The following is a 144,179-nucleotide window of genomic DNA, read 5'->3' as shown; positions in this document are numbered from 1 at the left end:
ACTCCATAGCCTCAATAATAGCATTAGACCTTGGGACTTTCCCATGTGCTGGATCCCACTTTGAGCCTATCACTGGACCATCTTTTCCTTGGACTCCTCTTAATTTCCATCCCTGTAATTCTTTCAGACAGGAACAATTATGGCTCAGAGTTATGGCGGTGGGATGCCCCCTCTGACTCATTTGAAGCCCTGTCCTCCTGCTAGAAGGTAGGCATTTCATCTAAGGTCCCTCCCTTTTAGTCATGTGAGTCTTTCACCTCCCAGGTCACTGGTACATTCTGGAGGTCTCCCCAACCTCCTATCTCCTGAGGCTGCCTATTTCCCTTCTTTCTGCTAGCCCACTGGGCTTCGGTCCTTTTCCCTCTGTCAATGTAAGATCAGGTTCTCCTCTTCCTCATCTCCCCTGCCAATCTACTTTCCCTCTCAGGTCCCTCCCTCCATCCCTCCTTCCCTCCCCACTTGTGATTGCTTAGTTCTCCCTCCAAAGTGGGACTGAGGTGCCTTCACTTGGACACTTCAGCTTGTTGACTCTTTTGAGTTCTCTGGACTGTATCTCAGATATTCTGTACTTTTTTTGGGGGGGGCAAATATCTCAATTTAAACATATACTGTTTAAGTGTCATAATTTATTAAAATCTATCAAAGATGTATAGCTGTGCTTACTTAAAATCAAATATTGTAAAAGAATAATTTATCCCATCAATGGATTTCTACAACAAACACAGGAAAGTTGTGACTACATTTCTGTTGATTAATAATTATCTTGAAGACTTTATGTATTTTGGGCCAAGGAAGTACTAGTTTTCCCTCAGTAAATTTTGAAAACTCATTGTTTACTACATTAAAATTACTGTTAAATTTAAATTATTTGACTATTTACTCAGTATTACCTGTTATTATATACACTCATATTATTATAGTACTTTATAGTAAAGAAATAGAAATTACAATATTACAACTTGAGGAACACACTGTTTATTATCTTTGGGTATTACCTTCTCTAATATGATATATAATTCAATTTATAAACATTGCTTTAATACACCAGAAAATATTGATATTCGGAGATAGTATTTTATTACTATAAGGAAATATCTGATATGGAATTCATAAAGAAATAGAGTATAACTTATCCCTGCATTTTTCTAAATCTCAAGAACAATTTCATTAAAGTTTAAAAGAGAAATACCCCAGAGAAGGCAAGGTACAAATCACAGCAGTGTCCCAAGAGAGGAGAATGGAGGAGAAGGAAATGATGCCATATGCATATAGGTCCTCCACATGGTAGCAGGAAGACACATGCCAGGATGGGGAGCATTAGAGAAAAAGTAATGGACCCCAGAATATCATAGAAAGCATGCTTAGAACAGAGATAGAATGAAAGGTAAAGTTATCATTTTCTGAGAAATTATAAATCTGTGAAGCTGCAGTCCAGTAAGCTATGACTTTGCTCAAACTTGTTCTTTAAGTAGCTTGCAGTTTAATATTCAATGGGTATCATTGATTTTTATCTCATCTTTGAGTGATCTAAAGATCTCTATTGGATATAACTTTTAAATATTTCATCACTACACAATAGCTCTATACTAGTGTTTTAAAGGATTTGATGGCCATAGGTGTGTGGGTTCGTTTCTGGATCTTCAATCCTGTTCCATTGATCCTCCTGCCTGTCACTGTACCAATACCATGCAGTTTTTAACACTATTGCTCTGTAGTATTGCTTGAGGTCAGGGATACTGATTCCCCCAGATTTTCTTTTGTTGCTGAGAATAATTTTAGCTATCCTGGGTTTTTTGTTATTCCAGATGAATTTGATAATTGCTCTTTCTAACTCTGTGAAGAATTGAGTTGGGATTTTGATGGCTATTGCATTGAATCTGTAGATTACTTTTGGCAAAATGGCCATTTTAACTATATTGATTCTACCGATCCATGAGCATGGGAGGTTTTCCCATTTTTTGAGGTCTTCTTCCATTTCCTTCTTCAGAGTCTTGAAGTTCTTGTCATACAGATCTTTCACATGTTTGGTAAGAGTCACCCCAAGATACTTTATACTATTTGTGGCTATTGTGAAGGGGGTCATTTCCCTAATTTCTTTCTCAGCCTGCTTATCCTTTGAGTATAGGAAGGCCACTGATTTGCTTGAGTTGATTTTATAACCTGTCACTTTGCTGAAGTTGTTTATCAGCTGTAGAAGTTCTCTAGTGGAGTTTTTTGGGTCACTTAGGTAGACTGTCATGTCATCTGCAAATAATGATAGTTTGACTTCTTCCTTTCCGATTTGTATCCCTTTTACCTCCTTATATTGTCAAATTGCCTGAGCTAGTACCTCAAGTATAATATTGAAAAGATAAGGAGAAAGGGGGCAGCCCTGTCTAGTCCCTGATTTTGGTGGGATTGCTTCAAGTTTCTCTCCATTTAGTTTGATGCTGGCTACCGGTTTGCTGTATATTGCTTTTACTATGTTTAGGTATGGGCCTTGAATTCCTGTTCTTTCCAAGACTTTAAGCATGAAAAGATGCTGAATTTTGTCAAATGCTTTTTCAGCATCCAATGAAATGACCATGTGGTTTTTTTCTTTGAGTTTGTTTATGTAGTGGATTGCATTGATGGATTTCCGTATATTGAACCAACCCTGCATTCCCGGGATAAAGCCTACTTGATCATGGTGGATGATCATTTTGATGTGTTCTTGGATTCGGTTGGCAAGAATTTTATTGAGTATTTTTGCATCGATGTTCATAAGGGAAATTGGTCTGAAGTTCTCTTTCTTTGTTGGATCTTTGTGTGGTTTTGGTATCAGCGTAATTGTGGCTTCATAGAAGGAATTGGGTAGTGTTCCTTCTATTTCTATTTTGTGGAATAATTTGAAGAGTATTGGTGTTAACTCTTCTTTGAAGGTCTGATAGAATTCTGCACTGAAACCATCTGGTCCTGTGCTTTTTTTGGTTGGAAGACTTTCTATGACTCCTTCAATTTCTTTAGGCATTAGGCCACTTGATCCTCGACAAAGAGGCTGAAAACCTCCAATGGAAAAAAGATAGCCTTTTCAACAAATGGTGCTGGTTCAACTGGAGGTCAGCATGCAGAAGAATGCGAATTGACCCATCCTTGTCTCCTTGTACTAAGCTCAAATCCAAATGGATCAAGGACCTCCACATAAAGCCAGACACTCTGAAGTTAATAGAAAAGAAACTGGGGAAGACCCTTGAGGACATCGGTACAGGGAGAAAGTTTCTGAACAGAACACCAATAGTGTATGCTCTAAGAGCAAGAATTGACAAATGGGACCTCATAAAATTACAAAGTTTCCTTAAGGCAAAGGACACCATCAAGAGGGCAAATCGGCAACCAACAAATTGGGAAAAGATCTTCACCAATCCTACATCAGATAGAGGGCTAATATCCAATATATATAAAGAACTCAAGAAGTTAGACTCCAGAAAACCAAACAACCCTTTTAAAAAATGGGGTACAGAGTTAAACAAAGAATTCTCACCTGAAGAACATCGGATGGCGGAGAAGCATCTTAAAAAATGCTCAACTTCATTGGTCATTAGGGAAATGCAAATCAAACCAACCCTGAGATTTCACCTTACACCAGTCAGAATGGCTAAGAATAAAAATTCCGGAGATAGCAGGTGTTGGAGAGGGTGCGGAGAAAGAGGAACACTCCTCCACTGCTGGTGGGATTGCAAATTGGTACAACCACTCTGGAAATCCGTCTGGCGGTTCCTCTGAAAACTGGGCACCTCACTTCCAGAAGATCCTGCTATACCACTCCTGGGCATATACCCAGAGGATTCCCCACCATGTAATAAGGATACATGCTCTACTATGTTCATAGCAGCCCTATTTATAATTGCCAGATGCTGGAAAGAACCCAGGTATCCCTCAACAGAAGAGTGGATGCAAAAATGTGGTATATCTACACAATGGAGTACTATTCAGCCATTAGAAACAATGAATTCATGAAATTCTTAGGCAAATGGATGGACCTAGAGAACATCATACTAAGTGAGGTAACCCAGACTCAAAAGAAGAATCATGGTATGCACTCACTAATAAGTGGATATTAACCTAGAAACCTGGATTACCCAAAACATAATCTACACATCAAATGAGGTACAAGAAGAAAGGAAGAGTGGCCCCTTGTTCTGGAAAGACTCAATGAAACAGTATTCAGCAAAACCAGAACGGGGAAGTGGGGAGGTGTGGGTGGGAGGACAGGGGGAAAGAAGGAGGCTTACGGGACCTTTTGGGGGTGGGGGGGCTAGGAAAGGGGAAAGCATTTGAAATGTAAATAAAAAATATACCGAATAAAAAAAATAAAAAAAAATAATAAAGGATTTGATGGCAGGGGTTCCTTAAGGAATGCAAATCATATCAGTTGTTTATTACACTAGAGGTCCCTGTATCTATTATACCATTCAATCTTCCATCCATGTAAAATCAAAGTTGAATGAATTAAGTCTTGGCCCCATATCCATAGGATAATTCTGTATATTTATCTTTAGAAAATTTTGGTTCTTGGTTATGGAACTATCCATAAAATATTTGAGTTTAATTTTCTACTTGATTTCACAAGTGACCTTCAGAGCAGCCTTCTGCAAATTATCACATATATTCCAATATTAGTATATCACTTAATGTGAATTAGTTAGATTCTATTTATTTTGATTTTAACAAGATATTTAAAAATGAATATATTTCCTTCTCTGGTACCTTGCATGTATGTATTTTATACACACACACACACACACATATATATATATATGTTAATACAACTTAATATACTCACTACTATCTCAGTGATTAATATATAACACAATCTTACAACTTAATATACTCACTACTATCTCAGTGATTAATATATAACACAATCTTACAACTTAATATACTCACTACTATCTCAGTGATTAATATATAACACAATCTTACTATGTCTCTGAAAATTGCCTTATTCCAAAGATCCTATTTTATCACATGCCTTAAAATAATATATTAAATGCTAAGTACAATAGAAATTTATTTACTCTGTAAAATCTTAGGATCTATAAAATCTGAACCATCTGATTTCTTCAAATCCATTCAGCAATTTACTGTTTAATATAACTCTGATATCTTAAAATATTTTAATAGACTCTAGGGAAGTAGAAATAAATAAGGAAACAATGATATAATTTATGAGGTTCAAAATAACACCAGGAAGGCACATAGATAGCCAACATTTATAAAGTGTTATAATAGATGAGGTTATGGGACTAGTGGGGAACAAAGAAAATGGAAGGTTTTACTCTCTTGGAGTTTTGGGAGAGACCAAAATGATAAAGACATAAAATTAAGAATTTTATGAGGGATTATGGAGAATGATAACTACATCAAAGTGCCTTTTGAAAAGCCATATAGTAACTAATTACAGTAGAAGGTTTCTAAGATATATACATATAAAGATATATACATATTTGAAGGCACATTAATTTGAGTTCTTTTATAAATATTCTTTTGCTATAGAAGAATACCTAACTATATATCACACGCAATAACAAATAAAAATCCTTGTTCCAGGAATGTGTTACCCTTTTGTGCTGTTGACCAAGGTTCTCCATACACTGCAAACATAACAGGCTATTGCCAAGGCTTTTGGCTTTCTTGCAGAAAGTGGCAGTGAGACCCCATTGCTGAACATCACACATATGAGTCATAAACAATGGGTATTGACTTGGAAACTTCATTTCTCTGAACTATGAAACTTCCAGCTTCCACAGTGCTAGAAGGTGCTATACATGCAACTGGAGGGGAAAAAGTTATTTATCTCATTCAACCTTGAACTTAACAAGCTACAATAATGATATTTCTGGTAAGATATGGCTACTTATGTTACAGCGACAAAATTGTTACAAATGTTATAGGTTAAATCAATTACTTTCTGACTTGACTTAAAAACCCCTCCAGAAAATGGAATTCATACCTCACTCTGTTAATGAAGCTAAGAACTTATAACTAGACACATCATAAGCTCTAGGACAGCCATTGTCAACACATTGGTCATGAATATTAGAGAACACGCATTACCTATCATCTTTGGAATACTCACCATAAATTTATTTTTGTTTCTACTTCATAACTATACATTTGCTACTGAGTGATATCTTAGTTTCTAAAACATTGGAAGCTTGTTTTCCATGGTCACAACCCACAGATTAAGAACCTTTACTCTCAGGAGAAGCCTAATATTATTATTTTTCTAAAGGCATATAGGTTAAAATGATTCCCAATGACTTATTATTATACCCATAAATCTAGGGCATCTCTTAACTCTCATCAGATGGATAGTTTTGTAGTACAATTACAGACAATTGCAGTAGATGGCAATTGACACAGACCACAACCAATTACCATAGAACATAACTTCAGGGTGTGTAGCCTTAAGTGGGGTATCTATGTCATATCCTTCCCTACAATGCACAGTAACGATTGTGGATGAGCAAACAGAAAGATTATAAGAGCCAGAGGTGGTGAATGATTTCAAGCAAACCATGTTTTCTGCATATAACAAAGCAGATGTATACATGAAGTCACAACAGTTGTGACAGGTTATATTTAACTTGTTGAAGTTGAAAACAGACAAAAATTCCAGTATGAGAGAGTGAATTAGTTATATAACCCTACCCTTAACTGAGGAACTTTTGTGAAAGGCCTTTGCTTTTGTGCAAGGCAGAGTCGTTTTCATTTAAGTGTGGCCTCTAGTACATTGATCACACTCCGGGGTAGGCACTATACCCAAGAGAGTTGGCTAACAAAAACTGGATTTAGTAAGTAATAAAAAGGAGAGAAAACACAAAACTGGGTACATTGGGAGATGGGAGTAGATCTGGGAAGAGTTGGGGCAGTGAGAATATGATAAAGGTATACTGTGTTAGACTCAACAAAGTTTAAAAATACTGAAAAGTATGTCAAAAATGAGAATTTGTTTTACAGTTGTGTTGCTATACCTGGAAAACTTAAGTATTCATTGAAGGGTTTTATCCTATATACTGCTGAAAAAATATTTTTCTAAATGCCACTTTGTTAGGTAAATGCTTATGAAGAGGAAACAAACTTAGGGTGTGAATATGTAGTAAAGGAGCAGATTATGACCAAGTTGTTGATTGTTTGGTGAAGGAAATGCATGAGCCATTAATGATTTTTATGGATTCTGGGTTGGAGGGATGACAATCCAAAACTAATCATTTGAAAAGAGGTTTCTTTTATCTGGTTTGGGGGTGTTTTTTAGTTTGTGCTTCTTATGTGGAAGCATTGTCAACCCAAGTGACTTAACTTCCATATATGTATATGTGTGTGTGTGTGTGTGTGTTTATTAGCATATTTATATATACACATATCTATGAATCTTACATAATACTAGTTAAATATAAAATGATTCCTCAAACCTTTATCAAACAACCTTGATATTATTAGATTTAATGGGTATATTTGAAGATACAGTGAGAGTTATAGATATTGAAGCTTGGTTGGACTCTTTAATTGACTCCATCCCTTGGTAGCTTGCACAGAATTTTCTAGATCAAAAGCTAGAGAGCAAGAATGAGGCTCTCGGGATACAGCTTGACTCATCTGAGTTTCATGTTCTAAGTTTTGATGTCTTCCGCAGTAGGAGTCCTCCACTGTCAATCCCTGACAGTCAACCAAGGATTACACTGATAATCTATATTGGTTTAGGAGTCACTTGGGCTATCCTGACCAATCATTTAAGGAAAAGATTTAGTTTCTGGTATTGGGTTTTTGTCTGTGTTTCTTTTTGGGGAGCATTGTCATTTCAAGTAGTTTAACTTCCTTTAATCAATTTCTATCTATATTTATATATCTATCTATGTCTATATCTGTCTATATAATATATACATATAAAGTATGTATATATTATATAGTATATAATATATAAATATATGTAATATGCATATATGTTCACATATATACATATGTGAATATATTATGCACATATTATACACATTTGTGTAAATATATGTGTATTGTATATGTATTATACATAATTTTAAATATGAATATAAAATAATATAGTTCCTAAAAATTTTACCAAACAACCTTGATATTATTTGGCTCTCCTTCTTCTTACATATTGGCCTTTCTAGTAGTCATCTTTGAAACTATAATACACGTCACCAACAAAAATGGATTTCAGCAGGCTTTATTTATATATATTTCTGCACACATACACACAGACACACATTTAACAAACAGAATCAAAGAAAAATAAGCTATCAATTTGAGGGGAAGATTGGGAGGCATTTGAGGAAGACTGACTGGGAGGTCCTTGAGGGAGGAAAGGAATATAGAAGGAATGAAGTTATATTTTAATTAAAATATTTGAAAATAAACCTTCGTAAGAAATAGGTGGGCTAGGGATTAGGAAAATCATGGCTAAATATACTGGATTTCATTGCAGACCTATTGACTTTAAAGTGTCCAAGAAATAATCAGGTAGAAATGTACTGTAAGTAGATGAATAAACTAATTTGGAAATGTGGATAGCTCAGCTTTCAAATCCAGATTTAGAGTTTTGGTAGATAACTGGGTAACTAATGATAATGGTTGTATCCCCTACTCCCAAAGAGAAAGGAATTAAAGATGTAGAAATGGCTACTGTACTGGCTAGTTTTGTGTGTCAACTTGACACAGGCTGGAGTTATCAAAGAGAAAGGAGCTTTAGTTGGGGAAATGCCTCCATGAGATCCAGCTGTGGGGCATTTTCTCAATTAGTGATCAAGTGGGGAGGGCCCCTTGTGGGTGGTACCACCTTTGGGCTGGTGCTCTTGGGTTCTATAAGAGAGCAGGCTGAGCAAGCCAGGGGAAGCAAGCCAGTAAGGAACATCCCTCCATGGCCTCTGCATCAGCTCCTGCTTCCTGACCTGCTTGAGTTCCAGTCCTGACCTCCTTTAGTGATGAACTGCAGTGTGGAAGTGTAAGCTCAATAAACCCTTTCCTCCCCAACTTGCTTCTTGGTCATGATGTTTGTGTAGGAATAGAAACCCTGACTAAGACAGCTACTATTCAGCTAGAGTATGTGAAAGAGAGGGCTGGAATGCAGGGAAGATAAAACAAGATGGAAACAGTGTGGAACAAGCAGAATGTAAATAGTTTGATAAGTAAGATATGTCCCTTATGTCAGCTTCTGTGATGCCCTAGTCAAGAGTAGGTTGAAATGAGAAAAGTCCTCCCATGAGAGTAATAAGGCAAAAGAAAGGCAGTCTGTGTGACATCACCTGTGAATTACACAGCCTGTGCTACGTTGCCTGTGAATTATATAGCCTTTGCTATGTTGCCTGTGAATGCTTGAATAGCTCCACTACTATAAAGTCCCCAGACTTGCAATCTGTATTTCCTCCTTCCAGACATAGTGCAATACCTCCAGACACACATGGCTGCAGAACCTGAAAGGTATGTACAGCATTACACAGATATTTGGTGTTGGGTGCCATTTGATCTACAATTCATCTTAGAACTTTACATCTTCCACTGATTGGCTGTTGGACACTCTCTGCCCCCTGTATGTCTCATACTAATACAATTTACACTACAAAAACTCAGCATAATGGAATGTGTAGGCCCTGGAAAATGATAGCCATTGTACATGTACACTGCAATGCACTTGTCAGACTCACAAAGATAACTACACAACAGATACCATGCTTTTACTACTGTTGACACAATTTATGCTTGTGTCACTAATATAGAACTGTACTATGTAGCCTGAGGACATTTGTAAGCTTTCTCACCCCACTGCTCCACGCAACTCAAACAAAGCAATAATGGCAGTTAAAGTAGCTACATAAAACCTATATTATATTGGCAAAATGGCACCAAAGCAAATATAGCCTCCCCCAGTGAACACTCTAAGAAACTTCTTCTGATGAAAGAATTTTACTGAAAACATCATCATATTTACACCAAAGATCTTCCAGTACAAATAGGAACGCATAGCAAAGCTCAAATACCCCAAGAAAAGAAAGCCTAATGAAGTGTCTGAAAAGAAACTTAGCAAATTTTAAAGAAACCATGCGGTTTAATAGACTTGGGAAAATTTTGCTGATAATGCTTCAGATAGGGGTTGCACTTCCTGGTGTTCTCTTCTGCTATGCTGGGATTTTGTCTGGACTGATTATGCACAGGTCTTGTACTTGCAGTCATGGCCACTGTCAGTTCATATATGTGACTGCCCCATTGTATCCAGAAAACAGTTGTGATAGTTACTTTTAGTTGGCTTGACAAAAACTTAAGTCATGTGGGAGGAGGAAACAACATTAAGGAATGTTATTAGGTTGGTAGGCGTATGGACATGTCTGGGGGACAGTTTCTTGATGGAATGTATGAAGACATAATCCATGGAACTGGGATCGAATTGTGGTTGTGATATAAGTGAAATAATGTGAGGGTGATAATTGGGGATAAACTTGTTAAAAACACATTCTAATTGTGTATGGAATTTTTCACTCAATAAAATAAAAAAGGAAATAGCAGAATTAAGTTATACCTAGACCAAATGGACCCCATAGAAATTCCATCAGACACCTAGAGAATAAATGTTGTTCTCATCAATGCATAGAATATTCTATAGGACAAATTATGAGGTTAGAATACACAAGAAATATCAACAAATAAAAGAAAGTGCTACAATTCATCCTTTTTCCTACAATGGGTTGAAAGTAGAAAGCACACAAAGGGAACATAAAATTGTATAAATATTTGGAAACTAAAAATAAAATACTATTGAATAAGCAATAGATCATAGAAGAAATCCAAAGAGAAATAGATGATTTATTTTAAAACAAAATTGAAACAAAGAATAACTAAAATGAATGAAGATTATAGAAGCAAATAACTTGATAAACATTAATCAGAATGAAAAGTCATATAATTTTCATGACATTATTAAATGAAATTCAGTATTCTTACTTGATGAAAGTCTTCAGATATTACATATGAGATATGGATGACAATATACTCAAGATTGTGTACATCGACATCATATGCAATATTATTTTCTTTTTATTTATTTATGTTTAAACTCACTTTATGTCCCAACCATAGGCTCTTCCCTCTTTTCCTCCCAGTCCTACCCTCCACTAGTCTATTCCTCCATTGCCTCCCTTCTCCTTAGAGAAGGAGAGACTCCCTTGGGTACCACTCTTCCCTGGGGCATCTAGTCCCAGAATGTCTAGGCACATCCTCTCCCACTGAGGCCCAACCAGGCAGTCCAAGCAGCTAGGAATGGGATCCAATGGCAGGGAACAGAGACCAAGAAAGCCCCAGTTCCACTTGTTAGGGGAACCATATGAAAACCAAGCCTTACAGTTGCTACAATGTAGGAGGGTTAGCTCCAACTCCTACATATTCCTTAGTTGGTGGCTCAGGCTTTTTGAGCCTCTATGGTCACAGGCTAGTTGAACCTATGTGCCTTCCTGTGGTGTCCTTGACCTCCCCTCCCACAACTTGCTTACTTCTATCCCCAACTCTTCCACAAGACTCCCTAGATTCCACCTGATGTTTGGCTGTGGGTCTCTGCATCTGCCTCCATCTGCTGCTGGATGAAGCCTCTCAGGAGACAGTTATGCTAAGATCCTGTTGGCAAACATAGCAGAGTACCATTATTAATGTAAGGGGTTGGCTCTCTAACATGGAATGGGTCTTAAGTTGGGGCAGTCATTGGTTGTTTTTTCCCTCAGTCTCTGCTCCATCTTTATCTCTGTACATCTTGTAAGTAAGACAAATTTTGGGTTGAAGATTTTGAGGGTGGTTCTTTGAAAGACCCTCCCCTTTGATGGATCCTCCTCTGGAAATCCTTCCTGCCTATAGGAGGCGGCTATTAAAGTCTCTAAATCCCCTTTGATAAGAATCTAAGGTAGGGTCACTCCCGTAGACCCTACCTTGGATTGTGTCCTCTCTCCTATCCCAGGCCTCCAGTTAGTCACCAGAGATGCCCCCTTCAGGATTACAGGTCTCATTCCTAGCCCTCTATCATTTCTCTTCTCCCCACAACTTATTCCCTTCCCATTCCCCTCCTCATCTACTCTTCTAACCAGTTCCCTCTCTTCATCTACTTCCCAGGACTCTTTAGTTTCCCCTTCTGAGGGAGATTTATGCATCTTCCTTTAGAACCTCCTTATTACCCAGTTTCCTTGAGTCTACAGATTGTAGCATGATTATTTTGCACTTTATTGCTAATGTCCACGTATAAGTGATGGCATATCATACATTTATTTCTGGCTCTGGGTTACCTCACTCAGGGCAATATTCTCAAGTTCTGTCCTTTTGCCTGCAAAATTCATGATGTCTTTGTTTTTAATAGATGAATAGTTTATCATTGTGTAGATGTGCCCCATATTATTTATCCATTCTTCAGTTGGGGTAGCTCTCTCTGGATTCCTGGCTATTATGAATAAAGCTGCTATGAACATGGTTGAGCAATTGGCCTTTGGTATAGTGGGGGCATTTTGGGGTATATGTCCAGAAGTGGTATAGCTGGATCTTGAGATAAGGCTATTCTCAGTTTTTTTAAAAACTGCCAAATTGATTTCCAGAGGGATTGTACAAGTTTGCACTCCCACCAGCAAAGGAGGAATATTCGCCTTACTTCATATCCTCACCAGAATGTGCTGTAATTTGAGGTTTTAAACTTAGCTATTCTGACTGCTGTTAGGTGAAATCTCAGCATTCTTTTCCATTTCATTTCCCTGACAACTAAAGACATTTAACATTGACATGCTTCTCAGCCATTCAAGATTCCTCTGTTGAGAATTCTCTGTTAAGCTCTGTACCCCATTTTAAAATTCAGTTATGTGTGTTGTTGATTTCTAATTTCTTGAGTTCCTTATAAATTTTGGATATTAGTCCTCTTTCTGATGTAGGGTTGGTAAAGATCATTTCTCCAACTGTAGGCTACCATTTTGTCCTTTCACAGCTTCCTTAGCCTTATAGAAGCCTTTCAGTTTTATGAGGTCTAATTTATCAATTTTTGATCCCAAAGTCTGAGCAACTGGTGTTCTGTTCAGGAAGTTGTCTCCTGTACCAATGAATTCAAGGCTATTCCCCATTTCCTGTTCTATTGGCTTTAGTGTATCCAGTTTTACCTTGAGTCTTTGATCAACTTAGAACAAAATTTTGTGCAGGGTGCTAGATAATGGATCTATGATAGATATGGATCTATTTGTATTCTTCTACATGGAGTCATCCAGTTAGGCCATAACCAGTTGTTGATGAGGCATTCTTTTTCCATTTTACGGTCTTGCTTACTTTGTCAAAACTCGAGTGTGTGTGGGTTTATTTCAGTGTCTTTGATTTTATTCCGTTGATCACCATGCCCGTTCATATACCAATACCATGCAACTTTTATTATTATTTCTCTATAATACAGCTGGATGGTGATGCCTCCAGAAAGTCTTTTATTGCTTAGGATTGTTTTAGCTATTCTGGCTTTCCTTCATTTTCCACATGAACATGAGAATTGCTCTTTCAAGGTATATAATTGCAATATTCAAGAAGCTGATGTAGGAGAATCTAGAGTTTCAGGCCAGTGTGAACTACATTGAGAGTTCTAGGATGGCTTGTACTACAAAGGGGACTATATCTCAAAACAAAACAAATCAAAATCAAAAATGAATAATAAACACACAAAAAGATTCTTTTTTTTTTTTTTTTTTTTTTTTTTTTTTTTTGTCTTTTTTTTTTTATTTGATATAATTTATTTACATTTCAAATGATTTCCCCTTTTCTAGCCCCCCCCCCACTCCCCGAAAGTCCCGTAAGCCCCCTTCTCTTCCCCTGTCCTCCCTCCCACCCCTTCCCAGTTCCCCGTTCTGGTTTTGCCAAATACTGTTTCACTGAGTCTTTCCAGAACCAGGGACCACTCCTGCTTTCTTCTTGTATCTCATTTGATGTGTGGATTATGTTTTGGGTATTCCAGTTTTCTAGGTTAATAACCACTTATTAGTGAGTGCATACCATGATTCACCTTTTGAGTCTGGGTTACCTCACTTAGTATGATGTTCTCTAGCTCCATCCATTTGCCTAAGAATTTCATGAATTCATTGTTTCTAATGGCTGAATAGTACTCCATTGTGTAGATATACCACATTTTTTGTATCCACTCTTCTGTTGAGGGATACCTGGGTTCTTTCCAGCATCTGGCAATTATAAATAGGGCTGCTATGAACATAGTAGAGCATGTATCCTTATTACATGGTGGGGAATCCTCTGGGTATATGCCCAGGAGTGGTATAGCAGGATCTTCTGGAAGTGAGGTGCCCAGTTTTCGGAGGAACCGCCAGACTGCTTTCCAGAGTGGTTGTACCAATTTGCAACCCCACCAGCAGTGGAGGAGTGTTCCTCTTTCTCCGCACCCTCTCCAACACCTGCTGTCTCCTGAATTTTTAATCTTAGCCATTCTGACTGGTGTAAGATGAAATCTTAGGGTTGTTTTGATTTGCATTTCCCTAATGACTAATGAAGTGGAGCATTTTTTAAGATGCTTCTCCGCCATCCGAAGTTCTTCAGGTGAGAATTCTTTGTTTAACTCTGTACCCCATTTTTTAATAGGGTTGTTCGGTTTTCTGGAGTCTAACTTCTTGAGTTCTTTATATATATTGGATATTAGCCCTCTATCTGATGTAGGATTGGTGAAGATCTTTTCCCAATTTGTTGGTTGCCGATCTGTCCTCTTGACGGTGTCCTTTGCCTTACAGAAACTCTGTAACCTTATGAGGTCCCATTTGTCAATTCTTGCTCTTAGAGCATACGCCATTGGTGTTCTGTTCAGAAACTTTCTCCCTGTACCGATGTCCTCAAGTGTCTTCCCCAGTTTCTTTTCTATTAGCTTCAGAGTGTCTGGCTTTATGTGGAGGTCCTTGATCCATTTGGATTTGAGCTTAGTACGAGGAGACAAGGATGGATCAATTCGCATTCTTCTGCATGCTGACCTCCAGTTGAACCAGCACCATTTGTTGAAAAGGCTATCTTTTTTCCATTGGATGTTTTCAGCCTCTTTGTCGAGGATCAAGTGGCCATAGGTGTGTGGGTTCATTTCTGGATCTTCAATCCTGTTCCATTGATCCTCCTGCCTGTCACTGTACCAATACCATGCAGTTTTTAACACTATTGCTCTGTAGTATTGCTTGAGGTCAGGGATACTGATTCCCCCAGATTTTCTTTTGTTGCTGAGAATAGTTTTAGCTATCCTGGGTTTTTTGTTGTTCCAGATGAATTTGATAATTGCTCTTTCTAACTCTGTGAAGAATTGAGTTGGGATTTTGATGGGTATTGCATTGAATCTGTATAGTGCTTTAGGCAAAATGGCCATTTTAACTATATTGATTCTACCGATCCATGAGCATGGGAGGTTTTCCCATTTTTTGAGGTCTTCTTCCATTTCCTTCTTCAGAGTCTTGAAGTTCTTGCCATACAGATCTTTCGCATGTTTGGTAAGAGTCACCCCAAGATACTTTATACTGTTTGTGGCTATTGTGAAGGGGGTCATTTCCCTAATTTCTTTCTCAGCCTGCTTATCCTTTGAGTATAGGAAGGCCACTGATTTGCTTGAGTTGATTTTGTAACCTGCCACTTTGCTGAAGTTGTTTATCAGCTGTAGGAGCTCTCTAGTGGAGTTCTTTGGGTCACTTAGGTAGACGATCATGTCGTCTGCAAATAATGATAGTTTGACTTCCTCCTTTCCAATTTGTATCCCTTTGACCTCCTTATGTTGTCGAATTGCCCGAGCTAGTACCTCAAGTACAATATTGAAAAGATAAGGAGAAAGGGGGCAGCCTTGTCTGGTCCCTGATTTCAGTGGGATTGCTTCAAGTTTCTCTCCGTTTAGTTTGATGCTGGCTACCGGTTTGCTGTATATTGCTTTTACTATGTTTAGGTATGGGCCTTGAATTCCTGTTCTCTCCAAGACTTTAAGCATGAAAGGATGCTGAATTTTGTCAAATGCTTTTTCAGCATCCAATGAAATGACCATATGATTTTGTTCTTTGAGTTTGTTTATGTAGTGGATTGTATTGATGGATTTCCGTATATTGAACCAACCCTGCATTCCCGGGATAAAGCCTACTTGATCATGGTGGATGATCGTTTTGATGTGTTCTTGGATTCGGTTGGCAAGAATTTTGTTGAGTATTTTTGCATCGATGTTCATAAGGGAAATTGGTCTGAAGTTCTCTTTCTTTGTTGGATCTTTGTGTGGCTTTGGTATCAGCGTAATTGTGGCTTCGTAGAAGGAATTGGGTAGTGTTCCTTCTGTTTCTATTTTGTGGAATAGTTTGAAGAGTATTGGTGTTAACTCTTCTTTGAAGGTCTGGTAGAATTCTGCACTGAAACCATCTGGTCCTGTGCTTTTTTTGGTTGGAAGACTTTCTATGACTGCTTCTATTTCTTTAGGCTTTATGGGACTGTTTAGATGGTCTAGTTGGTCCTGATTTAATTTTGGTATTTGGTATCTGTCAAGGAAATTGTCCATTTCCTCCAGATTCTCCAGTTGTGTTGAGTACAGGCTCTTGTAGTAGGATCTGATGATTTTTTGGATTTCCTCAGTTTCCGTTGTTATGTCTCCCTTTTCATTTCTAAGTTTGTTAATTTGGATACTTTCTCTGTGCCCTTTGGTCAGTCTGGCTAAGGGTTTATCTATCTTGTTGATTTTCTCAAAGAACCAGCTCCTAGTTTTGTTGATTTTTTGTATGGTTCTCTTTGTTTCTACTTGATTGATTTCGGCCCTGAGTTTGATGATTTCCTGCCTTCTACTCCTCCTGGGTGAAATAGCTTCTTTTTGTTCTAGGGCTTTCAGGTGTGTCATTAAGTTGGTAATGTATGCTCTCTCCATTTTCTTTTTGGAGGCACTCAGGGCTATGAGTTTTCCTCTTAGCACTGCTTTCATTGTGTCCCATAGATTTGGGTATGTTGTGTTTTCATTTTCATTGTGTTCTAAAAAGTCTTTAATTTCTTTCTTTATTTCTTCCTTGACCAAGGTGTCATTGAGTAGAGTATTGTTCAATCTCCACGTGTTTGTGGGTTTTCTGTTGTTTCTGTTGCTATTGAAGACCACTTTTATTCCATAGTGATCAGATAGGAGGCATGGGATTAGTTCTATCTTTTTATATTTGTTGAGGTCTGTCTTGTGACCAATTATATGGTCGATTTTGGAGAAGGTACCATGAGGTGCTGAAAAAAAGGTATATTCTTTTGTTTTAGGATAGAATGTTCTATATATATCAGTTAAATTTAATTGGTCCAAAGCTTCAATTAGTTTCATTGTGTCCTTGTTTAGTTTCTGTTTTCCTGATCGGTCCATTGAGGAAAGTGCAGTGTTGAAGTCACCAACAATTATTGTGTTAGGTGCAATGTGTGCTTTGAGTTTTAATAAAGTTTCTTTTATGAAAGAGGGTGCCCTTGCATTTGGAGCATAGATGTTCAGGATTGAGAGTTCTTCTTGTTGTATTTTTCCTTTGACCAGCAAGAAGTGTCCCTCAGAGTCTCTTTTGATGACTTTGGGTTGAAAGTCAATTTTATCTGATATTAAAATGGCTACTCCAGCTTGTTTCCTGAGACCATTTGCTTGTAAAATTGTCTTCCAGCCTTTTACTCTAAGGTAGTGCTTGTCTTTGACCCTTAGGTGTGTTTCCTGTAAGCAGCAAAATGTAGGGTCCTGTTTACGTATCCAGTCAGTTAGTCTGTGTCTTTTTATTGGGGCATTGAGTCCATTGATGTTAAGAGATATTAAGGAATAGTGATTGTTACTTCCTATCATTTTTGACGTTATTTTTTAAATTTGATTGCTTAACTTATTTGGGTTTGATGAAAGGTTACTATCTTGCTTTTTTCAGGGTGGAGTTTCCCTCCTTGTATTGGTGTTGTCCTCCTATTATCCTTTTTAGGGCTGGGTTTGTGGATAGATATTGGGTGAACTTGGTTTTGTCGTGAAATATCTTAGTTTCTCCATCTATGGTGATTGAGAGTTTTGCTGGATATAGTAGTTTTGGTTGGCATTTGTGTTCTCTTAGAGTCTGCATGAGATCTGCCCAGGACCTTCTAGCCTTCATAGTCTCAGGTGAAAAGTCTGCTGTGATTCTGATAGGTCTTCCTTTATATGTTACTTGGCCTTTTTCTCTTACTGCCTTTAGTATTCTTTCTTTGTTTAGAACATTTGGTGTTTTGATTATTATGTGACGGGAAGTATTTCTGTTCTGGTCCAGTCTGTTTGGAGTTCTGTAGGCTTCTTGTATATTCATGGGCATCTCTCTCTTTAGGTTAGGGAAGTTTTCTTCCATAATTTTATTGAAGATATTTGCTGGCCCTTTAAGTTGTAAATCTTCACTCTCATCTATGCCTATAATCCTTAGGTTTGGTCTTCTCATTGTGTCCTGGATTTCCTGGATATTTTGGGTTACAAGCTTTTTGCACTTTGCATTTTCTTTAACTGTTGAGTCCATGGTTTCTATGGAATCTTCAGCATCTGAGATTCTTTCTTCTATCTCTTGTATTCTGTTGTTGATATTTGCATCTCTGTCCCCTGATTTCTTCCCAAGGCTTTCTATCTCCAAAGTTGTCTCCCTTTGAGTTTTCTTAGTTGTTTCTACTTCTGATTTTAGATCCTGGATGGTTTTGCTTAGCTCCTTCCCTTGCATGTTTGTGTTTTCCTGTAATTCTTTAAGAGATTTTTGTGTTTCCTCTTTCATGAGCTCAGCCTGTTGACCAAAGTTCTCCTGTATTTCTTTAAGAGATTTTTGTGTTTCGTCTTTCATGACCTCAGCCTGTTGAGCAAAGTTCTCCTGTATTTCTTTAAGTGTTTTTTGCATTTCCTCCTTGTTGGCTTTTGTATTCTCCTGGATTTCTTTCAATGATTTTTGTGTTTCCCTTGCAAGGGCTTCTAACTTTTGATCCATTTTCTCCTCAATGACCTTCATGTGTTCCTGTACCAGCATCATGACCAGTGATTTTAAATCCAAATCTTGTTTTACTGGTGTGATGGGGTATCCAGGACTTGCTGGTAGAGGAGAATTTGGTTCAGATGTTGCCATATTGCCTTGATTTCTGTTAGTGACGTTTCTGCGTTTGCCTTTTGCCATCTAGCTCTCACTGGTGTTACTTGGTCTTGTCAGTGCTGGACTCACCAGTGCAAGCTGCCCCTTCCCCGTTGGCCTCTGGTGCACAGCTTACACTCTGCACTGCCTATAGACAGGGTGCTGTTTTCCAGGCTGTTCAGATCCCAAAGCAGGCACCTGAAGGCTCCCGCTGGGGCCCGCAGGATTTATCGGAGCACACCGACTTTTCCCAGCTGGCCGCCCGGAAGCCCCCACTAGCCTCTTGAGGGACCTGGAGATGTGGTGGCCACCCAGGCTGATCTGAAGCGGAGAGATTTGAGCTGGGGGCTTCTGCCTGAGGCCTTGCCCCAGATTGTGTCTGTGGACCAGGTGGAACCCGTGTGCACCCCCAGGGAGCTCCGAAGGTGAATGTTGCTGTGACCTCCCCTGTGCTCCGCTCACTCCGCTGGGCAGCCGATTTCCCCAACCGGGCTGGCGCACACTAGGTTAGCCTTGTCGCCTGGGCCCTGAGTCCAGGCAAACGCCTGGAAGGCCAAGGTCCGAGCAAAGTTCCCCTAGGGCTATGTCTGTTATTTGGGTCCGCCAGGTGACCCGGATGGCGGGCGTGCGCGTCCGCGCTCCGCGAAAGCACCGGGAGAGTCTGTTGTGCTAATAACCTCCTGGGCTGGTTGACGCACAGATGGCCCACCAAGCCGCCCAGTTCTTGGGGTCAGTCCTGTGCCTTTTGGGGCCTAGACCCCCGTTTTGTTAGCCTCAGGCTACGCTTGTTAGCAGTCTCTGCCCTCCCGAGCACTCTGGCTCCTGTAGGCAAAATGGCGGCGCGTGCACCGGCCGGGGCAAAAAAAAAACTCCTGGCTGGGTTGGCGCCCCGATGGCCACTCGAACAGCCCAGGGCCTGGGTGCAGGCCAACGCCCGTCTGGCTCAGACCCCTGCGGTGTTGGGCCTAGGATTATGTTTGTGTACCTCAGTCTGACTGATCTCTGGAGCCCGGGATCAAGATGGCGGTGAGTCTCTCCTGACTGGCGGGCAGCCGAGTTCTGAAGTGGCTTCCGTGCAGCGAAAGGCTCCGCAGAACCGCAGTTGCTTGCCGCCCGGCTGGTCAGCGAAGGTCAGTGGTCGTGGGCGCAGGGCCTAACTGGACCCTGTGTCGCCTTGGTTCCACTGCTGATACACAAAAAGATTCTTACAACAGATTAATGAGTTCAATACATTTGCAGGATAAAGAATGGACATAGAAAAATCAATATCATGTTTATATCCCTTTAATGAAGAATCCAATAATTAAATTAAGAAGTAAAGCTCTTAAGTCTACATGTAGCAGCTGGTTAAGAATAAATTGAAATGAAGAAAGTTTAACAATATTTTAGGGAATTATAGAACCTATACAAAGAAAGGTTTTACATACCTGTGATTTGCAAAAATTGCAATATTAAAATCTTCATATTAACCAAACATCTTGCAGATTTATTGCTATTTCTACCAAAATACTAGTGCTATACTCATAAAACTATTAAAACTCATACAATTTATATGACAACATAAAATTTCAAAATAAAAAAGCAGTATTGCAACACTTGATCTTGATGTATACCTCTGGGTATACACGTATGACACATACTCAAGTCATGTTACTAAATTAAAAGTAGACACCTAGAACAATAATATAAAATAAGGAATTTACAAATAACTCCACAAGGTATACACTAGTGATTCTTATAAAAGTGTCAAAAACATTCATTTCAGAATGTCATTATTTTTAATAAATTTTTATGGGAAAACTGCATATTGACATTAGAATAAAACTTAATCTCTTTCTGTCCTGGCTGGTTTTGTGTGTCAACTTGACACAGGCTGGAGTTATCACAGAGAAAGGAGCTTCAGTTGGAGAAATGCCTTCATGAGATACAACTCTGGGACATTTCCTATATTAGTGATCAATAGGGGAGGACCCCTTGTGGGTGGTGCCATCCCTGGGCTGGTGCTCTTGGGTTCTATAAGAAAGCAAGCTGAGCAAGCCAGAGGAAGCAAGCCAGTAAGTAACATCCCTCCATGACCTCTGTATCAGCTCCTGCTTCCTGACTTGCTTGAGTTCCAGTCCTGATGTCCTTTGGTGATTAACAGCAATGTATAAATGTAAGCTGAATAAACCATTTTCTCCCCAATTTGCTTCTTGTTCATGATGTTTGTGCAGGAACAGAAACCCAGACTAAGACACTTTCTATAATCATATAAAGAATAAACTAAAAATGTCTGAAAGATCTAAACGTACTGGAAGAATCATACTGAAGCAGTAGAAGACATTGATACAAGCAATTAAGTTTTGGGCATGATCCCCAAAGCATAGGAAACATAAGTAAACATGTACAAATGGCATCATATCATACCAAAGAATTTCTTCTTAACGGAAAAAAACCAATAAACTGGAGATACTGATGTAGAAGAAACTTGAAGTAATAAAATTGACATAATAAAGGACTAATTGATTGTTAAGGAGAAATTAGCTAAAGGAGCAGTGTTTCCAATACATCCCAAAGATAAGTATTCTAATAACCAGATCTATTAGTGGTGAGGGAAACTTAAGACTATAGTATGGAAATGTTTATTCACCAGGATAGATCAACCATTAGGCGCCATCCATGTTAAAGAGGACAATGCTGAATTAAGACAAACTATTAAGTTCTGCATCCTACCCTAATGATGTAATGGCAGTTTCAGGTGTGAGGGCAGCATAGACTCCCAACCATAATTAAGATTTTTCTGCCATTGAATACTTTGGGCTCTTTTCAGGAAAATTGTAATTCTACTAGGTTGCCAGGATAACTGTGATAACCATTATTAAAAGCAAAACCAGAAATACCATCACCACCACTAACAAAATCAAAACAGCAATGGTAAACTTAAAACAATTCTGGTAATATATATATAATATCTTTGGTATACAACCTATTTGCCTAAGCTTACACTCTTACAGTTTTCTGGCTCCATTTAAATTGTTTGAAGTGTTACCTGCAACCAAGACCTGAAAGAGATTCAAGGATGACATTGTTTGTGAAATGCATAAGCTATTGTTAACCAGAAATCTTCTGTTGGGAGACTGCTCTTATTTGTGTAGTAGCTTCCATCAGCCATGCACTTAAGTGAAGAGATCTCCCTTATCTGTAAGTATTTGTAATCATTTCTGACTGAGAATGCCTATTATTTCCAAATATAATAACATGCTGAAAGGGGAAATACTTGTAAACTATTTGTAAGATAAATCTAAGAGAATATTTGAGGAACAAAAATTTATCAAAACAAAAGATGCCTAATGTATTAAGCATCAATAACCATAATAAAAATGCTAATGAAAATCAAAATAAGATATCTTGCCCAAATAACAATGTCTATTGTCAAAGAAGCTAAATAAGAAATGTGAATAAAAAAGTAGAGGAAAGAGGACTTCTCATATATTGTAGATTGGAATGTAAGTTAGTGCACCTTTTATGGAGAAAAATATAGTGGCTCCTCATCAAATTAAACAGGTTTTGCAGAGGATTGAACTATCTCATTTGTTAATATATTGCAAATGATATAATAACAGGAAGGATACCTAGATTTCTATATTTATTCTTTCATTATGGATAATACCCACAATATGGATTTCAAACATGTTCATCACTGGATGGATAGATAATTAAAATATATTAGAGGCACACCATTAAGTATTACTCAGCCATATAAAGAATGGCATCTATCACATATGACAAAATGGATGGAAGTGAGCCCATTGTATTGAGTAAAATAAAGTAGACACAGAAGAATCATATTGTACATTCTTTCTCACTTGTGGAAAAAATAAAATTATTCTAATGTTGAAAAAATAGAATGACAATTTGTAGAGGCTAAGAATGCAATGTGGTAAGAGTCAATGATGGATATAAAAATTCAGTCATATAGAAAAGTAGTTCTCATGTTTTAAGCACTGTTATTAAAGACAGTTGGGATTTTGAGGGAAGTGCAGAAGCCCATGGTCTCCTTAATAAAATATTCTTTAAGGTTGTGTCAGAAAGAAGCTCAAAGGCAATTTTATTGAATTTTGAGAGAAACACAACAAGATAGGTAATCTGTAAATCTTGGCAGCTGACAGAGAATGGACAAAAAGAAAACCATGGCTTCACAAAAACAGGCAGGTTCAGCAATGGAGGTTGGCAAGCAGCTGCATGGCAGAAGTCACATCATCAGGCATCAAAAAATAAAAATCTAAAAAAAACATGAAAATGAGACAACCCAGAGTGAAATGGAAAGCAAACCTAGGTTTTTGGCCAGGATCAGTATCAAACAAAAGAGATAGAGAGAAATGAAAAGGAACCAAAGCAGGCAGAGTCTGCAGTACTACATGATGATTGCTTTGCAAGCCACTGCACCAAGGGAGGGACTTCCAGAAAGAATAAGTATAATATATCATTAAAAGAAGAACTATGCCTCCTTTCTTCTTATCTGTCTTGAGAAGAATCAGATTTCCTGTGGTGTGGGCTCCTGGCAAGATAATTGACAGAAGCAGCTGGATTGGCTTTTAAAAGGAAGAGACAATATATTATGTGATATTTTGGAGTAGTTTACAATGTGAATTCTCTACCCAGATCCAGAGGAAAGATTTAAATTCTACTTGTCAGAGCAGAAGGAAATAGTTTTTCTTTAATGGACTGCCACAGAACCCAGATAACCCTTCCTTTTCATATGGTGATTAAAATCCAAAGGAAGAGACTTTGCTTTTTAGTGTTACCAAGGAAACAGGAGGTAGGATCCAAAGTGGACCATGATGGAGTAGTCTATCCAGAGTGGGTTACCAGTTTGCTCCCTCTAACAGTATGTTAGGGTTATTATAGGCCTCAGTGATCTGTGACATATTTTATAAAGATCTTAATTTGAAATTTAAATTGTGTTTGAATGTTTCAAACACAAGTGACAAAAATGGAAATTCTTCTATATTCTGATTTGATCACTATATATTGAGTATTAAATAGATGTTCTGAAATATAACATTGTACCTCATTAATGTGCATGATTATTTTGTAATAAATATATATAAATCTTAAAAAATTTAACACTTTAAAAACCATTTATATTGCCTATGTTTTAGAAGATAAATAAAGAACATGAGGATAGAGGTGGTATTCCCTTGAGATATATAAAGAATGTTTATTTACCACAGAATTATTCTAAGTTAAATTTTGTAAACTAATGAATTTGTTAAAGATGCTTACTAGAGTGTGGGTGTGAGGCTATGTACAGGAATCTGGGTCACTTAAAAGGAGTTGATTCAACAGGAACTTCCACCCCAGCAGGGGAATGAAAAAAACTTCAGCATTGTGTTCTTACCTACTCTGTACTCTTAGTCAGCCTTCCACATCCAATATAGCTTTCACACTTTTCAAGTCCATATTTAGCTGGTGGAGAGGGTGGACAGGATCAGGAGTTGTGGTCAGAACTTCAGGAGAGGTTCTAGTGACATTTTTTAAAACATTTTATAAGATATATTATTTATTTACATTTCAGATGATTTCACCTTTCCTGGTCCCCACCTCCCTGAAAGTCCCATAATCCATCTCCCCTCCCCCTGTTCTCCTATCAACCCTCTCCTGCTTCCCTGTCCTGGTATTCCCCTACACACTGCATCAAGCCTTTCTAGGACCATGGGCCTCTCCTCCCTTTGATGTCCAACAAGGCCATCCTCTGCTGCTTATGCATCAGGAGCCAATGGATAGCACCATATGTACTCTGTGGTTGATGTTTTTGTCCCTAGGAGCTCTAGTGACATTTTTAAACTCACCTACAAAGGAACATTAATTACTCCATTTACCATTATTGTAGACCTATCTACCACTAGGTTGTTTTACATAGTTCAGTGTCTGGACCAATTGACTCCTAAGACAAGGTATTTTGGAGTTCATAAAATTGACATAGTCTTCTTTAATGGCAATGATCATGTTACTTCTAGGCAGAATAGCTATATCTTGACATCTCTTCCCTGTCATTCTTTCATCTCTGTAGTCCTTCTTTGTCCCTCTCCTAAGATATTTTCTTAGCTTTGGAAAAGATGATAGTTATGAATGACTCTTTAAAAAAATTAAGGATAATCTATTACAGCACACCACTTGCCTGCTTAAATGGCTTTGGGTTGAGTAAATAATCTTTATATTAATAGGGTCTTAAATCTCCAAACAATCAACTTTACAATTTATATGACTGAAGAAAACTACTCCAAAATCATATATCATTTGTGTCCTAGCAGTATCTACATATTAAATATACTTTCTAACACTGGATAGAGGCACACACAATATAGTTTCTAAGGATATACTTTCCACTCATAGGATAATCTTAACTCTTTTCACCTTTTCACTAACCCCATTCACCCACAACTGGACTTATTTTGTTTCACAGTAGGGGGCATTGTGGTGATCACTTAACTTCCATCCCTTCAATAAACTGTTACTTGTGATTTAAACTATTTTGAAAGCTTGTAAACACAGCATCTGTTCCTCTTTCAATGTTTCCCCAAGCAAATCTGGATTGATAGCAGCACTAACCTTTCCCACTCAAGTGAAATAAGCAGGTTTCTTTGGCCTCGGTCTTAATTACTTTTCAATTGCTGAGATAAAATGCCATGACCAAGGCAACTTATAGAAGATATGGTTTATTTAGCTTCCGGATTCAAAAGGATAATAGTCCATGATGTGGAATGTATGTAGCATGTAGTAAGCAACTTGAACAGCAACTGAGAGCTCACATTTGAACAATAGACAGAAGCACAGAGAACAACTGGAAATGTCACATGACTTTTGAATGTCACATGTGACATACCTACTTCAGAAGGGTCACACCTCAGAAGACTACCCAAACAGAGCTAACAGTTGTGGACTAAGGATTCAAATGCCCACGATTTGTGATGAATATCTCATTTAAACTCATGGCATTCACATTTCTCATTTCCACTGGATTACTTTATTACAGACATGATTTACATAATGTTATAAGTAAATCACTCAGATATTCCAAAGCCTATCTTACCTAATAAGCACCATGTAGAACCACGTGACTTAGTAAAGCTGACTGAAACTATGTAAGCCATGAGATCACTGATTAAGTTCTTTCCTGATTCTATTGTGAATGTAGCCTTATCTAGGCTAGTAAACTGGGTATTAAGCATTACCTCTCTCATTCCAAGTTCCCTACTATCTTTTTTTTCTTTTAAGGTGGTCTTTTTTTTTATTCGATATAATTTATTTACATTTCAAATGATTTCCCCTTTTCTAGCCCCCGACTCCCCGAAAGTCCCCTAAGTCCCCTTCTCTTCCCCTGTCCTCCCAGCCACCCCTTCCCACTTCCCCATTCTGGTTTTGCCGAATAGTGTTTCACTGAGTCTTTCCAGAACCAGGGGCCACTCCTCCTTTCTTCTTGTACCTCATTTGATGTGTGCATTATGTTTTAGGTATTCCAGTTTTCTAGGTTAATATCCACTTATTAGTGAGTGCATACCATGATTCACCTTTTGAGTCTGGGTTACCTCACTTAGTATGATGTTCTCTAGCTCCATCCATTTGCCTAAGAATTTCATGAATTCATTGTTTCTAATGGCTGAATAGTACTCCATTGTGTAGATATACCACATTTTTTGCATCCACTCTTCTGTTGAGGGATACCTGGGTTCTTTCCAGCATCTGGCAATTATAAATAGGGCTGCTATGAACATAGCAGAGCATGTATCCTTATTACATGGTGGGGAATCCTCTGGGTATATGCCCAGGAGTGGTATAGCAGGATCTTCTGGAAGTGATGTGCCCAGTTTTCGGAGGAACCACCAGACTGATTTCCAGAGTGGTTGTACCAATTTGCAACCCCACCAGCAGTGGAGGAGTATTCCTCTTTCTCCACACCCTCTCCAACACCTGCTGTCTCCTGAATTTTTAATCTTAGCCATTCTGACTGGTGTAAGATGAAATCTTAGGGTTGTTTTGATTTGCATTTCCCTAATGATTAATGAAGTTGAGCATTTTTTAAGATGCTTCTCCGCCATCCGAATTTCTGCAGGTGAGAATTCCTTGTTTAACTCTGTACCCCATTTTTTAATAGGGTTGTTCGGTTTTCTGGAGTCTAACTTCTTGAGTTCTTTATATATATTGGATATTAGCCCTCTATCTGATGTAGGATTTGTGAAGATCTTTTCCCAATTTGTTGGTTGCCGATTTGTCCTCTTGATGGTGTCCTTTGCCTTACAGAAACTTTGTAATTTTATGAGGTCCCATTTGTCAATTCTTGCTCTTAGAGCATACGCTATTGGTGTTCTGTTCAGAAACTTTCTCCCTGTACCGATGTCCTCAAGGGTCTTCCCCAGTTTCTTTTCTATTAGCTTCAGAGTGTCTGGCTTTATGTGGAGGTCCTTGATCCATTTGGATTTGAGCTTAGTACAAGGAGACAAGGATGAATCAATTTGCATTCTTCTGCATGCTGACCTCCAGTTGAACCATCTTGATTGCAAACTCATCATGAAATATTCTATCAGCATATACTACCATAACTATCCTTTAAAAATGCTATTGTCTATCTTTGGGGATGGCAATATATTTTATAATACTTTCAGGGATTTCCCTGGAGATGTAGGTGGTACACTTAGACTTTTTCTCTGGGCAGATACCTCAAATTCAGTAGCATGTCTTTTTGTCCATATAAAGGACTATAAGGGCTAGAAAGGGGGAAATCATTTGAAATGTAAATAAAAAATATATTTAATAAAAAAAACCAAATGATCTGTCTGACTCACCTTTGGTTTTGTTGTATCTGCTCATTGCCAATTTGTTCCAAGACATTCTGTGAAGAGACTTGAAGAAACAGTATTTCTTTGCAAATTATGTACCAGCTGACCAGAAAACAAACAAACAAAAAAGAAAATAACAACAAAACCCCAAATAGTTTCATCTAAGTCCAATTTCATGAACTAATGAGTTTATTAAGAAAACTGTTGGAGGAGTATATGTGGCTCAGAAGCAGTGATTACTGCAAGAAGTTCCACTTCAGCATGGATGCTAACTCATAAAGGATGCCTCACTGAAGTCATAGCCACCACCAATCTTCCATCTGCCATATATATATATATATATATATATATATATATATATATATATATATATATATATATATATATACCATATACTCCCTATGATATGCTCTAGCTCTCTACAAGATCATATGTTGTCATGGGGCAGATTGGAAGTATTGTATAGATCTTAAACAAATTTCTGGTAGACCCCCCCCCACATCCTTCCACAAATGAATAATATGAACATTGTGCTGTTTGGCTTATCACATTGCCATAACTACGGGAGTCAAATATCCGAAGTCACTGAAGAAACCTCATTTCCATGATGACAATGTCATGCTATGCCAAAGGAAATAGCTATACCACAACAGAGGTAGTAGATGAAATTTCATGTTTTCATTATGATTTTAGAATATTAGTAACTTCAGATGCCTATAACAACAATAACAAATCTTGAAGATCATCTTTCAGCAGCAATAACTGTTTTTGACATTGCTTTAATTGATTGCTTCCTTATGTTTTTAAATAAGATAATAGTATAAGTATGTTATACATCTTTAATACAGCATGTTTTCAGCCTTTGTGGATATATAAAAACATTTGAAACTATATTTTTATTGTATGATCTTATATTTCTAACAATTCAATTTGTAAATCAGATTTTCATTACCATTTCTAAAAGAAAAATGAAACTATTTATATTGTATTCCAATTTATTGCTCATGAGGGCAGTTTATACAATAGTTCTTCCTGACTTAATAAATTGCTTTTACATAATAGCTATACAAATGTTTATTTCACTTTGCAAGATGGGCTTAAAAAATTCAGAAAAAAAATTGATTTTCTAAAATCATGTTTGGAAAAATTAGAGCTATGGACCTGAGCTTTGCAAGGCCAATGTATTTCAATTTGTATTGTCTTTTATTAGTTTATATCATGTAATGACAAAGTGTAATGGGGGTGATGAAGAGATGGCTCAACAGTTAAAAATAGCTTTTGTTCTTGCAGTAGATCTGAGTTTTGTTTCTAACATTCACATGAAGATGAACAGCCATCTGTAACTCTGGTGTACTCTTTTGACCTCTGTAGGTACTAGGTATGCACTTGGATCACATACATCCATTCCGGTAAAACACTCATATGCATAAAAAATGAATAAGGATAAATACCTTATTATTAGTCCCAAATACCCCACGCTTGTATAACACGTTTGAACTTAACTACATTTTCTATTATATCATACTGCTCAGGTTTAAATCTTCCAATAGAGCATAATATAACCTTTCATTATTTACTCATGAAGATAGAAAATGTCACAGACTCTACTCTGTCCCCTTTTCCCTTTTAAATCACCAATCTCAAAGCTCTAATGCAGCCAAAGATAGTGGCTAAAGCACCACATTCAGAACAACTTCTTTACTTTTGTGAATCCTATGGACTGAGTTTACTTGTTGTTGTTCTTGTTGTTCTTGTGTTTTTATTATTTTATATCACCAATCATTTAGATTGATTTTATGGAATTAGTCTTTTAATATGAGATTTTCTTGACTCTTAAACACAATTCTGATTATTCGTTTTACTTATGATATGTCAGATTACAACTTAAAAACTAATTTACCTTTTAATATACTTTTACCTTTGCAAGTTAATCTCCTAATCAAGATATAGGTAATCCTGCAGAGACAAAAGCAAAGCCCCAAGAAAATGTTGTTATCATTCAATATAAAAACTTACTGTGGCTTCCAAATGTAATTATTTTCCATTTCAAGTAGAAGAAGCAAAGGTAAACAAATGGTTCTGTTAGGTTATAGTTTCTTGAGACTAGCTTGATCTATGTTAAATTGCAGACTAGTAATAAGTATAATTATGCAGACATCAGCTGGCTTTTACCACTCTGTGCCTATAAATGAAGACAAAATGTTAAAAGCCTTAGATTCAATATCCAGTTGAAATTAGTTTTATCAATCAAGATATCCACAGCAAACGAATTGCTAGGACTATGCTTAGAAAATAATAATAGTGAAATTAACAGTCATATGCCAGTATGTGCTCTGAGCTCTCCATTCCACAGTTCAGCTAGTATCAAATTAGTAGTGGAACAAAAATAGAACAAGTGGAAGAAACTAGGAAAAAAATCAACATTTCTAAGTAGAACAAACAGTATGTTCACAGCACTATGCCAGAAACTGGGCAATTCTAATGCATGGGGAAGTATTTTTATCCTTTTGATATTTCACCGGGATAAACAGAAGGTGAACAGAATAAAGAATATATGTTCTCTCTATGTATACCTCAGTTACTTTTCTACTGTTGTAATAACACACCATGACCAAGGCAACTTATAAACAAAGCATTTAACTTGGTTTATAGTTTTAGAGGCTTAGGGTCCATGATGACAGAATGAAGGAAGAGCTGAGAGCTTACCTCAAGATTCACAACCACAAAGGGGTGGGAAGATGAGACTTGGCAGTCTTTTGAAACCTGAAAGCCTATGCCTAGTGACACACCTCCTCTAACAAGGCCACACCCTTAATTCTTCCTAAACAGTTCCTCCAACAAGTAACCGAATATTCAAATATATGCCCTATCCATTCTCATTTAAACCACCACAATATTTTTTTGAGACAGGATTTCTCTGTGTAGCCCTGGCTGTCCTGAATCTCACTCTGTAGACCAGACTGGCCTCGAACTCAGAAATCTGCCTGCCTCTGCTTCCCAAGTGCTGGGATTAAAGGTGTGCGCCACCACTTCCTGCCCCATTATAATCTAAAGAAAGGGACATGGACTACACTGCTCAGGAAGCTTTAGTGAAAGGGGAACATGAACAAGGTCACAACAAAGACACTGAATTATACTCCTCAGATTTCTTATCTCTGTGTTATGATGAATAATAATCAAACACAAAGTCAAATCACAAAGATGCTCTTTTCTTTATTCTGTGATTTGAGAAGTTATATTTAAATACCAACTCTCTCTGCCAGTTGCATAAGTAGAAAACAATGGAGACATGTTGACTACTAAAAGTATCCAGGATTTTCTTAGCAATCCTTAAGGTTTTTGAAATGTTGTTTCTAGTCCCAATTTGTAAACTTTATTCTTTCCTCTACAGTGAATGAACATCATATAGACTTATCCATGTTCATCTTAGTCTATATTTGCTTTCGTTTAAACCATTATTTCAGGATACTGGCCTCTACTTTCTGAGGTAACAGTGTGCTTACTTGAAAATATTGATAGGTGTATTTGGCAGAGAGGATAATTATTCTAATTTCACTTTAAGTAATAACTTATAATGGCCCATGATTAAAACAGTTATTTGTTTTTTTTTTTTTTTGCTATCTACTTGTGAGATATTTGTAGGATGTGAGGTTCATAAAAAATATCTTCACATTCCATAAGATGCTCTATTGTCTAATTGAAGGTGTACTTTGTCTTACAGAAAGAATATTTTCAATTGCCTGAAAATCCCATTTATTAATTGATGAACTTACAGTTTTCATTATTGATGTTCTATTCAGAAAGTTGTCTCCTTTGTCAATGTGTTCAAGGCTTTTCCTCACTTTCTCTTCTATCAGATTCAGTGTGTTTGGTTTTATGTTGAAGTCTTTGATCCACTTGGACTTGAATTTAGCATAGGGTAATAAATATGAATCTATTTACATTCTGCTACATGCAGTCATCCAATTAGACTAGCACCATTTTTTTTAAAGATTCATTCTTTTTTCCATTGTGTATTTCTTGCTTCTTTATCTAAAATTAGATAAGTGTGTGGATTTGCATCAGGGTCTTTGATTTGGTTCTATTAATCATCCTGTTTGACTTTATACCAAATACTATCCAGTTTTTATTAATATGGAATTGTAGTATAACTTGAAATTGGGAGTGGTGGGACCACCAGTGGTACTTTTATTGTTCAGGATTGTTTTGGCTTTCCTGAGATTTTGCTTTTCCCTACAATCCTTTCAAGATTTGTGAAAAATTGTGTTGGAATTTTGATGGAAATTTTGTTGAATTTGTAGATTTCTTTTGGCAAATGTCCATTTTTATTATGTTAATTCTACCAATTCATGAGCACAGGAGAGTTTTTTCATCTTCTGATAGTTGTACTTCACTTTCTCTCTTCAAAGACTTGTGGTGATTATCATATGAGTCCTTTACTTGATTGGATAGAGTTACCTAAGATATTTTATATCATTTGAGGCTATTGTAGAAGGTATTGTTTCCCTGATTTTTTTTCTCAACTCATTTGTTGTTTGTATATAAGGGCTGCTGGTATTTTTGAATTGACCTTGTATCCAGCCACTTTACTGAAAGTGTTTATCAGCTGCAGGAATGTATTTAACAGATATAGCTGTAGGTTATAGGCTTGTTGTAAATTGCCTGTATTATGTGAAGTACGGCCCTTGAATACCTAATCTCTCCAGGACTTTTATAATAAAGCTGTGTTGGATTATGTCAAGGGTTTTTGGCATCTAAGGAGATGACGTGTTTTTTTTTTTCTTTCGGTTTATTTATATGGTAGATTACATTTACTAATTTTCATATTTCATATTTCACATCCATTCCTGCATGTCTGCTATGAAGCCTCCTTGATCTTGGAGATTGGTTTTCTGCTGCTTTCTTGGATTTAGTTTGCAAGTATTTTTATGGAGTATTTTGCATGTACGTTTATAAGGGAAATTGTTCTGTAATACTCTGGAATCTTTGTGCAATTTAGGTATCATGGTGACTACAACCTCATAAAATGAATTTGATAATGTTCCTTCTGTTTCTGCTTTGTGGAATAATTTGAGGAGTATTGACGTTAACTCCTCTTTGAATATTTCTTAGAATTCTACACTAAAACCAATGATCTTGGGCTTTTGGAGGTTGGGAGACTTTTAATGATTATTTCTATTTCATTAGGGGTTATAAATATATTTACATTATTTATCTAATCTCAATTTAACTTTGGTAAGTGGTATAGATTGAGAAAAATATCCATTTCTTTAGGATTTTCCAATTTGGTGGCGTACAGGGTTTTAAATTATATCTTTATGATTCTGAAGATTCCTCAGTGTCTGTTATTATGACCTCCATTTCATTTCTGATTTTATTCGTTTTTTATATTTTCTTCCTATCTTTTAGTTAACTTCAAGAAGGGTTTTCTTGTTGATCCCCCCCCCCCCAAAAAAAACAACTCTTCATTTCATTGATTCTTTGAATTATTCTCTTTGTTTCTAGTTTACTAATTTTGGTCCTCCCTTAGGTTGATCATTTCCTACCATCTACTCCTCTTTCCTCTGCTTACATCTTTTTGTTCTAGTGCATTCCAGTGTGCTGTTAAGTTGCTAGTGTGAGAGTTCTTTCAATTTTTTATGTAGCCACTTAGTTCTATGAATTTTCCTTTTATCATTGCTTTCATTGTGCCTCATAAATTTGAGTATGTTGTGTATTCATTTTCATTGAATTTTAGAATGTCTCTTTTTTTCTTTATTTCTGTATTGATCTCTTTTTCATTTAGTAGAGAATTGTTCAGTTTCTATGAGTTTGTAATCTTTCAGTTGTTTCTGTGGCTGATATCCAGCTTTAATCCATGGTTGTCTGATAGAATGCAAGGCTTTATTTCCTATTTATTATATCTACCCAGATTTTTTGAGTGTCTAGTCCAAATGTTTGGTCAATCTTGGGGAAAATTCTGTGAGATGTTGAAAAGATTTGTTATTTTATGTTTGGGTGGGATATTCTATAAATATGCATTAGGTTCATTTAGTATATAACAATAGTTAGTATAAAAGTAACTTTTATTCATCTGATGTAATTGTTATCTCAAAGTCTTATTGTTGAATTAAGCTCACACTTTCTAGTTCTTTCTGAACTCTTTCTGTCTGGTTCCACTCAGGTCTTCTGGCTGCAACTCCTCTCCAAGCTGACTGATTCAATCTGGCTGCTCTCAGCTTCTCACTGAATTGCTCTGTTTGGCCTCAAACTAACTCTGGCAATTTGTTCTAAGCTTCTTGCTGCTTGCTTCTTGTTCACAAGCTTCATCTGCATCTGCTTACCTGCACTGATCTGTATGAACTCCCACACAAATGAACTAAACTCTACTGTACTGACTCCCAACTGACTGAACTGAACTCAACTGAATGAACAGAACTGACTCCTGAAGGCTAGGATTATAGGCATGTACCACCATGTCTAGACATAAGCTTTTCTTTACCTAAAAATTGTTCTATACCAGGCTGGACGTGAATTCAGAGATCTGCTTGCCTCTGTCTCCTAGGATTAAAGGCATGTCTGCACTCTAGTCAAAGAAACTATGTTGCTGGATTAAAATTCCTGTACAAATTAGCTCTAGCATTCATCTGCTTAGATTTTGTATGGATGACCTGTTCATTTGTGAGAATAAGGAATTTATGCCTCCCATTATCAATGTGTGCGGGAAAATAAGCTGTAGTAGTGTTTCTTTTACAAAACTGGTTGTCCTTATGCCTGTGACATAGACATTAAGAATTGAAATGTCATTTTGGTGGATTTTTCCTTTGATGAATATGTGGTGTCCTTTCCATTCTCTTTGATTAATTATGGTGTGAAGTCTATTTTGTGAGATATTAAAATGGCTACAACAGCTTGCTCCTTGGGTCCATTTCCTTGAATGTTTTCCCAACACTTTACCCTGAGGTAGTGTCTATCCTTAATGTTGAGCTCTGTTTAATGTATGTAGCACAAGGGTGAATCCTGTTTTTGAATTCTTTCTGTCAGCTTATGTCTTTGAGAATTGAGACCATTGATATTTAGACATATCAATGATGAATGATAATTACTGTTATTTTGTTGTTGGTGGTGGTGGTAGGAGTGGTGGCAGTAGAAGTAGTGGTGGTACAGGTAGTGGTAATGGGTGATGGTGGTAGTAGTGAGGTGTGTATATGTGTGTATATATGTATGTACATTTGCACATACATCCTTGAAGTTTTTAGCTTTTGTTTGTATGCAATTATTTCCTGTGTTCTTATGGTTGTACTTAACCTAAGAGGGTTGGAGTTTTCCTTCTAGTATCATTTGGAGGGCTGGGTTTGTGAATGGATATTGTTTACATTTGATTTTATCATGGAATATCTTATTTTCTCTATATGTGATAATCGAAAGAATTGCTGGGTATAGTAATCTGAGATGGCATCTGTGGTCACTTAGAGTCTTCACCATATCTGTCCAGGCCCTTCTGGCTTTAAGAATCTTCATTGAGATGTCAGGTATAATTCTAACAGGAATGCCTTTGAAGTTTTTAATATTCTATCTTTGTTCTGTATGTTTAGTGATTTGATTATTTCATGGAAGGGAACTTTCTTTCTTGTTCCAATTTATTTGGTGTTCTGTTTAATTCTTTTTATATATTATTGGCTATTTGTTTACTTACATTTTAAATGTTATCCCCCTTCCAGTTTTTTCTTCTGCAAATCCCTCATCCCACACACTCCCCGTGGCTCCACAAGGGTGCTCCCTCACTCACCTATCCACACTTTTTTTTATTTGATATAATCTTTATGTACATTTCGAATGATTTCCCCTTTTCTGGATCCCTCCTCCATGAAAGTCCTATAAGTCCTCTTCCCTCCCTCTGTTACCCAAGCAACCCTCTCCTTCTTCCCTGTCCCGGTATTCCCCTACACTGCTGCATGGAGCCTTCCCAGGACCTCTCCTTCCTTCTTGGGCATCATTTGATATGTGAATTGTTTTTTGGGTATTCCGAGCTTATGGCTAATATCCACTTATTGAGTGAATACCATGTGTGATATTTTGTGATGGGCTCACCTCACCCAGGATGACACTCTCCAATTCCATCTACTTGCCTAAGAATTTCATGAATTCATTCTTTTAATAGCTGAGTGGTATTTCATAGTGTAAATATACCACATTTTCTGTATCCATTCCTCCATTGAGGGATATCTGGGTTATTTGCAGCTTCTGGCTATTATAAATAGGGCTGCTATGAACATAGTGGAGCATGTGTCCTTATTACATGCTGGGGAATCTTCTGGTTATATGCCCAGGAGTGGTATAACTGGGTCCTCCAGTAGTATTATGCCACAAAGTTGCCTCCTGACCTCCACACATGCGTTCTATCATGTATGCACTCACACATAAATTTATTTTAAAAGTGTAAAAATATATTTTTGAAAGAGTTATTGAAGTGTTGACTACAGTTTGGTGAAGAGTATAGTCTTTGTAAATTTCTCCTGTTAAGTAAAAAGGGATAGACTTTCATTTTTGAAGTTCATCAATTTCTCATTTGTTTGTTGTTGATGTTATTAATTAAGAGCCAGCTAATGCATCTGTAAAAGATGGGAATAAATGTAGATTACTGGGTGTTTTGAACCTTCATTATTCAAATGAGTGGTAATATTATGAAAAGCAAAGAACTATTCTAAGCCTAGAGTCTCCTTCTGAAGATTATATATTACTTTCAATATATTTAATTGTTTTATATATAACAAAATTATATGTAAAATCCAAATATTTTGTTGGATTCAAAGTATTTTCCTGAATTATGTCCTCACTAATCCTGGTATCAGTGCTCTGGCACTGTTTCTGAATGGCCAAATCAGCATGAGGAACAAGATACATGATCTCTTATAGTGATTTCTTTCAACCTCAATTTCCAGGGTGTCAGAAACATATGGAAGTTCTTAGTATTGAAGGTAGGACGAAAAGAACTTAAATGCTAATTTTGAGAGTTAGAGTATGATATCTCAGGATGTTAAGAAAACTGAGACTTTTATTAGGACTAACAAAAGCATCAAAACCTGATATGTATATAGATATGAATCCAAAAAAATAAAATGGACAATAAAATGGGATTAACAAGAGGTGGAAATACATCAGACAATGACTAAGCTATCTATTATTAGTGAGGATATTACTTCATAAAGTTAAGTTTTACCATTGAAATAAAGCCTTAGAGTTACTCTTTTTTTTTGATTCTCATTTTAAAGTTAAGTCTAGTTTCATTGCTTTTGTCATGATTACTTAGACCTGTAACAAAATTGGTATTCAACTACAGAGGCTTTTAATGCTTTCGTCCTTACAACTTTTCATAAACAACGTAAGTCATTTAAAGTCTTGTAAAAATACAGAGGATAAATCAAGTAGTTTCCAGCAGACTTTATCTACAATACTTGTCTTAAATTTCTCTATTCTCGATGTCTCTAGTATACTTGAAGTCTCCATTTCAGGAAGTGTCTTTCCTTCCTGATGTGTGAATTTCCCATGAAGACATACAATTTCTTTCTATGAATTGGAATGGAGCTGACTGCCTAAAGAATGGCTTGCAAACCAATTGTATTCATGATTACTCATACTGGCAGAGACTCCACAGATCTCCCAACATCACTTGATTATGGTTTTCTTTTCTATGAATTAATTGTATTTGAGAAAACTTAGGCTCACACCTGGAAGGAATGAGGTGCTTGTAAGGTGGAAATAAAAATTAGACATCTTGCAGACAGATTAGTTTATTGTTTTTGTTATTGCTGTTATTTTGTGGTTTTGTGATCTTGTTTTGATTTTGTTTGTTTTATTAACAACAAAGATGCTTCTTCTGTTCTTGAGAGAAAATGTTAAAAGTTGTACTATTCATTATTCTTTTAGCTTGATTTGCCTTCTGTTTACATTCCTCTTTTGTCTAGAGGGCAGGATTCAGGATCAGTCATTGTGGTGGCTCCTTCTATAGAATGCTGGCAGTAATGTCAGGTCGGAGAAACCAGTTTTCTCACATGTTCAGATATAAGGGTAATAAGTACCCTTATAGTAAGCTAGGTACCAGATTATTTTCTTTTTCTGCCAATAGATCTGTGTGAATATTGATCTATAAAGACCATCTTACTTTCAGAAAATGTGGGTCATATCTGATAATATTCAAGTTATTCTCAAAAAAGCATTCAATTCAAAGTCTTACTCACATTACTAATGTTAATTACACAATTCTGATTATGTCCTATTCCAAAGAGGATAAGTCTTGTAGAAATTGTACAAGCAATTATATTGCCATGAAAATAAGTATACTTGACAGGAATATCCAAATTCTAGAGAAATCAGTAAGGTTCCAGTTTACAAAAGAATAAACTACAACATTGTTGTACATTACAGATGGCTCAAAAGTAAAGAAAGAATATTATTTATATTTAAATAATTTTCAAAAAGTCATAAAATTCTGTATCATTAATTTTTTGTAATTAATTCTTGTTCTGACTAATCTTGAGGTAGCACATTTCATAACTATTCCTCACTAGAGTTAAAAATTTCCTCAGTTAAATGCTATGCTATCAAAATAATTGAATTAATGCTATTAGACACCTACATGTCTGAGTCTTATGGTACATATGGGTATTTTTAGTTCATTGCTCATTGTTATTGAAAATGTTGCACTGTTGCCTATACTGTATTCGCTGTAAATACTTTTCTAAGAAGAACCCAGGAAAGCAACTACTGTCTTTGAATGACAAAGACTAAAAATGATGTGCTTTTTTTTTGTTTGTTCATTTCATAAGAAGATTTCACTTCTAAGGTACAAAACATTTTGGACTATAGCAGGGATTAATATAGATCACATCAAATTAATATAGGACACATCTTTGACAAGAATCAGGTCAAATTTCAAGTAATTTAAAAAATATTCTGCAAATACTGTGTTATATACACAAATATAACCAAAAAATTAAATGTTTAAAATTGCTAATCATGATTTGAATATGAAATCCTACCCATAATGTTTGTGTAACATAATAAGAGTTCATGTCATTATTTTGAGAGATGCTGAAAATACTGAGGCATGAAACCTACCTTGTACAAATACATTATTTAGAGTATGCCTGAAGGTCTTAAGAAGTTCTTAGTTCCTTTCCTTCTTCCATCTTCCTCTCCACCATGAAGTGAAGATTATTCCCTGTCATACAGTTTTGACATCATATGGTTCTCAGGTACATGATATGGTTGTTTCTAGGTCCTTCTGAAATTGAGTTCCAAAATACATCTTTACTCCCTCATATATTTTTTTCTATCAATCATGTGATCACAGCAATAATATAATAGACTAATAAAGAACATTGATACCAGAAAATAAGGTCATTGCTGTGAACAAACCTAACTCTATGAACTTTAAGTCTTTGAAAATGATTTGTGAGAAATATTAGGAAATGTTTAAGCCTAGCTTAATCTTTGACTGTGTTGCAAATTCTAGAAACAACAACAGTGAAAGCAGTGCAGGTAATGAAGAACAGTGACTTTTGGTAGTTAAGCTAAAGGTCCTTTAAATATTGCCTGACAACTAAGTGCTCTACATTTTTTGTATGTCCTAAGACTTTGGGGGGATGCTGAGGAACTTTCAAGGTGATCTAGAAATCAACCTGTAGTATAGGTTTTGATGACTGCTTTAGCTAACTTTAGATAGACAACTCAAAACAAAAAACACAAATGATTTAAAGTGCTTGCAGTTTGGTCAGTAAATCCCATTTATAATAAGAAAAATGGCTTGAAGACACATTTGAAAATTGGCATGTGCCTCCCATTTCACACACTAGCACTTGGAAAAATAAATATATATAAAATGCTTTAATTCAAAACAAGAATACCTTAGTAGCATTCTGTTTGAAAAGAGGTGTGTAGGAGGTTTTATTTTTGTTTTGTTTTGTTTTGTTTGTACCTTCTTTAGCCATGCAAACCCTCACCAGTAACTGTAATCAACCTTTGCCTAGTGGTTCTAGTTACTCTTCATGCTGGTGACAGGCCTTGGCATTGTTCACGTACCTTTGCCTTTTGAAGCATATACAACAAAAAGTGGGTGATAGAATGGAGTTTCAAAGAGATCCTTGGAGGGACAGGCATAGCAAGGTTAGTGTCCCTGTGGGGATGTCTGGAGCTTATGAAGTCTAAAGCATTCTGGTTAAAGCCTAGCATTAATTAGAATTCAAAGTTTAAAATAGATCTAATTACCTTTTACAAACAATTCTTATTATATCTTTAATATTTAAAACAAATTTTAAATTTAAACATACTTTGATCATATAATTTCTCTCCCCAAGTCCTTCCAAATTTTCTCTCCCTTTAAGTTCTATTTCAAAAAACAAACAAACAAAAAAGCAATACAAAACAAACACTCCAAGAAGCAAGAAAATAAAATTCCCCTGTGCTCCACCAAACTGTAACTAAATAACAGCTCATAAAAATAGTGGAGTCTATAATATGTTGGTCTACAACTCCTGAGCATGAGACTTGCTCTGGAGTCATTGATATGCCCAGTGTCACTGTATTTGATAAAATTGATTTCCCTCTTCTAACAGAGAAAAATAACAGTTCAGTTTTTAACATTTACCTTAGTGGTTATGAATTCCTTCATTTTAAATATAACAAAATAAAATACAATAAGACAAAATAAAAACTATCCTATTGAATTTGGACAAGACAAACCAAACAGAAGGACAAGAATCCAAGATAAGGCACAAGAACTAAAGACCTAATTGTTTGCACATTTAGGAATTCTAAAAATCTGCTAAACAGGAACCTGTACTCTAGGCACAGAGGACACGATGCAGACCTGTATAGGCCATGGACATTCCGCTTCAGTCTCTGAGTTCAAATGAATTTTGCTCATGTTGATTTAGAGGGCATTAATTTTTTTGGTGTCCTTCATTCCCTTTGGTTCTTTGTGCCTCCTCTACCTCAAGATTCCCTGAGCTCTGAGAGAGAAGGATTTGATGGATGCTATGGAGTAAAAACCCAGAGACCACTCAGCATAGAAAAAAATTGAATTGGGATTCCCTATAAAGCAGAAAAAAATCCCATCCTGGTTAGCAGTCACAGGAAGAAGCAAGTGAGCAGTTAAACAAGAGTCAAGAATATACAGTTAGCTGAGTCATTTTGACCCTGAGTTTTTGAGAACAGGGTTGAATGTATTTCCACAGGATTTTTCAGGGCAGGAAGTAGAAACCAAAGATGGCTTCAGTTGAGACAAGATGGAGAACCCTTTACTCTGTTAAAATGGATGTATTCTATATAGGGCTGAGTGTTCTAAAGTAACTCACTCTCTGGGTAATGTGTGACTGTGGGTCTCTGCATTCATTTTTATCTCTGGTAGGAGGAAGCTTCTCTGATGATGGCTGAGAAACATATTGATTTATAAGTAGAGCAGAATATCATTAAGAGTCATTTTATTAATAATTTTTTCTTTTCTACTCTGTCTTTTTCTGTCTCTGTCTCTCTGTCTCTCTGTCTCTCTGTCTCTTTGTCTCTCTGTCTCTCTGTCTCTCTGTCTCTCTGTCTCTATCTCTATCTTTATCTCTATCTCAGAATAGTATTATTTGGTTTTACCTTAGGCCTCTGGAATATCTAAACTTAGGTTCTTGCTCACCCAAGCAGAGTTGGATACCATCTCATGGAGTGGGCCTTAAGTCAGATTAGGTATTGGTTGGTTACTCCCACAAGATTTCTTGCCACCATTGCCCTAGCATATCTTGAAACTACTATAGAATTAAGGGGTCGTGGCTGGCTTGATGTTTATGTTTCTCCTTTGGTAGCTTACAGAGGAACTTTCTGTAACAAAGATGTTTGCAGTTAGTGGGTTCAGGCTCTATGTAGATATCAACTCAGCATCTTCATATCCAATCAATGATTTGTTGTAGATGTTGTCTTCAGCAATGGAGACTTGTCAGTTTGTGGAGAGGAATCTATAGACTCAGCAACAACCTCCGTCAGGGATTCCTGTAGAGAATCTTTGGTAAACAACTCAATTAGATGTAATCAAATCTTGGCATAGGAAAATTCATTTGGTGGCAAGAGATGGCCATTTGGGATTCTCTCTCCCCCATTATTTGGCTATTTCATTTAAATTGCCTTTATATACATATATATTTTAGGAAGTTTCTACTGTATTAGATTTCCATTCTACCATTCAAATGTTCCTTAGTTTTAGCTGTCTCTCCCCTTATATCCTCCTGCAACCAAATCTCCCCTTACCTATTATTTTGTAAAGGTAAAAAACAAAATACTTGTGTTTTTACCAATGCTATTCTGAAAAATCTCATCAATAGGTTAATAACAAGAAGATTTCATTTAGGGACTGATTTTTGTAAGGAAGAATTATAAACATATGTCATATTTTGAACATTTACAAAATAAAGTCTGAAAATGGGTTTTAACCCAGTGGTAGAACACATTTTGAAAATTTATTTTTATTTTTTATTACTTTTATGTTTTACAGTCCAGTCCTATTCCCCTCCTAGTCCACCCTCCAATGACAGTTCCTCATCCCATTCCTCCTCCCACCTATCTCCAAGAGGATATCTCCCACTCCCACCCCTGCCATGCCTCCCCACTTCCTAGGGCCTTAGGTCTCTTGGGACTCTCTCTCTCTCTCTCTCTCTCTCTCTCTCTCTCTCTCTCTCTCTCTCTCTCTCTCTCTCTCTCACCAAACCAGGCAATCTTTGCTGTATATGTATTGGGGGGCCTTGTACCAGCTAGTATATGCTGCCTGGTTGGTGGCTCAGAGTCTGAGAGATCTCAGGGGTCTGGGTTAGTTGAGACTAGCATGATCTTAGAGTGTCCAGTGCTCTGGATTGAACCAATTCTAGCACTGAAAATAATCAAATTGTCACAAAATAATACATATCTACTTGTCTCCTACCCTTAACCAAGAAACTATCTGAAACTGATATCTACTCACAAAGGATATATTAGATTTCTACAGTAGAGTCTCATTGGGTATGTTAACCATACTTAGTCCCATTGCCATCAATGGATTATCAACATGAAACATACTCTCACATTTTTCTAGATCTTTTGTCTCATATTGCTTTCTTTGGGCAATTTTTGTCTTACTGATCTTCAATATCATGGTTTCTGACTTTTGTGCTTTAATGGTATGTATGTATTGTGTTTTTTTTTGTTAGACTGTTTTGTTTACTACAGTGAATGGTTGTGGAGTTGGGTGGATAAGAACAGGTAAGGGGATATGGGAGAGGGGAATGTGCAATTAGAATATATTATATGAATTTTTCAGTAAGAAATACATTCAAATAATTCAATGGTAAATAAATTACAAATATATGAAATAGTAAATATATAATAAATATATAGTAAATAAAAGTATGTAATATTTAAAATTATTTGGGAAAGGATTTAGCTCTCTTAAAATGTTGGAGGCTACATTCTCTACCACAGTCAAGAACCTAGTAAATGTTAACACACAGCACACATATTTATTCTGACAAAACAGAATTTTAGTTTTCAGGGTGAAGGAAAGGTCAAAAAATAGCTTCTTAAAATCTCTAATGGAAAATAGTACAAGAAATTTTTGACATATTTAAAAGAAAAGCAGAGGCTTATTTTGTTTTTATGTACTTTTTATGTTCTTCTTTTTTACTTAATTTGCAGTATAAAATATATGCCTACACACTTTTATGGGCACTTGAATGAATGTAAGTGGGATGCTATTTCCTGGAACATGAGCAACTTACTGGTCAGTGGCAATGCAGCTAAAAATTGCCCTATTTAGTCCCACAGTGAGTACACTCCCCCAGGCATGATTAAATGGCAATGGACACAATCATGCTCAGCTCTAGTGCAGGAATCCAAAACTGCAATGAGTTCATGAGTGCAGTGGGCATGCTGTATATACCTAAGATCACATTTCACAGCACACTTCCCAACCTTTGGCTCTTACTATTTCATGACCCTCTTTCATGAAATTTTCTGAGCCTTGAATAGGTGAGATATACATGTCCATTTAGGGATGAACATTCCTCTGTCAGGAATTGCCTATATTTTGATCAGCTGTGATTCTACTGGTTAGTGCAGGAGAAGAAGAAGAAGAAGAAGAAGAAGAAGAAGAAGAAGAAGAAGAAGAAGAAGAAGAAGAAGAAGAAGAAGAAGAAGCAGCTTTGTTGATGAAAACTAAAAGCAGCACTAACCTATAACAATAACAATAAGCATTTAGAAAGCAGCTGTCTTCATGTCCATTTAGTAAAATGACAGTATAAAGCTCTTTTGCTTGGGCTTGTGATCTCCCTTTCCATGGATTTGCAACTAAATTTATAGTATGGATTCCTTCCTTTATTGTATTTAGGTTGTATGATTTCAGTATCAAATTTATTTATTTATTTATTGAGTTTTCATTATGAAGTTGATGCTGATTTTGTTTCAAATGCTTGTTCTGCATTTGTTGAAATTAGTGCATTTTTTCATTCGGTTCAACTTGTGTACCACATTGCTGATTTGCCAATGTTGTTCTGTTCTTGTATCTTAGCAACAAATCCAACTTAATTATGATGAATGATGCATTCAAACTACTGTTGAACTCCATTTACTAGCATATTGAGGATTTCTCTTTTAGGTTAGTCAGGGATATTAGCCTGTAATTTGTTCTTCTTATAGTTTTCTTATCTGTTTTTAGTATCCCCTCAACACTTGACTCTTAAAATGAGTTTGGCAGTCTTCTTTCATCAGAATTTGGAGTAGTTTAAGAGTACATGCTCTTTAAATATATGCATGATTCATCAGCGAAGCCATCAGGATCTGGACATTTGTCTAATGAGAGGATCATAATCCTGATTTGTTCCTTTTATTTGTCTTTAGATTCACTAAAGTTTTTGTACTTTATATGTTTCTAGGACTTTGTGAATTTCTTTGAAATTACTCAGTTTAATATATTACATACTTTTTATGATGCATTATATTTTTAATTAGATATATTCTTTATTTACATTTCAAATGTTGTCCCCTTTGGTGGTTTCCCCACTGAAAATCCCCTAACCCATCCCCCATCCCCTGCTCACCAATCTACCCACTCCCACTTCCCTGTCCTGGCCTTCCCCTATACTGGGGCACCTATCCTTCTCTGGACCAAGGGCCTCTCCTCCCTTTGATGTCCAACAAGGCCATCCTCTGCTACATATACATCTGGAGCCATGGGTCCCTCCATGTGTACTCTTTGGTTCCTGGTTTAGTCCTTGGGAGTTCTGGGGGTACTGGGTGGTTCATATTGTTTTTCCTCCCATGGGGCTGCAAACCTCTTTATCTCCTTGGGTCCTTTCTCTAGCTCTTACATTGGGGACTCTGTGCTCAGTTCAATGATTGGCTGAGAGTGTCCCCCTCTGTATTTGTCAGGCACTGGCTGAGACTCTCGGGAGACAGATATATCCGGCTCCTGTCAGCAAGAACTTGATTGCATCCAGAATAGTGTCTGGGTTTGGTGACTGTATATGGGGTGGATCCCTAGGAGTGTCAGTCTCTGGATGGTCTTTCCTTCAGTCTCTGGTCTACCCTTTGTATCTGTATCTTCTTCTGTGGGTATTTTGTTACCCCTTCTAAGAAGGAACACAGTATCCTTACTTTGTTCTTCATCTTCTTGAGCTTCATTTGGTCTTGGAATCATGGATATTCCAAGCTTCTGGGCTAATATCCACTTATCAGTGAGTACATACCATGTGTGTTCTTTGTGATTGGGTTTCCTCACTTAGGATGATATTTTCTAGTTCCACCCATTTGCCTAAGAATTTCATGAAGTCATTGTTTTTAATAGCTGAGTAGTACTTAATGGTGTAAATATACCACATTTTCTGAATTCATTCTTCTGTTGACAGACATCTGGGTTCTTGATGCATTATATTTTTATGATATAGTCTTAAATGACTTTTTCACTAGTTTCTTTTTCTAGGTTCATCAACATAAGAGTTGTGAATGTTATTTAGATTTTTAAATAAATTCTTATTTTTCATTTATATTTTTCTTTCTTTGGGGAGAAGGAAATGGTTTATTCAGCTTACACTTTCACATTGCTGTTTTTCACCAAAGGAAGTCAGGACTGGAACTCACACAGGGCTGGAACCTCTAGGCAGGAGCTGATTGATGTAGAGGTCATTGAGGAATACTGATTATTGGATTGTTTTTGCATGACTCGCTCAACTTTAATAGCCCAGGACCACCAGCCCAGGGATGGCACTACTCACAATGTGCTGGGGTTTCCCCTCTTGGTCACTAATTGAGAAAATTCCTTATACCTGTACCTCCTGGAAGCATTTCTTCTATTCTCTGTGATAACTCCAGATTATGACAAGTTGACACACAAAACCATCCAGTCCAGAGCCTATACAATGTAATGCAGGACAGAGAAAATGATGCACCTTGGAAATCCAAGATGAAGACAGGGAAGCAGGAGTACATTGTTCCTGATGCCAGCTGTCATCCATGTGAGGAAACTCTTGGATTGTCCACTCCTTCCTGCACTTTCATCTTGTCTTTCCTGGTCATTTAGTGTCCAAGACAGCCCTTTCACTTGCTGAAGCCTTTTTGGAGTATTGATTCAGAGGACATAGAGGAGCATTGATTACTGGCTTGTTCCCCATAGCTTGTTCAGATGGATTTTTATATTTCCAAGAACCACCTGCCTGGAGTGGGCAGAGCCCTTTCATGTCAACCATTAATTAAGAAAATGCTCCACAGACTTTGCTGCAGGATATATGAGGAGACATTTCCTCATTCAAGTTCCTTTTCTTAGATGAGCCTAGTTTGTGCCAAATTGACAAAAACTACCCAAGCTAGAACTTGAGTTGTTCTGTTTGTTGTTATATGATGCTTTCCTGCTCACTCCAGCCTGTTAGACAGCATTGCTTATCAATATTCTGTACTTGGTGTTGTCCTGGTAGCAACATCTAATTCTTGAGCATTTGAATCTGGATAGTGTGGCTGAGAAATACAAGATTAATTTTAATTAGTTAAATCTCCAATGTGGGCAATAGAATCTCAGATTTGTAGAATCTGTCCCTTATGGGTAAGAATTGCTCTACTTTTCTTAGCTGTCTTCTATTTTGCATGCTTTGGAGACTATCTTGAATTTTTTTTCTCTCCAACCTAACTTTATGTCCCCAATAACTTATTTGCTTTGCATTTTTTTCTTAAGAGTTACTTTGACATTGTAATGATGGATTCCCTAACTTTAAAGTACTTGAGACCATAGGGAAGCAGGAGCTGTCTCTTCTCATTAAGTTACTGAGCGGACTCACAGATAGCATTGCTCATTCAGAATAAAATTAAGGCAAGGCTGGCCATGGTAGTATATGATTTTAATCCCCACGTGCTGGCCTTGAACTCAAATCTAAGTGCCTCTGCCTCCCTAACAAGTGCCTTGGGATTAAAGGCACTTGTTATCATTGCCAGATTATTCTGCTTTTTTGGGGGGGGGGGTTCTGGATTTGGTTTTTTTGAGACAGGGTTTCTCTGTATAGCTCTGACTGTCCTGGAACACACTCTGTACACCAGGCTGGCCTCAGACTCAGAAATTCGCCTGCCTCTGCCTCCCAGAGTGCTGGGATTACAGGCGTGCACCACCACCGCCCGGGTTTATTCTGCTTTCTTAATGCCTTTCTACAAAGCTTTATATTTATATTTTTCTATTTATTAATAATAACAATTATTGTTTGTATGCAGGGGCATGGGTAGATATTATGTATGCCAGAGAGGACAATTTTGTGGAGTTTGTTTTCTCCTGCACCTTTATGTGGGCTCCAGGGATCAGTCTTTAATCTACTAACCAATATTACTGCCATCCTCAATTTTAAAAAATAAAATATTTATTTTTAATTTCAAGTATATGGTTGTTTTTTTCTGCATGTATGTACTTGCCCTATAAGTGGAATGTCTTTAGGGTCCAGAAGAGGGCATAGGATTCCCTGGATCTGGAGTTAAGGCTTGCTAAGAGACACTGTGGCCTTGTGGGTACTGAACTGAATTGAACCCAGGTCCCCTGGAAGAGCAGCATGTACTCACAACCATTCAGCCATTCTTTAGTGCCTCCTACTACTTTTTATTATTATTTTATTTTTTTATACTCCAGACTTTGCACCCCCACCCAGTTCCTCTTTCCCACAGTTCCTTATCCCATTCCTCCCAGCCCTGTCTACAAGAGGATGTTCCCTGCCATCAGGCCTCCCTACTCCCTGGAGCCTCAAGACTCTCCAGGGTTAGAGCTGTCTTCTCCCACTGAGACCAGACCAATGAGTCCTTTCCTATATATGTAATCATAGCCTGTGGACAACCTTTTGTATGCTGCCTGGTTGGTGGCTCAATGCCCGAGAGATCTCAGGAGTCTGGATTAGTTGAGACTTCTGGTCACTTAAAAAAGATTTGATCACCAAAACTTCTATTTCAAATCTAACTAAACATTGTCTCCTTTGACAAGAGTACTCTCCTTCCTCACCCTTGCCCCACAGTCATCCACTCTTATTATTTCTCACTCACTACTTAATGTCTAAATGATCAAGTTTATCTGGAGTCCACTCACAAACACAGAGTATCCATAGAGGCCAAGAAGTGAGAAGAGGCATTTACAGAGTAATGAATAAAAGAGGTAAGAGCTATAGATGCTTATGTGTGATATGAAAGTGAATGGGGGAATAATCTGGAGTTAAGGCTTGCTAAGAGACACTGTGGCCTTGTGGGTACTGAACTGAATTGAACCCAGGTCCCCTGGAAGAGCAGCATGTACTCACAACCATTCAGCCATGGTGAAAATTTCACCATTTTCAGCGGTGAAAAAACACTTGGAAATTAAGAGGATAGAGGAGAGGAGAGGATGGCAGGAAGACTGAACCAAAATTAAGGTGAATGAAAATGGCTTATAGAATCTTTTTTTAAATAAATCCATTTAAAATATATTTTTAAAGTTAGATGGATATCCTCTTCATGAATATATTATGCTTTCCCAAAGCTTTATATTATTAAACAAGTATTTCAATAGTTGATTAGGGGAGCCCTCCAAAATACATGCAAAATCCCATATTTATTGTAGTCCTATTCACAGCAGTCAATAATATACAAGTAACAAAGTTCTGTATAAATGAGTAATGAATGGATTGAATTTTGTTATATTTGTGTCTTAAATGTTGCACTACATTAATAAAAGAAAAGTTATTTTTAAGTGGTGTATGTTCTTCTGTGCTCATACTCGACCAAATTACCCCCCAATATAGCAATACTGATGGATCTGGAAGGAATTTAATACTGAGATAAGCTAAGCAAGTAATAAATACTGTATGACCTTATGTATTTATTATTTGACAATTTCATACTTTTATACATTGAATTTTGGTAATTATTTTTACCGCATTACCTGTTGGGTGCAGCTTATGCTACCTGCCACGAATGGACCTTGCTACCATTCCACACCCAGAGAATATTGGATTCTGAAATGAAAACACACACACACACACACATGCACACACACAGTTGCTCAATTTGAACAATTTGAACTTCTCTATTTGGCACAATTCCTGGGCACTACTAAATTCCTGGGGCTAATGTGCCTTCTCCAATACTCTTAGCTCAGCACCCTAAAGCTACATCCAACTGCAGTTGCTCTGCCACCATCAGCCCCAGCTCAATTCCCACAAGCTCCCACCTGTAGAAAAGGCCAGGCTGTTCCACCCGAGATCATACATGGCTGCTTAGCCTTTTTCCTCTCTGAATCATGGTGAACTTTCCTGTCTGCCCCTTTGCCTGCAAGGACTCAGAAGTCCTAGGTATTCCTTCTTCCCAGCAATTGGCCCATGACTTCTTTGCTAATAGATCAAGAAGCCATTATGGAACAGGACCTTAGCATCAGAACCACCCCTATACATCACCTTTTCTGTAAAATAAAAACCCCTCTTCTCCAAGACATAAATTGAACAAGAACAGAATAATGTAAATTACATAGTATGATATCCTGATAACATCAAGTCTATCATATGTGTCAGTTAAATAAAGTACGCTGCCCTCATTCCTAACTTAAGTAATTATGATTATATCCCTGAATTATGTTTAGATATTAGCCTGTAATGCCATCTGAAAACCATGTCTTCTGTTATATACTTTCTCTCTCCATTTTAAACAACTTGAGTTTGATTATGAAATTATAATGGGTCTTCAATCCTATCAGAAATGTTAGAATGACGTAAACATTACCTGAGTATATAGGAATCACCAAACACATTTTCTCAAACAATTGTGGAGACAACTGACTTCTTGGACATCTCTCTATTTCTTATAATGTTAGAGAATAAGTCTTCAACCTTCTGTCCCAGGATCATTTGACAGAACTTTGTAAAGCAGAATTATGGAAGACTGCTTACCCTGTATTTGCAGAGCTATGATTTAACTATTTCACAAAGTGTGTCCTTTTCCTGGAACAAAGTGTGTACATTTCTTGGAATGTATTTTTGTCTGCTAATGAATTGAGGCAATTCTTGTCCAGTGGCTACCTTACCACAATTGGAACAATTCCACTGATGCTCAAATTCTTCTTTGAACCAAGTCTGTCAGGAGCTGGCATGTCTCTAGTCAAATGATCTAATAATAATGAAATGATTAAATGTCAGATTCCGTGGAGTTCTGATGTTTTTAAAGAAACATCATATATATCTATATATCTATATATATCATACAGATATATATGATATATCTGAACTGTTAAACCTTGACTACCCTTAACTATTTCTAATTGAATAATAATGAAAACACTTTCTGATAAGAATCAGAATATTAACATTACCATAAGTTTGCTGTCTGGCCCTTAATTTTTGTTGTTTAATCGTCTAAAAACAGTTTGTAATATCAGTTATTAGAAGGACTGTGTCTAAGCTTCTTTAATCCTTTTCCTAACTCCTCCATTGGGGTCCCTGTGCTCAGTCCAATGGTTAGCTGCAAGCATCCTATTGGTCAGGATCTGGCAGAGACTCTCAGGGGACAGCTATATCAGGTTCCTGTCAGCAAGCACTTTTTGGCATCAGCAATATTGTCAGGGATGGGTGTCTGCAAGTGGAATGAATCCCCAGGTGAGCCAGTCTCTAGATGGCCTTTCCTTCAGTCTCTGTTCCACTCTTTTTCCCTGCATTTCCTTTAGACAGGAACAATTCTTGGTTAAAATTTTGGAGATGGGTAGGTAGCCTCATCCCTCAACTGGGGATCCATACCTAACCTCTGGATGGTCTTGACAAGTTCTCCCTCCCCTTTGTGGGGGTATTTCAGCTAATGTCATCCCCATGGAATCTTGGGAGGCTCTTTTTTTAGTGGCATTTGAGACTTTCTGGTTGATACCACCAGTTCTCCATCCCCCACTGTGATATACCTCTGTTCAATTTCTTGACTCTCTGTACATCTCCTGTGTCTCCTCCCATACCTGATTCTGCCCCTCTTTTCTCCCTCCCCCTTCTCTTCCTCCCAAGTCCCTCCCACTCTCTATTCGCTTTGATTATATTGCTCTTCCTTCTGAGTAGGACTGAGGCATCCACTCTTTGGTCTTCCTTCCTCTTGATCTTCATGTGGTCCATGAGTTGTATCATGGGTATTCCATACTCTGCCTAATATCCACTTATCAGTGAATACATACCATGTGTGTTCTTTTGTGACTGAGTTACCTCACTCAGGATAATATTTTTCTAGATCCATCCATCTGCCTGCAAATTTCATGAAATCATTGTTTGTAATAGCTGATTAGTACTCCACTGTGTAAATGTACCACATTTTCTGTATCCAAGGGAGACATAACAACAGAAACCAAGGAAATTCAATAAATTATCAGATCCTACTACAAAAGCCTATACTCAACAAAACTGGAAAATCTGGATGAAATGGACAGTTTTCTAGACAGATGCCTGGTACCAAGCACAGGATACTTCTTATAATCCCCACTGTGATGCTCACTCAATACATTGTCCTATAAATTTCAATTGTTATTTTAGTAATGGTGCCCCACCGATGCAGCTGAGGAGACAATTTGTTAATTGAGAGCCCTTACATCTCTTTTAGGGGAACTTAGTTTGGTTCCCAGCACTGAAGGGAAAGGAGGAATATTGTAATTATATTAAATTTCAAAATAGAAAAGAAAATATTTAGAATGACATTTTCATCACATTTTAAAATTAAAGTTGAAGCTAGTATGCAAGATAATTGATCTAGGGGACCAAAGGCCCCTTTCTGCCCACAATAGGAACATGGTACACACATAGAAGAGCAGATACGTACATGCAAGCAAAACATTCATACACAACATTTCACAGCACTCCTTCCCATCATCCAGCTGTTATGTCCTTTCCACCCCATCTTCTATGATGCTCTCTGAGCCTTAGGTGGTCAGATGTTGATATCAATGTCCCATATATGGCTAAGCACTCATAATCACTTGCTCTTATAAGTGGTAATCTAATTAACTATTACCCACTGAAAAAGAAGAGTCTCCAACAAAGACTGCGAGCAACAGGATTAGATAAATACTAATCCATAAACACATAAATCTTCAAAGGTTGTGTGACAATATGAGCATTTAGGAAAACAGTAATAGCAGGTTTTTCCTTATGGCCTATGATGTCCCTTGACCTGGGCTTTGGCTCTCTTTACAGTATCATGAATGACATTCTTCCTGAGGATCAAATCCCATCTGAAAGTGGTCTTGCTACATTCCACCAGTAGGCACATCTTGCCTGGCAGTTCAATATAAAGGATCTAGTACATGTTAAAACTATTGATGTTTTCCCCTCTCCCAACAGTCTATAAAGCAAGTATTTAATTTACTTGTCAGTTCAATGTTTCTTTCTCTATGTGTTGTAGCTAAAGTGTATGTGTCTTTAGCAATATCTTACTATCTAGTTCTGGAGGGGAAATAAGCAATAATTAGAGCCTATGTTGTATTGGGTGCCTTTGTGGTCTCCTTAATCAATTACTCATAAGATGGAATTCTGGGCTTAGCAATGGGATGTTCATTTAATTATCATGTCTTAGAGATTAGTATTGTCACCCATTTATACAGAGTGCCTCCATTCAAAGATTTTTAAGATTTTATATTAAAATCTTAAAGTGCATCCATTTTTAAGAGTTTATATTTTATAATTAGGTTGCAGGCTGTGGGTTTCTACAAGGTTTCTTTTAAAATGAATTTCTTTAAGCAACATCATGAGTATTGGTTTTCTCTTAATTTTTGTTATTCACATTTTCTTTTTAATCATTTGATGGCACTGTTTTTTAATTAAAAAACTTCATTAATTTACATTTAGTCCACCTACTGATACGTCATGACTTAAAATACATTGTTTGACTTATTTTATAGTTTCTAATAGTTACTTGTCTTTTATTACATTTAAAATTCCACTTTCATAATTATTTAAAGTAGTGTTTTGATTTTTCTTTATTGTCTGCTTCAATAGAATTACTAAATTTTGGCTACTATGATTTTTAAATGAAGTTTTTACTATGTAATTTATTTAGATAGTATGATAACTAAACATAACAACAAAGAGAAGACCAGAAACAGGAAAAAGTACACTAATAAAAAATTGTGATTGAATTGAATGCCTCCAAATATTTTCGAATTTTGTTATCACATTTACATTTTCTACATTACTTATCTCTTCAAATATTTACTTATAATTCTTTTAAAATTATTTTAGCTTTATTGTTAAAACTAAAGATATGAATTATTCATTCACTATTCATATAAAGCTAGAGTAATTTGATATTATTGCATAATTTCACTGACTAAGGACTTCTATATTTGCACGTGCCTTGTCAACATCATCTTCATTATGAAGCTTTTCCTTTGTTATTTCTTGTAGAACCGATTTGATGGAGATACATTTTCTCAGCTTTTTTCTGAGGATATCCATCTTCATCTATTCTTCATTTCTGAATGGCATTTTTGTAAAATACATTATTTTTGGTTGTCAGCTATATATCATTCAGTACTGTGAAAAATCGCATGCTGTTCTTTCCTGTTTCATATGCTTTCTGCTAAGAAGTGTGTTGTCAGGTTAATTGGGAGACCTTGATATGTTATTTGCTTTTTTTTCTCATACAGTTTTGAGAACCTTCTCTTTATTTTCAGTGCTGCAATCTTGATTATACCATTTCTTGAGATACTTAGTTTAATAAGCAGAAAACCTTTGACTTTTCTTACTTTGATATTTGATTGCTTCTTTTTATATTTCATTTTTAATGAAAAACAAATATATTTCAAGATGACTTAATAAAAACAATTAACAAAAATTTGTAGTTTCTGATAGCTGTTAGAACATTTAAAAATAGGTATGTAAGCACACTAATATAGAGAGAATTTGTTTTCTATAGGCAGCTGCAGAGAGCTGAAAGTGGGAGAAGTGGTTTTCCTTAGGCAGGGGGGAAGAGCCCACTGTCCAGTGCCATATGGCCAGCCCTGAAAACAAACACATAGTAGCATTATACAGACATTTTGCAGGTATGCATATATGAATGAAATAAAATTAATTAAAAAAGGAGTCCATGAATTTGAAATAGAGTGGGGAAGGATAAATGGGAAGATTTTAAGGAGGAAAGGGAAAGGAGGAATATTGTAATTATATTGAATTTCAAAATAAAAAAGAAAATAGTTAGAATGACATTTTCATCACATTTTAAAATTAAAGTTGAAATTAGTATGCAAGATAATTGTTTTTATCATGGCATCTCCATTACTATTTAAAATGTCAATTGGTCTTTTAAATTTAATCTTTTCCCTCTGAGATCTTCTGTGGACAGTATCATTATATCATCATTCTTTGGACAATATCATTATATATAGAATATGAAATATCTCTTACTCCTGCTGTGGTGCATAACAATACTTATGTACTAGAAAAATCACATCTTAGCCTTGTGAATGGCTTTAGATGATGTCTTTATTGACATCCCTTTGTAATTAATTAGGCCTGCAATATTAGTACATATTCACTTGAGAGGGAAGACAATATGACACTGCAGATTATGCCTCAATGGCTTGCTTTCTATCATGGCATGATGGCTTAAGACTTCATTTTGTTATTAGTCTATGCTGGGAAGGCCAGATTCCATTGTCCAAATATCATGCTAAATAATAAAAGCCCTTTCTTATAGGACATTGCAGTATGAGTGTACACTCATCTATACATGGACTACTCATTGGAATATCAACCAACTACAAAAGATTCATACTTTAAACTCTCCCACGAGATTCCTAAGAGCATTTGCTTCAGGTATCATCAATAATTCTGAAAACAGTGAAGAATAAAATGCAAGCTTTACTCGGTAGGTGCCCAGATACACCAATGTACATAGATATCACCAATACAAGACATAGCTTATGAGTTCTACATTGAGAACAGAAAACATAAAAAGTACTATTGGGTTTTCATCAGATCCTTGACTAGCTGAAATTTTGTTTACTCTTTAAGGAAGGACATGATTTTAGGAAAAGTTGGTGCTATTGCTATTTTACTGGCCTAGTTCAGGCCTCTTGTTTAGTAATCTATTAATTAACCTATGTGTTTAGATTGGGGACGTAAGGCCATTAACATTTAAAATTACTATCAAAGGTTAGTGTTGATTGCTGTTAATTTGCTGCATTTTTGCTGTTTTTGTTCTTAAACATTGTTTGCATTTTATATTATGGTTTTATTTATTTTCTCTCTGCAGTCTCTTGTTTGTGCTTATTTCCCTCTTCAGTCCAAAGCACTGTTTCCAGTATTCTCTGTAGGGTTGATTTGGCAGATATGAATCCTTTAAGTCTTGTCAGTATTATGGGATGTTTTTTTCTTCAACAATGCTGCCTAGTTTGGGTGGGTACAGTTGTCTGGGTTGGTATCTGTGATATTTTAAAACTTGGAGGATATTGTAACAAGCCCTTTAAACTTTTAAAGTTTCCATTAAGAAATCAGCTGTTATTGATGGGTTTGCCTTTATATGTGATTAGTGACTTTTCTCTAATACTTCACTTTACCCTGTCTTTATTCTATAGATTTAGTGTTTTAACTATGACTGGCTGTGGGGAGTTTCTTTTCTGTCTTTATGTTTCATATTCTGTAATAGCCATATTGACAAAATACTTTCATGTCACATATTAACTCCAAAGTCATTTCAGGAAGTTATTAAACTTGATTATCTGTTGTCAGAGAACTCTTATTGTTAACTTCTTAATATCTTATGGACAATGGAATATTGAAATATTATAACATTTGATTAATTAAAAATAAAATTTTGTCAGCATACACAATATTGTTTTCAATGTTTACAGACTTATGTACACAATTTCAGTTCCATCCAATAAGTTCAGGCTGCTTCACACCAGCTCATTTCACCATTGACCATCTACTCTGTTTCATCAGCACAAGCCTCTCTCTGCTCCTCTGAATCATTATATTCACTTTCTTTATGTTCTTCCCTGTGTGTGTATGTGTGTGTGTGTGTGTGTGTGTGTGTGTGTATGTGTGTGTGTGTATGTGTGTGTGTTTGTGTGTGTGTCCCCCTCCCCATCTATGCTCCAAATCAAAATACTGCTAGACCTCTATGACTAATAAATTACAAATCCCTGGAATGTGATAAGTATCTACGCATTAGTTCAGCCTACACAGTAATTCTTTCTCTGAACTCTGTGCTATTAAAAGTCTGTGCATTCATGTTGGCATCAAATTGCTTTGAGGCATCATTACCTAGTGACTTTATGTTAATCTTACTTCTTGAACTAGATTATAAGGACACATGTAAGAACATAAAGATTATCTCTTTCTGAGAAATTCTCTATTTGGAATTTTTGTATCGTGGTACATGGACTCAGTAGTTCCTTTGATATGTCAACTATTTAAGGCACACTTCTATGCATAATGTACTATTCATAGGTAGACCTTAATTTGTTTGTCTTTCAAAATCATTTGACAATCCTTCTCCTTTGTTAGATCTTATAATACTCAATATATTTCTTTTTACAGGGCAGGAAATAAATGGTTCAGAATTGCAATATATAGAAGGCGATACAATGGTGGCCTTTCTTAGAATTTTTTAAAGTTCATATCAGGACTAATTGATAAGTTTATATATATTAGATTTTCTGGATACTCTGGGATATGTGGTGATTTTACAAGGTTACACAATTCATAAGCACAGCCAAGTCACATGGAACATTTTACACACACACACACACACACACACACACATACACACACACACACACACAACAGTATAGTTTGATGAACTAGATCACCAGTGGAAGATAAAAAATTGTAGGGAAGCAAGATATGATTATATGATTATAGGGTTGAAAAATAAGTCACTAAAAGAAGACACCCTACATAAGATTGCTGTTTTGAAGTTTAACTCTGAATCAGTGATCCTTTATCATTAAAATATTCTTAAAATGTACAGCTAACAACTCTAGGTTTATAGCACTATGTGAGGAGACTGAAAATCAGTTAAGGCAATGAAAGAAAAAAAGATTCATCCCAGCCCAAATCCTCGGACGTTTTAATTATTTTGTTCTCCCTACCAATAACACTTCTCCTTTAAAATTGTACAATAAAACAAAAATTAAGATGGTTAAAGGTAATTGACAATTCCAAAGCCCTAGAAAAGACATTATCCATCCTACTCAGGTAAAAAAAAAATGATGACTTTAGTTTATGTTGAGTTTTCTATGTACTAATTGCCAAATGCTTTTTCTGAGATAATTTTATGTATTTTGGTATTTTGTAACATGGGCAAACAGAATTAAGCATCAATATTTTTGAAGGTCCACAGGCTTACCTATGACTCACGTATCAACCTAATGTTTCATAGGGTTAATTCATTCTCCCTGTCCATGTTATTAAAAACAGCTTTTTAGTTATAATTATATAATTAATTTAGCTCAGCAAGCCCTGGTTTTACATACTAAAAAGAAAGTTATTGTCAAGATTACAAAGACAAAAGCCTTTAATTATGATTACAAGAAAACTCAAAAGTTACAATTAATTTAAACACCAGTCATTCCCCTTGCTGTTCTTATCTATTGGTCTCACCACCCTCTCACATTAATGTTCAGTTCCTGAACGATAGCTTGCTTAAGGATTAGGAGGAATTATCCATACTATTAAATAAAGCTTTTCTGTAATTCAATTGGAGGAATTTAAATTGCAACACTTTGGTGTTTAATTGGATTGGCATGAGTAACAGTGTGTTTTAAATTTCAGCTCATGGATTTAAGCATTATTACTGAGAAAATAGCGATTACTAGAACACAGTCAACTAAGCCTTGGACTTAGGGGCTATAAGAACTGTTCCCAGAATTTCTTACAAAACTCCAGATTTGAAGGCAGAAATTTTAATAGCAATGTTTAGTATTATTTTTTGCAATATTCTAAGGATTATTTTTGAAGAGTATGCTAAAGAATTAAGAATTCAAAGAAATGCTAACATTCTGGATATTTGAGGGAAAAGGTCAAATACTCAAATAGGAATGTAATACCATATTTTTAGAATACCGTAGTTGCTAATTCTTACAATCATGGTTAGAGAAAAATTGAAATATGTATCTCTAGGACTCAAATGTTAACACCAACAAATGTAAAAAGTGGTTAACATTTGAAATGTAAATAAAGCAAATATCTAATAAAAATTAAACAAAAACACCAACAAAAAAATAACCAGAATGACAGTATATGCTGAAAGGAATAGTGGCAGTTATATTCTGTGAGTGATCAATGGTGACCAAATTGGACTTAAGGCTCATTTAAAAGGCTGATACTAAAAACCTCAGCCACTACCCATGGCTGGTGAGGTCCCTTTCTCCCATGTTGTTTTTGATTATGATTATTATCACAGCAATAAAAAGCAGGATTTGAGCTTCCTTGGTCACCATGGGGGTTAGATGGTTGATAGAACAGGGTTTTTAGGGTTGGGGTAGAGGAGGTGGACTGACTCCCAGTGCTTCTTACTAAGGATCTGAGTCTACCTCCATATGGGCTTGGAGAAGCTGAGAGTTCAGCAAAGTGGTGAACTTGCTCTGAGATATTCTACTTGGAATTCAGGTTTAAACTCTGGATTCAAACTCTTTGTGGTCTCACATAAGCATGGTGGCTAGTAGGTGGGAGGATGGAGGACGTGTTCCTATCTCAGGAACTCAGGTTCTTGGTACTACATTGTATCCAGAGCCCCAGATTCTGTATTTCTATTTTTTCAATCTTTAAACAATGTTTAGTTTCACAGCAAGAACACATTTCTTTTTATTGTATTTTGTTGTTTCTTTTGTTTGGATATGGGGTCTCACTATGCTACTCAGGGTATCCTTCAATTGTAATCTTTCTACCTTAGTCTCCTGAGTGTTTGTATCAAAGGAGTGTACTGACATTTTCTCCTTCCTTTATTATTTCTGCAAGGCTTAGAAACATCATTGTCATAGGGCACATATTTGGAACTCACCCTAGTGTGTATGTGTCTTGCAATCTACAATAGGCTATAGTCTCCACATATCCTCATGCCCATCCTCTTCAAATGACACTTAAATAGAATGATAGAGAATGTACCACATAAAACATAATATAAATCTTTTAGTTTTGTCAAGTAGCCAAGCCACAGAATCTCTATGTATAGCCTTTTATAAAATGTGACAAGCAATTGATCTAAACAGTCACAGCAGGAGAATAATGGAACTACAGTTTCAATAGGAAGTTTCTTTTCCAAACATACCATAGAAGTGGGTTTTTGAAATAGAGAGCAATATAATTTACAAGTATTGTCATAAGTGTGCAAGAGTGCATTCACCACACACTCCTGAGTTGAAAAACATTTCTAGTTCCTATATACTATACTAGTCACAGTTTATTGAACTGGTTTTTAGTGTAACAATAACTACCGCTGTGAAAATTCCTGACTCCAGGATGAAGACATGTAGAGAACAAAAATATTTTATTTCTTATAACTTATTTTCAGTCAATGTAGGTAAAATGATTTGGACATTTTGAAGATATAATGGAAGATAACAATCCAATATATATTACCTCTTTAATCTGAATTATTTTTAGATGCAATGGTGTTCTCTTTTTTCCCAGTTATATTCTGATAAGATACAGATTCAACATCATTCAAAAGGTATTTTTTCACTTTCTACACTGTTACAATGCTTCAAAATTGAGTTGCTTAACAAAGACAGTAAGTACAACACTCAAATACCCATAAATTAATCTTCTAATACCAAATTATTTATTCATCTTATTTAGTAGCTATAATTAAATAAATACTTCCCTGCCGCCTGCCAATTTTTCCAGTTGTTTTCTTCCTGACCCATAGTCCTGGTTTCTGGTCTTTATAATATACTTCTTTTGTAATACCGAAGGCAATTTTTGTCATTAGAAAAACTTGAAAGTGAAATTTGACATTATAAACACTTGCTTCCCTTTGGCTAAGCTATGTTTTTCTTTTATAATTGAAGGCTTGATCTCAAAGTTATCAGTGATTTGTCTTATTAAAGCAATACATATTCACGATAATGAATATTGGCTTCCATAATATGTGTCAGTGGACCCACATCACAAGAAATTGCAGATAGGAATAGAGAAAGCTATGGATGTTATGTAAGAAAATTATGAAACTATATATTACTTTTCCAAGAATATAGCCAATATATAATAAACCTTACCAATTTGGCTATCTCCTTCAATTGGCATTATAAACATTGACTTTATTCATTCACCAACTATTACATGCACTGAATTTGATATATTTTATGTATGAATTAGTCCATATTCTCTTACTAATAACAGAATAGCATAGACTAGAAAATTTTCAAAGTAATAAAAATGATTTATTTTGGGGAGGTCTGAAACTTAAAGGGTTGCATCTAGATGGCCTTCTTGATAATATAACCTGAAGCTATGTAGATAACAGACTGAAGGATAAAGAGATATTGTTATTATATCATAAAGAGCATATATTTTATCTCAGTTTTAACTGGTATGACTCTCATGACACAGCATCTCTTTAAATATTTATTTGTGATTAATATATTTTATCTATCTTTAGCTATATAAATCCCAAGTTTAACATGATAGAACTGGCAAAGAGTATTTCTTTTATCTCGATGTACAGGTATCAAAACACTTGATAGAGCCTCAAGTGGTTTTATGAGCCTAGAGCACATGGTTTGTAGTGGAAACTGAAGTCCTGATGATGTCTCAGTGTCTGAAAAGAATATCATGAAGATATTTTTGCTTTATTTAAATATAAATTGATAAACAAATTTACTTATGATTAAAGTGTACATAGGTTGTTTATGTGGTTGATTGTTTTGAGGCAGAGTCTTATTATGTAATGCTGGCTAGCCTGAACCTCAATATGTAGACCAAGCTAGCCCTAAACTCACAGAGATATACTTACTTCTAATTTTCTAGTATTTGTATATGGCTATGTAATACCGCATTCAACTAAAACACACATCTTGCTACCTTTAGAAAGATCCATACAGCCTTTATATTATTGCCCTTACAAAGTAACTGAATATTTTAATAATCATCCAATTCTTATATGATTTTAGGTTATGTTTTATCAAAAGAATTTATCAATGTACTTTGAAGTGTTTGATATCAAACTGTTAATTATAAATTTTATCTTGTAAAGCTCATCTACAGAGAAGTAGATCCATCTCATAAATGAGAAACTATATTATTAAAAAGTTCTCCATTTTACCTTTTTTGAGAAAAGGATTCTCTATGTAATAGCTATAGTTGTTTTGGAACTCACTTTGTGGACAATGTTGGCATCAAACTTACTGATCTGCCTGCTTCTGCTTCCTGACTTCTGGGATTAAGAGCATTTACTGCTTCTTTGATTTTAATTATTTTAGGTAACTTAATATATTTGTCTTCTTTGCATGGTATTTTGCATGTAACATAATGTCTTATGATCTTGGTCATGCATATATTTTGAGGTGGCTCTTATAAGCATTAACAAGAATGTGCACGAATTGCAAAGTTATATTCTATTGGTAGGAATATACAATGGTAAGCCATTATGATATAGAAATTCTTCAAAGATATTTAAAGAGAACTTCCATATGATCCAGCATTTCCACTGCTAAGAATATATCCAAATGAAATTGAATCAGCATACTAAAGAGACATTTTCAAACATTCATTGAAACACTATTCATAATAATAGTCAAAAACTGAAAACAAACTCTACGTATCCACTCATGAATAAATAAAAACATATGATATTTGTCTATAATGAAACACTGTTTAACAATAAAAATCTAATCTTTTATAGTTATAGAATCTATTTTCACTGTTTACACACACATTTGTTAAACACACATATTTATATATGTATATGTACGTGTAGGCGTATGCGTATATGTATGTGTATATGTATATATCGTGCCCAGTCTTATTATATATGTCTACTCGGCCATTTGGTATTATATAACCAATTGGTATGATCTTTTCTGGAGAATACTATTTCATGTATTTGAAAGAGAGCAAGGAGGGATATACGGGAGGATTTAAAGAGAAGGAAGGAAATTAGGAATTGATGTAATTATAATATAAAATAAAATATTTTTCTTTTCTCTTTTTTTAAATAGAATTTTTGAATATATTCTTAATTTACATTTCAAATGCTAAAACCTTTCCTGTTTTCCCCCTTCCCTGAAAACCCCCAACCACTCCTCCCACCCCTGGCTCCAAGTGTATGTCCCTCTACCTGACCCATTTCCACCTACCCCCCTGCCTAGATTTCCACACAGTAGGGCATCTATTGAGCCATCATAGGAGCAAGGACTTCTCCTCCCACTAATGCCAAAAAAGGCATTTCTCTGCCACACTTTTGGCTGGAACCATGTTTACCCCATTGGTTGATGTGTTAGTCCCTGGGGTATCTAGGTGGGTGGCCAAAATTATTCTTCCTATGGGGCTGCAAACCCTTTCAGATCCTCCAGTCCACCCTCTAACACCTCCATAGGGGACCCCACACTCAATCCAATGGTTGGCTGCTAGCATCTGCCCCTGAATCTGTTAGGTTTTGGCAGAGCCTCTCTGGACACAAGCATAACAGGCTCCTTTCAGTATGCACTTCTTGTCATCCATAATAGTGTCAGGGGTGTGACTGTTTATAAGATGAATGCCCAGATAGGGCAATCTCTGGGTGGCCTTTCCTTCAGTCTCTGCTCCACGCTTTGTCTCCATCATTGCTCCTGTGAATATTTTGTTCACTTTCTCAGAGGAACCAAAGCACTCCCACTACAGTCTTCCTTCTTCTTGTGCTTCCTGTGGTCTGTGAATTATAACTTGTTTATTTTGAGCTTCTGGGCTAACATCCACTTATCAGTGAGTGCATACCATGTGTGTTCTTTTGTGATTGGGTTACCTCACTCAGGATGACACTTTCTATTTCCATTTATTTGCCTAAGAATTTTATGAATTCATTGTTTTTAACAGCTGAATAATAATCCATTGTGGATCTATATATACACCACAAATTCTGTATCCATTCCTCTGTTGAAGGTCATCTGGGTTCTTTCCAGCTTCTGGCTATTATAAATAAGGCTTGTATGAACATAGTGGAGTGTGTGTCCTTATTACATGTTGAAGCATCTTCTGGGAATATGCCCAGGAGTGGTATAGCTGGGTCCATAGGTATTAGTATGTCTAATTTTCTGAGGAACTACCAAGCTGATTTCCAGAGTGGTTTTCACCAGCTTTCAATCTCACCAACAATGGAGAAGTGTTCCTCTTTCTCCACATCCTCTCCAGCATCTGCTGTCCCCTGAGATTTTCAACTTAGCCATTCTGACTGGTGTGAGGTGGAATCTCAGGGTTGTTTTGATTTGTATTTCCCTGTTAACTAAGGATGCTGAACATTTCTTTAGGTGCTTCAGAGCCATTTGAGTTTCCTTAGTTATAAATTCTGTTTAGCTCTGTACCCCATTTTTAATAGGGTTATTTGACTCTCTGGAGTCTAACTTCTTGAGTTCTTTGTATACATTGGATATTAGCCCTTTATTGTATATAGGATTGGTAAAGATCTTTTCCCAATCTGTTGGTTGACATTTTGTTCTATTGAAAGTGTCCTTTGCCTTACAAAAGCTTTGCAGTTTTATGAGATCCCATTTGTTGATTCTTGTTCTTAGAGAGTAAGCCACTGGTGTTCTATTCAGGAAATTTTTCCTTGTACCCATATGTTCAAAGCTCTTCCCCCTCTTTCTCCTCTATAAGTTTCAGTGTATCTTGTTTTAGGTGTAGGTCCTTGATCCACTTGGACTTGAGCTTTGTACAAGGAGATAAGAATGGGTTGATTTGCATTTTTCTGCATGCTGACCTCCATGATCCAGCAGTGTTTCTTAAAAATGCTGTCTTTTGTCCACTGGATAGTTTTAGATCCTTTGTCAAATATCAAGTGACCATAGGTGTGTGGGTTCGTTTCTGGGTCTTCAATTCTATTCAGTTGATCTTCCTGCCTGTCTCCATACAAATACCAAACAGTTTTTAAAAACTATTGCTCTGTAGTAGAGCTTGAGGTCAGGGATGGTGATTCCCCAGGAGATCTTTTGTTATGGAGAATGGTTTATGCTCTCCTGGTTTTTTTGTTATTACAAATGAATATGCAGATTGCTCTTTCTAGCTCTATGAAGAATTGATTTGGAATTTTGATGGGGATTGCACTGAATATGTAGATTGCTTTCATCAAGATGGGCATTTTTACTGTATTAATCCTGCCAATCAGTGGAGCATGGGAGATTTTTCCAACCTTTGAGATCTTCTTCGATTTCTTTCTTCAAATACTTGAAGTTCTTGTCATATATATTGTTCACTTGCTTGGACAGAGTCACACCAAGGAATGTAATATTTGTGACTATTGTGAAGGGTATAATTTCCCTAATTTCTTTCTCAGCTTGTTTATCCTTTGAGTAGAGGAAGGGTACTGATTTATTTAAGTTATTTTTATATCAAGCCAATTTGCTGAAGTTGCTTATCAGCTTTAAGAGTTCTCTGAAGCAAATTTTGGGTTTGCTTAAACATATGATATTATCATCTGCACATAGTGATGTTTTGACTTCTTCCTTTCCAATTTGTATACATTTGACATCCTTTTATAGTCTAATTGCTCTGACCAGGACTTCAAGTACTATTTTGAATAAATAGGGAGAGAGTGCTCAGCCTTATCTTGTCCCTGATTTTAGAGGGATTTCTTCAAGTTTCTCTTCACTTAGTTTGATATTGGCTACAGGTTTGCAGCATATTGCTTTCACTATGTTTAGGTATGGGCCTTGGATTCCCAATCTCTAGAAAGACATTTATCATGAAGGGATGCTGAATTTTGTCGAAAGCCTTTTCAACATCTAATGAAATGACCATGTACTTTTATTTTTGAGGTTTTTTATGTAGTGGATTACACTGATGGATTTCCATATATTGAACTATCCCTGCATACCTGGAATAAAGCCTGCTTGATCTTGGTGAATTATCATTTTGTTGCATTCTTGGATTCGGTTGGCCAGAATGTTGTTGAGTATTTTTGCATCAATGTTCATAAGGGACATTATGTTCTCTTTCCTTGTTTGGTCTTTGTTTGGTTTAGGTATAACCATTATTGTGGCTTCATAGAATGAGCTGGGTAGTGTTCCTTGAGGTTCTATTTCATGGAATAGTTTGAAGAGTATCAATATTCATTCTTCTTTGAAGATCTCATAGAATTCCCTGCTAAACCCATCTGGCCCTGGGCTTTTTGTTGATGAGAGACTATTAATGACTGCTTGTATTTCCTCAGGACTTATTGGACAATTTAGATGGTTTATCTAATCCTGTTTTATCATTGGCACCTGGTATGTATCTAGAAAATTGTCCATTTTGTCCAGATTTTCAAAGTTTGTTGAGTATAAGCTCTTGTACACAGTTTTTCTTGTTATGTCTCCCTTTTCATTTCTGATTTTATTAATTTGGGTAGTGCCTCTGTGCCTTCTGGTTAGGCTGGCTAAGGGTTTATCTATCTTGTTGATTCTGGTCCTGGTGTTGTTGGTTCTTTTTTTTTTTTTTTATTCGACATATTTTTTATTTACATTTCAAATGATTTCCCCTTTTCTGGCCTCCCACTCCCTGAAAGTCCCCGAAAGGGAAAGCCCTCTTCCCTCTCCCTATTCCCCCGTCCACCCCTTCCCACTTCCCTGTTCTGATTTTGCCCTATACTGCTAAACTGAGTCTTTCCAGAACCAGGGGCCACTCCTCCATTCTTCTTGTACCTCATTTGATGTGTGGATTATGTTTTGGGTATTCCAATTTTCTAGGCTAATATCCACTTATTAGTGAGTGCATACCATGATTGATCTTTTGAGACTGGGTTACCTCACTTAGGATGATGTTCTCCAGCTCCATCAATTTGCCTAAGAATTTCATGAATTCATTGTTTCTAATGGCTGAATAGTACTCCATTGTGCATATACTACATTTTTTGTATCCATTCCTCCGTTGACAGATACCTGGGTTCTTTCCAGCTTCTGGCTATTATAAATAGGGCCTAGAAAAGAAACAAGTTGATGCTTATATCTATGACTCCTGAATTCTTTACAAGGTTTTCTATCTCCAGAGTTGTCTTACTTTGTGATTACTTTATTGTTTCTACTTTCATTTTTAGATCCTGGATAGTTTTGTTCAGTTCCTTTACTTGTTTTGTTTTGTTTGGGTTTGGTTTGGTTTGTGTGTGTGTGTGTGTGTGTGTGTGTGTGTGTTTTCCTATAATTCTTTAAGGAATTTTTGAGTTTCATCTTTAAGTGATTCTACATGTTGACTCATGTTCTCTTGTGTTTCTTTAAGGGATTTTTGTGTTTCCTCTTTAAGGGCTTCTGCCTGTTGACCCATATTCTCCTGTTTTTCCTTAAGGGGGTTATTTATGTCATTCTTGAAGTTCTCTATCCGCATCATGAGATGTGATTTTAAATCCAGTTCTTGCCTTTCCAATGTGTTGGTGTATCCAGGTTTTGCTATTATGAGATAACTGGGTTCTGATTGTGCCATGTTGCCTTGTTCTGTTGGTAATGATCTTGCCTTTGCATTTTGCCATCTAGTTATCTCTGGTGTTAGCTGGTCTTGCTAAAGACCAGAGTAAAGTTTATGTAATCATTTGTCAAAGATATAGATGTAACCAGAGATCATCATTTGAATCTAATAAGACAGCCATATATAGATAATTGCCATATCTTCATCTTGCCAATATGTAATATGTAAAAACTGCATCTCATGTAATTCGAGAGTGAAATGGTTCTTAGAGCTCAATGATGTTGGCAAAATTTTGCTAAAGTATACTTGGAATTAAAATAAGAAATTCTAGCCAGGCTGTGGTGGTACACGCCTTTAATCCCAGCACATGGGAGGCAGAGGCAGGCAAATTTCTGAGTTTGAGGCCAGCCTGATCTACAGAGTGAGTTCCAGGACAGCCAGCACTACACAGAGTTACCTTGTCTCAAAAATCCAAAGAAAAAAATAAAAGAAATTCTAGAATGCTGTTAAAAAGTAGGGTGAGCACAGATATGGATATTTTTTCTGTATATTTCAAATGGCTAAAAATTCTTTGGATGCTATGTATTTGAGGGCACACATAAGCTTAATCATCTTGAATATCACATTTATAGGAACAAAAACATTACATGGCCTCCACAAATATGTAAACCTCACATTTGCATGGTCATGTTAGTGAGACTTTACTAGTATAACTTCTGATGTTACTAGCATACTAAATCATATAGCAAAGTCTGTGATACTCTGACTATTATAATCTTTCTCCCTTCCCCTTATATAGTGTTTTCTAATCCTAAAGTATAGGAATGTTTTATAGATGTATCTTTTGGGACTAGGCTCCACAACTCTCCATATTGATTGGTTAAGGTTTTTTGTAGTGCTCTCTATCTGTTGTGAAGAGAAGTTTCCTTTATGTGGGGTATGATGGTTTGAATAATTTTGGCCAATGGGAATGACAGTATTAGGAAGTATGGCCTTGTTGGAATAGATGTATCTTTGTTGAAGGAAATGTATCACTGTGTAGGCATGCTTTGCGGACCTATGCTCAGGCTTCACCTTGTGCAGAAGAGACCTTCTTCCTAGCTGCCCTGAAACAATCTCTACTGGCTGCAGCCAAAATGCAGAACTCTGGGCTCCTCCAGCATCATGTCTGCCTGTAGGATGCCATGCTTCCTGCCATGATGACAATGGACTGACAAAAAATAAAATATCCAATAAAAACAATTGTGAGCCAGCCCCATTTATATTGTCCTTTATAAGTGTTACCTTGATCATGGGTTTTTTTTCACAGCAACGGAAATCCTAAGACACAGGGTAAAGACTCCTTTTATGTGTGGCTGTAAGATAATACCTTAATAAATTGTTGTTAGAGAGCATGTTATTTTAATGAATTAGTGGTTGTATATTCTCCCCCAAGAGAGGTCATGTTTCTAAAGTGTATGGTAGCTTTAGGAATAGAGACTTTTAGTCCATCTCTGGAGAGTAACCAAAGGCAACAGTAAAGGGCTGTATGTTTTGGTGGTTTCTTACGCAAACTGAGCCAACAACTCAAAAGATGGTCTTCTCATGTATAATATTGAGACTTTAGTTCTTGGAGGACAAACCATCATCTCAGATAAGGAAAGTTCATTCAAAATGTAACTGCCAGAGCCTTACCAATACAGATGCTGATGCTTGCAGCCAACCATGGGACTGAGCAGATGGACCCCAATGGAGGAGTTAGGGGAAGGACTGAAGTAGCTGAAGGGTTCTGTAACCCCATAGGAAGAACAAAAATATCAACCAACCAGAACCCCCATAGCTCCCAGGGACTAATCACCAACCAAAGAATACACATGTGGGACCTGTGGCTCCAGCTGCATATGTATCAGAGGATGGCCTTATCTGGAATCAATCAGAAGGTCATCCCTTGGTCCTGTGAAGGCTTGGTGCCCCACCATTATGGAATGCCAGTGTGGTGAGGCAGGAGTGGGTGGGAAGGTAGGGAAGCACCCTCATAGAAGCAGGGGGACAGGGTGGGATAGGGGTTGCAGAGGGGAAACTGGGAAGGGGGATAACATTTGAAATGTAAATAAATAAAATAACCAATGAAATTTTTTAAAAAGGAAAAATTATATATGCATATTTATATACACTGCATTGTGGGGCTTTTAAAGGTAAATAGTCAATAATATGATTCCTTGAGGCTTTCCAAGCTATTCATACTATTATTTTTATCTACCTTGTATTTACCTTCCTTGCCCTTCACTAAGGAGGATACCTTATCTCTTTTCCCCTATAAGATCAGTTGTAACCAGTGCTTCCCTTTACCCTCCTCCCGCTTTCGTTTTATCTACCAAGTCAGAGCAGTTGGATCCTACACTTTCTTATGTATTTACCTCCCATCATCTCCCTATGGAGCCAGGCCCCCATTTACAATTTTCTTGATCAGATTACTTTATCCAGTTCATTTTTTTAAATATTTATTTATTATATGTAAGTACACTGTAGCTGTCTTTAGACATACCAGAAGATGGTATCAGATCTCATTTCAGATGGTTGTGAGCCACCATGTGGTTGCTAGGAATTTAACTCAGGACCTTCGGAAGAGTAGTCAGTGCTTTTAACCACTGAGCCATCGCTCCAGCCCCCATGTATCCTGTTCTTATACTCTTAATTCTTTCCCAATCCCAATCCTTGGAATGTTTTTTTTTTGCTTTCTCTAGTTACTATAGGCTAAAAATGCATGTAATTTAAATGTAATTATGTATACCAATCAAGGAAGAAGTTGAAAGGAATACGAGAATTGCTTTAGAGATGCCAGCACTCTTTAGATCATCCGTGCCTCCCCTATGGTCTATAGTTTCCTGAGTCTATCTGATTACCATCTTATGTAAATTCACATTTCTGAATCTTCTTTGTCCCATCATTATTACCCTATCCACCTTATATAGTTTTGTGATAATGCATAATATTGTAACCTTCCTCCATGTAACCTAATGTGGAGATAGAGAGGTAAAAAAGTATCTAATTTGAGGCATCTCAAAAAATGGTAAAATGCTCAATAAGCAGAGAGCTTTCATTAGTTGATACACAGATGACTGAAGTTTACAAGTCTCATTGGTGTAGCATATTCAATCATTACAAAAATCGATACCAAAAAAAGATGCTAAGGAGTTTACATAAAGTACATAGCACAAATAGCAAATTTCTCTATAATCAACCAACACTTTGTGTACATAAAGCTGTCTATCAAAACTATATCTACCTTTAAACTTCATCTTCTTGCAACCAACTCTGGTGACCTAGGTTATCTGTAACTAATTAATGGAAAAATGACAAATCCATTGCCTGTATTTTCCCCCTAAATAACTGTATTTTAGCTAAGATAATTCATTAGTAATAAGTATTGTCATTCTTTTAATTATAAGCAAATTATTGTTTGCTTTTCTCTAGAGAGGCTCCTATCTTTAGGTTCAAGTATACACAGAGAGGAAATTGATCTTTACCAAATGGAGCTGAGGAAATTAGTGCAGGTGAGCATCATGACAGATGCCACAGTATTTTTATTTTATTGAAGCCTAATGGGCCGATTTGAAGAATGATGTGTCCTACCTGGACTCTGTCCCAAAAGGACATTTAGTCCCTTCGGCTGCTTCCCAGGAAGATAATATATCACAGGTTCACAAAGTGCTTTTCAAAAGCTAGGTTTTTGTTGTTTTCTTTGCTGGGGCTGCATATGTAGGTAGAAATGTTAACAGCATCGCAAATATTATAAGTCAACAAAAATGTCACTGATCTCAGAGAAGCCACACTCTGACTGACTGTGTGGACTAAAATGATCATCTTTCAAGATAACACTGTAGCCCTGAGGGAAAAGAGAAAAGATTTTTAATTTTACTTAAAATTATTTTGTATGTTCCCAAAGCTTGCCAAAATGTTGTCCAAAACATTTAGTTCCCTACACCTTTGCCCTTCACAACTGCACTGCTTCATTGACCTGTTTGAGTACATAGTTGTTGTGGCTCTACCGGTCTTTCTTGAGAAAGTTCTTGCTTCTCAGAAAGTCAAGCATCAGATTCTGTGATGGATAAAGGAGAATCAGATGTTAACTTAGGAGACATTCCTCCAACCAATCTCCTCAGTCTCCCTTTTCTCTATTCCAATTGTAAATTCAGCAAGACCAAATGTTCTTCTCTCTAGTGTTTTTATGCTTTAGTCTTTTATTTATAAATAAAATGAAAATGATAGTCTTATAGTCTTGCAATTTTATTATGACTAATTAGTAAATTAATGTTTGTTAATCATTAAAATCATGTTTGACCTATAGGTAGGGGCACATGCACATTTCATAAATGAGATATTGTCAATAAATAACTCACATACTATTTCTGATTTTCTTAAAAGTAGGATAAAACATTCAAGGAACTTTGGAAGAACAATGAAGAGGAGGGCAAGCAGAGGAGACAGAAAGAGGTTGTAGCTATTCCGACAATTGGTAGGTCTGAGCTCAGGGGAAGGACAAAGGATTGATTTTTCTGAAGGGATATAATTGCAATTTGCCAATGTCACCATCCCTGGAATTAAAGTTCCTGTTAAGGATATTCTGATCTACAAGACTGGTAGTACCTTTCTTTCTCTTTTAAACTTAGTTATTGGCTGTGAGTAGCTCCTAGGAAAGATGTTTTGATACAAACATGGTGATGGATTTCACAGAACAATATTTAGAGCAAAACTTCCTGAATGTTAAGTAACAAATTTTAAAAGTAAGTGTAAATTTTAATCCTCTGTATTGCCAAATCATAAAATAAAGAGAAGAAAAAAACAATAAGCATAAATGTCATAAAGTCTTCAAAGTCTATGACGAAACATCAACTATTCACCTACTTTGAGGAAATGTCTTTTCTAAAATTTATGTCTCAATGATTTTATTATAATTTCATAGAGGATATAATATAGTGAAAGAAAGTTTGAAACAAGCATAGGTGGTTAGCATGGAAGGAACTACAGGCTACATTTTCAGTCAATAGTCCTTATTTCTGATAAACTTTCTATCAGTGAATAAAAGTCTATTTACTTCTCTTATGCATAACTGCTAAATGTCAGCCAAGCACACCTCATATATTTATTTTGTATACACTAGATTCCAGACCCTAGATCTGTAATATTATACAGAGGAAATGTGGTAGGAACAGAAAATAACACTATATATTTTCTGTGATGTACTTCATAGGGATGAGGGTATCAATATATGGTGTTTCTAGCATGGCAGATGATAGGAGTTGTTAATTTAAAGGCTTAATTAGTGGGGTAGCTTTTTTCAGCTCACTGAATTAGGACATCATGTAATACAGACTATATTTTACAAAGTATTGATACTATGAATTTCTGAACTGTTATCTCTGATCTACATGAGAAGAGTCTCTAAATATTGCATGTCTGAATTTTGACAAATTTCTCTGAGGGTCATTAGAAAGAAGTAATATAGTAATTAAATGTGTAGTTTTGTTTTGTTTCTTGTGTATGGTGTTTTGCCTACATGTATGGCTATGTAGCATGTGTGTGGCTGGTGCCATAGAGACCAGAAAAAATCGCACCCCCTGGAACTGTAGTTATAAGTAATTTTGAATAACTATTTATGTGCTGGGAACAAAATCAAATTACTCTGGAAGAGTTGACTGTGCTCTTTAACACTGAGCCTTCTTTCCAGCCACATTTACCAACTGTCTGAAACAATATCAACAGTATCAACAAATGTAAAGTATAAAAATCAGTTAGAAGTAAAATTTATTTCTAGTAAAACAGAAATAAATCTGAGAGAAGAAAATAAATTAAGTTCTTGCTAATTTTCTCATGAGACTTTCAAGATTGTGAGAAGAGAGACAAAACTTCACACAGAGCACAGTCAATTAGCTGAGGACACAAGAGATGAAGATTCAAGGAAGGCAAAAAAATGATAGAACATATAAATTGGAAGCAAGAGTATATAGAAAATGGAGGGCAATACAGAATGATCTAGAAAACAGCAGGAAGCATCCCTGGTAAAAATGAGCTGGGCACTGATGTGCTGGAAGAGATTATTCATCAAAGTTGAACAGATGGTAATATTAGCAGCACAATATCCAGGCTACATTTTAAGAAATGTATATTGCAATGGTCTTTTCTTGACTACTCATTGAAAGTTCTATAGATCATTAGAAGGATGTTACTTGAGTAACACTTGAATGAATGTTATACTACTCCTGCTTAACAAATTTTAAGCTTCTGAGAAAAATAATGTTACCTTTTTACAATTTAGTGATATCATGAAATAAATCTCAAGACTATTTATAGAAATAGAAAATTAACAATTGAAAGTGCAAACAGCAATGTCTGACATCTGCTCAAACACAACCATCTTTACAAAGCATTAGGAAAGTAAGAGCGTAGGAGAAAGATAAATTAAATGGAACCTCATTCAAAGTGACCACTGACATTAGATTTAATGGTATTAAACATGATAGAACTACACAGCAGATTTACACATGGATAAACAGTCACAAAGAGATGGGGTTCTTGTAGATTATGACTGCCTTGGCAAACATCTATCTCTAAAAGTGTTTACAATATAATTTATAATAGTAGGAAACCTACAGTTGTGAAGAAACAATGAAGACAATTTTATGGTTGGGGTCACCACAACATGAACTGAATTAAAGGGTCACAGCATTAGGAAGATTGTGAACCAGTGACAGAGAGCGTGTTAAAAAGCCTAAGTCAAATTTCTAGATATGAAAATAAAATGACTGAACCCAAAATTAGGACATTCTGCATTATGTACTGCATAATAAAATACTAAAGAAGGTGAAAATTTAACAAAAACAATTATTCAAAACAGAACATAGGTAAAGATTGTTTTGGGTGCATTAGTAAATTATAAATCAATTCTAAGAGCTGTTCACATATAATGGAGTTCTTTGAAATCTGGGTGTACATAAATGAAGGAAAACATATAAGTATATAATATCTGAATTTGTTTTCAATTTTAGTGGAGGGTTAAACCCATACAAGCAAAAGGGACATTAGAGTAGAACGGTGATAAAGATTCTAACAAAATTCATTGGCAGCAACAGCCTAGAAGACAATGGAGAAACACTGGCAAGAAGCCAAAATATTTAAAATTTATCAATATAGAGGTTTTTAGTCTGAGAAATATTTCCAAACACAAGGCAATTTTTCAAATACATAAGAGTTGAATAATTTAATCAACAAGAGATAATAATGACCTAAAAAGTTAAAGGAAGTACTGAAATGTCATGAAATAGATACTATGTTAGTTTATGAAACTACCAATAGGCGTAAAACAGTCATCCAAAGAATGTTCATTTTCTGTGAACATGTCATATTAAATTACCTGTTAGATGTAATATATTTATTTTTATATATTCAGGCAGGGAAGACTTATTTTTAAAGCACAGGAAAATGTTTCTACCAAAGATTATCTTAGAGCTCATCTTGAAATTTAGATGGAAACTAGGCACCTAATAAAAAACTAATAAATATGGTAGCCAATATTCCAGCAGAGGAAATAGTATAACCAAAACCATAGACAAAAGTAAACATAACAGGATCAAGGAAACTCAGTTTTATCATAAGTGTAATATTAATGTGTGTGTGTGTGTGTGTGTGTGTATGTGTTGTCTTTAATCATTGTTAAAGGGGAGCATGGTACTTAGGATTTGTTTTTCATGTTTTTTTTTAAATATTAGATATTTGCTTTATTTACATTTCAAATGTTATCCCCTTTCCTCATTTCCCTTCTGAATACTCCCTATCCCATGTCCCCTCCCCATGCTCACCCACCCACCCCCTCCCACTTCCCTGTCCAGGCATTCCCTTACACTGGGGCAATGAGCCTTTGCAGGTCCAAGGGCCTCTTCACTTTGGAAGAGGCCCTTCCAAAGTAGTTTACACTTTGTTTGGTTGTTTAGTCCCTGTGAGATCTGGGGGTAGTGGTTGGTTCATATTGTTGTTCCTCCTATGGGGTTGCAAAACTCTTCAGCTCCTTGGGCCTGTTTTGTTTTGCATGTCTTGGTGAACATTAGAGCAGCAAAGACCAAATTTAGTGTCTAAATAATCAGTTAGTTGATGTGAATAGGTTGGATAGAAGATAAAAGGAATTGAAAAAAATCAGACCCTGTGCTCCAGAGGAATAATACAATGGATATAAAAGTGGTTCAGCAAATGGACTGAAGGTTGAGATAAGGAAAATTATTGCTGAAATAGACTATTTATAGATGCTTTTGGCTTGTTTAGTTTTATGTCAACTTGACACAAGCTAGAGTCATTTTGAAAAAAGGGAAGCTCATTTAAGAAAATCCTCTTACCCGATTGTCTGGGTAAGCCCATGGTAAATTTTCTTGATTGATGATTGACTTGGGAGGGCCCAGGTTGGTGTGAATAGTATTAGCCCTGGGCTGGTGATTCCATATGTTTAAAGAAGGCTCACTGAATAAGTCATTAGGAGTAAGCCCAAAACAGTTGTCACTCTTACTGGGCAATTCTTGGCATCCCCAACAAGACAGAATTGCCCATGGGTCAGCAAAGGGTACAGACATAAAGCACTCCAGAGACTTTCAGGGAAGAGCATCTTCTTTATTGTACATAAGCAATGACATATGTAGTGGAAGCATATCAACTGGGATTGGTTAGCACACTACCTAAGATTGGACAGTGAGCATTTATACCACTATGGCCTCTATGTGGAGACATGGAGACATGGAGAGTGGTGATTCATCCACAGGCCAGCACTGGTTTCTCACGGTACTTCAGAATTCAGTGTTCTGACATCTGGAGCATGGTGTGCCATGCTTCTTATCTAGAAGAACAGTGTGCCAAGTAGGCTGGCTGCCAGGTCATACCTGCATTTTTCTCCTCCACATAGTGATCTTTCATGGCCTTTGTTCCTATTCCTGAATTCAGGTTCCTGCCCCAGTTTTTCTCAGTGATGAGCTTATAAACTATAAGGTGAAATTAACCCTTGTTCTTTCAAGTTAATTTTGGTCATGGTGTTATATCACAGCAATAGAAACTACTTGACAGTTTTCTACATACTTGATATATAAGCATTCACTTACAACACCACAAATCTAAAAAAAATACTATTTCTATTAGAAAATTCATAGTATTTATATTATAACAATTTACATTTTGAAAATTCATATTATAGCAATGTAATACTATACTAAGAAGTTAAATGGCATTTCAATGTCACATAACTAGCAATGGATCACACCAAGTTCCAGATCCAAAGAGGATGGTATATAAGACACAAATCCACTCATTACCACTAGGACATTAGTATTATAGGCAATAAAATCATAGAAAATGATATTTATCTTCTAATGGAATTATAACATACCCAAGGTGCTTTGGAAACTGTTTTGAGAAATCAGCATTAGAATCACTGATGTGTAGCCACATCTTAATGTTAAAAAATGTTCATAATGCTTGAAATGTCAGTAGATATTTCTAAGATCCAATAAAGTTCACAATAATTTTCTTTCGATAAAATACTAATATCAGTTCTCCATATTTGGGGCCCCAAGATTTTGATGTGTTTTATAATCTGGGAGTATTATTTCAAGATATTCAGTGATCCTAATGAATCAACAAATGTCTTATTGGGTATCAACTATGTGCATAGTTCTATGTTATATTCTTTTTTTTTCTTTTTTTTATTCGATATATTTTTTATTTACATTTCAAATGATTTCCCCTTTTCTGGCCTCCCATTCCCTGAAAGTCCCATACAACCTCTTCCCTCCCCCTGTTCTCCCATCCACCCCTTCCCACTTCCCTGTTCTGGTTTTGCCTTACACTGCTACACTGAGTCTTTCCAGAACCAGGCCACTCCTCCTTTCTTCTTGTACCTCATTTGATGTGTGGATTATGTTTTGGGTATTCTAGTTTTCCAGGCTAATATCCACTTATTAGTGAGTGCATACCATGATTGATCTTTTGAGACTGGGTTACCTCACTTAGTATGATGTTCCCCAGCTCCATCCATTTGCCTAAGAATTTCATGAATTCATTGTTTCTAATGGCTGAATAGTACTCCATTGTGTATATATACCACATTTTTGCATCCGTTCTTCTGTTGAGGGACATCTGGGTTCTTTCCAGCTTCTGGCTATTATAAATAGGGCTGCTATGAACATAGTGAAACATGTATCCTCATTACATGCTGGGGAATCCTCTGGGTATATGCCCAGGAGTGGTATAGCAGGATCTTCTGGAAGTGACGTGCCCAGTTTTCTGAGGAACCGCCAAACTGATTTCCAGAGTGGTTGTACCAATTTGCAACCCCACCAGCAGTGGAGGAGTGTTCCTCTTTCTCCACATCCTCACCAACACCTGCTATCTCCTGAATTTTTAATCTTAGCCATTCTGACTTGTGTAAGGTGAAATCTCAAGGTTGTTTTGATTTTCATTTCCCTAATGACTAATGAACTTGAGCATTTTTAAGATGCTTCTCCGCCATCCGAAGTTCTTCAGGTGAAAATTCTTTGTATAACTCTGTACCCCATTTTTTAATAGGGTTATTTGGTTCTCTGGGGTCTAACTTCTTGAGTTCTTTGTATATATTGGATATTAGCACTCTATCTGATGTAGGGTTGGTGAAGATCTTTTCCCAATCTGTTGGTTGCCAATTTGTCCTTTTGATGGTGTCCTTTGCCTTACAGAGACTTGGAATTTTATGAGGTCCCATTTGTCAATTCTTGATCTTAGAACATATGCTATTAGTAATCTGTTTATAAACTTTCCCCCTGTACTGATGTCCTCAAGGATCTTCCCCAGTTTCTTTTCTATTAGCTTCAGAGTGTCTGGCTTTATGTGTAGGTCCTTGATCCATTTGGACTTGAGCTTAGTACAAGGAGACAAGGATGGATCAGTTCGCATTCTACTGCATGCTGACCTCCAGTTGAACCAGCACCATTTGTTGAAAAGGCTATCTTTCATGAATTTTTTAAAGTTTATTTTTTTTTTACATGTAAGTACACTGTAGCTGTCTTCAGACACTCCAGAAGAGTGCATCAGATCTCATTATGGATGGTTGTGAGCCACCATATGGTTGCTGGGATTTGAACTCAGGACCTTTGGAAGAGCAGTCGTTGCTCTTAACCGCTGAGCCATCTCTCCAGCCCCCATATTCTTTGCAGGCCGGGGCAGAAGAGCTTCACTAGGTATTGTATCACCCTGAGCTTTAGATCTCTGGGCGTGCAAACCACCAGGGGTCTGCCTGTGCTCAGGAACTGAGCTCATAGGCGGTTTGTCTGCCAGATCTCCGGGCGTGGGGCCTGTGTCCTGCCTGGAGACCAACAGAGGGAGAGAATCCCTGCGGCCATATTCTCTGCCTGCTGGAGCAGAAGAGAGTCACTAGGTATTGTATCACCCTGAGCTTTAGATCTCTGGGGGTGCAAACAGCCAGAGGTCTGCCTGTGCCCAGGACCTGAGCAAGGTCTGCCTCTGCCCAGGACCTGAGCACACAGATGGTTCATCTCCCAGCTGGTAGGTCGTGAAGCCTGTATCCTTTGCAGAGAACAGCATCTTTGTGGCCTGCCAGGGCAGAAAAACATCACTAGGTACTGTATTATCGTGAGCTTAAAATCTCTGGGGGTGCAAATCTCCAGGGGTCTGCCTGCACTCAGGACCTGAGAACATAGGCGGTTTATCTGCAAGCCTTTCGGTCATGGGGCCTGTGTTCTATATGAGAATGAACAGAGGGAGTGCCCCCCCCCACTCACCATCTTTGCTCCATAACAGAGCAGTCTGAGAACACCTGGTTCACCTTCACAACCCAAGTATAACATTTCCTGAGGCAAGGCTGAGCAGGGCTCCAAAGGCACAAAAGAGGAAGGCAGCATATCAGAAATATGTGCCAGAGGAAACCCAGTCATACAGTGTCTCAGAAATAGCCCTAAAGGTCCACAATAGGTTGTGGCACCAGCCAGTGACAATAAGACCATCTAACACCAGTGAGAACTAGATGGCTAAAGGCAAGCATAGGAATGTTGCTAACAGAAACCTAGGCATTATGGCAGCATCTGAAACCAATTCTCCAACAATAGCAAGTCCTGGATACCCCAACACACCAGAAAAACAAGAGTTGGATTTAATAGCACTGGTAAGGATGCTGTTAGAGGAACACATGAAGGACATAAATAAATCTCTGAAACAAATTCAGGAGAAAAATGATCAAAAGCTGGTAGCATCTATTTTATTATTTTACTTTATTTTAATTTATTTCATTTCATTTTATTTTTCTAAATGGGATTGGACAATTTAGGGCAGATGAAGAATACAATCTCTGGACAAAAGGGGAGATATACATGATTAGAGAAGACTTTCAGACATTTTACACAGCAATCTTTTGTCATCAATCCATAAGGTACAAAATTTTCTATAAGGGAATGTATGAAAAGATGTGTTCTCAGACTAGTCTCAGTGTTGGTCCTTGAACTGTTGTGATTTATATGCATACTTACAGAAATGCCAGCTTTCAGGGATTTCTATTTACTCATCTTTAGCATAGAGCTTCAATGTTTAAAAAAACAAATGCATATTACAGTGGGTTAGATGACACACCTCTCAAATCTATATTCACTAAACATCTCAGAATGACTGTATTTAGAATGAACGACTTCAATCTAGTGCCAGAAGTTAGAGAAAAACCTCTTCTTTTTTAAAGTGACCAAGTCTGTAGTTATTCATTATGACAGCCATATATATTCAAAACACATAATTAAGTGATGTTTGGAGGCTGCAAAACAATATGAACTTCCAAAAATACATTTATTAGGGAAAATGAAGCTAATCAAAAGAGAAACGGCAATGTTAATTTTTGCCATGAAGCTTGGATTATAATAATATTCATAGCAAACAGAGATTTTTCCAAAATGCTTACACAAAGTAGCTTCTACTTTTATGAAACTAAGTAGAAAATTGTAACTTGTCCTTCCTTTGATCAAAGTTAGATCACTGGATTTTATTAATAAAAGTATAATTTAGAAGAGCTTCATCGAAGCTGCTGTTAATGAATACCAATGTGACCTTTAAAACTAATTTACCAAATACATACAATTAAAAGACAATGAGCCTCCCTACTTACTGAGCACATAGTCATTACTGAAATACCCCATTCATTTACAGTCATTAGAAAATAAAGTATCAGCCACTGTGGATTTATTAATTCAAGAACTGTCTGTCTCTTTGTTCCCAGCTTCTAATATGAAGTGAGTGTCAGGGGGAAATATTTCACTAGAAAATGGTTATTACTTTCACACAAAGGACCTTAAGAAGTTAAAAACATACTGTTAATAGTAGCTCCATCCAGATATGGATGTGCTTATTTATATTTTGCAAAATTCATATTAGAAATTGTTGTATTTCTACTCATTTGATGTTTCAAGTTTTGTAAATTCGAACTTGAGGTAAATTTCCAAATTCTTGGCAACAGAAATTGGAGTAAGTTTTCTGGGTTATGAGTTTATTTCTAATTCCTATTTCTTTTCAGTGGCTTAAGCTGTTGCTAAACAAAGTTAGCATGATTGTTTAGGCAAAATTCAGTAATGCAATCAACCTGTGATTTGAAACAATGTAGTTCAACAGCATAAAGAAATACCCATATATTTTTGGTTAAATGTAATTTGCTTAATTGTTTAAACCAATCGCATTAATAAACAATATAAATTTCAACATACTATTTTTTGTATTTTTACTGAGAGGAAAATATATGCTGCAATATCTGCTTTACTAACTTGAATCTAAATTGACATAACACATTCTAGCTCTCTATATTTTATTTAAAAACATATCAACGTAGACAAGATATAGTGGTGCATGATTTTAATCCCAGCACTCAGGAGACAGAAGTTCCTATAAGATCTGTGAGTTAGAGGACAAGCTGGTCTATGGAGTGAGTTCCAGTTCATCCAGTGTTGAAAATCAGTCAATATAGTGGCATAGAAATAATGTAAAATGAGAATGTAAGGATGGCAATTTATGATGAAATTACTTCCAATCCAATAAACAAATGCCTGAGGAAATTACATAAGAAGTCATAATTAAAATGTCTGATATTAGCGTAATTGTGCCTTCATAGAAGGAATTGGGTAGTGTTCCTTCTGTTTCTATTTTTGTGGAATAGTTTGAAGAGTATTGGTGTTAACTCTTCTTTGAAAGTCTGATAGAATTCTGTACTGAAACCATCTGGTCCTGTGCTTTTTTTGGTTGGAAGACTTTCTATGACTCCTTCTATTTCTTTAGGCGTTATGGGACTGTTTAGATGATCTATTTGGTCCTGATTTAATTTTGGTATTTGGTATCTGTCAAGGAAATTGTCCATTTCCTCCAGATTCTCCAGTTGTGTTGAGTATAGGCTCTTGTAGTAGGATCTGATGATTTTTTGGATTTCCTCAGTTTCCGTTGTTATATCTCCCTTTTCATTTCTAAGTTTGTTAATTTGGATACTTTCTTTGTGCCCTTTGGTCAGTCTGGCTAAGGGTTTATCTATCTTGTTGATTTTCTCAAAGAACCAGCTCCTGATTTTGTTGATTCTTGTATGGTTCTCTTTGCTTCTACTTGATTGATTTCGACCCTGAGTTTGATGATTTCCTTCCTTCTACTCCTCCTGGGTGAAATAGCTTCTTTTTGTTCTAGGGCTTTCAGGTGTGTCATTAAGCTGGTAATGTATGCTCTCTCCATTTTCTTTTTGGAGGCACTCAGGGCTATGAGTTTTCCTCTTAGCACTGCTTTCATTGTGTCCCATAGATTTGGGTATGTTGTGTCTTCATTTTCATTGTGTTCTAAAACGTCTTTAATTTCTTTCTTTATTTCTTCCTTGACCAAGGTATCATTGAGTAGAATATTGTTCAGTTTCCACGTGTATGTGGGTTTTCTGTTGTTTTTGTTGCTATTGAAGACCACTTTTACTCCATAGTGATCTGATAGGAGGCATGGGATTAGTTTGATCTTCTTATATTTGTTGAGGTCTGTCTTGTGACCAATTATATGGTCGATTTTGGAGAAGGTACAATGAGGTGCTAAGAAAAAGGTATATTCTTTTGCTTTAGGATAGAATATTCCATATATATCTGTTAAATCTATTTGGTCCAAAGCTTCAATTAGTTTCATTGTGTCCCTGTTTAGTTTCTGTTTTCCTGATCAGTCCATTGAGGAAAGTGCAGTGTTGAAGTCACCCACAATTATTGTGTTAGGTGCAATGTGTGCTTTGAGCTTTAATAAAGTTTCTTTTACAAAAGAGGGAGCCCTTGAATTGGGAGCATAGATGTTCAGGATTGAGAGTTCTTCTTGTTGTATTTTTCCTTTGACCAGCAAGAAGTGTCCCTCAGAGTCTCTTTTGATGACTTTGGGTAGAAAGTCAATTTTATCTGATATTAGAATGGCTACTCCAGCTTGTTTCCTGAGACCATTTGCTTGTAAAATTGTCTTCCAGGCTTTTACTCTAAGGTAGTGTTTGTCTTTGACCCTGAGGTGTGTTTCCTGTAAGCAGTAAAATGTAGGGTCCTGTTTATGTATCCAGTCAGTTAGTCTATGTCTTTTTATTGGGGCAAATTGATCCATCCTTGTCTCCTTGTACTAAGCTCAAATCCAAATGGATCAAGGACCTCCACATAAAGCCAGACACTCTGAAGCTAATAGAAAAGAAACTGGGGAAGATCCTTGAGGACATCGGTACAGGGAGAAAGTTTCTGAACAGAACACCAATAGCGTATGTTCTAATAGCAAGAATTGACAAATGGGACCTCATAAAATTACAAAGTTTCTGTAAGGCAAAGGACACCATCAAGAGGACAAATCAGCAACCAACAAATTGGGAAAAGATCTTCACCAATCCTACATCAGATAGAGGGCTAATATCCAATATATATAAAGAACTCAAGAAGTTAGACTCCAGAAAACCAAACAACCCTATTAAAAAATGGGGTACAGAGTTAAACAAAGAATTCTCACCTGAAGAACTTCGGATGGTGGAGAAGCATCTTAAAAAATGCTCAACTTCATTAGTCATTAGGGAAATGCAAATCAAAACAACCCTGAGATTTCACCTTATACCAGTCAGAATGGCTAAGATTAAAAATTCAGGAGACAGCAGGTGTTGGAGAGGGTGTGGAGAAAGAGGAACACTCCTCCACTGCTGGTGGGGTTGCAAATTGGTACCACCACTCCGGAAATCAGTCTGGCGGTTCCTTCGAAAACTGGGCACCTCACTTCCAGAAGATCCTGCTATACCACTCCTGGGCATATGCCCAGAGGATTCCTCATCATGTAATAAGGATATATGCTCTACTATGTTCATAGCAGCCCTATTTATAATTGCCAGATGCTGGAAATAACCCAGGTATCCCTCAACAGAAGAGTGGATGCAAAAAAATGTGGTATATCTAAACAATGGAGTACCTTTCAGCCATTAGAAACAATGAATTCATGAAATTCTTAGGCAAATGGATGGAGCTAGAGAACATCATACTAAGTGAGGTAACCCACACTCAAAAGGTGAATCATGGTATGCACTCACTAATAAGTGGATACTAACCTAGAAAACTGGAATACCCAAAACATAATCCACACATCAAATGAGGTACAAGAAGAAAGGAGGAGTGGTCCCTTGTTCTGGAAAGACTCAGGGAAGCAGTATTTGGCAAAACCAGTAAGGGGAAGTGGGAAGGGGTGGGTGGGAGGACAGGGGGAGAGAAAGGGGCTTATGGGACTTTTGGGAGTGGGGGCCTAGAAAAGGGGAAATCATTTGAAATGTAAATAAAAATATATTGAATAAAAAAAGTCTGATATTGAACTTGAATATAGAATTCCTGTAAAAGCAAAGATGCAAGCATTTGTGACACATGTCCATAAATTTAGTGACTCAAATATTGCTATAGACATTTCTATGGATAAAATAATTTTCTGAAATGCAAATCTCTCAATCCATTTTGAAATAAGATGGAAAAATTACCATCATTCCTTAGGCTATATATTTGTTAAATTTCTCCTTTCCTAGGGGATTTATTTTACAAATTAGAAAGTGCTACATATCTATTTGTAAGATGTGATTCAACTCTACTTTCAGATTATTTTAAATTAAATGTTAAAATGAATTAAACATGACTTTTATCAATGCCCTTTGAATATAGAAATGCAAAAAACACAAAGAAGTCTATTGTGTTGAACTTATTTGAATCTGGAATCAGATATAATTTTACAGTGTTACCACTCACCAATTACCAAGTTTGGAAAAGCCATTTTGTATCTTGACATTTCCAACAGAAAAGTAAAACTTATAGTGATTCCATATAATGCATGAAAACTACCTAATAAATACCAATAATTATTACTGTGTTTGTCATTAAATGTCAATCAAATTTATCAAAGGTCCAGAAAACTTCAGATGCAAAGATTTGTTTGTCTGTTTCACAGATATTTATCTTCCAGACCATAAGGTTAAGTTTCAAATAAGGAATAACCGTACAATTAGTTATTGTCCTAAATCACAGTTCTTGTGCTGGGCTAAAGGAAAGGATTTCATCCGTGCCTAAATGTTATGTTTAAATTATACAGTAAATACATATGCAAATCCTTTTATTGATCAGAAAATTCCCTTTTCATGTGTAAGATTTAGAGATGAGTTTAGTACTTAGTGCCATCACCATGCTGTATTCATCTGCTGCACTACCATCCCTGTGTTAGCCTATGGCTTGAATGACTGCACTTTAATTCTCTACATACTTGTGGATGAGAACCACCTCTCAAAGTATGTGATATAGTCAAACTTCAATTATTATATCATAAATTATTATATCATAAATTTGGGAATCACAAAATTTAATAAATGAAGAAATGCAAGCACAATTCCAAGGAAGAAGTCAAGATTTCCAACAAAATTTTGCACACGATTGTCAAATGATAAAATTAAAATGGCAAATAAAATGCACAATTATTTTAAAACAAAGAATAAAATATAGTGTCAGTATGAATTAACCTGGAAAATAATATCAGAAAAGATAATCTTAAAAGAGAAGAGTACATTACAGATGAAAGTTTGGAAATGGTAGGATATAAGACTATATGTAGGTTGATAAATAGATTTAAAATATAGCTTTATATAGTGTGATTATGCACGGTAGCAAGCAATGCCACTAAAGTTAAATATTTATAAAGTAGCATGTACTGTATTTTTATATTATGATTTTTTTCAAACAAAAATTTTCACTGAGTTTTCCTCTTTCTCCTTTGCTTCCTGTGGGGTTGCAAAACCCTTCAGCTCCTTTGGTCCTTTCTCTAGTTCCTCCACTGGGGACCCCATGCTCAGTCCAATGGTTGGCTGCACACATCTGCCTCTGTTATTTGTCAGGCTCTGATAGAGCCTCTCAGGAGATAGCCACATCAGGGTCCTTTAGGCAAGCATTTCTTGTCATCCAAAATAATGTCTGGGTCTGATGACTGTATATGGAAATGATCCCCAGGTGGAACAGTCTCTGGATGGTATTTCCTTCAGTCTCTGCTCTGCACTTTGTCTCCATATTTCCTCCCTTGAGTATTTTGTCCCCCCTTCTAAGAAGGACTTGAAGCTTCCACACTTTTGTCTTCCTTCTTTTTGACCTTCATGTGGTCTGTGAATTGTATCTTGGGTATTCCAAGCTTTTGGGCTAATATCCACTTATCAATGAGTGCATACCATGTGTGTTCTTTTGTGACTGAGTTACCTCACTCAGGATGATACTTTCGAGTTCCATCCATTTGCCCAAGAATTCCATGAAATCATTGTTTTAATAGCTGAGTAGTACTCCATTGTACAAATGTGCCATGTTTTCTGTATCCATTCCTCTGTTGAAGGAAATCTGGGTTCTTGTCTCAACACTCTTTTTACCATTCTATCTATACACCAAAAACATTTCTGTGCATTCACATTTTATGTGTTCTACTATATACCCACTTCTTCAGCACCTTTATTTTCTTTCTCCTTTCTAGTTTTAAAGTCAATACCCTCACCCATTCTCAATTATATACACATACACATATTTACACAACAAATTGATTAAATATTTAAAATAGCTAGAAAAGGATATTTTAGTACTCTAATACAAAGACAAGATACACATTAGAGAAAATAGATATGTTATTTATCTTTATTTAATCATTACTTGTTGCATTCATGTGCCAGAATATTCCACAGACTGATGAACAGACTAGTTAAGGCAATCTAGAAAATGAGAAAGTGTACTTGGAAGAATCAGAGCCTACCATTTGCTTGCAGGATTATATAATTATAGGACTGGTTGAAACATTCTCTTTTTTTGGCTTGGAGATGGCCTTTGTTAGGGGCAATCAGCTAGTAGTCAGTTAAAGAATGTTGAGAGACTAATAAATATATTTGCTGGCATGTGATTACTGGGGCTACACTGGGTACGGATCTCAAGAATCTAGAGAATCAGGTTAATTTACTTCTAGAAACTAAGTTACCATAGTTGTGAGAATTGTAGTAATTGATCCAAATGGAAGAGCTATACAAAATGGTATTATTCTTGCTAACATTTCTGACTTTTGTTATATGAGGATGGATGAAAGGGAGATACACTTGTCACCTTATATCTTCTCTCCTGCCAGACAAGTGTAGGTCTCCAAGTATGTTTATGGAACCCTCAGAAGGTGAGTTATACAAGTCTGGTACATTTAATTATTGTATAAATATTTAGACATTAATTGAAATAGAAGCTTGACTAAACTATAACCTTAGGAAAAGATATATATAATATCTATACCTCATCTTTTATAACTTACTCAGGACTTTTTTTGGCTTGCTTTCCTGTTTTCTTTCCCATTCTGGAAAATTATCCAGGCATTTTTGTTGTTTATTTATTTACATTTCAAACATTATCCCCTTTCCTGGTCTCCACTCTGTAAACTCCCACCTCTTTGCCCCTATGAGGTTGCTCTTAACTGCAAAAAAAAAAAAAAAATCCTTCTATATAAATGCATTTACATTCTTGGGATGGGAACACAGCTCAACAACTTGCAGCTTTTGCAAATGACTCAGGTTAAGTTTCTACCGAACCTGATGGCAGCTTAGCATCTATTCTATAACTAGTTCCAAGGTATCCTGAATCCTTTACTGGCCTCTGAAATCCAGGTACAAGGTGTACAACTGTTACAGAGACATACACAGAAGCACTGCACCTATAAACATAACCTAAAAAACTTAAAGAAAGTTGCAAATTTACTACATAGATAACATAAAGTAATAACTAAGTAATACCTCTCTACATATTGTTTTACTATGAAATTTAGTAAATTCATAGTAATTTACTATAGAAATTTAGTAAAACATAGATGTGGAGAAAGAGGAACACTCCTCCACTGCTGGTGGGATTGCAAGATGGTGCAACCACTTTGGAAATCAGTCTGGCGGTTCCTCAGAAAACTGGGCATGTCACTTCCTGAGGACCCTGTTATACCACTACTGGGCATATATCCAGAGGATTCTTCAGCATGCAATAAGGACACATGCTCCACTATGTTCATAGCAGCCCTATTTGTAATAGCCAGAAGCTGGAAAGAACCTAGATGTCCTTCAACGGAGGAATGGATACAAAAAATGTGGTATATTTATACAATGGAGTACTATTCAGCCATTAGAAGCAATGAATTCATGAAATTCTTAGACAAATGGATGGAGCTGGAGAACATCATACTAAGTGAGGTAACCCAGTCTCAAAAGATCAATCATGGTATGCACTCACTGATAAGTGGATATTAGCCTAGAAACTTTGAATACCCAGGACATAATCCACAAATTAAATGATGTCCAAAAAGAATGGAGGAGTGGGCCCTGGTTCTGGAAAGACTTAGTGCAAGAGTATAGGGGAATTCCAGAACAGGGAAGTGGGAAGGGGTGGATGGAAGAATAGGGGGGAGGAAGAGGGTTTATGGGACTTGCGGGGAGTGGGGACCCAGAAAAGGGGAAATCATTTGCAATGTAAATAAAAATAAATAAATAAATAAAGAAATTTAGTAAAACAAAAAAAGTTTAGAAAAGCCAAAGTACACCCTATTGAAAACAGACAAAACTTGAATTATTTTGTGTGTTCTATAGAGTCAATAAAATGACCTGGCATTGCTGTGCTTTTGGTTTTGAGTGAGTGCAGGTATTAGAGACTAGCAGCAGGTAAGCAGGAAAAGATCATTAAATTGATATCCACAACATTCAGCCAAAATCAGCTAAAGAAACTCAGTTAAAACTGTGATATTGGAGTTATTGATTGAGGATTTTAGGCATAAAGTCCTCTGTGCATAGATAACCTTTCTGGCAGCCATTCTTTTTAGAGGCATTTTACATTATGAGATAATCACAGCCTTTGCTGCAAATTGTTTGCCTTAGTTGTTCTCAGAAGTCCAGTGCTTTTACTCTGGGCTATTTTGTTGTTCTTTTTTTGCTTCATTTTTTTTCTCTATGTGTTGCTTCTTTTTAGACCATGCTTTCTTCCTTTGGCCATACTCATTAGTTATATTTGAATTATCTCTACTGCCTTCATTAAAATTATTTGCATTATCATCCATATTATTCTGTAAGAGTCACCATTTTCTTTCTCACTCTGCCCCTCCTCCATCTCCATCAGACTCCTGAACCATCCAGAAAAGCTTCCCTTCGCCCACCCAACTTTTCAGCTCTTTGAGCCCTCTGGTTCAAGCCAAGATGTCCTGACAAGCCTGCCATCCAGGGGGACCTTCATTCTCCTGCTGCCTCTCCTCCACCTCCATCAGATTCCTGAACCATATAGGTAACTTTCACTTGCCCATCCATATTCCTGGCTCTCTGAGCTCTCTGAGCCAAGCCAAGCTGCCCTGAGTAGACTGTCATCCCACAGGGGCATCGATTCTCCTGTCACCTCTCCATCTACCTTCATTGGACCTGAGGCTCCTAAAACATATAGAACTGCATGTCTGGAATCATATACCTCAAGGATATCCATCATATGCCTGACACACCAAGACCATCAAGGCTCACCTGCTTACCCGATACCTACTACAACAAGAACATCCAGGGACCAAAAAAACAAAATCCAGATGGCTTAATGTCCTCAAAAGAACACAATTAACAAGAGCAAGGGTAGTATGACACCTCTAGAGCACAGCTACTCTACTACAGCAAGCACTGGATATCCTAACAAAATCAAAACACAAGAAAATGCCTTAAATCCAGTCGTATAAACATAATAGAGGCCTTAAAGAGGAAATAAGTCCATTAAAGAAATTAAAAAAATAAAGTCAAACACAGTAAATAAATAACTCTCATAAAGACATACAGGAAAATACAAATAAAACTGTGAAAAACCTGAAAGTGGAAGTAGAAGCATTAAAGAAAATATAAACTAAAAAAATCCTGGAAATAGAAAAGTTAGGGAAGAGAACAGGAAAAACAGATGCAAGCATCACAAGTAGAATACAGCAGATAGAAAAGATATTCTCAGGCATAGAAGATATTGTAGAAGAAACTGATACAAAAGTCAAAGAAAATGTTAAAGCCAAAAATTCCTGGTACAAAATATTCAGGAACTCTTTGATAACCTAGAATAAAAATAGGAATAGAAGAAGATGAAGAGTCCCAGCACCAAGGCCCAGAAAATATTTTTAACAAAATCACATAAGAAAACTTTCCAAACCTAAAGAAGGAGATGCTTATAAGCATATAAGAAGCTTATAAAACACCAGCTAGTCTGGACCAGAAAAGAAAAGCCTCTTGATATATACTAATCAAAACATGAAATATACAGAATAAAGCAAGAATATTAAAAGTTGAAAGTGGAAAAAAGCAAGTTAACATAAAAGGCAAACCTATCGGAATTATGCCTGATTACAGAGACTCTAAAAGAACATGAGCCTGGACAGATACCCTACAACCTCTAAAAAATATAGGTGCCAACATAGACTACTATACACATAAAAACTCTCAGTTACCTTAGAGGAAGAAAACAAGAAATTTCCAGAAAATCCAAATTCAAAAAATATCTATCCACAAATACAGCCCTAAGGAAAACTCCAACTCAAGAAAGGTAACTACATTAAAAAAAAAACAATTCCCCTTCTGTTCTTTCTACTCCTCCTCTGCCATCTGCCCAGCTCCTTCTGCTGTGGTAGACCCCCTGCAAGTTCTGCAACAGGGAAGGCTTCATCTCCTGATACTTTGAGAACCAGCAGCCCACAGGGAATTTGATCCTTGCCAGTTCTGCCCCAGAGAAGACCTCATCTCCTGATACTTCCTGGAGAACCAGCCATATGGAGAGCATTTCAGAGAATAGGAATCCCAGGAGTACAGATACACAGGCTTGCAGGACAGAGAAGTCACAGTCAGAGACAGCAAGACCAGCTAACACCAGAGATAACTTGATGGCCAAAGGCAAAAGCAAGATCACTACCAACAGAAACCAAGGCAAAATGGCACAATTAGAACCCAGTTTTCCCACAAGAGCAAATCCGGGATACTGCATAACATCAGAAAAGCAAGAGCTGGATTTAAAATCACATAACATGATGCTGATAGAGGACTTCAAGAAGGACATAAATAACTCCCTTAAAGAAATACAGGAGAACATTTGTCAAAAGGTAGAAGCCTTAAAAAGAAAACACAAAAATCCCATAGGCAATTACATGAGAACATGGATCAAAAGGCAGAAGTTCTAAAAGAGGAAGCACAAAAATCCCTTAAAGAAATGCAGGAGAACATGGGTCAAAAGGTAGAAGCCCTTAAAGAGGATAAAAAAAAAATCCCTTAAAGAATTTTAGGAAAACACACACACACACACACACACACACACACACAAATAACAAGTGAAGAAACTGAACAAAACTATCCAGGATCTAAAAATGGAAGTAGAAACAATAAGGAAATCACAAAGTGAGACATTGCTAGAGATAGAAAACCTTGGAAAGGATTCAGGAGTCATAGATACAAGTATCAACAGCAGAATACAAGAGATAAAAGAAAGAATCTCAGATGCTGAGGATTCAATAGAAAACATTGACTCAACAGTCAAAGAAAATGCAAAATGCAAAAAGCTTGTAACCCAAAACATCCAGGAAATCCAGGAAACAATGAGAAGACCAAACCTAAGGATTATAGGTATAGACGAGAGCAAAGATTTACAACTTAAAGGGCCAGCAAATATCTTCAACAAAATTATGGAAGAAAACTTCCCTAATATAAAGAGAGAGATGCCCATGAACATACAAAAAGCCTACAGAACTCCAAACCGACTGGACCAGAATAGAAATTACCCCTGTCACATAATAATCAAAACACCAAATGCACTAAACAAAGAAAGAATATTAGAATCAGTAAGAGAAAAAGGTCAAGTAATATATAAAGGCAGACCTATCTAAATTACACCAGACTTCTCATCAGAAACTATGAAAACTAGAAGATCCTGGGCAGATGTCATATAGACCCTATGAGAACATAAATGTTAGCCCAGACTAATATACCCAGTAAAACTCTAAATCACCATAGATGGAGAAAACTCATTCCATGACAAAAGCAAATTTACACAATATCTTTACACAATCCCAGCTCTACAAAGGATAATGGGTGGAAAACACCAACACAAGGTGGGAAACTATACCCTAGAAGAAGCAATAAAGTAATCATCTTTCAACAAACTGAAAAGAAGATAGCCACAGAAATAGAATTTCACCTTTAACAAAGAAGATAACAGTAAGCAATAATCACTTTACTTATTATCTCTTAATATCAATGGTCTCAATTACCCAATAAAAGATATAGACTAACAGACTGTATACTTAAACAGGGCCCAACATTGTGCTGCACACAAGAAACCAACTTCAATGACAAAGGCAGTCACTACTTCAGAGTCAAAGGTTGGAAAACAATTTTTCAAGCAAATGGTCGACTTTCAAACAAAAGTTGTCAAAAAAAGAAAAGGAGGGGCACTTCATACTTGTCAAAGGAAAAATCTACTAAGATGAACTCTCAATTCTGAGAGTTTCAGAGACCAGTAAAGGATTCAGGATACCTTGGAACTAGTCATAGAATAGATGCTGAGCTACCATCAGGTTAGGTAGAAACTTAACCTGAGTCATTTGCAAAAGCTGCAAGTTGTTGAGCTGTGTTCCCATCCCAAGAATGTAAATGCATTTATATAGAAGGATTTTTTTTTTTTTGTAGTTAAGAGCAACCTCATAGGGGCAAAGAAGTGGGAGTTTACAGAGTGGAGACCAGGAAGGGGGATAATGTTTGAAATGTAAATAAATAAACAACAAAAAATGCCTGGATAATTTTCCAGAATGGGAAAGAAAACAGGAAAGCAAGCCAAAAAAGTCCTGAGTAAGTTATAAAAGATGAGGTATAGTTATTAATATATATTTTTTCCTAAGGTTGTAGTTCAGTCAAGCTTCTATTTCAATTAATGTCTAAATATTTATACAATAATTAAATGTACCAGACTTGTATAACTCACCTTCTGAGGGTTCCATAAACATACTTGGAGACCTACACTTGTCTGGCAGGAGAGAAGATATAAGATGACAAGTGTATCTCCCTTTCATCCATCTAATATATAATAGGACAAAATGACAACCAACAAATTGGGAAAAGATCTTTACTAACCCTACACCAGATAGAGGGCTAATATCCAATATATACAAAGAACTCAAGAAGTTAGTCTCCAGAGAATCGAATAACCCTATTAAAAAATGGGGTACAGAGCTAAACAGGGAGTTCTCAACTGAGGAAACTCAAATGGATCTAAAGCACCTAAAGAAATGTTCAGCCTCCATAGTTATCAGGGAAATGCAAATCAAAATAACACTGAGATTCCACCTCACACCAGTCAAAATGGCTAAATTGAAAACTCAGTCGAGAGGTGTGGCACATGCCTGTAATCCCAGTACTCTGGGAGGCAGAGGCAGGCAGATTTCTGAGTTTGAGGCCAGCCTGGTCTACAGAGTGAATTCCAGAACAGCCAGGGCTGTACAGAGAAACCCTATCTCAAAAAAGCCAAATCCAAAAAAGAAAAAAAAAAAAAAGGAAAAAAGAAAAAGAAAAACTCAGGGGACAGAAGATGTTGGAGAGAATGAGGGGGGAAAGGAACACTTCTTCATTGTTGAACATTTTTAAAGATGCTTCTCTGCCATCCGAAGTAAAAGACAACATTTTTAACAAATGGTGCTGAATCAACTAGAGGTCTGCATGCAGAAAAATGCAAATTGACAAACTCTTATCTCCTTGTACGAAGCTCAAATGCAAGTGGATCAAGGATCTACACATAAAACCAGATACACTGAAGCTTATAGAGTAGAAAGTGGGGAAGAATCTTGAACACATGGACACAGGGGAAAAGTTCCTGAACAGAACACCAATTGGATCTAACAGATATTCATAGAACATTCCACTCTCAAGCAAAAGAATATACCTTCTTAGTACCTTATGGTACCTTCTACAAAATTGACCATATAATAACTGATCATACTTTTATTCCACATGAATGTCACAAAACAGGTCTCAACTGTCCTGCGCTATCGTCTCACCAGCAAGAACGCACACGGACACCAGGATCCTTCTGCAGCAAAGCTTTTATTGCAATCTTGAAGAGAAAGACCCCGAGCCCCAAACGGGCGCTGCTTATATACCCCTTGGCGTGGCGTGTACACACCTGATTAGCTGTTCACTCATCACCCTATTAGAACACCCCGGGATGGGCAGAGATTTGGCACGAATACACTCTTGCACATGCGCATATAGCTTGTTTACCAAGAAAGCAGAGCTGGCACAGTGGAAGCCGGCGCCATCTTGTAATGGCGAATACTGTCACGGCTCTCCACACTCAACAGATACAGAAATATTGAAATTATTCCATGCACCTTATCAGATCACCAAGGCTTAGGCTGGTCTTATGTTGAACCAAAAACAATGGAAAACACACACACATGGACTTTGAACAATGTTCTTCTCAATAATAGCTTGGTCAAGGAAGAAATAAAGAAAGAAATTAAAGATTTTTTAGAATTTAATAAAAATTAAGACACATCATACAAAACTTAAGGGACACAAAGCAGTGCTAAGAGGAAAACTTATATCTCTAAGTGCCTCCAAAATGAAAATGGAAAGAGCTTACACTAGCAACTTGACAGTGTACCTGAAAGCTCTAGAACAAAATGAAACAAATACACCCAAGAGGAGTAGACTGCAGAAAATAATCAAACTCAGGGCTGAAATCAACCAAGTAGACACAAAAAGAACTATACAAAGAATCAACAAGCTGGGCAGTGGTGGCACACACCTTTAATCCCTGCACTTGGGGGGCAGAGACAAGCTGAATTCTGAGTTCGAGGCCTGCCTAGTCTACAGAGTGAGTTCCAGGATAGCCAGGGCTACATAGAGAAACACTGCCTTGAAAAAACAAAAAACACAAACAAAACAAAAAAAAAAAGAATCAGAAAATCCAGGAGCTGGTTCTTTGAGAAAGTCAACAAGATAGATAAACCCTTGGCAAGACTAACCAGAGGGCACAGAGGCACTACCCAAATTAATAAAATCAGAATGAAAAGGAAGACATAAGAAAAACTGTGAAAATTCAAAAAAATCATCAGATTCTACTACAAGAGCTTATACTCAAAATCTGGATGAAATGGACAACCTACTAGGTACATACCAGGTGCCCACGTTAAAACAGGATCAGATAAACCACCTAAATAATCCCATAAATCCTGAGGAAATAGTAGCAGTTGTTAATAGTCTCCCATCAAAAAACAGCCCAGGACCAGATAGGTTTAGTGGGGAATTCTATCAGATCTTCAAAGAAGAGTGAATATTGATACTCTTCAAACTATTCCATGAAATAGAAACTCAAGGAACTCTACCCAACTCATTCTATGAAGCCACAATAACACTTATACCTAAACCAAACAAAGATCAAATAAGGAAAGAGAACTTCAGGCCAGTTTTCTTATGAACACTGATGCAAAAATACTCAACCAAATTCTGGCCAACAGAATCTAAGAATGCATCAAACAATAATTCCCCACGATCAAGTAGGCTTCATCCCAGGGATGCTGGGATGGTTCAATATATGGAAATCCATCAGTGTTATCCACTACATAAACAAACTCAAGGAAAAAACACCCCATGGCTATTTTATTAGATGCTGAAAATGTGTTTGAGAAAATTCACCATCCCTTCATGATAAAAGTATTGGAGAGATCAGGAATTGTTGGCAAAACAGTAGCCAACATCAAACTAAATGGGGAGAAAGGATGTGGAGAAAGAGGAACACTTCTCCATTGGTGGTTAAATTGCAAGCTGGTAAAACCACTCTGGAAATCAGTTTGGTGGTTCCTCAGAAAATTGAACATAGCACTACCTGAGGACCCAGGTATACCACCCAGTAGATACTCCAACATGTAATAAGGACACATGCTCCACTATATTATAAATAGTATCCTTATTTATAATAGCTAGAAGCTGGAAAGAACCCAGATGTCCTTCAACAGAGTAATGCATGCAGAAAATGTATATTTATGCAATGGAGTACTACGCAGCTATTAAAAAGAATGAATTCATGCAATTCTTAGGCAAATGGATGGAAATAGAAAATACCATCCTGAGTGGGATAACTATCACAGAAGAACACACATGGATAGGGAGAGAGTGGGCAGGCTAGTCTAGTCACTGATTTCAGTGGGATTATTTCAAGTTGCTCTCCACTTTCTTTGATGCTGACCACTGGTTTGCTGTATATTGCTCTTACTATTTTTAGGTATGGGCCATCAACTCCGGATCATTCCATGATTTTCAACATGAATGGATGCTGAATTCTGTCAAATGGTTTTTCAGCATCTAATGAGATAATCATGCATTATTTTATTTTATTTTTATTTATTTTCTATATTCTTTGTTTACATTCCAAATGATTTCCCCTTTCCAGGTCCCCCCCCATAAGTTCAATAAGTCCTCTTCCCTCCACCCATTCCCCAATCACTCCGTTCCATTTCTCTGTCCTGGTACTCCCCTACAATGTTGCATCAAGCCTTTCCAGGACCTCCCCTTCCTTCTTCTTGGGAATCATTTGATATGTTAATTGTGTCTTGAGTATTCAGAGTTTCTGGGCTAATATCCACTTACCAGTGATTTCATTCCATGTGTATTCTTTTGTGATTGGGTTACCTCACTTAGGATAGTTTCCAGTTTCAAACATTTGCTGAAAAAATTTCATGAATTCATTGTTTTTAATTGCAGAGTAGTTTTCCATTGTGTAAATATACCACATTTTCTGCATCCAATCCTCCATTGAGGGACATCTGGGTTCTTTCCAACTTCTGGCTATTATAAATAAGGCTGCTATGAACATAGTGGAGCATGTGTCCTTATTGCATGCCAGGGAATCCAAAGGAGTGGTATAGAAGGGTCCTCCGGAAGTGTCATGCCCAGTTTTCTGAGGAACCGCCAGACTGATTTCCAGAGTGATTTGACCAGCTTGCAATCCCACCAGCAGTGGAGAAGTGTTCCTCTTTCTCCACATCCTTGCCAAAACCTGCTGTCTCCTGAGATTTTAATCTTAGGAGTTGTATTGATTTGCATTTCCCAAATGACTAATGATGTTGAACATTTCTTAAGGCACTTCTCAAACATTCCATGTTCTTCAGGTGAAAACTGTTTATCTCTGTTCCCCATTTTTAATAAGGTTATTTGGCTCTCGGGAGTCTAACTTCTTGATTTCTTTGTATATATTGAATATTAGCACTCTGTCAGATGTAGGGTTGGTAAAGATCTTTTCCCAATTTGTTGGTTGCCGATTTGTCCTTTTGATGTTGTCCTTTGCCTTACAGAAACTTTGTAATTTTATGAGGTCCCATTTGCTAATTCTTGATCTTAGAGCATAAGCTATTGGTATTCTGTTCAGCAAATTTTCCCTGGTGCCCATGTGCTCAATGCTGTTCCCCAGTTTTTTTTTATTAGTTTCAGTGTGTCAGGTTTTATGTGGAGGTCCTTGATCCATTCAGAGATGAGCTTAGTACAAGGGGATAAGAATGGATCGATTTGCATTCTTCTGCATGCTGACCTCCAGTTGCACCAGCACCATTTGTTGAAAAGGCTGTCTTTTTTCCACTGGAATTTTTCAGCTCCTTTGTCGAAGATCAAGTGACCATAGGTGTGTGGATTCATTTCTGGGTCTTCAATTCTATTCCATTGGTCCACTTGCCTGTCACTGTGCCAATACCATGCAATTTTTAACACTATTGCTCTGTAGTATTGATTGTGGTCTGGGATACTGATTTCCCCCAAAAGTTATTTTATTGTTGAGAATAGTTTTAGCTATCCTGGGTTTTTTGTTATTCCAGATGAATTTGAGAATTGCTTTTTCTAACTCTGTGAAGAACTGAGTGGGTTTTGATGGGGATTGCATTGAATCTGTAGATTGCTTTTGGCAAGATGGTCATTTTAACTATATTAATCTTGCCAATCCACAATGATGGAAGATTTTTCCATTTTCTGAGGTCTTCTTTGATTTCCTTCTTCAGAGATCTGAAGTTCTTGTCATATAGGTCTTTTACTTGTTTGGTTAGAGTCACCCCAAGATACTTTATGCTGTTTGTGGCTATTGTGAAGGGTGTCATTTCCCTGATTTCTTTCTCAGTCTGCTTATCCTTTGAGTATATAAAGGCTACTGATTTGCTTGAGTTGATTTTATAACCTGCCACTTTGCTGAAGTTGTTTATCAGCTGTTGGAGTTTTCTGGAAGAGTTTTTTGGGTCACGTAAGTATACTATCATATCATCTACAAATAGTGATAGTTTGATTTCTTCCTTTCCAATTTGTATCCCTTGACCTCCTTATGTTGTCTAATTGCTCTAGCTAGGACTTCAAGAACTATATTGAAAAGATATGGACGGAGGGGGCAGCCTTGTCTAGTCCCTGATTTTAGTGGGATTGCTTCAAGTTTCTCTCCATTTAGTTTGATGTTTGCTACCGGTTTGCTGTATATTGCTTTTACTTTGTCTAGGTGTGGGCCTTGAATTCTTGCTCTTTCCAAGACTTTTAGCATGAATGGAAGCTGAATTTTGTCAAATGCTTTTTCAGCAACTAATGAAATGACCATGTGGTTTTTTACTTTGAGTTTGTTTATGTATTGGATTGAATTGATGGATTTCCCTACATTGAACCATCCTTGCATCCGTGGGATGAAGCCTTCTTGATCATAGTGAATGATCATTTTGATATGTTCTTGGATTCGGTTGGCAAGAATTTTATTGAGTATTTTTGCATCGGTATTCATAAGGGAAATTGTTCTGAAGTTCTCTTTTTTTGTTTGATCTTTGTGTGGTTTTGGTATCAGCGAAATTGTGGCTACATAGAATGAATTTTGTACTGTTCCTTCTGTTTCTATTTTGTGGAATAGTTTGAAGAGTATTGCTGTTAGGTCTTCTTTGAAGGTCTGATAGAATTCTGCACTAAAGCTATCTGTCCTGTCCTTTTTTTGTTTGGAAGACTTTCAATGACCACTTCAATTTTTTTAGGGGTTATGGGTTTGTTTAGATGATCTATTTGATACTGATTTAATTTTGGTATTTGGTATCTGTCTAGGAAATTGACCATGTCCTCCAGATTCTCCAGTTGTGTTGAGTATAGGCTTTTGTCGTAGGATCTGATGATTTTTTTAATTTAGTGGGTTTCTGTTGTTATATCTCCCTTTTCATTTCTAATTTTGTTAATTTATATACTGTCTCTCTGCCCTCTGGTGAATCTGGCTAAGGGTTTATCTATCTTGTTGATTTTCTCAAAGAACCAGCTCCTGGTTTTGTTTCTTTGTATGGTTCTCTTTGTTTCTACTTGATCGATTTCATCCCTGAGTTTGATGATTTCCTGTCTTCTACTCCTCCTAGATGTATTAGCTTCTTTTTTTCCAGTGCTTTCAGGTGTATTATTAAGCTGCTTGTGCATGCTCTCTCCAGATTCGTTTTGGAGGCACTCAGGACTAGTTTTCCTCTTAGCACTGCTTTCATTGTGTCCCATAGATTTGGGTATGTTGTGCCTTCATTTTCATTAAATTCTGAAATGTCTTTGATTTCATTCTTTATTTCTTCCTTGACCAAGTTATCATTGAGTAGAGTATTGTTCAGCTTTCATGTGTATGTGGGCTGTAGGTTGTTTTTGTTGCTATCGAAGACCACTCTTAACCCCATAGTGACCTGATAGAATGTTTGGGATTAGTTCGATCTTCTTATATCTGTTGAGGTCTGTCCTGTGACCAATTATATGGTCGATTTTGTAGAGAATCATGAGTTGCTAAGAAAAAGGTATATTCTTTTGCTTTAGGATGAAATGTTATATATATATATATATATATATATATATATATATATATATATATATATATATATATATGTTAAATCTAATTGGTCCAAAGTTTCAATTAGTTTAACTGTGTCCCTATTTAGTTTCTGTTTCCTGATCAGTCCATTGGGGAGAATGGAGTGTTGAAGTCACCAACAATTATTGTGTTAAGTGTGCAATGTCTGCTTTGAGCTTTACTAAAGTTTCTTTTACAAATGAGAGTGCCCTTGTATTTGGAGCATAGATGTTCAGAATTGAGACCTCTTCTTGGTGGATTTTTTCTTTGACCAGTAAGAGCTGTCCTTCCGTGTCTCTTTTGATTACTTTAGGTTGAAAGTCAATTTTATTTGATATTAGAATGGCTACTCCGGCTTGTTTCCTGAGACCATTTGCTTGTAAATTTGTTTTCCAGCCTTTTACTCTAAGGTAGTGTTTGTCTTTGACACTGAGGTGTGTTTCCTGTATGCAGCAAAATGTAGGGTCCTGCTTACGTATCCAGTCTATGTCTTTTTATTAGGGGATTGAGTCCATTAATGCTAACAGATATTAAGGAATAGTGATTATTATTTCCTGTTATTTTGATGATATTTTTATGTTTGAGTGGTTAACTTATTTTTTGGTTTGTTGAAAGGTTACTATCTTGCTTTTTCCAGGGTGTAGTTTTCCCTCCTTGTATTGGCATTTTCTACCTATTATAGTTTGTAGGGCTGGGTGGAAAGATATTGTGTAAAATTGGTTTTATCATGGAATATTTTGGATTATCCATATATTGTGATTGAAAGTTTTGCTGGGTTTAGTAGTCTTGGCTGGTATTTATGTTCTCTTAGAGTCTGTATGATGTCTGCCCAGGATCTTCTAGTTTTCATGGTCTCTGGTGAGAAGTCTGATGTAATTTAGATAGGTCTGCCTTTATATGTTACTTGGCCTTTTTCTCATAATGCATTTAATATTCTTTCTTTGTTTAGTACATGTGGGGTTTTGATTATTATGTGATGGTAGGTATTTCTGTTCTGGTGCAGTCTGTTTGGAGTTCTGTAGGCTTCTTGTATATTCATAGGCATCTCTTTCTTTATGTTAGGGAAGTTTTCTTCCATAATTTTGTTGAAGATATTTGCTGGCCCTTTAAGTTGTAAATCTTCACTCTCATCTATGCCTATAATCCTTAGGTTTAGTCTTCTCATTGTGTCCTGGATTTCCTGGATGTTTTGGGTTACAGGCTTTTTGCATTTTGCATTTTCTTTGTCTGTTGAGTCAATGCTTTCTATGGTATCTTTGACATCTGAGATTCTTCTATCTCTTGTATTCTGTTGTTGATATTTGCATCTATGCCCCTGATTTCTTTCCAAGGCTTTCTATCTCCAAAATGGTCTCCCTTTGCGATTTCTTAGTTGTTTCTACTTCTGTTTTTAGATTCTGGGTGGTTTTGCTCATTTCCTTCACTTGTTTGCTTGTGTTTTCCTGTAACTCATTAAGAGATTTTTGTGTTTTCTCTTTCATGACTTCTGCCTGTTGTCCCAAGTTCTTCTGCATTTCTTTAAGTGATTTTTGTGTTTCCTCTTTATTGGTTTCTATTTGTTGACCAATATTCTCCTGAATTTAAGTGATTTTTGTGTTTTCTTTGTAAGGCTTCTACCTTATTCATGCTCTCCTGTATTTCTTTAAGAGATTTATTTATGTCTGTCTTGTAATCCTCTAATAGCATCATGAGATGTGATTTTTAAATCCAAATCTTGTTTTTCTGGTGTGTTGGGGCATCCTGGACTTGCCGTTGTCAGAGAATTGGGTTCAGATGCTGCCATACTGACTTGATTTTTGTTAGTAATGTTCCTACATTTGCCTTTTGCCATCTGGTCATCTCTGATGTTAGTTGGTCCTGTTGTCACTGTCTGGTGCTTGAACCTCCTGTGAGCCTGTAAGGCTCTTTCTGCACCACTGGATGACTGGATTTCCCCTGGCACAAATTGCTGATGGGCTGCCCTACTCTTGGGTGCCTTTGCGGCCCTGGTGTGCCTTGCCCCAAGCAATGTTATACTCAGTTTGTCTCTGTGTACCTGGTGCTGTCCACCTGCTCGCTCCAGGAGGGAAGATGGCAGAGGCTGCCAGAACTCCCTTCAAGTGCTGGTTACCCTGCAGGGCAAGCATCCCACGACAGGGCTGGCACACAGATGATCCGCAGAGCTTTCCAGGCCCTGGGTGCAGGCAGAAGCCTGGTGGGTCATGTCCTGAGCGATGTTAAACTCAGGATATCTCTGTGTACCTGGTGTTGCCTGTCTGGTCCATCCGGGAGCAGTTACCAAACACGACATTATTATGGATGACAAGAAGTCTGTGCTGAAATGAGCCTGTTATGCTTGTGTCTGGACAGGCCCTGCCAGAGCCTTACACCAGATACAGAGGCAGATGGACTGAGTGCAATATCCCTAATAGAGGAGTCGGAGGGAGGACTGGAGAAGCTGAAGTGGTTTGCAGCCCCATGGGAAGAACAACTATGTTAGTCAACCAGATGCCCCAGGGCTCCCAGGGACTAAGCCATCAACCAAGGAGCACACATGGTTCTAGCCACAATTGTGGTGGAGCAATGTCTTGTTGGACATCAGTGGGAGGAGAGGTCCATCTTCCTATGAAAGCTAGATAGATGCCCCAGCTTACAAAAATTGAGGGGGGATAGATGGGTTGGGTGGAGGGACATATTCTTGGCGGAATGGAATGGGAAGATGGTTTGGGGGTTTTCTTGGAGGGGGGGAACATGGGAAGGGTAAATGAAATGTAAATGAAGAATATATTCAATAAAAATGATAAAAAATAAAAAAACCATTTATTCTGTGGAAGCTGTGATAGAGAAATCAGCAAGTTAATCTCTAAAATATTTTGAATATTAAAATTATTTTAATTGTACCTAATAGAACCTTCCAAAAAAGGATAAAGACTATATTATCTCATATGTTATGTGTTAATGTTACCCTGCTAATGTATGTGAAGCATGTATTTCATTAGTTACACACTATGCTAGGTACCATTGGAGTAGATTCCAAAACTAAAATGTAAATAGTATGATGAGGGTAGTTGATGGTAGTTAACACTACAAATGATTAGCATACATCCATTGAGAATGACATATTAATGTTATCCCAAGGATAATACAATTAAATATTATAGCACTTTCTCTATAAAGATCTTAGTGTGATGAATCTCACTTCAAATAATCATCACCAAAACTTATACCTTTGAACTCATTATTTACAGTCCATATGATACTGCACAGTTACTTCTGATAACTAGACTGAGTTTACCTTAATTGGGCTGCTGAATTGTTCCCAGGAGGGAGCATTCACACAAAGAATCTGTTAAATCCCTAGTGAATTGTCCATTTGAAAGATGTTTGTCCAAATACAGCATGCTTTATTGTTGGAACACAGTCCATGAACAATGTTCTATGAGGAGATTTCTGAACGCTTGTGAGAAAACTCCAAGAAGACATAAGCCTTGTAATCTCTGTTCCTCAATAACACAGATAACAAGCAGATTATAAGCTGTGTGATATCAAAGAAGACATCAAGATAGAATCCATATGGAATCATTCATGTCAGGATCTCTTCTAATTTCAATAGACACCATGATAATTTCAAAAAAGTAAAATGTAAGTTCATTGAATGGATTTACAGCAAATTATGGTTTATAGTCTATATTGCATAGTCTTTTATCTATCATATAAAGAGTATATTTTTCTTCTTATTGTTTTTATTAAGTTGGTAGCTGAATATTCAATCACTATAAATCTCCAGTGCCAATATCTCCCCATATTATTCAAGAGAACCATTTATCAACTAGTCTTTATTGAGGATTAATTATTAGTTTAAAGTTGTTTTTAGCCTTTCTCCTATTGAATAATTAAAATTTAATGGATCTTAGAATTTTGTGATAAAAATGAAGATCTGATAGTCCCATTCAGAAATCAAAAACAAAAATAATTCTAGGTACAGTAGCATACCATATTTGTCATCACACTGGTAATAATTACATCTTGGACACAATTGTTGCTATTAGCTATTTTTTTCCCTTATTCCCCAAATTCACATTAATGCTCAAATATCCAATGAAATTTTATTTGAAAAATAACTTAAATTATGTAAGATAATATGAATGAGACTAATAATAATAATGATGATGACAATAATTCCATATGATCAGAGTATCATAGGAAAGTTACACCAAGGAATACATTCATTAAAAAAAAAAAGTAGCATGAGGTTACAGCTAGAATGTCACAACCTACATGCTGTGATATATACTTCATAACAAATTAGGCTTACTAGTATTCTTTTGTGGGATTTCTAAGTTCTAAAACAAAGGTAAAATATGTGTTGTTTAATATATCTAGTCCTTGGTATTCGGTTTCGCCATCTGATCAAACTAACAGAATACCTGTTGGTCAAAGATTCAACCTATTAAAAGCACTGGACAAGGTATATAAAACTCAGCTGAATAAAAGGGTTCATTTTAGCATTGAAGTGTCTGAAAAAAAATGAAAGCAACAGCAGTGTATTTTGATGTGCATGCAAACAACTTAAACTGAACAATGTGTGAAGGTAATGTGTGTGTGTGTGAACAATGTGTGTATATTAGTATACAATATAAATGCATGCATATAAGCCATGCATCCCTTGTAAGTTGTATTTCAGATATGTACAGAGGCACACATATACATTCTCTGTGTCTCTATCTCTGTCTATGTCTCTGTCTCTCACACACACACAAACACACACACACACAGAGAGAGAGAGAGAGAAAGAGAGAGAGAGAGAGAGAGAGAGAGAGAGAGAGATGCTTGTACATACACCTGCTTTAGGAATACCAGGAATATATTTAATATATACAGATAACTGTGTCATGACCCTCACTTTATGATCTTTATTGATATCTAGGAAGAAAGAGTATATACCATATGCATTGCTGTGATAAGGGCTATGGTAGCTTGTAGTATTCATGAAATAAAAACTTGTAATCATCCTCATGAGAAATGGCCAACTCTTTCCAGAACTGAAGTATGAGGTAGATAATAATGGATGAGATGCGATGGCATGGACATTGTGATGCACATCATAATCCCAGCATAACAAGGTAAAAGCAGAGGATGGCCAGTTTGAACTGAGCTGGGGCTATTTAGCTATATAGCCAAATCATTTCTAAAATAAAAGAAAAAGAAAGAAAACTAATTATGAAGTGAAGGAGTGATATGCAGAAATACATAGGGAGTATTGAATAGAAAAAACTCAGGATAATCAACAGGTAGTGAGATTCATAATCTGAAACATCAATGGAATAAAATTCCTTAGGGATGTCAGTGTCCTAAACACAGTACATATGAAAGAAAGGGTAACTAGGGAACTGTTATAGTGGCCAGTAAGCTTCGTGAAATAGTTTCTGAGTGCTTTAAGAGACCATATCAAATAGTAATACTCATCATCAGGAGATAAGAAACAGCAGCTGGTCCAGAGGAAGGGCCATCAGCAGTGGAACCAAGGTGACAGGGTCCAGGCAGGCCTTGCGCCTGCTACCACTGACCTTCGCTGGCCACCTGGGCTGCAAGCCACGGCAGATTTACAAAGCCTTTCACCGCACAGAAGCCACGTCAGAAATTTGCCTCCGGCCAGTCAGTTACAAGAGACTCAGCCTTCATCTTGGTTCTCAGACACCAGAGAGATCAGACTGGAGGCCAACATCGCGGGGGTCTAAGACCAATGGGCGTTGGCCTGCACCCAGGCCCTGGGCTGTTCGAGGGGCCATTGGTGTGCCAACCCGGCCAGGAGGTTGTTTGCCCAGCCAGCATGCATCCCACCATTTTGGCAATGGGACTCCAGAGAGTTCTAGCAGGCAAAGCACACTAACAGTCATAGCCCTAGTCTAACATAGTGGGGGTCCAGGCCCAACAGGCCCTGGACTGCCCCCAAGACCGAGGCTGCATGGTGGGCTATCTGTGTGCCAACCCGGCCAGGAGGTTGTTAGCCTAGCAGACTCTCCCAGCACTTTTAGGGAGCACTCACTCCACCATCCTGGCCACCTAACAAAACCAGTTAACACTCATAGCCCGAGGGGAACTTTGCTCAGGTCTTGGCCTGCCAGGCTTTTGCCTAGACTCGGGGCCTGAGCAGCTAGGCTAGCCTTGTGTGCACCAACCCGGTTGGGAGATCAACTGCCCAGAAGATTGATCATCACTCTGAAAAGGTCCTGCAGCACACACCATCAGTACTCCCTGAAGGAGCAAAAGGGCACCATCTGGATCACAGACACAATCTGGGGCAAGGCACACTAGGGCTACAAGGACACCCAAGAGGAGAACAGCACATCAGCAATCTGTAACAGGAGAAACCCAGCCATCCAGTGTTGCAGAAATAGCCCTAGAGCCACACAGGAGGCACAAACACCAGCCATAGACAAGACAAACTAACGCCAGAGAACAAGATAGCAAAGGGCAAATGCAGGAATACTACTAAGAGAAATCTAGGCAATATGGCAGCGTCTGAACCGAACCCTCCAACATCAGCAAGTCCTGGTTATGCCAACACACTAGAAAAACAAGATTTGGATTTAAAATCACTGGTCATGATGCTGCTAGAAGAACATAAAAAGGACATAAATGAATCTCTTAAAGAAATACAGGGGAACATGAATAAGATAGAAACCCGTATAATGGAAACACAAAAAATGACTTAAAGAAATTCAGGAGAATAAGGCTCAAGAGATAGAAGCCAATAAAGAAGAAACACCCCCCCACACACACACACACACAAAAAAAAAAAAAACTTAAAGAAATGCAGAAGAACTTGAGTCAACAGGCAGAAGTCATGAAAGAGGAAACACAAAAATCTCTTAAAGAATTAAAGGAAAACAAGCAAACAAATGCTGGAACTGAGCAAAATCATCCTGGATCTAAAATCAGAAGTAAAAAAACTAAGAAATCACAAAGGGTGACAACTTTGGAGATAGAAAACCTTGAGAAGAAATCAGGGGCCATAGATGCAAATATCAACAACAGAATACAAGAGATGGAAGAAAGAATCTCAGATGCCTACGATACCATAGAAACCATAGACTCAACAGTCAAAGAAAATGCAAAATGCAAAAATCTTGTATCCCAGAACATCCAGGAAATCCAGGACACAATGAGAAGACCAAACCTAAGGATTATAGGTATAGATGAAACTGAAGATTTACAACGGAAAGGGCCAGCAAATATCTTCAACAAAATTATGGAAGAAAACTTTCCCAACTTAAAGAGATAGATGCCCATGAATATACATGAAGCCTACAGAACACTAAACAGACTGGCCCTGAGCAGAAATACCTCCTGTCACATAATAATAAAAACCCCAAATGTACTAAACAAAGAAAGAATATTAAAGGCAGTAAGAGGAAAGCCAAGTAACATATAAAGGATCAGAACCACACCAGACTTCTCACCAGAGACCATGAAAGCTAGAAGATCCTGGGCAGATCTCATGCAGACTCTAAGAGAACACTAACATCAGCCAAGACTACTAAACCCAGCAAAACTCTCAATCACCATGGATGGAGAAACCAAGATATTCCATGACAAAACCAAATTTAAACAATATCTTTCCACAAACCCAGCTCTGCAAAGAATAATAGGAGGAAAACTCCAATACAAGGAGGGAAACTACACCCTGGAAAAAGCAAGATAGTTACTTTCCTTCATCAAACCCAAAAGAAGATAACCACTCAAATATAAAAATGACAGGAAGAAATAATCACTATTCCATAATATCTCTTAACATCAATGGACTCAATTCCCCAATAAAAAGACAGACTAACAGACTGGACAAGGAAAGAGAACCCTAAATTTTGCTGCATACAGGAGACACACCTCAGTGTCAAAGACAAAAACTACCTTAGAGTAAAAGGTTGGAAGACAATTTTACAAGACAATGGTCTCGGGAAATGAGCCGGAGTAGCCATTCTAATATCAGATAAAATTGACTTTCAACCTAAAGTCATCAAAAGAGACACAGAAGGACGCTTCTTGATGGTCAAAGGAAAAATCCATCAAGAAGTACTCTCAATCCTGAACATCTATGCTCCAAATGCAAGGGCACCCTCATTCATAAAAGAAACTTTATTAAAGCTCAAAGCACACATTGCACCTAACACAATAATTGTGGGTGACTTCAACACTCCACTCTCCTCAATGGACCAATCAGGAAAACAGAAACTAAGCAGGGACACAGTAAAACTAATTGAACCTAAAATTAATTGAACCTTTGGACCAATTGGATTTGACTGATATTTATAGAACACTTTACCCTAAAGCAAAGGAATATACCTTTTTCTCAGCACCTCATGGTACCTTCTCCAAAATCAACCATATAATTGGTCACAAGACAGACCTCAACAGATATAAGAAGATCGAACTAATCCCATGCCTCCTATCACATCACTATGGAGTAAGAGTGGTTTTTCAATAGCAACAAAAACAACAGAAAGCCCACATACACATGCCGGCTGAACAATATTCTACTTAATGACACCTTGGCCAAAGAAGAAATAAAGAAAGAAATCAGAGACTTTTTAGAATTTAATGAAAATGAAGGCACAGCATACCCAAATCTTTGGAACACAGTGCTAAGAGGAAAACTCACAACCCTGAGTTCCTCCAAAAAGAAAATGGAGAGTGCATACACTTAGCAACTTAATGACACACCTGAAAGCCATGGAACTAAAAGACGCCAATTCACCCAGGACAAGTAGAATATAGGAAATCATCAAATCAGGACTGAAATCAATCAAGTGGAAACAAAGAGAACCATAAAAAGAATCAACGAATCCAGGAGATGGTTCTTTGAGAAAATCAACAAGATAGATAAACCCTTAGCCAGACTGACCAAAGGGCACAGAGAAAGTATCCATATTAACAAAATTAGAAATGAATAGGGGGAATAACAACAGAAACTGAGGAAATTAAAAAAAATCATCAGATTCTACTACAAAAGCCTATACTCAACACAACTGGAGAATCTGGAGGAAATGGAAAATTTCCTAGACAGATACCAAATACGAAAATTAAATCAGGACCAAATAGATCATCTAAACATTCCCATAACCCCTAAAGAAATAGAAGGGTCCATATAAAGTCTTCCAACCAAAAATAAGCACAGGACCAGATGGTTTCAGTGCAGAATTCTATCAGACCTTCAAAGAAGACCTAACACCAATACTCTTCAAACTATTCCACAAAATAGAAACAGAAGGAACACTACCCAATTCCTTCTACGAAGCCACAATTACGCTGATACCAAAACCACACAAAGATCCAACAAAGAAAGAGAACTTCAGACCAATTTCCCTTATGAACATCGATGGAAAAATACTCAATAAAATTCTTGCCAACCGAATCCAAGAACACATCAAAACGATCATCCACCATGATCAAGCAGGCTTTATCCCAGGGATGCAGGGTTGGTTCAGTATACAGAAATCCATCAATGCAATCCACTACATAAACAAACTCAAAGAAATAAATCACATGGTCATTTCATTGGATGCTGGAAAAGCATTTGACAAAATTCAGCATCCTTTCATGCTTAAAGTCTTGGAAAGAACAGGAATTCAAGGCCCATACCTTAACATAGTAAAAGCAATATACAGGAAACCAGTAGCCAGCATCAAACTAAATGTAGAGAAACTTGAAACAATCCCACTAAAATCAGGGACTAGACATGGCTGCTCCCTTTCTCCTTATCTTTTCCATATTGTACTTGAGATACTAGCTCAGGCAATTAGACAACATAAGAAGGTCAAAGGGATACAAATTGGAAAGGAAGAAGTCAAACTATCATTATTTGCAGATGATATGATAGTCTATTTAAGTGACCCAAAAACTCCACTAGAGAACTCCTACAGCTGATAAACAAGTTCAGCAAAGTGGCAGGTTATAAAATCAACTCAAGCAAATCAGTAGCCTTCCTATACTCAAAGGATAAGCAGGCTGAGAAAGAAATTAGGGAGATGACCCCCTTCACAATAGCCACAAACAGGATAAAGTACCTTAGGGTGACTCTGACCAAACATGTGAAATATCTGTATGACAAGAACTTCAACACTCTGAAGAAGGAAATAGAAGACCTCAGAAAATGGAAAAACCTCCCATGCTCATGGATTGCCAGGATTAATATAGTTAAAATGGCCATTTTGCCAAAAGCAATATATAGATTCAATGCAATGCCCATCAAAATCCCAACTCAATTCTTCATAGAGTTAGAAAGAGCAATTCTCAAATTCCTCTGGAATAACAAAAGACACAGGATAGTAAAACTATTCTCAACAACAAAATAAATTCTGGGGGAATCAGTATCCCTGACCTCAAGCAATACTATAGAGCAATAGTGTTAAAAACTCCATGGTATTGTTACAGTGGCAGGCAGGCAGACCAATAGAACAGGATTGAAGTTCCAGAAATGAATCCACACACCTATGGCCACTTGATCCTCAACAAAGTGGCTGAAAACATCCAATGGAAAAAGGATAGCCTTTTCAAAAAGTGGTGCTGGTTCAACTGGAGGTCAGCATTCAGAAGAATGTGAATCGATCCATCCTTGTCTCCTTGTACTAAGCTCAACTCCAAATGGATCAAGGACCTCCATATAAAGCCAGACACTCTGAAGCTAATAGAAAAGAAATTGGGGAAGACCTTTGAGGACATTGGTACAGGGGGAAAGTTCCTGAAGAGATCAATAGCTTATGCTATAAGATCAAGAATTGACAAATGGGACCTCATTAAATTACAAAGTTTCTGTAAGGCAAAGGACACCATCAAAAGACAAATTGGCAAACAACAAATTGGGAAAAGTTCTTCACCAACCCTACATCAGATAGAGGGCTAATATCCAATATACAAAGAACTCAAGAAGTTAGTCCCCAGAGAACCAAATAACCCTATTAAAAATGGGGTACAGAGTTAAACAAAGAATTTTCACCTGAAGAACTACAGATAGCAGAGAAGCATCTTAAAAAAATCCACAACTTCATTAGTCATTAGGGAAATGCAAATCAAAACAACTGAGATTTCACCTTACACTAGCCAGAATGGCAATTATTAAAAATTCAGGAGACAGCAGGTGTTGGCTAGGATGTGGAGAAAGAGGAACACTCCTCCATTGCTGGTGGGGTTGCAAATTGGTACAACCACTCTGGAAATCATTCTGGCAGTTCCTCAGAAAACTGGGCACCTCACTTCCAGAAGATCCTGCTATACCACTCCTGGGCATATACCCAGAGGATTCCCCACCATGTAATAAGGATACATGCTCTACTATGTTCATAGCAGCCCTATTTATAATAGCCAGAAGCTGGAAAGAACACAGATATCCTTCTAAGGAAGAATGGATGAAAAAAATGTGGTATATATACACAATGGAGTACTATTCAGTCATTAGAAACAATGAATTCATGAAATTCTTAGACAAACAGATGGAGCTGGAGAACATCATACTAAGTGAGGTAACCCAGACTCAAAAGATCAATCATGGTATGCACTCACTAATAAGTGGATATTAACCTAGAAAACTGGAATACCCAAAACATAATCCAGACATCAAATGAGGTACAAGAAGTATGGAGGAGTGGTCCCTTGTTCTGGAAAGATGCAGTATAGCAGTATAGGACAAAACAAGAACAGGGAATTGAGAAGGGGTGGGTGGGAAAACAGGGGGAGGGAAGGGGGTTTATGGGACTTTCGGGAGTGGGGGGCCAGAAAAAGGGAAATCATTTGTAATGTAAATAAAAAATATATCGAATAAAAAAAGTAATACTTATCATCAAGTATATGCCACAGAGCAGAGCAATATTGATGAGAGACAAAATACAAGGGAAGGAGAAGAGTCAAATGATACTACACAATAAAGACTTAAACAAGGACTATAACCATGAGAATTGATTTGCATATGTTACTTATGTGGTTATGCTATAATTTATTGGATTACAGAATATAGAAATTGGTATTTACGTTCTGATTTTTGAATTCTGAATAGATTGCAGGAACACACTGATTTCTCCAAATTAACAGGTTTTCCATTTCAAATTCCATTCCTTTTTTTTATTTCTTTTTTTTTTAATTTTTTTATTTGATATAATTTATTTACATTTCAAATGATTTCCCCTTTTCTAGCCCCCCACTCCCCGAAAGTCCCTCAAGCCCCCTTCTCTCCCCCTGTCCTCCCACCCACCCCTTCCCACTTCCCCATTATGGTTTTGCCGAATACTGCTTCACTGTGTCTTTCCAGAACCAGGGGCCACTCCTCCTTTCTTCTTGTACCTCATTTGATGTGTGGATTATGTTTTGGGTATTCCAGTTTTCTAGGTTAATATCCACTTATTAGTGAGTGCATACCATGATTCACCTTTTGAGTCTGGGTTACCTCACTTAGTATGATGTTTTCTAGCTCCATCCATTTGCCTAAGAATTTCATGAATTCATTGTTTCTAATGGCTGAATAGTACTCCATTGTGTAGATATACCACATTTTTTGCATCCACTCTTCTGTTGAGGGATACCTGGGTTCTTTCCAGCATCTGGCAATTATAAATAGGGCTGCTATGAACATAGTAGAGCATGTATCCTTATTACATGGTGGGGAATCCTCTGGGTATATGCCCAGGAGTGGTATAGCAGGATCTTCTGGAAGTGATGTGCCCAGTTTTCGGAGGAACCGCCAGACTGATTTCCAGAGTGGTTGTACCAATTTGCAACCCCACCAGCAGTGGAGGAGTGTTCCTCTTTCTCCACACCCTCTCCAACACCTGCTGTCTCCTGAATTTTTAATCTTAGCCATTCTGACTGGTGTAAGATGAAATCTCAGGGTTGTTTTGATTTGCATTTCCCTAATGACTAATGAAGTTGAGCATTTTTTATGATGCTTCTCCGCCATCCGAAGTTCTTCAGGTGAGAATTCTTTGTTTAACTCTGTACCCCATTTTTTAATAGGGTTGTTTGGTTTTCTGGAGTCTAACTTCTTGAGTTCTTTATATATATTGGATATTAGCCCTCTATCTGATGTAGGATTGGTGAATCTTTTCCCAATTTGTTGGTTGCCGATTTGTCCTCTTGATGGTGTCTTTTGCCTTACAGAAACTTTGTAATTTTATGAGGTCCCATTTGTCAATTCTTGCTCTTAGAGCATACACTATTGGTGTTCTGTTCAGAAACTTTCTCCCTGTACCGATGTCCTCAAGGATCTTCCCCAGTTTCTTTTCTATTAGCTTTAGAGTGTCTGGCTTTATGTGGACTTCCTTGATTCATTTGGATTTGAGCTTAGTACAAGGAGACAAAGATGGATCAATTCGCATTTTTCTGCATGCTGACCTCCAGTTGACCCAGCACCATTTGTTGAAAAGGTTATCTTTTTTCCATTGGATGTTTTCAGCCTCTAAACAGTCCCATAATGCCTAAAGAAATAGAAGGAGTCATAGAAAGTCTTTCAACCAAAAAAAAGCACAGGACCAGATGGTTTCAGTGCAGAATTCTATCAGACCTTCAAAGAAGACCTAACACCAATACTCTTCAAACTATTCCACAAAATAGAAACAGAAGGAACACTACCCAATTCCTTCTACAAAGTCACAATTACGCTGATACCAAAGCCACACAAAGATCCAAAAAAGAAAGAGAACTTCAGACCAATTTCCCTTATGAACATCGATGGAAAAATACTCAATAAAATTCTTGCCAACCAAATCCAAGAACACATCAAAACTATCATCCACCATGATCAAGTAGGCTTTATCCCGGGAATGCAGGGTTGGTTCAATATACAGAAATCCATCAATGCAATCCTCTACATAAACAAACTCAAAGAACAAAACCACATGGTCATTTCATTGGATGCTGAAAAAGCATTTGACAAAATTCAGCATCCTTTCATGCTTAAAGTCTTGGAGAGAACAGGAATTCAAGGCCCATACCTAAACATAGTAAAAGCAATATACAGCAAACCGGTAGCCAGAATCAAACTAAATGGAGAGAAACTTGAAGCAATCTCACTGAAATCAGGGACCAGACAAGGCTGCCCCCTTTCTCCTTATCTTTTCAATATTGTACTTGAGGTACTAGCTCGGGCAATTCGACAACATAAGGAGGTCAAAGGGATACAAATTGGAAAGGAAGAAGTCAAACTATCATTATTTGCAGACGACATGATAGTCTACCTAAGTGACCCAAAAAACTCCACTAGAGAGCTCCTACAGCTGATAAACAACTTCAGCAAAGTGGCAGGTCATAAAATCAACTCAAGCAAATCAGTGGCCTTCCTATACTCAAAGGATAAGCAGGCTGAGAAAGAAATTAGGGAAATGACCCCCTTCACAATAGCCACAAACAGTTTAAAGTATCTTGGGGTGACTCTTACCAAACATGTGAAAGATCTGTATGACAAGAACTTCAAGAGTCTGAAGAAGGAAATGGAAGAAGACCTCAAAAAATGGGAAAACCTCCCATGCTCATGGATCGGTAGAATCAATATAGTTAAAATGGCCATTTTGCCAAAAGCAATATACAGATTCAATGCAATATCCATCAAAATCCCAACTCAATTCTTCACAGAGTTAGAAAGAGCAATTATCAAATTCATCTGGAACAACAAAAAACCCAGGATAGCCCAAACTATTCTCAGCAACAAAAGAAAATCTGGGGGAATCAGTATCCCTGACCTCAAGCAATACTACAGAGCAATAGTGTTAAAAACTGCATGGTATTGGTACAGTGACAGGCAGGAGGATCAATGGAACAGGATTGAAGATCCAGAAATTCCATTCCTTTTAATTCTAAACAGCCATAGCATAAACTCCCAAACCCTCACAACTAACCAAAAAGAATAGAAAACTGAGAAATAATCCATGTATTTAAAATCAGTCAATTTTAGACCATTTCCATGAATACATGTTATGGGAAAGGATACTTATTTTCAGGAAATCATGCTATAGAATTGGATATCCATCTGCAGAGGCATGAAAGCATGTTCTCCCACCTTGCCCTAGTTATGAAGCTCAACTAAAAATGAATTGAAAACTTAAATTCCAAAACTATGGAACTACTGAAGGAAAAATACTTCAGATGTTGGAAAGGGCAAAGATCATTTTTGAAAAGATTCAAAAGCACAAAAAATGGACAATGACAAAAACATATAAGATTGTATCACCCTAGGAAGATGCTGGAGAAGTGCATAAACTATTTAAAATTACTAATCTCTTGAGGAACTGATATTCATCAACAAAAATTATCTAATTTAAAATGGTAATAAATGTAAATGGACATTTCTTTTTTTTTAATGTAGAGGATCTCAGTACTTGCAAGCCTGAATGGTTTTCTCTAAACACAGTATATTTTATTCATGTTCTTTTCTCTCTTACAATTCCTCATATACCCCTACATTGATACCTACCTAATTTCACTCTTTTTTGACTCTTTTGAATTCTTAAAGCTATAAAGAAAACTGAAATCAAAAGCCCTGTAAAGAGATTCTGTCACATAGTCTGATTTTCTCACAAGTTACACAAGAAGAAAGACTTTGAGCAAAGGAACTTTGGATGGCTCAGGAATGAAAGTCCCAATGAAAGTCTTGTTTCAGGGAGGACTCAAGACAATTTTGAGAAGTTTTTATCAGTTAAACAAGATACTTTTCCTAACTCATCCAGAGACCTACAGAACCAGGGAGTGATCTTGATAAGAGAAAGTGGGACACACATTTAAAACAGCAAAGACTGAGAAGCCAAATAACTCCTCTCTGTGTAATGTAGAGAATTATCTCAGAAGTAGTGATCTTGCAAGTGTCACCAACAACCTAGACTTTTGACACTGACTACAACTGGAGATTAAAGCCATCATGAAATGGTTGCTAAAAATGGGCTTTACAATAAAAGCACCAATTACAGAAGCTCAATTGTCAAACCCAAGTTTGACCATCGCAGCAACTGAGATTCTTTTATCTCTTGTATTCTGTTGTTGATGCTTACATTTATGAATCCTAAATTCTTTCCAAGGTTTTATATCTCCAGAGATGTCTCACTTTGTGTTTTCTTTATTGTTTCTACTTCCATTTTTAGATTCTGGGTAGTTTTGTTCAATTCCTTCACTTGTTTGTTTGTGTTTTCCTGAAATTCTTTAAGGGATTTTTGTGTTTCCACTTTATGGGGTTTCTATTTGTTGACCCATGTTATCCTGTGTTTCTTTAAGGAGTTACTTATGTCCCACTGGAAGTTCTCTATCATCATCATGAGATATGATTTTAAATCCAGCTCTTGCTTTTCTGTTATGTTGGGGTATCCTGGATTTGCTGTTGTGGGAGAACTGTTTGGATGGTGCCATATTGCATTGGTTTCTGTTGGTAATGTTCTTGTGTTTGCCTTTTGCCATTTTGTTATCTCTGGTGTTAATTTTTCTTGCTGTCTCTGACAGTGGCTTATCTGTCCTGCAAGCCTGAGTATCTGTACTCCTAGTATTCCCATTCTCTCTATGCACATAGGTATGTATGCCTTCCTGGAAAACCAGCTCTCCTGTGTTCCCAGGCCTCTCTGCACTCCAAAATCCCTGACTGCAGCTTGTTCTCAAATGCCCTGAGTGTAGCTGGTTCTCTAGGAAGTATCAGGAGATGGTGACTTCACTGTGGTAGACCTCACAAGAGTCTGCCCCAACAGAAAGGACAGGTGGCACTGGAAGGGGCAGAAGGAATGGAAGGGGTGTTGTATTTGGGAGGGCAGGGGGGGTTGGTGGTTGCTGGGTAACTGTGGGACACCCAGCAGTAGCTCTGGGCCTCCAGAGTTGGAAGGGGGTTCTTACCAAATGCCCTGAGTGTGGCTGGTTCTCTAGGGAGTATCAGGAGATGGTATCTTCACTGTGGCAGACTTGGCAAGAGTCTGCCCCAGCAGAAAGGGCAGGCAGTGGCAGAAGGGGCCTTAAATGTTTTCATAAGCACAGCTAAAGATCATAAAGCTGAAGCAGCCATGTTATAACACATTTCTCTTGATGTAGGGGCAAAGACTTATAATTCTAGCAGTCTTTGCCCCTACCATATGTCTTGTGAATTAAATATCATAGAATATTGTTTATCAAAGCATTAAGATCTCTATGCTCAGGTATTATGCTAATGTTACATTTTTTGGACCCTTCATTTGCTTTAATTTAAAAGAAAAATATCAGATGAGTATCATGGAAGAGTCACCAGTCAGCAGTGCAGTGTTAGGAAGAGGAGTCCAGTGGCCCTGGAAGAGAATAATAGGAATAGAAAATAGTAAAGATTCCAGTCCAAGATGATCATATGCAAGAAGCCTACATGATACCAAATATATTGAACCAGAAAAGAAAATACTCTCACCAAATAATAATTAAACAGTAAATATGCAGAACAATAAATATTAAAAGCTGTAAAGGAAAAAGGCTCAGTAATATATACAGACCTAGCAGAATTATACCTAACTTCTCAATAGAGACTCTAAAAGATCCTGGAAAGATGTCTTGCATGCTATTGAGGGGTAGGCTTCATCCCAGGAATGCATGGATGGTTCAGTATAAGAAAGTCCACCAATCTAATGCAATATACAAGCAAGCTCAAAGAAAAGTCACAGGATCATCTCATTAGATGCTCACGAAGTCTTTGACAAAATCTCATACCCGTTCATGTTAAAAGTCTTGAAGAGATCAGGGATTCAAAACACATACCAAAACAAAATAAAAGGTATATACACCAAGTGAGTAAATAGCCAACATCAAATTAAGTGGGGAGGCAGTTGATGCAATCCCACTAAAATCAAGGACAAGAAAAGGCTGCTCAGTATTTCCCTATCTATTCAATATAGTACTTGAAGTTCTAGCTAGAACAATAAAACAATAAAATGAGATCAAGGGGATACAGATTGAAAAGAAAGAAGTTGTAGAACATATGATAATATAGATAACTGATCACCAAAATTCTACCAGATAACTTGTACAGCTGATAAACAACTTTAGCAAAAGAGATATAAAAGTAATTTAAATCATTAGCCCTGATTATAAATATGATAAGCAGGCTGAGAAAGAAATCAGGGTTCAGTCAGAGAAGATGAACCTCAACCTTAAGAGACTGGAGGCCCTAGGGAGTTTAGAGGTCTGGAGGGGTGGGAAGTGGGTGGTAGAGGCATCCTTATGGAGCCTGGGGGGCAGCAGGGAGGAGATATTCAATGTGGAACAGAGGGTGGACAGGGAGGCGAATAAATGGGGAAATCAATGGGGGGGTATGTGGGAGCGGGTTGGGCGGTGGGGCATCTTCTTGGACGCAGAGTTGAGAGGATGGGTGGGGAATTTTCTGGTAGGGGGAAATGGGAAAAGTTTATAACATTTGAAATGTAAATGAAGAATATATTCAATAATAAATAAATAAATGATTTTAAAAAGGATAAAAGATATTTCAAAAATTGAAAAAAAATCATTCAACAGGAAAACTAACACATATCACAGAAATAACAGATCATAACAGTACTATAAATCACATATGATATTTCAACCAATTATATAATATGGAAGACATTGCATTTTACAGATTTGAAATATGAATTAATAAAATCTGAATTGACTGAAAAACAGACTTTGGATTGATATTTATAACTTTCTATTTTAGAAAAGTCCAGGAGTTGGTTACTTCATTACTGAGTTTTTCCAAATATTTTTAAAAAAAATAACCCTTGTCATTTGAAAATCATTTAAAAATGTAATAAAAGGGAATATTTAAAACCTTTATTTCAAAGTTCAGACCCAAATGCTTCTAAAGCTATATAATAATACATAAAGAATCCCTTCTACTGAACAGTCCTTAAGTCCCGTTGAATAGCTGTTAGTGTATCATAAAGAAGAAAGCATGGTTCAATATAAATAACAAAAGCAAGACACTACTTTAACAGAATAAAAGACAAGCATGTAATCATATCAACATATGCAAAAATCATTAAAATTATAAAATGAAAGACCTTTTAATAATTTAAAAAATGATTTTATGGATTTTCCTCAAAGGGAAGGTATCCCAACATGCTACATGCCATATATCACAAACTTGAAGCTAACATTTTGCTAAACAAAGGAAGGTTAAAATTGTTTTCTGTGAAATCAGGTAAAAGAAAACAGTGTTCACACCACAGTACTAGAATGCTAGCCAGGGCAATTAGGCAATTGTGTACACTGACAAGATGCATATTAGACAAACTAGTTAAATTTCCTTACCATACCATACTATATACAAAAAACATTAGGATCCTACCCAAATATAAACTTGCAAGATAAAAATCAAAACACAAAAACAACAAGTACTATTCTTATACTTTAACAATGTTCTGTTCAAAAAAGATAAACAAGAACATAATCAGATTTAAATACTTTAAATTGTTTAAATATTTAAATAATCATGTTTTAAATACTAATGGTAAGTAATTATGCATTCATTCTAATGGAAATCTATGGATTTGTAGGATTTGTATGAAAATGCAAATATTCCTATAATTTTTAAATGTTTTTGTCTTAATTTCTTAACTTCTCTTATCAATGTTCTATATTTTTCATTCTTCACTAGTTTCACTTCATTTAATAAGTTTATTTCCAAAGTTCATTTATGATTTTAGTAGCTATTGTAAGTAAAATTGCTTTAAAGGATAGAAATACTGTTTAAATGGTTAGGTTGAGTTTATATACTATGTCTTCAGTGAGCTTAATAGTTAAACAGTTTTTATAAGTAGAATCTGCAAGAGCTTTTTCTGTATGTAAAATCACACCATTTGAAAATAGACAGTTTTATTTTCTGCTTTGTAATTTTGGGTAAGCATTTTCTTGTTTTATTGATTTAACTTGAATTTGTAGTCTATCATCACCTGATTTCATTGCTTGTACATCTATAGCACACTGAAACATTCCAAAGAAGCATGTCAGAGAATAATTGCTCAGATTGTAGAAATCAAGAAAAAGAATGAGAACAGAGTGGGTGCAAGATCCATCCTTCAAAGGTATGACCTCAGTGAAGTACTCCCTCAACTGTGCTCCATCTCCTAATAGTTAATTTTGGTATGGCCATTAATGACATTAATAGACCACTGACTACATTTATGCCCTCACAATCTAATAAATGCACAGTAGCACTGCCATGGAAAGGTTAAACTTAAACATTATGAGTTGCTTGTGTAGTAAAATGAGAATAATGAGTTTTGTATTTTCGAGTAAAAGTTTTCATCTTCTAGACATTTTGTATATACTATTTGTCATATGAATCTTAATTTGGTCAAAGTTTATTCCTTCTGTGGGTAATTTGATGGGAGCTTTTGTCAAATTTTATGAAGTAATTTTGTGGTTTTATATGAAATGTTCACATAATGTTATTCCTTATGTTAACTTGATGAATCTGGAAAAGTGCAAACAAACCCTAATACAACAACAAAACCTGCAAAAACAAAGGAAAATAAAATAAAAGAACACAAAACGAAAGAAAGAATCCAAAAAGAACAAAACCCACCAAGCTAAAATCAAATGAAAATACAAAACCAACTGTTTTTTTTTATTCTGTGTCATGATAATTTTATGGATCATAACATATTTATGTATTTTCCGTCATCCTTGCATCCAAAAGATTAATTCCAGTTTTTGTGGGAATGACCATTTCAATTTGGTATTAACTTCAATTAGCTGGAATGTTTTAGGACAATTTGGGATTTCTTTTCTTTCTATTTTATTTATTTTGTTTTCTTTTTGATGGTTGTTGTGGCTATGGCTATCTGGATTTGGTAGCAGGAAAATAAAAATTCTAAACTTAAATTTACAAGGATTAACAGAAGATCTATATCAAAGCAATTTTGAAAACTCGAACTGAGTCAGGGGCAGTACAGAACTTGACTTCAAAGCTTATAAGGCTATAGTAATTGACAATATATGTTATTGGCATATAAACTCACATAAATCCATGGAATAAAAGTTTGATTGTAGGCCTATTGATCTGTAAATTAGTGATTATCAATAAACAAGCTAATAATACTCATCAATAAAGATAGTTTTCAATAAATATTCGTTTTAAAATAGGGTATCTACACACAAAAGAATTGATCAATGTTATGGCTTCTTACCACTTAAGATCAGGTCATCAGGGCTAAGGAAATGACACAGTGGTTAAGAGTGTGTGTTACTAGCTGAGTAAGTACTCCATTGTGTACTATTCAGCTATTAAAAACAATGAATTCATGAAATTCTTAGGCAAATGGATGGAACTAGAAAGTGTCATCCTGAGTGAGGCAACCCAATCACAAAAGAACACACATGGTAAACACTCACTAATAAGCATTGGATGTTAGCCCAAAACCTCAAAATAAAGAAGTTACAATTCACCAAGCTCAAGAAGAAGGAGGGCTTAAGTGAGGGTGCTTAGGTTCTTCTAAGAAAGGGAACAAAATAGCCACAGGAACAATAAGGGAAACAATGTGTGGAGCAGAGACTGAAGTAAAAGCCACCCAGAGACTGCCCTACCCGGGTATTCATCCTATAAACAGTCAACAAACCCTGAAACTATTATGGACAACAAGAAGTATATACCAAAAGGAGCATGCCATGGTTGTCTCCGGAGGGTCCCTGCCAGAACCTTACAAATACAGAAGCAGATACTAGCAGCCAACCATTGGTCTGGGCGTGGGGTCCCCAATGGAGGAGCAGGAGGGTGGTCTGGAGGAGCTGAAGGGGTTTACAGCCCCATGGGAAGAACAATGATTTCAGACACCCAGACACCCCAAGACTCCCAGGGACTGAACCATTAACCAAGTGGCGCACATGGTTCAAGCCAAAAATGTGGCAGAGGAAGGCCTTGTTGGGCATCAGTGGGAGGAATGTTCCTTGGTCAGGTAAAGGCTCAACAGAGGCCTAAACAAAGGGGGGGGGAGGAGAGAGTGTGTTGGGTGGAGAGAAAATATACATGGAGGCAGGGGGAAGGAAGAAGGGGAGGGGTTGGGGTCTTAGGGGAGGGAGGATATCAGGAAAGGTTTTACCATTGGCAATGTAAATGAAGACAATATTCAATAAAAAAATAAATTAAAAAAAGTATGTGTTATTCTCTCAACTTGTCCAATTACAATTCATAGCACAAAACCAGCACAAAACTACTTAGAACTCCAATACCAGGGCTTCTAAGGGTTTTGGCTTCCTACGGAACCCATAGACACATGTAATACATTCATACAGATACACAGATATACATATGATTTAAAAGAAAATAAATCTTTAAAACAAATCAAATCATCCCCACCCCAATCGTTTTGTCCCATGGCAGCTTTCCAGGGATTGTAATTTCTTCCTGACCCCTTTTCCTGCCTTCAGGATCACCAGATCATAGACCTCATCTTAACAGGGACCTTCTAGCCAATGCATGTGGCATGGAAGCACTGGTAATTACCTGTGCTGCTTGGCCTAGACTTCACACTGTATTCACCCACCCAGCTGCTTCAGCAATATCTATCATCTACTCACAGCCTGGACAACACATCTTGTGTTTCAACATAGCTTGGGGAGTCATCCTGACACTACCCTGCCTGTATTCATCCAAATCCTCACAACTTTACTTGGTTTCACAACTAAGACCCTGAACCAGACTAGCGAGTCTCACCTGTTCTGGTTCAGGCCTGGAGGTATATCCTGTGTGTCAGACAGAAAGATTTTGGGTCAAATACAGCTCAAATCCAACAAAATCTGTGTTCAAATTTTGTGAGGCCCTCAATAATGGCAACATGGATTTCTGAAAAGAAAATATCGGCTACAGCAATAGTTTATTTTATGTTTAGGGACTGCTTGGACTCCTATACCAACAACTCAAAAGGAGGTTTTTCACGGCCTGTACTGGTGTTTTGTTAGGTAGTCTATGGCTTGGCTTTCTTCACAGTGTTCTATGGTACTTTCCTGATTTTTCTTTTTTCATCCTTTGATTGTATGGTCAAATTCCTCTACTTTATCTTTTAGTTCTGACATTCTACATTTTACTTGATAAAGTCTACTTGTAAGGCTTTTCCATGAGGTTTATAATTGGCTTACTGACTTTTGAAATCCCATCTTTATGAGGACTTGAAAACCATCCTCTCAAATCTGTATCATCTTTCTAAATGCTAAACAGTTTGGACTGGCTATAAGACTATTAGTCTTCAACCCCATCAGAAATCCAAGAATGATTAATATTACCTGGAAGTATGAGAAGCACAACATATAGCTTCTAAAACTTAGCCAATTTATAGAGACCATTGATCACCTGGACAGGCCCTATACACCAAAACGTTGGAGCATCACTCTTCAGCATTCTGGCCCAGGATCATCTGACAGACCTTGGTAATGCAGAATTTCAAAGGGCTGATTACTCTGTCTTGGCAGAGATTATCAGTCAACTATTCTGCATAGTGTGTCCCTTTTTTTTGGACAGTATTTATCTGTAGATGAAATGAGGCAATTCTTGCCTGGTGACTGTCTCGCCACAACTGAAGCAACTCCATTGATGCTCAAGTTCTTCTTTGAATTCAAGAAAGGGGTGCTATCAGGAGCAGACAGGTCTCCAGTCAAATGATTTTTAATAAAGAAATGTCAATAAACATCATATTTTGTGGACTCCTGACACCTTTGAAGACTATCAGTCTACCTAAAACAATTCTGAACTGTTAAGCCTTGACTTGTCTCTGCCATTTCTAATCAAAATAACACAGGAACACCCCTACAACCACGAGTTTGCTATCTGGCCCTTAACTTGTATTACTTAATCATCTAAAAGCAGTTTATAGTAGCAATTATATAAGGACTGGGTCTAAGTCTTGTATTCTTAAATGTGTTATATAGGCACAATGCCTACATAGGAGTAACAAGATTAATCCAAGTTTTATATCAATAATATATTTATACCAATGAAAACCTTAAATTTGCATCAAATAAATTCTGAACCAATATAAGAGATTATAACTTCAACTTTGTATTAATTATAAAGACTTCTACCAATGTAAGATCTGACTATGTAATGTTTTGCTTAAAAGTACATTTGCTAACCTAACCCTATTTGTCTATTTCTATAATTTCTATGATATTACTATATCCCCCTTTTTGTTTTCCACCCACTTCTCCTTTACCTAAAAGGAGGATAGAGAAGAGGAAAGGAAAGGTAGAAATCCCCGAGTTTAAGTTCTTTATTCCCACTTATCAATGATTGCATTCCATGTGTATTCTTTTGTGACTGGGTTACCTCACTTAGGATGATATTATTCAGTTCCAACCATTTGCCTAAAAAAATCATGAATTCATTGTTTTTAATTGCTGAGTAGTATTCCATTGTGTAAATGTACAAGCTCTGAATACTGAAGAAACAATTAGCATATCAAATGATTCCCATGAAGAAGGAAGAAGAGGGCCCTGATCCTAGAAAGGCTTGATCCAGCATTGTAGGGGAGTTCCAGGATAAAGAAAAGGGAGGGGGAATGGTTGGAGAATGGATGGAGATAAGAGGACTTATGGGACATATGAGGAGGGGGGGGAACTGGGAAGGGGGAAAGCATTTGGAATGTAATCAAAGAATATAGAAAATAAAAAAAATATATATATACAAAAAAGTTATTTAGTCCCCTCCCTGTCCAAAGCTACATTTGTAAAGAATCCCTAAAATGATAACATATCTATAATTCCTAAAATAATCAGAACCATCCACCCCACATAAGGAACTGGGACGATGATTGTCTTCTGTCTGCTTCCAGCCGAATTGGGGCAAAGAATTCCCATCTGGGGGCCCAAAGGGAAATAAGAAATTTTGAGAGCTAGCTGGCATTATTTGCCTTCCAGTCACTATGTGGTGAGAAAGTTCATGTCTCCAGGTCAGATGACATCTTGACCATGACATTCTGAAAGGCTGGAGAGGCAAGTGAAGTTCTGGAAGCAAGTCTTTAAAAGAATCAGTTTTGATGTAGTTGAAGTAAAGTCAAATGCAAAGCTGGAATGGAAGGTCCTGGAATCTCAGCATCCTGGAGTGTGAATCTTTTCAGGGCTGTCTTTCTCTTCTTTCATCCCTGTGGTATACAAAACTTAAAAGCAACAAGTAAACAGGTAAAGACATTCACACAGAGCATGCAGGGGGCACAGACTGGTCAATGAAGATCATTAAAGAAAGATGACTGACTGCCTTTCCAAGATGACTGACTGCCTTTCCTCAGGTTAGCTTGATCATCTAGTCAAATTACAACATAGCTGTGTATATATGTCCTTGTAAAGGATGATATGTAATACCCAATAAGTGTTAATGGCTGTGTATAGACATTTTAGTCTCATCCAGGTCCAGAACTGTCTCCATATACAGAGATATAAGCATCACCACATATACATCATGTATTGTGTTGATTGTGTTAGTCTCCCTTTTCTTCTCTCTTGCCAAGGTCTTCAGGAGGTTTCCCTTTGTCATGTCTGATTTTTTTTTTTTTTTTGGTTTTTCGAGACAGGGTTTCTCTGTATAGCCCTGGCTGTCCTGGAACTCACTCTGTAGACCAGGCTGGCCTCGAACTCCGAAATCCACCTGCCTCTGCCTCCCAAGTGCTGGGATTACAGGCGTGTGCCACCACACCCGGCTGTCATGTCTGATTTTTATCAACTTGGAAGGAACCCACAGTTTTTCTTTTCCTGTGGAAACATAGGCATAGCCCCTCCCCCAGCATAACACATTCCCCATTCTCCATTCTGATGTTAGAATATCCTTAATGTAAACTGGCTGGATTAGTTCAATAGTTCTTTCTACAGTCCAATGTCTTTCAGCAGCTGTGGTGTTTTGTTCATTGGCATATAAAATTTTAAGGTTAGAAAGCTACTATGCAATCTATCCTTGGGGGTTCTTGTTGATTCTTTTTGCCTATTAAGTATCTCCTTTAGAGTTCGATTGGATCTCTCCACAGTTGCTTGTCCTGTAGGATTTTGCGGTATGCCTTTAACATGTTTTATATTGTAATATTCAAAAAACTGCTTCAACTTATTAGAGATATATACCAGCCCATTGTCTGTTTTAATTTGTGTTGGTATTCCCATAATGGCCATAACTTCTAACAAATGTATAATTACAGAATCAGCCTTTTCTGACAGTAATGCAGTTGCCCATTGACATCCTGAATATGTGTCTATAGTATGGTGCACATATTTCAGTTTGCCAACCTCTGTAAAATCGTAGACATCCATTTGTCAAATATTTCTTTGGGTACCCTTGGGGTTAGTTTCCATAGCCAATGGAGTCTGGTTATATAACGAACAAGTAGGGCATTGCTTCACAATTTCCTTGGTTTGTTGCCAAGTGATAGCAATCCAAATGGGTTGGTCAGTCAACCACCTTAGTGGTAAGGCTGTTGGTTCTTGGTAGCAGTGGCTCCTTGGAGTAAAGCTAAATTGTCAGCTTCTGCTGTATCTTGTTTATGGACAGATTGGACAATCTATAATTGCCTCCCTAACTAATTTAAGATTTTTATTAGGAGCCTGACTAGTTTCTTGGTTAGATACTGAGACTGAAGGGTTATCAATTTGGGTTTTCCACTGTTGTAATAATTCTCTTCCCCATAATTTAATGGCCATGTCAGCCACGTATGGCCTCAATTTCCCTACCTGACCTCTGGTCCTATACATTTAAGCAATCTGGTGCTTTGCTTTATTTGGGATAAGGTCCCAACTCCTTGAAATTGGATGTCTACTTCTTGAAGTGGCCAACTTACAGACCAAGATTTTGGAGAGATAATGGTGACATTTGCTCTGGTGTCAACCATTCCTTCAATCTTAATATTGTTTACAAATATACTTAGTTTTGGTCTGTGATCCTCTATAGGAGTTTGCCAAATATTATTTTTGGGTCCCTTTGAGGCTTTCTGAATTATCTACAGAATGTGCCTCAGTCTTCTCTGGTTCTAGCACATCTGTTTTTTACTTAGTGACACTTAATTGTCCTGAGGAAGAGAGCTCACCGTGTCTGGCATCGGGGCCTGTGAGAGGCTCCCCTGGGAGTTTTTTGGCAGCATGTTGCCCCATTTGTCTTTTCTAGCTCTACATTATCTAGTTAAATGCTGGCCTCTGCCACATCTTTGACATATTCCAAAAGGCATAGGCCCCCTTTTGATATTACTTTGTTTTTTTCTACAGTTATTTCTGAGATGACACCACTCACCACAATGAAAACATTTCAAATCTTGGATCATTTCTAGGTGTCTAGTGGCAGCTTTTCCTATTACAGTCATATCAGGTGAGCGAGATACAACATCAATTTTATATCTATTCCATTGGCTATTGATGCTGACCTTGCCTTCAGTGGTCTGATTACTTCTTTGCATTCAACATTCACATTCTCAAAAGATAAAGACTGAATTATTGCCTTCCTTGATGCAGAATCTGATATACTCCTTTCCACAGCTGAGGTTAGTTTTTGTAAAAATTCAGGGAAGGATTCTTGTGGATCTTGTATGACATGACTAAATGGTTCAAGTCTTTTCCCTGATTCTGCAACTTTGTCCCAGGCCCTTAAAGCTGACAATCGACACAAGGCTAGGGTTTCTTCATCGTATATAGTCTGCACCTCTACCTCAGCCAAGCAACACTCACCAAGCAGTTGATCTATGGAAATCTCTCTACCCCTGGCTCTATTTTGTCATGCTATCTCCCTCGCCCAGTCTCTCCACCATGCCACCCATTGAAAATTAGCAGCAGGTTCTAGTATTGCTCTTGCAATATCCTTCCAGTCTTGTGGGATTATTCTATTTTTAATAGCACAAGAAGTCAGAATTTGCTTTACAAATGGTGAATGCATTTCAAAATTAGTGACACTCTCCTTAAATTTTCTTAGATCTAACACATCCACAGGTTGCCATTCGAATTCCTGATAACCCTGTGTATCATCATCATCTGGAGGTCTTTGTTGTATATTGACCGGATAGACTAAAGTTTGTTTTTTAATAACCTTTGGTTGTCTTTCTCTATTTTTATCTTCTATCTCTCCCTGAGTACTTTCCTTTTCCTTAAATTCCTGTATTTTCTGTTCAAGGTTCTGCCTCCGCATTTTGATCTTTTCTTTATATTGCAATTCTGATAGTTTACTGTCCATTTTATTTTGATTGATTAATTTTAAAAGGTTATTCTCCAAGTCTGGCTTCCAATCTTCATTATTTTCTCTCTGCTGCTCAGTTTGATCTGTGAACTGCTTCATCCTTTTTTCTAGCATCTTTTCTAACTCCTGTCTCCCACCTTCATTCTCCTCCTTCTGTTTCTTATTCTGTTCTATAATATCCTGGGTCTTCAATTCTAGTGTTTCCTCTAGGCCACATTGCCAAGTCTTAAATTTCTCTTTCTGTTGTTCATGCTGTTCCATAATTTCCTGTATCTACTTTTCTAAGCCCTGCTTCCATAATCCGAGCTTCTCCTTATGTTGTAATTCTAATATTGCAGCAAATGCGTTATTTTGATCTATGAAATCCAGAACATTTAGGTCTAGTGTTACTTGTAATCTCTTTTCTTTTTTTTTTTTTACCATTTAAATATACATTTTCAGTGACTAGTTTCTCTTAACCAGATCCTATGTCTCATTTTTCTTTCTTTTTTTTAATATTTTTTATTTTTTTAATTTTTTCCTTTATTGATATATTTTTTATTTACATTTCAAATGATTTCCCCTTTTCTGGGTCCCAACTCCCCGCAGTCCCATAAGCCCTCTTCCCTCCCCCTGTTCCTCCATCTACCCCTTCCCACTTCCCTGTTCTGGTATTCCCCTATACTGTTGCACTGAGTCTTTCCAGAACCAGGGGCCACTCCTCCATTCTTTTTGGACTTCATTTAATATGTGGATTATGTCTTGGATATTCAAAGTTTCTAAGCTAATATCCACTTATCAGTGAGTGCATACCATGATTAATCTTTTGAGACTATGTTACCTCACTTAGTATGATGTTCTCCAGCTCCATCCATTTGTCTAAGAATTTCATGAATTCCTTGTTTCTAATGGCTGAATAGTATTCCATTGTGTAAATATATCACATTTTTTGTATCCATTCCTCCATTGAGGGACACCTAGGTTCTTTCCAGCTTCTGGCTACTACAAATAGGGCTGCTATGAACATAGCGGAGCATGTGTCCTTATTGCATGCTGAAGAATCCTCTGGGCATATGCCCAGGAGTGTTATAGCAGAGTCCTCAGGAAGTGTCATGCCCTGTTTTCTGAGGAACCGCCAGACTGATTTCCAAAGTGGTTGTACCATTTTACAGTACCACCAGCAGTGGAGGACTGTTCCTCTTTCTCCACATCCTCACCAACACCTGCTGTCTCCTGAGTTTTTAACCTTAGCTATTCTGAGTGGTGTGAGGTGAAAACTCAAGGTTGTTTTGATTTGCATTTCCCTAATGATTAATGATGGTGAACATTTCTTAAGGTGTTTCTCAGCTCTCCGGAGTTCTTCATGTAAAAAATCTTTGTTTAGCTCCATACCACACTTTTTAATGGGGTTATTTGGTCCTCTGGGTTCTACCTTCTTGAGTTCTTTGTATGTATTAGATATTAGCCCTCTGTGGGATTTAGGGTTGGTGAAGATCCTTTCCCAAATTATTGGTTGACATTTTGTCCTTTTGACAGTGTCCTTTGCCTTACAGAAACTTTGAAGTTTTATGAGGTCCCATTTGTCAATTCTTGATCTTAGAGCATAAGTTATTGGTGTTCTATTCAGGAACTTTTCCCCTGTGCCCATGTCCTCAAGGGTCTTCCCCAGTTTCTTTTTTATTAGTTTCAGTGTGTCAGGTTTTATGTGGAGGTCCTTGATCCATTTGGAGTTGAGCTTGGTACAAGGAGATAAGAATGGATAGATTTGCATTCTTCTACATGCTGACCTCCAATTGAACCAGCACCATTTGTTGAAAAGACTATCTTTTTTTCCACTGGATGCTTTCAGCTACTTTGTCGAAGATCAAGTGACCATAGGTATGTTGGTTCATGTCTTGGTCTTCAATCCTATTCCATTGATCTGACAAAATTCAGCATTCTTTCATGCTAAAAGTCTTGGAAAGGACAGGAATTCAAGGCCCATATCTAATCATAGTAAAAGCAATATACAGCAAATGGGTAGCCAACATCAAACTAAATGGAGAAAAACTTGAAGCAATCCCACTAAAATCAGGGACTAGACAAGGCTGCCCCCTCTCTCCATATCTTTTCAATATAGTTCTTGAAGTCCTAGCTAGAGCAATTAGACAACATAAGGACGTCAAAGTGATACAAATTGGAAAGGAAGAAGTCAAACTATCACTATTTGCAGATGATATGATAATATACTTAAGTGACCCCAAAAACTCTACTAGAGAACTCCCAACAGCTGATAAACAACTTCAGCAAAGTGGCTGGCTACAAAATCAATGCAAGAAAATCAGTAGCCTTTATATACTCAAAGGATAAGCAGACTGAGAAAGAAATTAGGGAAATGACACCCTTCACAATAGCCACAAACATCATAAAGTATCTTGGGGTGACTCTAACAAAACAAGTGAAAGACCTATATGACAAGAACTTCCGATTTCTGAAGAAGGAAATCGAAGAAAATCTCAGAAAATGGAAAAATCTTCCATGCTCGTGGATTGGCAGGATTAATATAGTTAAAATGGCCATCTTGCCAAAGGCAATCTACAGATTCAATGCTATCCCCATAAAAATCGCAACCTAGTTCTTCATAGAGTTAGAAAGAGCAATTCTCAAATTCATCTGGAAAAACAAAAAACCCAGGATAGCTAAAACTATTCTCAACAGTAAAATTGCTTCTGGGGGATTCAGTATCCCAGACCTCAAACTTTACTACAGAGCAATAGTGAGAAAAACTGCATGGTATTGGTGTTTTTTTTTTTTTGAGTTTGTTTATGTAGTGGATAGCATTTATGGATTTCCTTATATTGAACCATCCCTTCATCCCTGGAATGAAGCCTACTTGATCATGGTGGATGATCGTTTTGATGTGTTGTTGGATTCGGTGGGCAAGAATTTTATTTAGTATATTTGCATTGATATTCATAATGGAAATTGGCCTGAAATTCTCTTTCTTAGTTGGATCTTTATGTGGTTTTGGTATCAGCGTAATAATGCCTTCGAAGAAGGAGTTGGGTAGTGTTTCTTCTGTTTCTATTTGGTGGAAAAGTTTGAAGAGTATTGGTGTTAAGTCTTCTTTGAAGGTCTGATAGAATTCTGCACTGAAACCATCTGGTCCTGTGATTTTTTTGGTTGGAAGCCTATCTATGGGCCCTTCTATTTCTTTAGGTGTTATGGGTCTGTTTAGATGGTCTATTTGATTCTGGTTTAATTTTGGTAATTGGTATCTGTCTGAAAAACTGTCCATTTTCTCAAGATTCTCCAGGTGTGTTGAGTACAGGTTTTTGTAGTAGGATCTGATGATTTTTTGAATTTCCTCGGTTTCTGTTGTAATATCTCTGTTTTCATTTCTCATTTTGTTAATTTGGATACTTTCTCTGTGCCCTTTGGTTAGTCTGGCTAAGGGTTTATCTATCTTGTTGATTTTTTCAAAGAACCAGCTTTTGGTTTTGTTGATTCTTTGTATGGTTCTCTTAATTCCTACTTGATTGACTTCAGCCCTGAGTTTGATGATTTCCTGTCTTCTCCTCCTACTGGGTGAATTAGATTCTTCTTGTTCCAGGGTTTTCAGTTCCGTTAATCTTCTAGTGTATACTCTCTTGAATTTCTTTTTGGAGGCACTCAAAGCTATGAGTTTTCCTCTTAGCACTGCTTTCATTGTGTCCAATAGATTTGTGTATGTTGTGCCTTCATTTTCATTAAATTCTAAGAAATCTTTGATTTCTTTATTTCTTCCCTGACCAAGGTATCATTGAGTAGAGTATTGTTCAGTTTCCATGTGTATGTGGGCTTTCTGTAGTTTTTATTGTTATTAAAGACCACTTTTACTCCATAGTGATCTGATAGGAGGCATGAGATTATTTCAATCATCTTATATTTGTTGTGGTCTGTCTTGTGACCAATGATATGATCAATTTTGGAGAAGGTACCATGAGGTGCTGAGAAAAAGGTATATTCTTTTGCTTTGGGATGAAAAGTTTTATATATATATATATATATATATATATATATATATATATATATATATATATATATATGTATGTTAAATCCAAAAGCTTAATTAATTTCACTGTCTCCCTGTTTAGTTTCTGTTTTCCGAATTGGTCCATTGGTGAGAGTGGAGTGTTGAAGTCACCCACAATTATTGTGTTAGATGCAATGTGTGCTTTGAGCTTTAGTAACGTTTCTTTTATGCATGAGGGTGCCCTTGTATTTGGAGCATAGATGTTCAGGATTGAGAGTTCTTCTTGTTGGATTTTTCCTTTGACCAGCAAGAAGTGACCTTCCATGTCTCTTTTGATGACATTAGGTTGAAAGTCAATTTTATCTGATATTAGAATGGCAACTCCAGCTTGTTTCCTGGGACCATTTGCTTGTAGAATTGTCTTCCAGCCTTTTACTCTAAGGTAGTTTTTGTCTTTGACACTGAGGTGTGTTTCCTGTATGTAGCAAAATGTAGGATCCTGTTTAAGTAACCAGTCTGTTAGTCTATGTCTTTTCATTGGGGAATTGAGTCCATTGATGTTATGAGATATTAATGAGTAGTGGTTATTGCTTCCTATCATTTCTGATTTTAATTTTATACGTGTGTGGTTATCTTCTTTTGGGTTTGATAAAAGAAGGTTAATATCCTGCTTTTTCCAGGGTATAGTTTCCCTTGTTGTACTGGTGTTTCCACCCTATTATCCTTTGTAGGGCTTAGTTTGTGAAAAAATATTGTGTAAATTTGGTTTTGTCATGGAATATCTTGGTTTCTCCATCTATAGTAATTGAGAGTTTTGCTGGGTATAGTAGTCTCGGCTGGCGTTTGTGTTCTTTTAGAGTCTGCATGAGCTCCACCCAGGATCTTCTAGCTTTCATAGTCTCTGGTGAGAAGTCAGGTGTGATTCTGATAGGTCTTCCTTTTTATGTTACTTGGCCTTTTTCTCTTACTGCCTTTAATATTCTTTCTTTGTTTAGTGCATTTGGGGTTTTGATTATTATGTGACGGGAGGTATTTCTGTTCTGGTCCCATCTGTTTAGAGTTCTGTAGGCTTCTTGTATATTCATGGGCATCTCTCTCTTTAGGTTAGGGAAGTTTTCTTCCATAATTTTGTTGATAGATAGAAGATATTTGCTGGCCCTTTAAGTTGTAAATCTTTACTCTCATCAATGCCTATAATCCTTAGATTTGGATTTCTTATTGTGTCCTGGATTTCCTCGATATTTTGGGTTACAAGCTTTTCGCATTTTGCATTTTCTTTGACTATTGAGTCAATGGTTTCTATGGAATCTTCGGCATCTGAGATTCTTTCTTCTATCTCTTGTATTCTGTTGTTGATATTTGCATCTATGGCCCCTGATTTCTTCCCAAGGTTTTCTATCTCCAAAGTTGTCTCCCTTTGCGATTTCTTAGTTGTTTCTACTTCTGTTTTTAGATCCTGGATGCTTTTGCTCAGTTCCTTCATTTGTTCGTTTGTGTTTTCCTCTAATTCTTTAAGAGATTTTTGTGTTTCCTCTTTCATGACTTCTGCCTGTTGATCAATGTTCTCCCGTATTTCTTTAAGTGATCTTTGCGTTTCCTCCTTATTGGCTTTTGTATTCTCCTGAATTTCTTTCAGTGATTTTTGTGTTTCCCTTGTAAGGGCTTCTAATTTTTGATCCATTTTCTCCTGAATTTCTTTAAGTATCTTTAAGTATTCTTCATGTGTTCCTGTACCCACATCATGACAAGTGATTTTAAATCCAAATCTTGTTTTTCTGGTGTGTTGGGGTATCCATGACTTGCTATTGTTGGAGAATTGGGTTCAGATGCTGGCATAATGCCTTGGTTTCTGTTAGTAATGTTTCTACGTTTGCCTTTAGCCATCTAGTTCTCCCAGGTGTTAGATGGTCTTATTGTCACTGGCTGGTGCTTCAACCTACTGTGGATCTTTAAGGTTATCTCTGCAACACTGGATGACTGGGTTTCCTCTGGCACAGATTACTGATATGCTACCTTCCTCTTTTGTGCCTTTGGAGCCCTTCTCAGTCTTGCCTCAAGCAATGTTATACTTAGGTTGTCAAGGTCAACCAGGTGTTCTCTGTCTGCTCTATTATGGAGCAAAGATGGTGTGGTGGGGGTCACTCCCTCTGTTGATTCTCACATAGGACACAGGTCCTGCGATGGACTGGCTTGCAGATGAACCGCCTACGTGCTCAGTTCCTGAGTGCAGGCAGACCCCAGGCGGTTTGCACCACCAGAAATCTAAAGCTCAGGGTGATCCGTACCTAATGATGCTTTTCTGTCCTGGCAGGGAGCGAATATGGCCGCGGGGAATCTCTTCCTCTGCTGCTTTCCAGGCAGGACACAGGTCCCATGCCCAGCGGGCTGGTGGACACACCACCTATGTGTTCAGTTCTTTGGCGCAGGCAGACCCCTGGCTGTTTGCACCACCAGAGATCTAATGCTCAGGGTGATACAGTACCTCGAGACCCTTTTCTGTCCTGGCAGGCAGTGAATATGGCCGCAGGGCTGCTCTAATCTCTTTTCTAAGACAAGGAATTTTTTGTCTAGTGCCCTGTCTTTTGAGATGACAGTAAATCAAGAGAATAAGTATTGCAATATCAGTGACTTTTTCTTCTAAATCTATCCCTGTCAAGTCATTCAAAATATCATCACATAGAGCCAAAAAGGCCTTTATTGGTTTTCCCATCTTTAAATATAAAGATGCTATATATCTCTCTTATATCAATGAATTACCTGGTCCGGAACTCTTTGTATTTACTGCCCAAGCAGTTCAGGGCTTCTGTGGCAGTTAACGTTTTGTCTCAGGTTTGTTAGGTTCTAAACAATACGTTGGGCACCATTTTTTTTGCTACTTTGTTTCCAACCCAATTCCCCAGTAAAAGAAAGCTCAACTCAATCCATTAACAAAACAAGCTACAAGCTTAGATTGGGCGACCTCCCACTTACACTACTCTATTCCATCTATATTATCCCATATAACTTGCGGTTTCTGTAGGCCACGAGCTTCTCTCTCTCTCTCTCTCTCTGCTGCCTCTCTGTTCATCCCTGTAGCTCCTCCCCTTCCTGTTTATTCCTGTCGCTCCTCCCCTCGACTCTCAGGTCCTCCCACTTTCTCCTGCCCAATCATTGGCTCAAGCCTTTATTTGAAAAGTTAAGGTGGGGAGAAGATTCAAAAGGCAAGTCTTCATCTGCAGCCCCTCTGAGGAGTGGAATTAGCATCAAAATACAGGCCCAGGGCTATCCACAACAAAAGAATAATAGATAGATAGATAGATAGATAGATAGATAGATAGATAGATAGATAGATTGATAAAACTAACAAAAGAGAGTGACATCTAATTAAATGGCAAAGTGATGAATCAGAGAAAGATTTGATAGAATGGGTCAGAAATAGGATATGTCCACCTCTTAGGAAAAAACCAGGAAAAAGTAGAGCAGCTCAGAAACAGAGAGTCAGTAGGAAGCAGTGCAGTACAGTGTAGTTGAGTTCATTTTTAAGTGCATGCAGTACACTATACGTCAGCAGAGCAGTTGAAGTCAGAGAATAAGTACGAGCCTGAAGATTAGAATAGACTGTGAGAATTAGTTTGAAGCCAAGCAGAGAAATTTTGTGAGAAGCTGAGAGAAGCCATAATTTATCACTTAGCATTGAGAGGAGTTTGAGGCAGAGAACCGGTTGAACCATCTATCTACACAGAGTTCATAAAGAACTAAAAAGGGTGGGCTTATTCAGAAATAAGTCTCCAAGACAATAATTACATCAGGTAAATAAGATACTTTTACACCTATTATTGCCATATCCCTAAATTAATATAATTCTTAACTGCATTCTAAATATTTTCCTTATAACCACAGATAACTGTAGCTCTCTGCCACAAAGAACCTGCTTTTTATAATAGATGTAGATAATTAAATAAAGATATTTAACTGGTTAAAATAAAGTAAAAAAAAAATGATGAGGAAGCCTAGCTACTATTGATATATCTACAGTAAATCATGTACTAACTCACATGAAGCATGGGAAAAAGAGGGCAGAAAGGTGGTAAGAAGCAGAAGATCAGGATGTCCACTATGGGATTGTCTTTTAGAACTCATAGGGATGATAAGACTTTTATATCTCAATAATATCATTGCATAAACAAGATCTGAACAATGACAACATCAGTTGATATATCAGTGAAGATGGGGGAAATTTCATAGGGCCTAACAGGCAACAAAAGCCTGCTTAGAGGGATAATTGGTCTTCCCCAAGGCTGAGAATCATAACTGATTATCCAATATCAAATGGCCAGCCCTAAAATCATATACAAAGCAACACTAAATGAACTCCATGGGGTGGTGCAATGTAACAGTAATACAAACAATGCTATATATTTGAGATAAAGTAGGGTGTAGAAGACGACATGAGAGGAGTTGAAGAGAAAAGAGGAAAGAGTAGATGATGTAACTACAATATTCACATATGAAATTTCAAATATTTTTTTTTAATTTTGAAAAAATAAACATTATATTTAGTTTGGAGAGAATAATTGTGTGAAGAAAATTGCATGCTCATTATTTTCACTTAACCATTCTACAGTATTTATATATTTCATATCTTTCACACCACATACATATAATTTTGTATGTTCTAATGTAGGCAATGAGCCAGGAGAACTAGTAAATCTAGGTCAGCCACATGAACATGTAATTTTTAACCAGGTACATTATCATTTAAAAAAGTCATAACAACCCCAGACATGAACATAAAAACAGTATTTCAGATGCTAATTACTAGAAAGAGAAAGCCACTCTCAAATTCTCAACTTCCTTTCTTGAAGATGGAAATGTAGTATAGTTCTGTACTACACTGGTGTTCATGGTTCTACTTAGAGCTGAATAGATTGTTGCAGGATTTTCCCTGTCCAATCACATTAGAGCAGGGGGTGCTATGATTGAACAGGGAAAAGAGAGGCAGAACTAAGGGTTGGAGAGAGAGGGAGCATCTTGAGGTAGAAAAAGGAATCGAGATGGTCATGTACCCTTGTGGTCACAAGTAGTTATGATTTCACACGGTTAGAAATATTCATTAATAAAGCTTTAATAGTTTTGATTCTACCCAGTATTTAGGTGTTGATATGCCTGACCTTGAGGTGCATGGGGCATTGTGTGAAAGCCAGAGGAACTCAGGGCCCCTGCCAGAGAGATGGCCCAGTGGGACTGGAGACTTGGTGGGCCAGCAGGAGAGCAGAAATGTGGTCAAAACCCATGGAGGTTTGCAGGTCGAATTTTATAATATTTTCCACAATAGATGACACCCAACATGTGGCTAGGCACAAATCCACTAGAAATGTAAGATTAGTAGCCTGAGAGTTAGGGTTTTTATTTATTTATTTATTTATTTTATTTTGTTAAGTGAGTTAACTGGGTAGCTCTGAAAAAATGAGTCATATGACTCAAATGCTAGAAAGTTGAAACAAAGAAAATGCTGGCCCTGAGGTCCCCTGCTGTGAAAATTTACAGGCTGCTCTGAGAGAGAAAAAGAGTGAAGGTGGTTGCTCTAGGCAGAGAGCCAAACCATAAGATGCTATAAGATTGCTTTTCTTGCCTCACAAGATATTTATATTCTGTCTACCATGGGCCCCGTGGAAATCTTGAGTGTCTTTTCCTGCTTGGCAACATAGAAAAGACTTAAGTATAGGCACATACATTATTTTAGTTTACTTCATTTGTTTGGGATTCTTGTAATTTGAACTAGGATAGGGAATATTAGTCACTGACTCCGGAGTAGAGAGTGTAGTGATAATTATTGCCTACCTTGAACAGGTATTAATAAAATTTGTCTGTGGCTCTGGTCAGAGAGCCAAATGGAAAGATGGTATAGATTGTTTAACTAGCCAAAGGAAGCTCATATTCTACTAACATGAGCCACACAGGAATCTTGAGTGTCTTTTGCTGCTTGGAAACATAGGAAAGTCATAGAATAGGCACATATAGTATCTTAGTTTACTTCATTTGTTTTAGAAAGTTTTGGTTTTCAAATGGGTGTGATTTTGAGTTTTGTGGCTATATTATTCCTCTGGAATAGAAGTCTACATAAAGGGTTTTCTGATTACCAGCTCAAGGATATGCTGATTTGGGAAAAAGGTTTTGTTTTTGTGTTTTTGGAAAAACTGATATAAGGTATTTACACCTTCCAGAGTTATACGGAAGGAAGACTTCCAGAGGACTACATTCCAAAGAATTAACCAAAACTATAACTTGATGATACTAAATTTTTTTGAGATTTATATATAACAGAATATAAAGTTTTGGTGAATTTCCTCATCAGATCTGCTGAACTGACCTGCTTGAATTCCTGATGTCCTGGACTTTAGCTGGATCCAGTCAAGGCACAGACTTCAAACACTAATCAATCCTATTTTCTCTACTCTTCCCCACTCCCCTTCATAATATCTCAATGCCCATATTCAACTTGAAGAAGTTATGAAGAGTCATCAACCCAGTTCCTTGGGCTTTGAGGCTAGAGAGTGTTATTAATAAGTTGTTTTTCTAGGGAATGTAGAAATGGTCATATTTGGAACAGGGAGAAAATAGCTAGAATCGATTTTGTAGCTATAATCTCATTTGGTAGAAATCTTTGTAATTGTTACTAAGTTGAAATCATAAGTTATTATTTGGTACAGATTTTATTTTGATGCACAATCAAGGTTTTTATTGGTATAAATTTCTTCTATTGATACTAAAAATTCGAAAGTACAGGGCTTAGACCTTCTTTGGCTGTTATTATAAACAAATCTGTAATGTTTAAACCTGTGAGTTTAGGGCCAAATTGCAAATTCATGGCTCTGAGATTATTGTTAGGGTGTTTTCAAGATTTATCTCAGAAATACCTGAGAGTAGTTAACGGACAACAGTACAGATTACTTTACATAGATGGTTTTCAAAAACGTCAGAAATCCACAGAATGTGACATTTAATGTTATTTACTCACTTGTAGAGAGAAGTCTGCTTCTGACAGCATTCCCTTTCTTGGATTCAAAGAACAAATTGAGCATCTGTGAGTTGTGGCAAAATAGCCACTAGGTAAGAATTGCCTCATTTCATCTACTGAAATAATACTGTCCAAATAAAGGACACAGTTGCAGGTTAGGACAGCTTGATGTCGCCAAGACAGAGTAGTCTAGTCCTTAATTTCTGTTTTTCTAAGTCAGGTCATCCTGTCAGATGACCTTGGCCAGAAGGCTGAAGACTGATGCTCCAATGTTTTTAAGTAAGGGACTGTCCAGGTGATCAGTGGTCTCTATCAATTGGCTAAGTTTTGGAAGCTGTGTTAGGCTTCCTATATATTTTCAGATAAAATCAGTTGATCTTGGATTTCTGATGGAATTGAGGACTTATAGTCTCATAGCCTACCCAGGATATTTACTTTCAAAGGAACAGATTTGAGAGGATGGTTTTCAGGTGACATACAATCTAAAGCCAGGACATAAGTCAGGTACAGAACTATAGTCTTTTAAGTTAGGACAGAAGACAGTTTTCAATTTTATTGGCAAAACTGTTGGATTGGGGGTTAGGTCTATCTTACAATATATACTTTACAAAATGCTAATTGTGCTCAATTTATAAATTGAGAGAAAGTCTTTTATTTTTAATTAAACAGAAAGGGAAAATTTTTGCAGTATTTTCCCTGTCCCATCACATCAGGGCAGTGGGGGGTCTGTGATTGGACAGGGAAAATGGAGGCAGAGCAAAGAGTTGGAGAGAGAGGGAGCATCATGGGTCAGGAAGAGGAATCAAGATTGCTGCTGATGCATATGGTATTTTCTAGCCACAAGTAGCTATGATTTCACAAGATTAGAAATATTGGGATAAAGTTTATATCATTATCTATTGGCTATGAAATTACTGTATTGGCATGTTGTAATTTTATTGATATATTAATCTAATTGCTTAATTAGACTTTAAGAGTCTTGAGTCTACCAGGAATTTAGGTATTGAGATGGCTGACCATGGAGTTCGTGGGACATTAAGTGGAAGGGAGAGGAACTTGGAGCCCCATCCTGATAAATGCTCCTGCAGGGTCTGGAGAGTTTGCAGGATCACAGGAGCATGGGAGCATGGTCAACCTGCAGAGATTGATAGGGTCAAAAATTTAATATTTCCCACAACAATAGATGTCTCCTGTCAGCTGCCAGTAAAATCTTTCCTGTTACTCTCTACAACTCTCTTTGAGGATTTCCACTTCTCATACTTTTTTTGAATGTCATTTCTGTGTTGACAAAAAGAAACTAGTGTCAATGAACATTTCATGAATTAAAAAGTCTTATTTTATCACAGAATAATTTGGCTTCTCCATCTATGGTAACTGAGAGTTTTGCTGGGTATAGTAGCCTGGGCTAGCATTTGTGTTCTCTTAAGTTCTGCATAACACCTGTCCAGAATCTTCTAGCTTTCATAGATTCTGGTGAGAATTCTAGTGTAATTCTGATAGGTCTGCCTCATATATTACTTGACATTTTTCCCTTACTGCTTTTAATATTATTTCTTTGTTTAGTACATTTGGTGTTTTGACTGATATGTGTTGGGAGGAATTCATTTTCTGGTTCAATCTATTTGGAGTTATGTGGCATTCTTGTATGTTCATGGGCATCACTTTCCTTAGATTAAGGAACTTTTCTTCTATAATTTTGTTGAAGATATTTACTGACCCTTTAAGTTGGGAATCTTTACTTTCTTCTATACCTATCATCCTTAGGTTTGGTGTTCTCATTGTGTCCTGGATTTCCTGAATGTTTTGGGTTAGGAGCTCTTTGCATTTTGCATTTTCTTTGACTATTATGCCAATGTGTTTTATAGCATCTACTCCATCTGAGATTTTTTTCTATCTCTTGTATTTAGTTGGTAATGATTGCATCTATGATTCCTGATCTCTTGCCTAGGTTTTCTATCTCCAGGGTTGTCTCCTTATGTGATTTCTGTATTGTTTCTATTTCTAATTTTAGATTCTGGATGGTTTTGCTAATTTCCTTTGCCTGTTTGATTGTGTTTTCCTGTACTTCTGTAAGGGATTATTGTGTTTGTTCTTTAAGGGCTTCTACCTGTTTACTTGTGTTTTCCTCTATTTCTTTGAGGGAGTTACTTATGCCATTCTTAAAGTTCTCTCAAGATTTTCCATGACAAAACCAAATTTACACAATATCTCTCCACAAATCCAGCCGTAGAAAAGATAACAGATGGAAAACTCCAACACAATCAGGGAAACTACACCCTAGAAAAAGCAAGATACAAACCTAAAAGAAGTACCCACACAAACATAATTTCACGAGAACAATAACAGGAAGCAAAAATCACTGGTCCTTAATATCTCTTTACATCAATAGACTCAATTCCCCAATAAAAAGACATAGACTGACAGACTAGATATGTAAGCAGGACCCAGAATTTTGCTCCATAGAGGATCTTTACCAATCCTACATCCAATAGAGTGTTAATATCCAATATATACAATGAACTCAGGAAGTTAGATGCAAGAGAACTAAATAACCCTATGAAAAATGGAAAACAGAGATACACAGAGAATTCTCAACTGAGGAAATCTGAATGTCCAAGAAGCACCTAAAGATATGTTCAACATCCTTAGTCAACAGGGAAATGCAAATCAAAATGACCCTGAGTTTCCACCTCACATCAGTCAGAATAGCTAATATCAAAAACTCAGGTGACAGCAGAAGCTGGCAAGGATGTGGTTTGTTGGTGGGATTGGAAGCTGGTTCAACCACTCTGAAAATTAGTCTGACAGCTCCTCAGAAAATTGGACATAGTACTACCTGAGGACCCAGCTATACCACTCCTGGGCATATACCCAGAAGATGCTCCAACAAGTAATAAGGACACATGCTCCACTATATTCATAGCTGCCTTATTTATAATAGACAGAAATTAAAAACAACCCATATGTCCCTCAACAGAGGAATGGATACAGAAAATGTGATATATTACACTGTGGAGTACTACTCAGCTATTAAAAATAGTGCCTTCACAAAATTCGAAGGTAAATGAATGGATCTAGAAAATATCATCCTTAGTGAGGTAACTCATCCACAAAAGAACACACATGACATGTACTCAACATTAGGCAAAGACCGTGGAATATCTGTGATAAAACTCATGGACTACATGAAGCTCAAGAGGAAGGAAGACCAGACAGTGGGTGCTTTAGTTCTACTTGGAAGGCTGAACAATGTAATCAAGGGAAGTAGAGGGTAGAGGGACATGTGAAAAATGGAGGAGGATGAGGGGGAAAAAGAGGGTCATGAAATTGAACAGAGATATGTAGCAGTGGGTCATGGGGAACTGGGTATAGCAACCAGAAAGTCCCAGATGCCAGGAAAGCCTCTCAGGAGGGTTTGATATTCCCACAGGGATGACAGTAGCTGAAATAACCCATAAAGGAGAGAGAGAACCTGTCAAGGCCATATACAGAAGTTAGGCATGCCCCACCAGTTGAGGGATGAGGCCACCCACCCATCTCCAAAATTTTTAACCCAGAATTACTCCTGTCTAAAGGAATTACAGGGACAAAGAGTGGAGCAGAGACTGAAGGAAAGGCCATCAAGAGTCTGTCCCACCTGGAAATCCATCCCACATGCAGATACCAAATCCAGAGACTGTTGTGGATGGCAACAAGTGCTTGCTAACAGGAACCTGAGACAGCTGTCTCATGAGAGGGTCTGCCAGATCTTCAGCAATACAGATACGAATGGCTGCAACTAAGCATTGGCCTGGGCACAGGGACCACAATGGAGGAGTTACGGAAAGGACTTAAGGAGCTGAAGGGGAATTATCTGGCATCAGTGGGAGGGGAGGCCCTTGATTCTGTGAAGGCTGGATGTTCCAGTGTAGAGGAATGCTAGTGGGTGGCAGTGAGTTGAGGTGGCAGTGGGTGGGTGGGTGAGTAGGGGAGCACCCTCATAGAAGCAGGGTAAAGATGGATGTGATAGAGGGTTTGCAGAGGGGAAACTGGGAAAGGAGTAACATTTGAAATGTAAACAAATAAAATATCTAATCAAAAAGTAATAATTAAAATTTTAAAAAAAGATGAAAAAAGTCTGATTTTATGATGTTTTTGTGTTCATATTATGGGTAGGTTGAATATATTTTAGAAGTTGAAAGGCTCCTGATTAAAAAAAAATTAAAAATAGTCATCCTGCCTTACCTGAATGAATTAAATACATTTTTAAAAAATATATACCTTGATGATTTTAAATATCTGATAGTTGAATACTATACAGAAAATGCTTTAGTTACAAATAATGCAGTGGCCTGTATTTAAGACTGCAATATAATTTTCCTACAAGTAACATAGGTAGGAAAATTCTTCTGTTGAAATGTTCCTAATCCAAAATACTTACATATTGGGAAACTCTAGTGCAGTAATTATCAGCCTCCCTACTGCTGTATTATTTAATGCATTTCCTCATGTTGTAGTGGCCCCAACTATAAAATTATTTTTGTTGGTACTTCATAACTGTAATTTTGCTACTGTTATGAATAATAATGTGAATATATGATATGCTGGACATCTGACATGCAGCTACTGTGAAAAGATAGCTTGAACCCTCCCAAAGGGGTTATAGCCCACAGGTTGAGAACCACTGCTTTAGTGGTTATGTTCTCTTGTATTCAGAGACAATTTAGTTTCTGTATTTTTATCCTTTGACAAAGTTATAAATAGCTAGCTCAAATGTTCTTTGGTTTTTGAGAACAAAATTATCACATACTAAATAAGTTATCTTTAAACACAAAATTTATTATGGATCATAATTTAATAAATGTGGATCTTAAAGTACTAGAATACTTACCTTTGTTCTGAATTACAACATTAAATAAATGATACTTTTCAACTTTATTATTGAATGTTTAGCCTGTTCAACTTCAAAATCATTTTAAGGACTTAAGGTTTCTGGATCTTAGGTAGTGGAAAATTACTGTGAAACAGTGTTTCATATGGAATATAGCTCAAAGTTCAGTGCCTACAAGGATTATACTGAAGTAAACCAGATCAAGAAAGAAAAATCCTAGATGATTTCCCTGCTCTGTGAATCCTAGCATCAAACCTTTAGATAAATGTGTTTCGTTTAGAATACCTATAGAATCCAGAAATCTAGAAAATTGACATTGTTGTGGAGGAACTAACTGAAAGAACATAAAACAAATGTGATATCAAGCTGGAAAGCAGGAATACTAGAGGGAAGGTTTAAGTGAGGAAAGAATGAAAGGATAAAAGAGAAGTAGGGTAGTAAGAAAGATAACTGTGTTTCCTGTATGCATCAAAATGTAGGGTCCTGTTTCCTTATCCAGTCTGTTAGTCTATGTCTTTTTATTGGGGAATTGAGACCATTGATGTTAAGAGATATTAAGGAATAGTGATTATTACTTCCTGTCATTTTTTATGTTATTTTTATATTTGAGTTCTTTTGGGTTTGATGAAGGAAGGTTACTATCTTGCTTTTTCCAGGGTATAGTTTCCCTCCATCTTAAAAAATGTTCAACATCATTACTCATTAGGGAAATGCAAATCAAAACCACCCTGGGATTTCACCTCACACCAGTCAGAATGGCTAAGATTAAAAACTCAGGAGACAACAGGGGCTGGCAAGGATGTGGAGAAAGAGGAACACTCCTCCATTGCTGGTGGGGTTGCAAATTGGTGCAACCACTCTGGAAATCA

Source organism: Apodemus sylvaticus, chromosome X, assembly GCF_947179515.1.
Source record: "Apodemus sylvaticus chromosome X, mApoSyl1.1, whole genome shotgun sequence".
Taxonomy (NCBI): Eukaryota; Metazoa; Chordata; class Mammalia; order Rodentia; family Muridae; genus Apodemus; species Apodemus sylvaticus.
Note: the sequence above shows the minus strand (reverse complement) of the source record.